Source organism: Meles meles, chromosome X (genome assembly GCF_922984935.1).
Source record: "Meles meles chromosome X, mMelMel3.1 paternal haplotype, whole genome shotgun sequence".
Lineage (NCBI taxonomy): Eukaryota > Metazoa > Chordata > Mammalia > Carnivora > Mustelidae > Meles > Meles meles.
In genome coordinates this window covers 131949542-132063136 of record NC_060087.1, presented here as the reverse complement: position 1 = coordinate 132063136, position 113595 = coordinate 131949542, and the positions used below count along the sequence as shown (strand labels likewise).

Genomic DNA, 113595 nt, shown 5'->3' with positions numbered 1-113595 from the left:
CGCCAACTTTGGCTTTCTTTTTCAACATTCCTCTGGCTATTTTTTTTAAAGATATTATTTATTTATTTGACAGACAGAGATCACAAGTAGACAGAGAGAGAGGGGGAGGCAGGCTCCCCGCTGAGCAGAGAGCCCAACTCCGGGCTCGATCCCAGGACCCTGGGATCATGACCTGAGCCGAAGGCAGAGGCTTTAACTCACTGAGCCACCCAGGCACCCCTCCTCTGGCTATTTGAGGTTTTTCTGGTTCCATATAAATTTTAGGATTATTTGTTCCATTTCTTTGAGAAAAATTGATGGTACTCTGATAGGGATTGCATTAAAGGTATAGATTGCTTTAGGCAGCATAGACATTTTCACAGTATTTGTTCTTCCAATCCAGGATTGTGGGAGAGCAGATATTCTTGCCTTGTTTCCAATCTTAAGAGAAAAGTGTCTGGTTTTGTTTTTTGTTTTTTTGAAAAGTGCCTGTTTTTTAACCAGTACGTCTTCTGTGCACGTTCTTCAACAAGTTGCAGAAGCTCCCCTACCATTCCTAGTTTTACGAGAGTGTCTGTCACGGATTGGTGCTGGGTTTTGTCAAATGCTTGTTCTGCATCAATCAATACAAGTTAGATTGTTAGATTGTTAACATGGTGGATTGCATTGATTTCTTTTCTGTTCCTATAAGTAACTACTGCCCCCAACACGGGGTTCGAATTCAATACCCCGAGGTCAAGAGTCACACACTCCACCGAGGGAGCCAGCCAAGTGCCCCCGATTGACTTTCATGTATCGAAGGAGCCTTGTGTCTCTGGAGTAAACCCCACCTAGTCATGGCGTATAATCTTTTTTACGTACTTGTGAATTCTACTTGCCAGTATTTTGCTGAGGATTTGTACATCTAGATTCATGCAGCATAATGGTCAGTAGTTTTCTTTTCTTTTTTTGTTTTACTGCCTTTTTCTGGTTTTGGTATCAGAGTAACACTGTCCTCATAGAATGAGTTCCCATGTGTTTGATTTGGACTTGTGATGATAATTTCATACTATTTTATTTATTTAATTTTTAAAAAGATTTTATTTATTTATTTGACAGAGAAAGAGAGATCACAAGCAGGGGGCGGGGGAAGGAAGCACCCTGCTGAGCAGAGCGCCCGATGTGGGCCTCCATTCCGGGACCCTGAGATCATGACCCAAACTGAAGGCAGAGGCTTAACCCACTGAGCCACCCAGGCACCCCTTATTTTATTTTTAAAGATCTCATTTATTTATTTATTTGACAGGGAGAGAGAAACCACAAGCAGGGGGAGGAGTATCAGTGACAGAGGGAGAAGCAGGCTCCCTGATGAGCAGGGAGCCGGAGCGGATGCGGGGCTCCATCCCAGGCCCCTGGGATCATGACCTGAGCCAAAGGCAGATGCTTCACCACTGAGCCACCCAGGTGCCCCTAAAATAGAAACTCTTAATAGTAGATATTTATGTTTGCAAATCCTTCTAGTTCTAAGATTTATAGGACTCAATGAAAGGCCAAGCCAAACCTATTTTAAAATAATAATAAGCGGGGAAGTTGTGGGCCAGGTAATTCAGGTGCTGAAAACCACTTGTTATTCAAATGGGTCTCCTCTCCCCGGCTGGAGGGCAGAGAAGCTAGGAAGGGGCTTGCTGAAAGGGAAATAAAAGTTGCAGTACAAACAGGTCTCTCCCTAGGAATTTAGGAGGAGTAGCCCTGCAGAAGCAATTTGGATTCATCTGGAAGAGAGAGCGGTGCCCCCTGGAAGCTGCAGGAATGACTGTCCATATCACATCCTTATTTAACTGACACGGTTAGCCTGGAGACGAATAGTGGGTAACTGTAAAATTAATCAGGTTGTGACTTGAATTGAAGTTGCTGTTCCAGATGCTGTTGCTTTTCTGGAGTAAATTAACACAGCCCCTGGTACCTGGCAAGTGGCTATTTGCCTGACAAAGGCTCTCGTCTCTATCGGAAGCAGCTCGCCTCCGTCTGGCTGGACCAGAAGCACAGCTGTAGTGCCCGGCCGCAGGCTATGTCTCTCCTCTGGCTCCGTGCCATAATCTGGGGTGAATGGAACTTGATTTTTGCCACGGTTATGGGGAATATCATGCTGGTCCATTATACTGAAGACCTTATGCTTACTGGACCTGGTAATCAAGAGGTAGTTATTTTATTAATAAACATGTATGCCAGGGCGCCTGGGTGGCTCAGTGGGTTAAGCCGCTGCCTTCAGCTCAGGTCATGATCTCAGGATCCTGGGATCGAGCCCCGCATCGGGCTCTCTGCTCCGCGGAGAGCCTGCTTCCCTTCCTCTCTCTCTGCCTGCCTCTCTTGTGATTTCTCTCTGTCAAATAAATAAAAAAAATCTTTTTTTTTTTAAGATTTTATTTATTTACTTGACAGAGAGAGATCACAAGCAGACAGAGAGGCAGGCAGAGAGAGAGAGGGAAGCAGGCTCGCTGCCGAGCAGAGAGCCCGATGCGGGACTCGATCCCAGGACCCTGAGATCATGACCTGAGCCGAAGGCAGCGGCTTAACCCAATAAATAAAATCTTTAAAAAAAAAACATGTATGCCAGAGGACAGGAGATACAAAAGCCTGACCCTCAAGTAACATCTTGAGATGGGTGGGACCACGTTGGGTGTTCAACGGGTCACTGCCCCTCGTGCCGCTTCCCGCTCAGAAAGGGATGCCGCAGCAGGTGCAGGTCCTTGGATTCTGTTGGCAACGTGTACCACATCTAATTGCTGTACACCTGGGGCACCTGGCTGGCTCTGGCAGAGCGCGACTCGATCTCAGGGGTATGAATTCGGGCCCCAGGTTGGGGGTAGCATTTGCTTAAAAAACACAAAAAGTGCAAAATTGCTGCACACCCATGCATTCAACAAGTCAGCTGCGAGGCTGCGAGTTTTCAGCAGCACTGAGGGCCAGGAGAGGTTCCGTAGTGGCTCCAGGAACGGTAGTTCCTGACCTTTATGATCGTGTAGATCCAAGATGAGCAGAGCCTGACACACCGGCAGGCGGCGACACGGAGCCTCTGGCCGGTCCTAATAGGAGAAAAACGAAAGTTGCTGGAGCGAGCAGCTCCCGTCTTTGTGTGCCCTACTGCTGTACGGCCCTCTTTCCCTTGACTCGCCCCTGTAACCTCATAGGGAGTTCTCCGTGACTAGGTATGTGGGTCAGAGTTTCAGAGGGAAGCAAATGGAGGAAGGTTAAGGGAATCTGCCACAAGTGGTGAGGCTCCCAGGGACTGGCATCAGCTGGTGTGGTCACTGCCACCGCTATGGACTCAACTTGCCCACAGGAGGGACAGTCCCCAATCAGGCAGCATTGCTGTGGTGACCAGCCAGCTATGTGGTGGCAGAATGAGATTATATCCATCTCGAAGGGGTAGCAATTTGCCCCACTTGGACAGGCACTTACTGTAAGCCACACTTCGCCAGTGTTCGCTTCCGCCCAGAGACTTACCGCACCTGACCCACTTTTGCAGGATCTCACCTAAGAAAATCAAAGACAGAGGTACCTGGCTGCCTCAGTCAGTAGAGCATTTGACTCTTGATCTTGAGGCCATGAGTTCGAGTCCCTTGTTGGGGGTAGAGTTTACTTTATAAAAATTTATTTGAGAGATGGGGGCACCTGGGTGGCTCAGTGGGTTAAAGCCTCTGCCTTCAGCTCAGGTCATGATCCCAGAGTCCTGGGATCGAGCCCCACATCAGGTTCCCTGCTCCGTGGGAAGCCTGCTTCTCCCTCTCCCACTGTCCTTGCTTGTGTCCCCCCTCTCTCTCTGTCAAATAAATAAATAAAATCTCTGGGGTGCCTGGGTGGCTCAGTGGCTTAAAGCCTCTGCCTTCAGCTCAGGTCATGATCTCAGGGTCCTGGGATCGAGCCCCGCATCGGGCTCTCTGTTCAGCGGGGAGCTTGCTTCCCTTTCTCTCTCTCTCTACCTGCCTCTCTGCCTACTTGTGATCTCTGTCAAATAAATAAAATCTTAAAAAAAATTTATTTGAGAGAGTGCGTGAGCATATGAGTGGGGGAGGGACAGAGGGCGAGGGAGAAAGACACTCCCCTCTGGGCGGGGACCCCGACTTGGGGCTTGATCCCAGGACCTGGAGATGCTGACCTGAGCTGAAGGTAGATGCTTAACTGACTGAGCCACCCAGGTGCCATGGGGATAGAATTTTCAGGAAGGAAGGAAGGAAAGGAGGGTCGGAGGGAGGGGAAATCAGTAAAACACAAAACACAGACGCCAGTGCACTTGTGCTGAGGGACTGCACTGGTCCTGGTAGGACCCCATTGCCCTGCAGCACTTGGCCCGCTGGGAGGGTTGGCGTGTTGATGACTCTGTTATTGCACAGGTTGGGGGAAAATGTGCTGAAAGGTGGAGGATCTGTCTTAGAGGATCAGGGAAGTGCCTTGAACTGGTGAGCGAGCAGTCTGCACAGCCACAGTCCTCTGGGGCACGTCGCACTGCAGCAATGGTAGGCAGGACCACTGAGGATTCAGACCAGGCGGGGACAGAGGTTCGGGTCACTCCTGCGATAATCTGAGCACCTGAGTTCTTGGCTGGAGAACAAAGGGAGGACAGGGCAGGTAGTAGAAGGAAGAAGATGGTAAAGCAGTTACAGAAATAAGGATTGTAGTCATTGTGTGTTACATACAAAGTTTTTCAATTTTCTGTTTGTATTTTATGCATATCAAATGAATGCTGGCAGAGGTTAGCTTTCTAGTGTTTTTCCTTAGGTTGCAGGATACCAAGGTGGGGTGATGTCCGGACTAGAAGAGCAATGTCTGTTTCCCAGAGATGGCTGCACTGACCAAGGGCACTTTTGGGCTCCTGTTTCAAGGAGAGTTTCTCAGTTGGGAGGAGGGACAGAGGCGTTGTTTTGGTGGGAGCAGCTGTTGTTACTTCAGTGAGTTTATTTTGCACGCAGGGTGTGCATAGATACCGAGTAGTCAGGGGGTGGGCTGTGGTGCATATGCGGGTCTCCTCTTGTTTGGAAAGGTAGGAGAGCTAAAGAAAATTTTAAAGATATTTACCGTTCTCCCTTGAGTCGAGGTTTCTAGATGCGAATTAGGTTTGGCCAGTGAGCTACAGGACTGTGAGGTTTGGAAAGCAGGAGGGAAGTCGGGGACTGCGGTGGTGGCCAGGGGACCGTGGGTTCGGAGAGGCGTGAGCGCTTGCGGTAGCCGGAGTCCACGTGTGAGAAGGTAATAGTGCGTGGGTGGTGGGACCTCGGAGCCGAGAAGTCTCTTTGTAAGTCGCAGAAATGATGTGGCATTTATTTATTCGTCTTGCAAGTGTCAGTTTCACGGGACAGGCACGACACCACGGGGAAAGCAGTACGGGTCAGGGTGCCATCCAGGTTGTAGCAAAACTCAGGGAGATGCTGCGCGTGGGCGGGGGGCGGGGTGCTGCTTTCAGGGTGACCATCAGTGCTTGTCTGTGCACACAGTACATTGGCCCCGGCCGGCGGGTCTCCCCCAACGTTAGCTCAGGGCCGCGAGGGCGCGTCGCGGCAGCTGGTTGGGGTTCTCGGTGCCGTGGAAAGTGCTCCGCGCACGCCGCGGCCCGGCCGTTCTGAGACTCAGCCTTGAAAGCCCGGGGGCCGCGAGGCCGCCGACTGCACCTCCGGGGCGTAAAGTTTGTAAAGTATTGAATGGGGAAGCTCGGGGTCCCGAAGGACGTTTGAGTCGCTCGGCCGTCGGGCTCGGCGCCGCGGGACGGTGATCCCCGGGGGAGGGGCGTGCGGGAGCCCCTCCGCGGCCGCTCACGGCAGGGTTGGTAGGGGACGGGGTCGTCGGAGGGGAGCCCCGCTTTCCCGCCTCCCTTGCCTGGGCGCTCGAAGGTGCGGGTCCCCGGCCTCGGCTCGCCGCCGTGACCCCGGGGCCCGGAGCTCCGCACGAGGGGGCTAGCTCGCCCCCCCCCCCAGCCGCCCCGCTCCGGGAGCCGTCTGGGCCGCGGCGGAGGCGCCGTCCCTCCCCTCTCGCCCCCGCCCCTGCCCCTGCCCCCGCCCCCGGGGTTCGCGGCGGCCGGGGTGGGGGCGGGCGGGGGTCGCGGCGGGGGCTCGGGGCGGTGCCGGGCGGGCGGCGCTGGGCCCGCCCCGCCGGCATCCCCGGCCCGACTTCCTCCTCCTGCCGCGGCGACCCAGCTGGAGGAAGCGGCGGCGGCGGCGGCCACGATGAGTGCGGGCGACGCCGTGTGCACGGGCTGGCTCGTCAAGTCGCCCCCCGAGAGGAAGCTGCAGCGCTACGTGAGTGGGGGCGTCCTCGGGCCGCGCGGCCGCACACGCACGTCGAGCGGCGGCGGCCGCGGAGTCGGCCCGGGAGGCTCTTTGGCGCCGCGGAGCTCGAGCGGGGCGAAGCGGCCCCCGGGCAGAGCCCGCGGGCTGCGCGGCTGGCGGAGGCCGGCGGGGGGTGGAGAGGGGCGCGGGGTTCGGGGCTCCCCCGGTGCCGTCCGCCGCGCTCTCTTGTGGGGCTGTCGGCAGACTCGCCTCTTCTGGAGCCTCCCGCGGGGGCACTCGTGGTTTTCTCGGTGTCGCTTCTCGACTCTTTCTGCTGACACCGCGCTTTCCGAGCACCGGCCGGAGCCGAGGACTCATGCCGGGGGAGCGACGGGGCGCTCGGGAGAGCGCATCCTCCTTCGCGCCGCAGTGCCAGGTTCCGTGTGGCGTGGCCGCGCCGGACGCAGCTCTGGAAAACGGGCCGCCTCGGAGGACCTGATTGTTACTGAGAGTCTCCGGCCGCGAGCGAGACGCACTCGAGCCTTTGGGGTTGCATGTAAATAGATATTGGGGCTTCTTTCCGTGTTCAGGCTGGGAGTAGTTGGTTGGATCCATGTTGTTCAGGATTCGTAACTTCTCTGCAGTTGCAGAGCCCGGTGCTCGGGACGAACACGCCTGCTCCGGAGGCGCTGTTCCTGTGTAGACCGCGATCCCAAACCGGGATTCCCGTGGCCGCCAAGTTGCACCTCCGTTTTTTTTCTCACGTTTGCGAGACACCTACCGTGTGAACCAAGATGAGGTGGAATTATAATGACAGGACCCATTTGTGAACATGACTCGGCCACTTTCCCCATTGACCCTAAACTACACAGTGTCCCTCTCTCAGGAGTTGAGAAGTTTCTGTTGTTTGGTCTGCAGAGCAACATTTTAACAATATATTTTTAAAAGACTTAGTTATTTATTGATTTTTAATATTTAAAAGATTTTTTGTAAAGTAATCTGTGCACCCAATGCGGGGCTGGAACTCCCAACCCCAAGATCAAGAGTTGCACACGGTACCGCCAGCCAGGCACCCCACTGCTGAGCAGCATTTTACAGGAATATTGTTCAACCTACCAGGTAGATGTCTGTCCTTTCATCATTCTTTCTGAGCCCCCTACTCCATAAACACAAGGTCTGGTACTTCTCAGACTGTTACCTCGCATCTGGTCCCTCCTACTTGGAGGACAAGTAAACCTGCTCCCTGAGCTCTGCAGGGGCAGGGGACAGTCACAAAGACTGTTTATAAAGCCAAGTCAGGGTGGCTTTCCTTGTGGCCCTTTGGCATGCGAGACTTCTTCCAGGCTCACTACCTGTTTTCACAGTGGCGCTCACTCTCACGATGATTTCTGATAATTCAGAAAGATGGTGCACCTGGAGGGCAACGTTTATGGAAAATTTTCTTTTTCTAGTCTTGTTTTCTATCTTGTCCCGACCAGACTGTCTCAGGAAAGATGATTAGTATTTCATCAGTTTTGGGAAAGCGTCCTTGTCCATACCTAATACCATATGCATTTCGTTCTTTTCGGTGGGGGTGGAGAAAGGGCAACGTGGACTTTGCCCACAGCTTATAGGTGACAGAGGCGTCTGATGGTAGGAAGCTGATGGAGGAGACTTAAAACAGGAGCATCGAGAGGTCATCTTACCAGCACTCCGAGACATAAACCATGACCTTCTACTTGATGCTTGTCAACTCTTTCTGAGGGCCATGCTCTTTGGCTGGGCAGCGCAGTTGTGTTGAAAGGCATCCCAGAACGTAGTCCATTTCTCCTGATCTCTGGCTTCCGCAGGAGTCCCTACGGCCACTAGATGGCGAGCATGTGTCAGTTCAGCGGGGCGCGGACCGCACTGTCGTAGCGGCCACCTTTAATTCCGACATTGTCACGAGGACTTACTCTTTATTTCAGTTGTCCGCCAACTCTGAATCAGGCCCTGTGTCAGGCGGCTACAGAGACAGGGCAAAGACATGGATCCTTGTTTCCAAAAAGTCCACAGTCAAACGTTTGTAACACAATAACATAACAAAACTGGTTAGTGGCCCAGCAGCGGCAATGACTCAGGGCCCTGCGCTCCAAGCCAACAGGCAGCGCTCCGCGGATGGTTGTTAGATTACAGATGGAAGCCGAGTCTATTTTTAGGTAAATATTTCAGTCCAAGGTAAGCTCGTGCCTCATCCTCTTGAATCCATGAGCCAAGGCAATCAGAAAGCTATTTTTATCACTGCTCTTTTGAAAGATAGTAGTTGACTCTTTTGTGTTTTTTGTTTCAAAAATATATGAATATATTCTAGAAACAATTCAAACAGTCTAGGAATAACTAGACGAAAAAGTGAAAGACCCCCGTTCTCTGAACCCCACCTCATTCCACAACCCTCCCTAGGGATAACAACTGTTAGCAGTTTGGTGAATATCATTCTAGAAAAATTTCTTCAAAACATACCATTTTGTTTTTACACGAATGAGATCATACTATACAAATTGTCCTGCAGTTTACTTTTTTCACGATAATTCTGGATATCTTTCCAAATTAGTACATATAAATTTACTTCATACTTCTAAACCATTGCCTAATATTTCTTATAATAGATGTAACATAATTTAATAATTTTTCTATTGATGAACATTTGTCTTTTATTTTCTCAACTTTTCTATTCATGAACATTTGTCTTTTATTTTCTCAATTTTAAAGACTTCTGTAACAACAATAATTATAAATTGTAAGAATTTACATTAATTTTTTTACATTTTATTTGCTTATTTGTCACAGAGAGAACGAAAGTGGGGACAGGGGAGAGGACCAAATTGACAGAAAAGTAGGCTTCCCGCTGAACAGGGAGCCTGATGTGGGGCTCGATCCCGGGACCCCGAGATCATGACCTGAGCTGAAGGCAGACGCTCAACCCACTGAGCCACCGCTAAGGACTTGACTTGTATTACCGCATTTAGTTTTTTTGTTTTTTTTTTTAAGATTTTATTTATTTATTTATTTAATTATTTATTTGAAAGAGAGACACCACGGGACAGGGGAGAGCAGAGGGAGAAGGACAAGCAGACTTCCCACTGAGCACAGAGCCCCCAAAGCAGGGCTCAGTCTCACAACCCTGAGATAATGACCTCATCTGAAATCAAGAGTTGGACTCTTAACTGAGCCACCCAGGTTCCCCTTCATTCTCTTTTTTTGTTTTCCTTCATTCTTTTTATAGTATCTTTGTTGAACAAGGATTTTTAAGTTTTGAGGATTTTAAAATTTATCAATTTTTCCTTTATGGATTTTGCTTTTAGTATCAAATCTAACAACTCTCAGCCTAGCCCTAGGTCCTAAAGATTTTCTGGTTTTTTTCCTAAAAGTTATATGATTTTATATATTTTATATATATATATATATATATATATATATATATATTTTAAAAGATTTTATTTATCCGACAGACATCACAAGTAGGCAGAGAGGCAGGTGGCAGGGGTGGGGTGGGGGGAAAGAAGCAGGCTCCCCACTGAGCAGAGAGCTGGATGCGGGACTCGATCCCAGGACCCTGAGATCATGACCTGAGCCGAAGGCAGAGGCTTTAACCCACTGAGCCACCCAGGCGCCCCGATTTTATATTTTATATTTAGATCAGTGATCCGTTCAAGTTAAATTCTATCAAAGGTATATTTATGTTGTTTATTTTCTTGCGATCTTACTGCTTTTGTCACAATACCATTTATGGAATAGGCTGTCTTTACTCCATTGAATTACTTTCACAACTTTAAGAATGAATTGGTTGTGATTTGTGGGTCTGTTTCTGTATTCTGTAGTCTGTTCCATTGATTTCGTTGTTTATCTTTCTGCAAATACCATGCTGTTTTGATGACAATAGTTTTTTTTTTAAGATTTTTATTTATTTATTTGACAGAGAGAGACAGACATCACAAGTAGGCAGAGAGGCAGGCAGGGAGAGAGGAGGAAGCAGGCTCCCCGCGGAGCAGAGAGCCCGATGCGGGGCTCGATCCCAGGACCCTGAGATCACGACCCGAGCCGAAGGCAGCAGCTTAATCCACTGAGCCACCCAGGCGCCCCTTGATGACAATAGTTTTATCATAATTCTTGAAATCAGGCAGTTTTAGCCCTCCAACTTCGTTTTTCTTTTCTGACTTGTTTCAGCTATTCTGGGTCCTTTGCTTTTCCATATCAGCTTCAGAATCAGATTGTCAACTGGTCTCTCCATATTGACCTTGTATGCTGCAGCCTTGCTAAACTCACATACTTAGTCCTGGTAGCCTTGTTTATACTTAGAACCTGTGGTACAGCCGGTGTTGCAGAGACTTCATGAGAGCAGATATCCTTGACTCTTTTTTCCCAATCCTAGGGGGAAAGCATTTAGTCTTTTACCTTTTCAGCATGGACGCTGTAAGCTTTTTGTAGTTGCCTTTTATCAAGTCAGGGAAGTTCCCTCGAACTGCTAGTTTGCTGAGACTTTTTTTTATGACTTGGATTTTCATAAATATTTGCCTTTACTGCATCTATGAAAATAATAGTATACTTTCTCCTTTTTTTGTCTGTTACTATGGTTAATTATTCTGATGATTGATTTCTGCATGTTGAGCCAGACTTGAGATTTTGGGATAAGCTTCACTTGGTTGTAATATATTACTCTTTTCATATATTGCTTGATTTAATTTGCTTTTATTTTGCTGAGGATATTTGCTTTGTCTGTGAAGGATATTGGTCTGTAGTTTCCATTTTTGTACTGTCTTTGTCTGGCTTTGATGTTAGCATAATGCTGGCCTCATAAAATGATTTGGGAAATGTCCCCCCCGACCCTTTCTAATTTTCTGAAAGATACTGTGTTGTATAGCTGTTCTCTTTTCCTTAAGTGGTAAAACTCACTGAAGAAACCATCTGGGCCTGGACTTTTCTCTGTGGGATGGTTATTAACTACAAATATAATTTCTTTTTAACAGGTAATAGGACTCGGCCCCTGGGCAGCTCAGATGGTTAAGTGTCTGCCTTCAGCTCAGGTTGTGATCCAGAGGTCCTGGGATCAAGTCCCACCTTGGGCTGCCTGCTCCATAGGGAGTCTGCCTCTGCCTCCCTCTCTTTCTCTGTCTGTCTCCCATGAATAAATAAATAAAATCTTTTTAAAAAGCCAGATAATAGGACAATATAGATTACTTATATCTTCTTGAATGAGCTATGGTAGTTAATGTTTTTCAAGGATTTTCTCTAGTTCATCTAAGTACTTGAATTAATTGTCATAAAGTTGTTTGTTATATTCACTTATCCTTTTAATGTCTATAGGATCTGTAGTGATGCTTCCTCTTTCATTTATGATATTGCAATTTCTTTCTTGTCTATTTTTTTCCTGATCAGTCCCAGTAAGTTTTATTAATTTTACTGATATTTTCTAAGAACCAACCTATACTTCCATTGATCTCTACTTTTCTGCTTTCCATTTCATGGATTTATCCTCTTATCTTTACTATTTACTATCTTCTGATTGCTTTGGATTTAACTTTATCTTTTCTTTACTTTCTTAAGGTGGAAGCTTAAATTACTAATTTGAGTAATCAGTAACTAAATTACTAATTACTTCTGTTTCCTAATATAAGAATTTAATAAATTTACCTCTAAGCATTGCTTTAGGTGCATTCCACAAAATTTGATGTGTTTTCTTTTTTTTTAAGGTTTATTTATTTATTTTAGAGAGAGAGAATGTGGGGGGAAGGGCAGAGGGAGAGGAAGTGATAGTTTGAAGCAGACTCCACGGTGAGCAGGGAGCCTGATGTGGGGCTTAATCACATGACCCTGACTGAGATCTGGACCTGAGCCAAAACCAAGAGACACCTAACCCAACTGTGCCCCCCAGGTGCCTCTGATATGTTGTATTTTCACTTCCATTTATTTCAAAATATTACTTAATATCCTTCTGAGACTTACTCTTTTTTTAGAGATTTTATTTATTCATTTGAGACAGAGGGAGCACAAGCAGGGGAAGAGGGAGAGGGAGAAGCAGACTCCCCGCTGAGCAGGGAGCCCGATGCGGGACTTCATCCCAGGACCCTGGGATCATGACCTGAGCTGAAGGCAGACGGTTAACCATGTAAGCCGCCCAGGCACCCCTGAAATTTTCCTCTTTGACCCAAGGGTTGCTTAGAGAGTTTGTTTAATTACCACATATTGGGAGATTTTCTAGATATCTTTCTATTCTTAATTTCTACTGCATTCCATTATGATCTATGAACAAACTCTGTATGACTTCTGCTCTTTCAAATTTGTTATTTATATTGGGGCCCACAGTAAAGTTTTATTTGGTGAATATTATGTGTGCGTATGAAAAAAGCATGCGTTCTTCTCTTGTTGTGCAGAGTGTTCTGTGAATGCCAATTAGGTCAGGTTGGTTGATGTTGTTGTTCTGTTCTTCTGTATCCTTACTGGTTTTTGCTTACTTTTACAGTCAAGTACTGAGAAAGGAGTGTAAAAGTTCCCATCTGTAACTGGATTTTTACATTTCTTGTTCTAGTTCTATTAGCTTTTACTTCATGTATTTCGGTGCTCTGTTTTCATTTGAACACATTCAGAATTATTACGTTTTCTTGGAGAATGGACCCCTTTGTCATTATTTAATGTTTCTCTTTATCCATGATTTCTTGCCATTTCTTGTCTGAAGTCTGTTTTTCTTATATAAATATAAGTACCCCCATCTTTCTTTCGATACATGCTTGCATGTTACATCTTTTTCCATTCTTTTACTTCTGAATTATCTGTCTCTTCTTTAAATTTTGTTTGTTTGTTTGTTTACTTATTTGTTTTTAAGTAATCTCTGTGCCCACTGTGGGCCTCAAAGTCACAGCCCCAAGATCAAGAGTTGCGTGCTCTACAGGCTGAGCCAGCCAGGTGCCCCAAGGGTCTTTATATTTAACACGAGTTTTTTATACACAGCATATAGCTGGATTTTGCCTTTTTAAATGCAATCCTAGCCTCTTCATTTTAATTGGGATATTTAGTTTATTCACATAAAATATGATTATTGAAATGTTTCAAATAAAATCTGCCATCTTGCTAGCTGTTTTCCATTTGTTCTCTCTGTTCTTTGTTTCCTTTGTCTTTTGTTTCTGCTTTCTCTTGGGTTAATCAAGCCTTTTCTGTTACTCAATTTTATCTTCACTATTAACTTGACAATCGTAACCTTTTAATTTTTACTAGTTACCCTACAGTGTAAAATATACATCTTAAACTAATTGGAATCTTTCTTTAAATAATAATATACAACTTCATGTATAGTGTAAGGACCTTTTAACAGTATATTCTCAATTCTGACCTTGTATTCTTTGTGCTATTGTTGTCATGCATTTCGCTTTATCTATCTATTTATTTTAAAATATTTTATTTATTTATTTGAGAGAGAGAGTGTGTGTGTGAGCAGGCAGGGGTGGGCAGAGGGAGAAGCAGGCTCCCCACTGAGCAGGGAGTCCGACATGGGGCTTGCTCCCAGAACCCCAGGATCATGATGTGGACAGAAGGCAGACACTTCACCACTGTGCCCCCCAGGCACCCTGGTCTATAGTTATTTCTTGGTGATCGTTATATCTTCGGTTTTTTACTTATCTTTTCTTCTGCAATGTTTAATCTGCTGTTAATGCCATCCAGTGTAGTTTTCATTTTAGACCTTATATTTTTCATCTTTAGAAGGTAAATTTCTATCTTTTTAATTTTTCATGTCTCCTTAATATGCTAATGCTTTGTGTGCATTCTTGAATATGTGGGACATATTTATTTATTTTTAATTAATTTTTTAGTAATTTCTACCCTCAGCATGGGGCTTGAAATTATGAACCCCAAGATCAGGACCCCTGAACCAAGAGTTGCATGCCCTTTTGACTGAGCTGGCCAGGCACCCCAGGAACATGTTTATAATAACTGTCTTAGTGTGCTTGTGTACTCAGGACAAGCGCAGCAGCTTCTGTTCCACTTTGGAGAAGATAGCATGCTCCAGATCACTGTGCCCTTAGAAACTTCACTTCGGGGTCAGGCTCAGGAAACCTACTGTGTTCACTTCATGCTTTCTGGCATGCATTGTCTTACTAAGCAAAGGTGCTCTCTGCTTGGTGATCAGCAGGTCTAATGGACGCGATGTCATTAATGTAGCATACCAGCGTGATGTCTGAGACGTGTCAAGGAAATCACAGTCTCTATGGACTAGATTATGGCAGAGTAGCAGAGCTTCCACGGTTTGGGGACAATATCATAAAGACGTGCTATTGTTCATGCCAATGGAAAGTGAACTGTTCCTGCTGGTTGCTACAGAGGGCAAATAGCCGCCCACGGCTGCCAGGCTGTGTTGATTTCATCATGTGGCCGGGCTGGCTCCGGGGCAGCGGCTGCAGCTGGTGCAAACTCAGGTCACACACTCTCCAGTGGGCCAAGCGGGCGTGTCGGGTGGGGCTGGGATAGGCATCGCCTGCCCTGAATCTTTTAGGTCTTCCTTGGTGGCTCATCTCTGCAATTCCTCCAAGCACACGGGGTAGCTCCTGAATTGTTCCTGGGGTAGTGGCTGTGTGGAGTTCCGGTGACTTTTGCCCTTCCTACTAGCAGAGTCAGACCAGTAGGCCCGTGCCAGGATCTGGTCAGTTGCCAGCAACGTTGCTCCAGTCACACAGTCAAGAGCTGGAGAAATTGCCACACAGTCAGTGGGCCCACACTGAGACCGGAGCAGCTCAAAACCTCATGTAGCGCCCGACTTCCCGAAAATATTCTTTCGGGAGATACGGCGGCGATGGCTGAGTGAAGAGGCCAGCACGGGAGGTCCGTGGCACCTTTTCACTTCCCTGTGCCTTTGTGTTTCTCCAGTAGCTCAACCCCATTGAATGAGTCCACTTTTACACCCTCCGTGAGGACCCTCCGTGCGTCCTTGCTCCTGTCTCCAGCCCCAGGCAGCAGCCGATCTCCGTTCTGTGTCCACGGCCTCGCCTGCTCCGATGCTTTCGTGTGAACGGGGTAGCGGGGTGTGTGGTCTTTGCGTTTGGCTTCTTCCCCTCGGCCGTGAGCACCCGACAGCCTGCGCTCTTCCTGAGAGTCACTTCAGGCAGGACCTCTGGTCGTTGACTTGACACCTTTCTTACTTCCCGTCGTTGCCCGGCTGTGCTGGGCACAGTGCGAGCGTGGCTTCGGCTGTGCGAAGTAGGGACTGACAGCACGCGGGCCGCTGCCGGCCGTCCCCGTGACTTTCTGGGTCCCTAACTGGAAGCCTGGACCTGCCACTCCCCTTCCACCTTTTTTGCCTGTGCCGCCACCCCGTCCCCTCTGGCAACCACCAGTTTGTTCTCTGTATTTATGCAGTCAAGTGCTCTACCACTGAGCCATACCCCCGTTCTCTGTATTTCTGGTTCCGTCTCTGCTTTTGTTTGTCTGCTTGTTTGTCTTATTTTTAGATTCCACATGAGTGAGATCACGTGATAATTGTCTTTCTCTGACTGACTTATTTCACTCAGCATAAGACCCTCTAGGTCCCTCCATGTTGTTGCAAATGGCAAGATTTCAGCCTTTTTTACGGCTGTGTCTATGTACCACATCTTTCTTACCCATTGGTTTATCAGTGGACACTTAGGTTGTTTCCATAACGCTGCAGTGGACATAGTGGTTCCTACATCTTTTCAAATTAGGGTTTTCATTTTCTTCAGATAAATACTGAGAAGCAGAAATGCTGGATCGTATGGTAGTTCTATGTTTTCTAGTTTTTTGTGGAAACTCCATATTGTTTTCTGCAAAACCCACACCTTATCTTTTAATATAGACGTTCAGCGCTATGAATTTCTCCCTTGGGACTTCTTTAGTAGCATTCCAGAGATTCTGCTATTTTGTGTTTTTATTTGTATTCGTTTCAAGATATTTTCTAGTTTTTCTTGTTAGTTCTTCTGTTACCTGTGTGTTTAATTTGTAGACATAGTTCTGTTGTCGATTTCTAATTTCGTTTCATTGTAGTTAGAAAACATAGTTTGTATGATTGGAATCCTTGTAAATTTGTTGAGACTTGATCTAATATATGGTTTATCTTCGTAAATGTTCTGTGTGCACTTGAAAAGAATGTGCGTGTTATTGTTGGGTGGAGTGTTCTATAAATATCAATTAGGTCAAGTTGGTGGATAGTGTTGCTCAGTTCTACATCCTTGTTGATTTTCTTTCTTCTTGTTTTACCGATTCAAAGAGGGGTGTTTGAAATCTCAGACTATAATTTTGGGTTTGTCTGTTTCTCCTTGAAGTTTTATCACTTTTTGCCTCATATTTTGAACCTATGTTATGAGTTGAATACACGTTTAGGATTGTTACTTTATCTTGATGAATTAACCCATTGTTATGAAACAACCTTTTTTATTCTTGGTGTCATTCTTTGCTCTGAATCTACTTTGTCTGTAGTTCAAGGTCATTGTAAGAGCTTATTTCCTAGGACTACTTCTGGTAATAAACACTATCAGTCAGGCTGTCGATGGGAAAACAGAAGCCACACGAGGTACTCAACAGAGACGATGCCGTCCATATATATAGGCTGTGGTTTACGTGGATCTTAGAAGGCTAGAGGATCAAAAAGGAGGCATTCAGATATGAGTAAGTACAGAAAGCAGTTACTGTTGAAAGAACTGGGGCAGAAAGGTGACGTTTGGCAGGAGCACAAGCTGAGAGCTTGCAGGAGGGGAGCCTGCAGCCTTGCGTCTCTTGCTCGGACTCTGATGGGGGGGCTGCTAATGCAGTTGGTGCTCAAGACTCAGAGGTGGCTCGAGGAGGCTGGCAGCTGGCAGCTGGAGCCGGTGCCGCCTTCTGCCACTGGGCGATGCTGATGGGTGCGGAGAGTCCTAACTCTTCCACCAGTGTTTCCCATCAGCGGAACCCAGCAGGGAGACATGCGGAAAGGGAGTCTGAGAAATATGGGTGGTAGATCTGCTCTCCAGAGATGTCCCAGCCTTTCTCTCATACTTACTATCTCTCTGTCCTCTTTTGCTCGGTGTTCTGAGAGACTCAAGTGAAGCTTTTAGCTCAGTGATTCTGGGTAAGTTGTAAACTTTCTGCTGTTTGGCCCATTGATTGGTAGTCATGTTTTTAATTTCTAAGAACGGTTTCCTTTTCACATCAGCATTCGCATCTTTTCTGGATATCTTATCTTGTGAGAATTTTCCCTAGCATATTTATTATATTCTGGCTTTATCTATCACATCCAAACAGATATTTAGGGGAACCCATTTCTAGAAAGAGGGAACAGGAAGTGCAAAGGCCTTGCAGAATATATTCGAAGAAAAGCTTTTTGAATTCATTTCATCTTCAAATGCTTGGTGATTCTTGGTTTTCTGCTCACGTTTGTATTTGAGGGTCTAGATCAATAGTTTCACTGAGGGTGAGGTTCCCCCCCCCCCAGATAGGGATACCATATTTAGCCAAAAAATAAAGTTAAATTTCAGATGATAAAAACAAGTAATTTTGTAGATTTATATATTTATTTGGGGGGAGGGTATGGATGGGCAGAGGGAGCGAGAATCCTGAAGCTGACTTCCCACTGAGTACAGAGCCTGATGCGGGCCTCCATCCCAGGACCCTGAGATCATGACCTGAGCCGAAATCGCGTTGGATGCTTAACCAACTGAGCCACCCCAGTGCGCCAATGAGTACTTTTTTTTAGTAAAAGTAGGTCAGCCCTATTCTCAGGAGACATTTGGCATCACCTGGAGACATTTTCGTGCTGAGCAGTCATAGGGAGGGCGCTCCTGGCATCTGGAGGGTAGAGACCAGGGGCGCTGCTGAGCATCCTGCGCGCGTGTTGGACCCCAGTGTCCGCAGTCCAAGAGAGAAATTCTGTTACAGATTGAACAGTTACTTCAGCTGAAATGAGAACCCTGTTGACAAATATCTGTTTGTTGTTTTGTTTTGTTTTAAAGATTTTATTTATTTTTGAGAAAGAGAGAGAGAGAGAGTTAATGCACGAACTGGGTCAAGGGGTAGAAGGAGAAGCAAACTCCCCGCCGAGCAGAGAGCCTGATGCGGGGCTCGATCCCAGGACTCTGGGATCATGACCTGAGCTGAAGGCAGGCACTTCACCGACTGAGCCCCCCAGGCGCCCCCAAATATCTGTTTTAATTGCAGGTACCTGTTTCTTGTTATGGTGAAGAGGAAGGCCAGTACCTGGGCTTGTGTTCTGGGCTGAGGGCTTTGAGAGTGCCTGGAAGTCTGTATGTTTAGAGTCACCACCAAGGAAGCTTGCTGCCTGAGTCACTTCTACCCTGGGGCTGTGTGACCTCAGCTCCTGATGAGCTCAAGGAAATAAAGATTCTGTATTCTGTTTGGTGTTTCTTGTCAGAGTGGAAGGGATATTCCCTGCAACTTTCTACATCTTAGGCAGAAATGGAAACCCTGGGGCACCTGGGTGACTCAGTGGGTTGAGCCTCTGCCTTTGGCTCAGGTCATGATCTCAGGGTCCTGGGATCGAGCCCCGCATCGGTCTCCCTGCTCAGTGGGGAGCCTGCTTCCCCCTCTCTCTCCGCCTGCCTCTCTGCCTACTTGTGATCTCTGCCTTTCAAATAAATAAATAAAATCTTTTAAAAAAAAAGAAAAGAAACAGAAACCCTTTCTGTTTCTTTTCTGAATTTAATCAACTCTTGTATTATTATTTTATTTTTTCTTGGTGTTTATTAATTTCTGTTCTTAGCTTCTTGCATTTGGGTGACCTCAGACTCTGGCTTGTGTTGAGAGGACACATTGAAAGTTTCAGATTTACATGGTCGTCATCACCTCGGCTGGTTTCATTTTTTTCAACTTTTGATTTCTCTAGCTCAGTCAGTATCTATATTAGTGTAAGATGAGGGTATGACTTTATTTTACAAATTTAATCAACTTATCCAACACCATTTGTTGAGTAGCCTTTCCTCTATACATATCTTCCTTTTTTAAAAAAAGGAAGCTCTCCACCCAATGTGGGGCTTGAACTCATAATCCTGAGATCAAGAGTTACATGTTCCACGGACTGAGCCAGCCAAGCACCCCTGTACAATCTTCTTTTTTTTGTTGCCAGAGAGTGTATTTTTAAAGAATATATGCACTTGATGTAAAATCAAAGCATATTCAAGTGAGTTTCCCTCCTTCCTCTTTGTGCCAGCCCCTTGGTCTCCCCGCCAACTTCTTCCTTGCAGAGGTGTATTCTGCGCGTGTACAAGCATATTTGGGGCATAGATAGCCACATACTATACTCGCCCTTTGCTGGCGGTGTATATTGGGGATTGTTTGCTTCCAACACATACAGACATCTCTCACCGTTTTTGACGGTTTTACAGTCCGCTGTGTGGAGGTACCATGACAGACTTTCCCTTGTTTGCAGGCTCCATGCTGCTGCGTACAGAGCTGCAGTGAGTATCTTTGTACACCGGTCTTTGTGGTTATGTGCAAGTATGCTTGTGAAAAAAACTCTTAGAAGTGGAATTGCTGAGTCAAAGCATATGTGACTATAGAATGCCAGTAGACGGCAAATGCTGGTCTGTGTCAGTTTCCCCACCCAGTACTGGCGTACGAGAGTGCTTGTCGCCCTGTGGCCCCTCCAGTGGAGTGTGTTATGAAATGTTTGGATCTTTGCAAAGTCGATACTGATAAATGGTGTCGTGTTTTCATTTAATTGATCGGTGAGGTTGAGCATCTTCGCCTGTGTAAAAGCTCTCTGTATTTCTGTGCCTAGAACATAAGGGGCGGTTTTCCTTGGTTGTTCTTCCTGCCTTCCTTACGCTTTTGTCTTGGCTTCAAAGCTGCTATTGAATAGGTAATAATATGTTTACATGTTTCAAAAGTGAAAAGTATATTTAAAATATACATTGAGAAACCTCATCCGCACCTCTGTCTTCATCCATCTAGATCACCCTTATCCTGCAAGTAAACATTTTTAGTAGTTTTTTCCTTCATCTTCCCAGTATTTTTCTTTTCTTAAGATTCTTTAATTTTTATTTTTTTAAAGATGTTATTTATTAATTTGACAGAGACAGCAAGAGAGGGAATACAGCAGGGGGAGTGGGAGAGGGAGAAGCAGGCATTCTGCTGAGCAGGGAGTCTGATGCAGGGCTCGATCCCAGGACCCTGGGATCATGACCTGAGCCGAAGGCAGATGCTTAACGACTGAGCCACCCAGTCTCCCCTACAAAGATTTTCCTATTTATTTGAGAGAGAGAGTACGAGTGTGAGCAGGAATGGGGGGGCGGAGGGAGGGGGAGAGTCTCAGACAGATGCCCTGCTAGCAGCAGAGCCCACATGGGGTTTGATCTCTTGCCCCTGAGATCCCAATCTGAGCTGAAACCCAGAGGTGGATGCTCAACCAAGTGAGCCCCCGCACCCCCTTCCAGTATTTCTTTATATAAATACAATAAAATGTGCATTTGCTTTGTTATTCTTCCCTTTTTTACACAAAGGTAGCTTACTCCGTATACCACTCTGCATCGTGGTCTGTTGCTTCCAGAACGCACGCAGATGGCCAACGGACATACGAGAATGTGCTTGACAGAACTGACCACCAAGGAGATTCAAATCAAAACCACAGCATGAGGTCACTTCACACCTGTTAGGATGGTCAGTACCCAAAAGATAAGCAACAGTTAGTGTTGGCCAGGATGTGGAGAAAGGGAGCCATTGTGCACTGTTGGTGGGAAAGCAAGCTGGTGTGACCACCATGGAAAATGGCGTGAAGGGGCCTCGAAAGTTGAAAACAGAGCTACCCTAGGACCAAGCAATTTTACCTCTGGGAATATATCCGAAGGAAATAAAAACTAACTCAAAAAGGTATTTGCACACCCACGTTGATTGCAGCATTACTTGGAGTAGCCAAGACATGGGAACAACCCACATGTCTGTTGGTGGATGAAAGATGAAACTGCGGTGCGTGTGCACAGTGGAATATTACGCAGCCACAGTGAAGGAAATCCTGCCGTTCACAACAATGTGCACCAACCTTGAAGGCATTGTGCAAAACGAAGTGAGGCAGAGTAAGATAGATACTGGGTGATCTCACTTTTATGGGGAATCTAAAAACAAAAGCAAAACGGAAAGCCCTGAATTCATACATGCAGAGGACAGATGGGCAGTTGCTAGAGGCTCGGGGCAGGGTGGGGAAAATGCGTGAAGGAAGTCAGAGGTTATACCTAGTTATATCTAGTTATAAAATAAATTAGTTCTGAAGATGTACTGTACAACATGGAGACTAGTTAGTGCTACTGAACTGTATGTTTGAAATTTGCTAAGATCTTAAAAGTTCTCAAAGTAATTTAAAGTTTTCTCCACATCAATGACCAGAGTTCTTCACTGTTTTTTTTTTAACACTCTTGTAAAACTTTTATTGATTAAGTAATCTCTACTCACAATGTGGGGCTCGAGCTCATGACCCTGAGCCAGCCAGCACCCCCCCCCATCTTCACTGTATAATCCTCTGTTTTGACCAGTTCCTTATTTTGCACATCTGGGTGGTTTTCACTCTGACTGCAACTATTGCCACAACTAATAAAGTTTTGTGTATGTGACATTTTGTACTTGTGCAGGTATATTGGTATGATTCCCAGAACTGGGATTGCTGGGTCAGTGAATCTACAAAGTTTAGTAAATATTGCCATATGTCCCATTTTGCATTCCTACTTGCCGAAAGAATATGTTGTCAAACTGTGGGACTTTTGCCCTCTCATAGGTGAAAACTTGTATTTCTGTGTTGTTTTCATTTGCAATTCTTTGATTCAGAGGGAGGCTGAACAGTTTTTGATGTTTGTTCATTTTCTTGTGACCGACGTGCTCTTCCTCCACCATTGGTCTTTTAGTGTCAATTTCTGGGAGCTGAGAAGTCCTTTGTGAGAAAAGCTGTTACAGTTTTCCCCAGTTTGCCATTTGTATTTTGTGTGTACATGTGTGCAAAAAAAAATTATATCTAGTAAAATGTGTCGATATTTTCTATACCATCATCCCAACACGACTTATTAAACAGTTCATCTGGGCTGCCTGGGTGGCTCAGATGGTTAAGCGTCTGCCTTTGGCTCGGGTCGTGATCTCCAGGTCCGCGGATTAAGCTGCATGGCTGGCTTCCAGCTCAGTGGGGAGTCTGCTTCTCCCTCTCCCTCTGCCTCTCCCCCTGCTCGTGCTTTCTCTCTCTCAAATGAATAAACAGAATGTTTAAAAAAAAATGTTCATCTGGGGCGCCTGGGTGGCTTAGTTAAGTGTCTGCCTTCTGCTCAGGTCATGATCCTGGAGTTCTGGGATCAAGACCCGTGTCGGGCTCCCTGCTCTGCGAGGAGCCTGCTTCTCCTTCTGACCTTTCCCCTCTCGTGCTCACTCTCTCTCTCTCTCTCAAATAAATAAATAAAAATAAAATTGGGAAAAAAAAGTTCATCTGTACCCCCACTGATTCTAGGTACTGCCCTTCCTCATCATAGATGACATTCTTGTCTTTATTTCTGGGCTTCCTCTTCTCTTCCGTCGGTCTGTTCGTGAGCCACTCTTACACCGTTATGCACTGCTTGTCCCTCTTCATTCTTCTTTAGAGTTTTCCTGGTTTGTTCTTGGTTTCTGCTTTTGCATGTGAACTATAGAATCAGTTTCAGAAGAAAACCAGTTAGTGTTGGGGCAGGGGTTACATTAGATTTCTGAATTCACTTCTTTTAAAAGATTGATTTATTTGAGAGAGAGAGAGAGAGCATGCACATGGTGGGGGACGGGCAGAGGGAGCGAATCTTCAGGCAGACTCCACATTGAGTCCAGAGCCCAGCTCGGGGCTTGATCTCACAAACCCTGAGATAACGATCTCAGCAGAAACCAGAAGTCGGAGGCTCAACTGACTGGGCCACCCAGGTGCCCCTAAATTAACTTTTTAAGGCTGAATGATATTTATTCTGTGGAATATGTATGGATATTAGCACATTTTCTTTATTTATCCTCTGATGAACACTTAGATTGTTGTAATATCTTGGCTATTGTGAATATGCCGTAATGAACACGGGAGTGCAGATCTGAGACGCTGAGTTCAGCTCTCCCGAGTATGTACCCCGAAGTGGGTATGAAGTTTCAGTTACACAAGATGGGTGAGTTCTAGAGACCTGCTGTACAGCCTAACGCCTATAGTGAACACGCCAATATTGCACACTTGAAAATTTGTTGTGTGGGTCATCTGTAATAAGTGTTTTTACCACATGCAGAGACACAAGGCAACTTCTGAAGGTCATGGGTGTGTCTGTTAATCTTGGTTGTGCTGATGGTTTCATGGGTGTCTGCATCTGTTCAAATTCACATTAATTATGTGGAGTTTTGTGTATGTCACATCTATTTCAATAAAGCTACCTTGTTTGTTTTTTAAAGGTAATGGTTTTGAGGCTAGGAGAATTTTTTTCATGCTAGTAACATTCCACTGAGTCCTGTATTACTGTTTTTCTCATCAAAAATCATTGTTACCTGAGGGTTTTGAAGGGTCAGGGGTGGGAGGTTGGGGGAACAGGTGGTGGGTAATAGGGAGGGCACGTTTTGCATGGAGCACTGGGTGTTGTGCAAAAACAATGAATACTGTTACGCTGAAAAAATAAATAAAATGAAAAAAAAATCATTGTTAAATTTAAAAAAATTTTTTTTCAGCATTTCTTGTGATCATATGATTTTTTTTTTCATTGACTCTAGCAAAGCAATGAATCCTCCTAATAAATTATGTAATATTGAACCATCTTTACATTTCTGAAATAAACCCCAGCTGGACGGGGTCCTTTTTTTATTGTGTTGCTGGATTAGGCAGGCTCTTTTCCACTGGATTTTTGTATCAGTATTCATAAGTGAAATTGGTTTTTGGTTTTAAATTTTGCTTCATTATTTCTGTAAAATCATAGCAGATTTTGTCAAAAAGGTCATACTTGGTCCATACAAAACTTTGGAAGCTTGTCAAATTCAAAAAAAATTTTTTTAAGCAGGCTCCATGCCCAGTGTGGGGCTTGAACTCATGAGCCCGGGAGCAAGAGTTCAATTCTCTGTACGTTGAGCCGGCCAGGCACCTCCTACTTTCGAATATTTTAAGTAGAGTTGGAATGAACAGCATTTTAAAATTTTGGCAGCATTTCCTTCTAAACTATATCTGGTGCTTTGTGTGTGTTTGAATCTTTGTCCACTCTCCCTGTTTCTTTTGTGGATTTGTCTGTTTAGTCTGTATCCCCCCAAGTCAGTTTTCTAAATTCTACTTTTCTTGGCTAGGTCTGTTTCATTCTGGCTATCAAATTGATCTATGTATAATTTTACAAAATGGTTCTTATATTATTAGGTTTATTTTTCCTATTTACAGAGCTCTTTCTTCCTTGTCATTGTAAAGTTCTGCTCTCTCCCCTTTTCCCCTTTTGGTTAGATTAAGCTCATGGTTTTTCTAGTTCATTGATTTTTCACTTTTTTGCTGTGAACCAGCTTTTTGGTTATTCTACTTTTTAATTTTTCTAACTTTAATTACTCCTTTTCTATTGATTAATTTATCCTTTTGGCTTGGTGGATTTTAGACATGGGGAAACGCCATATAGACATCCCAGAGTTGTAATTTGCAACAGAAGCTGACCCTGACTTATTTAAGCAGAAGGAGAGCTTATCAAAATGATACTGGGTAGCTCATAGAAATGTTGAAAGGGCTGGAGAAGCAGCTTTGAGGTTAAACAGCCAGGAAAAAACAACCCAAACCACAACTCAGAACTGGTTTTGGTGAGAAATTGGCTGCCAGCGCTGCCGACCTGTTGACTATTATTGTCAAGGTCATTGCCATCAACACATTCAAGTAAAATGGTAGGATAAAGAAAGAGGAAAGAAAGAAAATTAGTAAAATGTGATAGCAAGGCAGAGCATATACATGGTTCCTGGAGTCCTTGATTCCTGTTTCCCTTTTGCTCAGGGATCCTCACCTGGTGCGGTGCCCTGAACCTTTATTCCTGAGGAGTCTGCGTCCTTGGTGGTATGCCACCAGTATATTTTGGGGGGTGGGAGCTTCGGGGACTCAGAATCCTCCAGATGCCCTTAGATGTTTCCATGCCAGTCGTCTTGTTCCCAGTATCACCTGTTTGTTTCTTTATTATTTATTTATAGTTATCTCTCCACCTGCCATGGGGGCTTGAACTCATGACTCCAAGATTGAGTCACACGCTTCACCCACTGAGCCTGCGCGGCGCCACTGCCTGCCTGGATTTTCTTGGAATAATTTGGCGTCTTGCACTATTAAACTGAGATTTGTTTTGAGCTACGTCAGCCTGTGGATTAAGAGAGAAGAGATTCTGTTCGCACCATCCTAGAAAAGGCAGGTGTTTCTGTCGTGTTTTGGGCCAAGAGTTTAGGTCTTTGAGCTCATCATCCCTTTGCCTTCGCATCTGCAGCGCGTTTGGAAGCAGATGCCTCATGCCCTTTCCCGCTGTTCCATGGTACGGCGCGCGAAGCTCTACTCCCCATCCCACCGCCAGAAAGCCCTTCTCTTCAGCGAGTGGAGTTCAAGCTGGTCGCTGCTTATTTAATGAGGTGGCTAAAAATCTGCCATGGGGTCTCTGCGGGGATGCGAAGAGGCGAGAGCGGGACATGTTGACGGTAACTGGCGACTTGAAGGCATAGCCGTGGCCATCTCATGAAATGCTGGCCACGTGGTGGTCAGTCATTTGTTATGTGGACACGGTGACAGGAAGCTGGTTACGTAACGTGCTTTGCAGATGATCGTGTGACTGTAAGCCACGGGGGCTGGGGTTCCGTCCCGCCGGACCGCGAAAGCCTGCAGAGCGCCCGCCCCGCCCCCTGTGCCTCCTCGGACCCGGGCCCCACCAGGCGTGTCTCGTCCACGGTTGCGGGGCTGGGTGGGGGGGGTGTCCCTCTTGCGGCCGCGGGGAGGGCGGCAGCTGGAGATGCCATCAGCTTTGTTCTGGCCGCAGTGTGGGTGACTCAGCCTGCGCTTCCTGTCGAGGGACTGCGTTTTCCTCTGCGCTTTTCTCCCGTCTGTTCTTGTGCTTTTGGGCTTTCGTTTGTCCTTTATGGTTTTCTAATCGAAGTGTCCTTCACGGACAACATTTGCGCATGGCGAGACGCCACTCGAAGTCGAGGTACCATGCGTGGCCCTGCAAAGTCACACGTCTGTTTCTGCTGTGAGCGAGCAGTTACTTTCTCAGCAGCTTTCAAATGCCTGCCTCGCTCCTGCTGGCTCTCGTGCCTGCTGCTGTAGCTCAGGTCCCAGGACTACTCTTGTGTCTTCTTTAAGCACAGGAACTGGACTTAACATGTATTCCTGTGAAATTTCACTTTTCTCTGCAATTTCTCTTCATACCGGCCTATGAGGACCATTCTGGACTCTGATTTTGTCGTCTAGGCCCTGGGAGAAGAGACCAGAATTCGGGGCTGAGTCCTTGTAGCTGCCACGCTCAGGTTAGGGCATGTTGAGTTTGACATGACCTTGGGACATAACAGCAGTCATTCAGGCAGCTTTGTGCAGAGCTCAGGGGTGGTCTCCGGGCTGCAGAAGTCACGGAGGTGGATGAGATGACTCAAAGGGAACACGACAAGTAAAATGGGAAGGGCCGTAGAGTGAAATTCCGCAAGGTCCCAGCGAAGCTCGGAGACTCAGAGACATGAGAGCTGAGCCCTCGCAGGACGCCACCAGCCAGCGCCCCCCGCCAGCGCCTCCCCCCACCTCCAAAAGCCCCAGCAGACGAGGACACAAGCTGCAGTGGAGACCACCAGAGTGCGGCTTCCTGCTCTTTCTGCTGATGCTGATTCCCAGCAATCCTAAAGCGCTTGGGGAAAAATGGGCAGGGAGGACAGGAGAAGTGTGGTGAGGAAAGACAAGAGACAGGAGATGCTAGTGGGAAGCAAAGGAGAGGGAAGCAGTCTGCACCACTGCTGTGTCCCGGGCAGACACACAGCTGCCTGTAGATGCTCACAGTCAACAGCAAATGTGTGACTTTCTAAGAGACTTATGGAGCTAGTCGGTCACCCACTCAGTAGAACTCATGCCATCTGTCCATGGTGTTCTTGTTCTCCCGTCAAGAGGGAAATCATTCCTGCTTGTCTGTTGTTTTCAGTTCATTTGTGTATTCTTGGAAAGATTTATTTATTCACTTGAGAGACAGACAGATGGTGCACACACATGCCAGTAGGGAGAGGGACAGAGAGAGAGCCCGGCGGCAGACTCCCCACTGAACGCGGAGCCCAGTGCGGGGCACAATCCCACAACCCATGAGATCATGACCTGAGTTGAAACGACGAGCTGGATGTTCAGCTGACTGCACTCAGGCACCCCTTATTTATTTGTTTTTGAGTAATGACTGCACCCAAAATGGAGCCCAAACTCACAACCCGAGATCAAGGCGCCCCCGGTTGTCTCTGTGCTTGTAGCAGTCGCGCATGCTCATTGCCTCCTGTGATGACTTCATTAGGGATCCTAAATAGTGACGCTCAGTCTCTCATTCACTCTTAGAGACTTCATCAGTGGTCAGTGAATGTTACCAGTTAGTATCTTACAACCGCCCGTTAGGACTCATACCACAGACTGATATGGAGGTCGTGGCCCTGTCCAGCCCCAGGGGCCCTCGGCTTCCTGCTTGTGGGATCACTCTTGTTGTAATAGAGACCTTTTGGGTTGTACTGGAGAGAGCTTGAAGTGTCTGGGAATCTGCACAGCACACTCCTTACAGCGGGAGCAGCGAGTGAGCTTGGCTGGGGCCCCGGCGAGTGAATCTGGGCACCTGCGCTCCAAGAGGACGGGAGGGCCTGTGGCCTCCAGCACGGCCTGCCCCACGGCCTTTAAGTTTTCCTGAGACAGTAGAAGAGAGACTGGAGGGCTCTGAGCACAGAAATGACATGATTCCTCATGACCTCTAGCGGGATCACCCATACAGCTGCCCCAAGAGTCGATTGTAGGGGCAAGGGCTGCAGCCCGCGAGTAGGTGGGAGGCGACTGCAGTGACCCAGGTGACAGGGAGGGGGCAGTGCAAGGAGGTGTATGCGGAAGGGAGAGCCAGCGGGCGGTTCGGACGGACTGGTTTTCAGTGACACGAAGAAAGGAGTCAAGAATTCCAGGGCGTTTTGGATGGTGCAGGTGCCATGTACTGAGACCTGAAAGCCCGTGGAAGGAACAGATTTGGGGACCCAAAGTGCCAGAGGGCTACATTATCGAGAGACGGCTTGTGAAAAGCCTCTTCTTGGTTTCTTGAAAATTTGCTTCTGTTTTAGACGTAGGAACTTTATACTTCATTTCATTCAGACGTGTAATTGGGATAAGGAAATTGGAACCCGAAGAATGACGACAAAGGAGAGCGGACTGGAGCAGAGGGGCATATGTGTGTGGCTTGTGTATCGATATTACAATTTATTCACCCTTTTCATGGCTATTTAGTTTCTTTCTGATTTTTAGACATTACAAATAACAATAATAACAATAAAATAACAATAAGAAGCTATGGATACACAGCATCGTGCACATTTGAAAATTTTTGTCAATCTGATGGGCAAAGGTATCCCATTTTTATGTTTTGAAAGGTTTTACTTATGTTTTTGAGAGAGAGAGAGAGTGCAAGTGCACCAGCAGGGGGCGGGGCGGGGGGGGGGAGAGTGAGAGAAGAATGTCAAACACACTCCCCACACACGCGCCCCGAGGTATCACATCTTTTTTTTTAAGATTTTATTTATTTATTTGACACAGAGAGAGATCACAAGTAGGCAGAGAGGCAGGCAGAGAGAGAGGGGGGAAGCTGGCTCCCCACTGAGCAGGGAGCCCGATGCAGGGCTCGATCCCAGGACCCTGAGATCATGACCTGAGCTGAAGGCAGAGGCTTTAACCCACTGAGCTACCCAGGTGCCCTGGTATCACATCTCTAATTAGCGGTGTCTGGATGTATGATTTCCGGCTCTCTGTGCCTCCTGTGAAATGCTTATTCATGTGTTTTCCCAAGTCTTCTTATTACTCGTTCATATTTATCTTAGTATTTCATAGAAGCTCTTTGTGTGTTTGTTTATTAAACTGTAGCTGACTATATGTTCATTATCTCAACTGTGCTCAAGGCTCTTTCACCATGTCGGTATTTGGGGTGTTTTGTAAGCTCTGTTCTCTTAGAGTTTCTGTGAGTTGTCCAGCATCTCATAGTTATATTCCTGTAATAATTAAACATAAAAGATTAACAGAAATTATAGAAAAAATTGTTTTAACAATCATGGATTGGGAAAGGCCCTCAACTTATGTCAGACTGGATGTGCCCAGAGACCCTGTGTAAGGCGGCCCCAAAGCTAGGGCGGCCCCACACCTGCTGGCTCAGGAGTGGGGCAGCCCCTTGTTGGGGTGGAAATCGATCAAAGTCGATTTCCTTCCCCTGCAGGGTGTCCCCTCTGTTTACTTGCCCGTCTGCGCCCCTGAGCAGATTTGCTCCCTGTTCTCTCCCCAAGTGCCTAGAGTGAGTGACATGAAGTCGGGGTTCCTTCCCTCGCTGGTCGGGGCCCCATGCCTGACCGTGCCCTGTCTTCCTGCCAGAGGGAGCGTCTTCGGTCGGTCCTGCTGGCTGTGCCTGTGTCATGCGTGTCGTGCAAAGCCTTTCACCGCAGACTTTCTTCTGTTCTGGGAACTGCGCTTAGTTTCCCTTCTTCACGGGTAAGAATTTTTCCTTGCTTCCCACAGAGAAAAATCCCTTGCCGTTGCTCACTGAAGGGCGGCAGCAGCAACATGCTGCCTGCGTCCCTCAACGGGCTGCTTTGTGGCCCCTCCCAGTTGTTTTGGTTCATCTCCACCAGGTCCTGTTTCACAAGAAGCGAGTCTGTTAACACTGTGGCTTTCGGTGCTGGCAAGAAACCAGTGGTTTGGGGTCTTGGCCGTGAGAACCATGTAATTAGAAATTAAACTAAAGTCGAAGTGGTCATTCAGCCTCACCCAAATTCTCACCCCGAATGAGAACTCTAACATTGCCTTGCCGAAATCGGAGAGCCTGCAGGGTCATCTGTTCTGTACCGTAACTCTGAAAGCAGTGAAATGTGTCGTCAGGTTACTGCCTCTGAGACAGAGGCCTGACTCAGGAAGTTTGCGTGTTTGAGTTCTTTCAGACTTGAGAGCACAGGTGACTTGCATATGGTTTCAACCAGTAGGGCACAGAAAAAGCCATAAACTTCTTCCATAACCCTGACACCAAGTTAGGTCAGGAGATTCCAGTAGAAAGAAAGAAAATTATAGCTCAATCCCATGTACTACAGATATGAGAAACTCATTGCAGACACGTTGTATTTAAACGTAAGAAAATGACAAAATTTCTGGAAGCGAAGGTTGTAGAATGTCAGTGTGATCTTGAGACAAAGCTTGTGTTTATTCCTCTACCCATTCAGTCAGTTCATCTCCTAAATGTTGCCAAGCACTATTTTAGGCCTTAGGCACTTCAAAAACAATATAAACTTCCAAGGCAGATGACAAACTGTGAAACATTTTTGTATCATGTGCGGCAAGCAAAGAGTTCATATCTTTTACCTCCATTAATAACCTTTTCAGTCAGTGGCAAAAGATCAGCATCCCAGTAGAAAAATGGGCAAAGTATACGAAGAGCTGTTTACAGAGGAGCTCCACAGACAGACGTGACACATAAGAAACGACATGCAACCTCATTACCCAAATCTAAACAATCAGATACTCGTTTGCTTTGTCTGTGCGACTGCCACTGCCTTAAAAGAGGTTTCTGAGAAAGCTGGCAGAAAGAGGGAACATATTTCTGAGTACATGTTTGCGCGTGAAGCTCATTGAAAAGAATGAAAAGAACCCAAAATAGAGACGGAAGATCCAGCCAAGTCCTGGAAAGACCCAAGGTCACTTGTACCTCTCCTTACCCCCTTTGGAGGACCTGGTTTTGACAAAATAGGAAAGTGATTTCTCAACGATTCCAGTGAAAAATCCTCAACTCAGTCCATTCTGGACCCTCGGAAGTCACAAGTGCAGCAGGACGGTGATGGGAAGAGGCGAGGGGAGATGGGGAGGCCGAGGCGGGGGGGAGTTCCACGGGGACCTGCCAGCACCGAGGACCCCCTTGAGCTGAGCACACTCAGACGCTGAGTCGGAAGCGAGTCTGGCGAGTGTTGTCACGTTGCAGCGCATCTGTTCTGGACCCATCCCCAGCGGTTTGGGAAGCCCGCGTTTCTGAACCCTGGCTTGCACCTGTGTTCCTGGTGGGAAGGAAGGGCGTTTGGGTCAGTGGCGAGGAGGCTGACGGGCTTTGCCTTAACCGTGAACAGTAAAGGGTTCCTCCTCACACCAGATGTACGTGTCTTGAGCCAAGCAAGTGATGAAACCGACTTGGAACCGAGGACGCTCTTTCCCTCTCCAGGGCAGGACTACAGGCTGGCCCGTGGGGTCTTAGCTGCCCCGGGCCGGCCGCGACTCTCGGTCACACACGGGCGCCCTGCGGTCCCTGGGGTGGGGCGGCCACTGCCGATTCGCGGTGAGCGCAGGCTGGAGGCGGCAGGCCGTGGGCGCCGCTTCCTCCCGTCAGAAGAGAGTTCCTTCTTGTCAGAAGAGCTGTCGCTGACGGCTGGGTGCTGCCACCATCCAAGCGGGACCCTTTGAGGACGGCTCCCTCCTTCTCTTGCTCCCTTTCCTCGCTTTCCTTCCCTTCCACCTGCCTACAGCCCAGGCTCGCACGAGACACACGCGTGTCCCGCAGGACGTCTCTGGTTTCTGGGCATTCGTGCACGGCCCTGTCTGCCGTGTGCTTGCAAAGCCTTTCCGGCTGCCATGGTTAGGTAAATGTCCGCCTCTGTGTTTTCAATACCATTCTCATTTCCTCTTTATTTTTTAATTTTTTTAAAAAAGATTTTATTTATTTGTTTGTCAGAAAGAGAGAGAGAGGCAGGTGGAGGGAGAAGCGGGCTCCCTGCTCGGCAGGGACTCGATGCGGGGCTCGATCCCAGGACCCTGAGATCATAACCTGAGCCGAAGGCAGCCACTTCACCGACGGAGCCACCCAGGTGCCCCTTGAATTTCCTTTTAAAATGTGAGTCTTCAGTCCAGGCAGAACTGACTTTGACACCATGTGCAGTGAAACAGAGACGCGCCAGTTTATGCAGCAGGGCTCACTGAGCTCCCTCTAGGCACACACCCTGCTGGGGCATTTTAAAAAGATTATTCTTGGGACGCCGGGGTGGCTCAGTTGGCTATGCGACTGCCTGCGGCTCAGGTCACGATCCCGCAGTCCTGGGATCGAGTCCCACGTGGGGCTCCCAGCTCCATGGGGAGTCTGCTTCTCCCTTTGACCTCCTCTCATGCTCTCTCACTCTGAATCTCTCTCTCTCTCTCTCTCAAATAAATAAATAAAATCTTTTAAAAAAGATTATTTTCAGCATTAAACCTCAGATATCTTACATCTAATAACCCAAGAGACCAGGTTTTCCAAATTCCTGTATTTGAGGAAAACAAGAAAATCTCTTGGTAGACTGAGCTCATTTTTATAAAATGGCCCTGGACTTTCTCCTCTCCTAGACTGTGTAAGCCAAATGCACACTCTCCCACAACCCCCATCCTGGCTCTCCTCCCTGCTCTCGTCTTCGGGGAGCACTTCACGCCTTTGTATGCCATCCTCATGCAGGCCAGTCTGCTCGGTGAGCACTCGCCTGCCTTCTTCCTGACTCACTCTCGGGCCGTCCTGAGCTCTTTGACCTCGTGCTGCAGTCGTGGAGAGCAGCTTCCGGTCTCAGTGGAGCACACTGTTGAGACCCGGGCTCCTGAGGTAGGTGGTCGGGGTTCAGAGCCCACTTCTGCCACGTTGTTAGCTCCTGCACCTCAGCTTCCCCATATGTACGACGAATGTGTACCTCACAGCATCCAAGTGAAGGTTGAATGATTTCATCCAGTCCATCCAAAGCACGGAGTATGGTTCCTGGGACATCTGTGTGAACTATTTCTGCTGTATATTGGGCGAAATATGTCTGACTTAAGGTCTTCGTCTTGCTCTGGTACTGATGTCCTCTCATTGTTAGTGAGCTCCTTCTAACCCAGGAGCCCTCGTAGCTGTGCACTCGCTATGAGCAGTGAGAACTGTCCCTAGAGGACACACAGCCATGGACGAGAAAGTCCTGTTTTATCATTTTTTTTTAATTGTAGTAAAATATACACAAAGTGATGTTGGTTATTTTAATCATTTGTAAGTATAAAGGTCAGTCGCATTAAAGACATTAATGGGGGGCCTGGGTGGCTCAGTCGGTTAAGCGTGGGACTCTTGATTTCTGCTTAAGTCGTGATCTCCCAGTTGAGAGCTCGAGCCCCAGGTCAGGCTCCACGCTCAGCAGGAAGTCCGCTTGCAGATTGTCTCTCTCCTTCTCCCCCTGCCCCTCCCCCTGCTCTTGTGCTTGCTCTCTCTTTCTCTAAAATAAGTACATAAGTCTTAAAAAAGACATAAATACGTTCTCGATATTGTGTAACCATCACCATTATCTGTACGCAGCACTTCGGGGTGAAAGTTCATGCCAGCTCAGTTGTCAAGTTGTCACCTCGAATGTTCCTTTGTATTTTGGTTCTACCTCAGCCTCTTAATCTATCACAGAAACGAATGACTAATTTCAAATAGCTGTTTGTTCCGGAGTTGGTTTGGGCCCATTGTTCCCACCCATCATTCTGCATCCTGAGCCTGATACCTAATGGGCTGGTGACCCTCCCAGGTTCACACACCTGCAAAGTGGATTAGCTGGTCTTAATGACCGCCGAGAATCTGCCATGTAAAAATTAATGAGAAACTAGGCAGGACACTCAGTGGCGCTCAGACTGACAATGCATGAGGAAGGTCAAGTCCATGTCATGTAGTGTGGCACACTTATCTCTGCTGAACATTCCTCCTCGGGATTCCTCCTTCCAAGGCCCACCACACTGCAGAGATACGGGACTTTTCTGCGTCTGTTGACAGCCGTGGAGGCTGATCCTGTGGGCCAGGCCATCTCCAGGACAATTGCAGGAAGTTATTCCATGCCTGGGACAAGTCCTAGCTCTATCTGGCAGCGTACAGAAGGTTACAGGCCATCAGGCTGAAGGGTCACCAGTAATCCCAGGGCTGGTGGCACTGAGCCAGGACAAAGAGGAGCAGTATAATGTGCTCCTGGAAATTCCCGACCTGCTGCCCTTGGGGCCCATGGCTTTTGTGGTCCCCCTTGGCAAGGAAGTAAAAGGCGGAGAGAAAGTAGAACATGATCCAGAATTCTGTTTCTTTGATGATTTTCACCTTTTGCAACCCATAAACACACTCCAAACTTCCTGAGCGTTTTCATGGCGAGACCACTGGGAAGAGAATGGGAGCTCCCAGTCGTTACCAAATGCTCCCCTTCGTCTCGTGTTCTGGGACCACATCCAAGATTCCTGGGGGCCTTACAAATTGCAAGCGGTGGCTGAGTTGTTAGGTTTTCTAAACACTAACTAGCACTGGCTAAGTCTACTTCGATAGCAGCATGCCAACAAGAAAAACCCGATGGGGGAAACCTGCTTGTAGAGGAACAGGGATGAGGAAGGTTGTAAGACGCAATGAAAAGTCAGTAAATCGGACAAGGGCAAGTCTTATTTCTCTTTTCCTTTCTTCCTCCATGTCTCCTGGACTCTGGAGAAGAATGTATGCAAAGGGCCAGAAATATTCCACCTTGGGAGACTGAGCTAGATCAGGGGAAATGGTTCTGACAGTTCTGTGGGCTAACACAGTCTTTGCTGAAAGGGCTCTAATGAGTGACTGCGAGGGTAACCCTCCGTCACTGCTTCCCCCCACACGCTTCCCAGGTACTGCACGAGTGGCAGGAGCAACCAGCTGGAAAACCTGGGTCACCAACCAAACCCCACTGTTTTCTTTCTCCTTTAATTTCAATTCAATTTTAAAGATTTATTTATTTATTTATTTATTTGACACACACACACACAGAGAGAGAGAGAGAGAGAGAGAGGGAGAAGCACTGAGCAGGGAGCCTGACATGGGACTCGATCTCAGAACCATGAACCAAAGGCAGGCGCCCCACTACTTGGACCACTGAGGCGCCCCTAATTTCAACTAATTTGTATTCAACTTCTTAAGCTTAAGAATGTTCTTGAACACTGAAAGGGGAGCTGTGAAACTTGGATTAATGAACAAGACTCTTCATGTCTCTGAAGACCAGCTTCCTTTTCTGGAAGATCAGCCCGTGTAGGCTGTCCTCTGTCCACACGGCACCTTTTGGCGCAGCGCTTGGCCCATGAGGGCTCGGAGAGCATCACACGGACCTGCTCTTCATGCAGCCGAGCCAGTGAACGTCCTTTCAGCGGAGCGTCGAGTCCATCTGCGTTTAATGTGCATGTCTGTGCGCTTGGGCTGAAATCAAGCATCTTGTTGGCGCCTTCTGTTTGCCCCGCCCTTGGAGATTTCCTTTGCTGTGCCTTCCTGGTTTCTTGCAGATCGAGGCTCTGTCTGTAACTTGTTTAACTAGATCGCCAAGTGGCCGGCGGCCTTCTCTCATTCCCTTAGTGTCACTCTCTTGCACGAGCAGCCAGTGACATGGGTGCATCACGTGGCGGCTGTGGCGTGTGCCAAGCCCGTGAAAGCCTCTGGAGACACTTTGGGGACCCGGTAGGCCATGTTCTTGCCGTCCCCGGGCACACGGGCAGGATGGGGACAGGCCCGAGTCGGTGAGAGAGAGAAGGCTGTGAGCCCCGTTTCCCCGCCGAGCGGAGGCGTCCCCTGCGGCCGCGGCGATCGGGACAGCTGCTTTGGAAGCGCTGAGAGCCATGGGAATCTCTTGGCCAGGACAGAGCGAGCCCAGAGGCCCACACAGGCCCTCTAATGGGTTAAGTCCGAAACTGCCGTGGCCGAAAGGACAGCGAGGCCAAAGGGTCACAGCCTAAGCACCCGCTGCAGCTGCACATGGGCCCTGCTCCTGCGGCGGAGTGGGAGCGCCTGGCTCCGAAGGTAGCTCTCGGACCCGTCCTGTGCAGAGGAAATGATTTCACAGCTTTGGGATTTCACTGCTGCAGAGGGGGCAGGGGGCCAACTCCGCTGGAACGAAGGGACAGTAATCACTCTGGCCAGAGAAGCAATTTAACCCTGAGGTGTCTCTTTACAGCCTCAGAGACTCTCAGGATGTTTCTCAGTTCATTTCAGTGTCTCTCAACAATGGACACAATCCAGACGGGCCACTTTAGTTTTATTGGAGTGAATTCTGGAGCCCAAACTTGCTCGAACCCAGCCAGGTATATGTCACTGTGCAAGTGCTCCAAGTTCAGCTTTGATTATGTTAGTAACCAATAAAAGCTCATCGTACATGTGCTTAGCTGATCCTTCTCACACCCCACTTTCATCCTGGCTGATTTGAAAGCCCGGGACCAGGGTGCCTCAGGGGTTTGGTCAGTGGAGCATCTGCCTTCGGCTCAGGTCATGATGCTGGGATCCTGGCGTTGAGGCCCACGTAGGGCTCCCTGCTCTTTGGGGAGTCTCCTTCCCTCTCTCCCACTGCCTGCGGCTCCCCCTGCTCGTGTACTCTCTCTCTCTCTGTCAAATAAATAAAATCTTTTTTTTAGCTTTTTAAAAAAGATTTTATTTATTTGACAGAGAGAGATCACAAGTAGGCAGAGAGGCAGGCAGAGAGAGAGGAGGCAGCAGGCTCCCCGCGGAGCAGAGAGCCCGATGTGGGGCTCGATCCCAGGACCCTGAGATCATGACCTGAGCCGAAGGCAGAGGTTTTAACCCACTGAGCCACCCAGGCACCCCAATAAATAAAATCTTTGAAAAAAAAAAGGTCCAGTACCAAGCCTTGCCTTGACTACCTGAGGTCCAGCTCACAGACAAGATCTCTGAGATCGTTCTGCATCACATCCCCAGTTGTTGGCACAATCCCAGTGATTAGGTTTCTTATGAACCCACAGAGCTACTCCTGTTTCTCAGGAGTAGTATTTTAAACCTCGGTCTGTGATACCATGAAATTGTATGGAATCCATTCACTCAAGAAGTATCAGCCCACAGAATAAAGCTGTGACCCACACACAAGGCCTCTGCTGTGTGCAGTGGGACATGGAGGGGAGCAGGGGAACAGACAGCAAATCTCAAACGACAAGGAAAATGCCAGGTATTGGCAGTGGCCTAGAGGGAATTAAGCTAGGGTGATGTGGTGGGGAAGGCGTGTGGCCGGCCCCTTGAATTTAGATGAGCAGAGAAGGTTTCTGAAGATATGACAGTGAAGTTCAAGCCTCAGTGACAGGAACATCAAAAGAAATCCCAGTTCATATGGGATTTCCTAGGCCGTGTTAGACTTTGGATTTTACTGTGAAAGCATCAGGAAACCTCTAGAAGGGGCTACTCAATGGAACAACATGATCTCATTTCGGTTACTTAGAGATCACTGACTTCTCTGTCGAGAACGAATTTATTGTGGGTGTTGAGAGTGGATGTGGGTGACTCGGGCCAGGGTGGTTGTAGGGTCTGTGGACAGAGAAGTGGGTTGATTTGGAATGTTTTGAAAGCAGAGTTCACAGGACTTGTTAATGCTTTGGATGTGCAAGGTGGAAGCAAAGATCACGGCTTGGATTTAGAAGATGGATGCGTGGGGGTAGCATTTCCTGAGAGACTGGAAGGCTGGAGGAGGAATGGCTTTGAGGGCCATGAAATTGAGAGCTTAGTTTGGGCATGTTAAGTTTAAGAGACAGATATGTAAGTGGAAATATCTGATTGTTGATTACATGGGTCCAAAGTTCCCAGGAAAAGTCCAGGTTGGAAGCATACTTTTGTGAATCATCATCAAATACATAGTAGTCAACAGGTATGAAAGCCCAAGAGGCCACTAAAGGAGAGTGTTGTGTAGCTCGATAAGGGAATGCAGTCCAGGAGGGACGGTGGAGGGGGGTGTGTGTGGGAGACGGGGTGAGAGCGAGAGAGAAGGACAGAGTGGGCGCATGCACGTTTCTGATGAGAGACGGCCCGTGCGTTTCATCATGTCTCTAAGGGGTTCATAAGCCGTAAAATGTGAGGAATTCTCTGCTGAAATGGTCACCTTGAGACTGTGGTTCGGAGACAGATGGATTCTGCTTGTCTTCACAGGGCTCTGACCTATAAGCAGATCGTTTGGAGAAGCTTCATGAAGCTGCCTTGGATTTCTGTCGGGCCTGAGGCTCCAGACCAAACACTGCTGTCCAGAATGCCCTTCCCCTTCAGGAGAGGCTTTGTGTGTACTGTGTCTCTTGACTTCCTCCTTTCTCCTCGATTCTGGCCGCTTACCTCTAGAAAGGGGGCTGCTGACTTCAGCTCCCTGGAGGGGAGGCCCAGGAAAGGGCGTTGTCAGCAGCTGCCCGGGTGTTTCTGTTCGTTTTTCTCCCTGCTCTGTGTTTCACATTCACTGGTCACTCAGGAGACTCCGTTTCTCACCACAGAAGTTCCATTTGCTTTTTGTCGATTTCTCCTCTCATAATCTACGTGTTTTCCTTTAAACCTCAAACAAACTTTATAACTTCTAAATTCTTGTCTGCTTATTCTGTCATCTCTGTGATTTTTAGGCTTCTATGCATTAACTGATCTTTTTCTTGATGACGAGCCCCATTTTCCTGGCTCCTTCCATATTTTAGTAGTTTGGGGGCGATTATTTACACTGTAACTGTTATAGTGTAGAGTATCTGGATTTTGTTGTCTTCCTTTACAAAGTGTTGAACTTCGTTGAACTTCGGGCGAGTCAGTAACTGTCCAAGTCAGTAACAGTCCAAGGCTGCTGCTGCTGCTTTGTTTTGTTTTTTAAAGATTGATTGATTGATTGATTGATTGATGAGAGCATGGGAAGGACAGAGGGAGAAGCAGACTCCCTGCTGAGGGCAGAGCCCAACATGGGGCTGGATCCCAGGACCCTGGAATCATGACCTGAGCCGAAGGCAGCTGCTCAACGGACTGAGCCCCCCAGCCCCGCCCCCTCCCTCCCAGGCTTATTTTTAAGCTTTCTTAGGGCAAGTCTAGAATGGTTACGCTCCAGGGCCAGTTTGGCCTCTTTCTCACTCTAAGCTGTGTCCTTTCTAGAGTTTTTACGGAACGTCTCTGGCTCTTCCTCTGCAGCTCATCAGAGCTCCCTACACGTCCCAGCGCCATGCACGCCCTGCAGGCCCTGCGGGTGGTTCAGTCTGTGTCTCCGGTAGCTGTCACCGGATTCCACTCAGGGAGCTGACCCCACACGTGCTTGCTAGGTTGCGCGGGAGCTACGGGGAATTCCTGTGCGGATCTCTGCAACCCCTTCCTTACCCGGCTCCCTCCTCTCTGCTACTCCCCCTGCTCCCCGAACTTCTGTCGCCTCAGCCATCTGAGGCTGTGATCTCTGTCTTCTCAGCTCTGCAAGATTGCTGTGCAAGGCTGCTACACCCTGCGTGGGACCCCCTGCCTGCAGTGTAGGCTAGAAATGCGCCCACAGGCTGTGAAAGCCAGAGCGGGCCTTGAGCTGACCTCTTTTGTTTCTCTTCTCATCCAGCTCGCCGTCCTGCGCTGACTGTCATCCAGTGTCTAAAGCAGTTGGTGCATATGCTTGGTCTAGTTTTCTAGTGGGTTTGTGGTCAGTCCAGTGCCAGGTACACCAACGGTCTCAGAAGCTAGAAGTCGGATGGGGCGCCTGGGGGGCTCAGTTGTTAAGCCTCTGCCTTCAGCTTAGATCATGATCCTAGGGTCCTGGGATCGAGCCCCGCGTTGGGTTCCCTCTCGGCCGGAAGCCTGCTTCCCCCTCTCCCACTCCCCCTGCTTGTGTTCCCTCTCTCGCTGCATCTCTCTGTCAAATAAATAAAATCTTAAAAAAAAAAAAAAAGCTAGAAGTCTGAGGCCCAGATGTCGGCAGGGTGGGTTGGTTCTGAGAGCTGAGATGGATCTCTCCCAGGCCTCTCTCCTTGCCTTGTCAATTGCCATCTCCTCCTTCTGCGTCTTCATGACACATTCCTTCTGTGCGTGCGTCCATATGAACCGGGGGCGGGGCGACACAGTTCAGCCTATCACAGTGAAGTTCAGATTCAAGTCTCACTTGCACGTTGGTACAAACCAGGAGGTGTTTGTAAATTATGAAGGCAGCAAGTTAGGTTGGTTTAAGAGGAGAACAACACACAGCTTTTACTCTTAGAAGGATGAGATTCGATTATTTTGCTATGGTTTCCATAAAAATGCAGAGACCTGTGATCTAGACATGCCTTCCTGGAGGAGCTCAGTGGTAGCACAAACACTTTTCCACAAGGTTACAGGATGTTGCAGGTTTCTGTTGTTAGAGATGATACTGGTGGGGAGGTAATGAGTCAGCTTGGTGGCTGTGGCAGGAAAGGCTGATGGGAAACAGATCTCTGATTATCAGAGCTGGACGAGCCCTCACAACCCATTAGTGTACGGTGGGGTTTATGGGTTCCAAAAGGGGAGAAGCAGTTTCCCCAGGGCAAGCAGTACCTTGTGCCCCGGTGAAAACCAGGCCCATCCTCATTTTATAAGTTTCTTTTTTTCTTCTTTTTTTATAAGTTATTTTCAGATTGAGAATGTTTCGCTGTCCGTTTCTCATTGCTTCCCCATGGGGACAGCGGATGGGAGGCAGGCCAGGGCACAGCATTTCCATTGGCAGATGCTGAGCTTCCCAGCAGTCGAGCTAACTGCTCAAGGTCACCCAGAAAGTCAGAAGTAGAGTCAGAATTCAAATGCAGGTCCTGACTTTTACTCCAGCCCCTCCCCATTTTTGCAGTCTGTTTCTCTGAGTCGGAATTTTGGCTGATTGTTTGCAGGACACACTCATCTTCACAGTCTATCCTGAACTTTTGACTTCCCCACTTTCCATCTTGGCTTCCCGAGCTGCTTGTGACCTGCCCAGTAGAGGAGGTCCAAGGAGAGAGAAGGTAGAGACCCGTGCAGCCACGGAACCCGGCCATCCCGCACTTTCAAAGGTCAGCAGCTCCCAAGTGAGAAGAGACAGCAGCCCTCAGGCCTCTTGTCCTCTGTGGGTCTAGAACTTCTCTGACAAACCTTCCCTTTGTGCACAGGCCTGGCACGTGATAGGCATTTAGTAACTGTTTATCCAATGGATCTGTGAACATGGCCTCCAGAGGAATTGTTTTCAAATCCTTTTTATCGGGGCGCCTGGGGGACTCAGTTGGTTAAGTGTTAAGCATCTGCCTTTGGCTCGGGTCATGGTCCCAGGGTTCTGGGATGGAGCCCTGCATCGGGCTCTCTGCTCAGAGAGGAGTCTGCTTCTCCCTCTCCTCTGCCCCTCTTCCCGCTCATGCTTGCTTACTCTCTCTCAAACAAATAAAATCTTTATTTTTAAAAAACATTTTATTTATTTGTCAGAGAGAGGGAACACAAGCAGGGGGAGTGGGAGAGGGAGCCTGATGCGAGACTCCATCCCAGGACCCTAGGATTGTAACCTGAGCCGAAGGCAGACGCTCAACCTTCTGAGCCACCCAGCCATCCCTAAATAAAATCTTAAAAGAAAAATAAAGTTTTGGGGCACATGGGTGGCTCGGATGGTTAAGTGTCTACCTTCAGTTCAGGTTATCATCTCCAGGTCCTGGGATCAAGTCCCACATCAGGCTCCCTACTCAGCAGGGAGTCTGGCTTCTCCCTCTGCCTCTGTCTCTCCCCCCAGCTCCTGCATTCTTTCTCTCTCTTTCTGTCTGAAATGAATAAATAAAATCTTTAAAAATAAAGTTTGATCTCATAGATAGCCTTCCTCCCATCCTTTTATTTTTCTCATCGTTGATCTGGGGAAGAACCTGGGCCTTTGAGATGCCAAATTTCCCACAGTCTGGGTTTTGGCTGATGACAGTCCATGCCAGGCCCCTGAAGGCACAGAACGTCTGCGTGTTTTGCTTCCTGAGCAGTTGTTGATGCTTAATATGCATCCTTACTGATTCGCCAGGGACAGCAAAACGCTGGTACTCCGATTCTATCATTTATTTTCCTTTATGAGTCAGAATACATTTATAAAAACATGTTTCCCTTCATCTTCCTGGTGGTCTGCTCGTAGGAGAAGCAGGGCAATGACCAGTTTGCACGATTAATGGAGTGGCTCCCTCCCACCTTCTGAGGATGAAAATTTTTTCTTCTCTTTTTTTAAAAGATTTTGTTTATTTATTTTTTAAAAGATTTTGTTTATTTATTTTTTAAAAGATTTTATTTATTTATTTGACAGACAGAGATCACAAGTAGGCAGAGAGGCAGGCAGAGAGAGAGAGGAGGAAGCAGGCTCCCTGCTGAGCAGAGAGAGCAAGATGCGGGGCTTGATCTTAGGACCCTGAGATCATGACCCAAGCTGAAGGTAGAGGCTTAACTCACTGAGCCACCCAGGCGCCCCTTTTTCTTCTCTTTTAATATCATGATGAACACATGGATTTAAACATAGCTGATGGGTTTCCAGCCACTGTAATTAGTATGTTTATTAAGGCTCAAATTGTTCCATATTTGGCCAGTAGGAGCTTCTTTAAGTTGACTCTGGAGTCCTTCTGACATGACTCTGGTCAGATCTGATAACTTCCTTGTGGCCGTATTTCATTGTATCTTTTTTTTTAAGTTTATTATTTTTAAGTAATCTCTACACCCCTATAACCAACATGGGGCTCGAACTGACAACCCCGAAATCAAGACTGAGCCAGCCAGGCATCCCTGCTCTATTTCAATGCAAAGAGGTTCTCTTTGGTGCTGGCCAGCAGTTTCAGATATCACATGTCTCCCACTTCCAGAAGGGCTCCCTGCTTAGTGGTCCCTCTGCTGGTCCCTCTTCTCCCTCTGCCCCCCCCCACCTCGCACGTGCACGTGCTTGCTCTCAAATAAATACACTCTTTTTAAAAAAAATACAAAATAAAACAATGAAACCCTGCGGGAGGGCCTGCTGGTGAGTTGTGCTGCCTCCTCTGGGAGTTCCTGGGCACCTGCCATTTTTCCTTCTGCTTCCACTCCTGCTGCCCCGGCTTGCGGAACTGCCGGCCCTCGGACGGTTTAGGCCTCTTCAATCCTGGTGCCTGTCGGGCCAGTCTCAGCCCCTCAGTCCCATTGCCGTGGCCGGACTGGCCCTTGTGGTTCTTACTATGACGGCCAGGAGTCCTTTAGCAACAACCATGAGGAGATTTTGAAGAAATCCAAGTGTATTACTTACGAGACCCGGAACACCTGCGGCCACACAGCGAGGCTGTAGGTAGAGGAGTGCTCACGGAGGCTGGGTTCTGCTTTTACTAGGGCCCAGGATGGGGCATCGGGTTTCCTGGGCTCATTGTTGCTGAGTTTGAAGCATGAGCGTGGGAAGAGAAGAAACAAGTGGCCCGAATGGTCACTTACCAAAATCCACCGGGGTCTCTGGAACAGAGGTGCCCTGTGGGGCGAGGGGCCCTGCTCCCCATCCGGTGCTGTGTCTCCGAAGTGGGTGTCTGGGGAATGCAAAGCCTGACTGGGACACTTGCATTACAGGAAGGTGCGAGAGAGCCTGTGCCTGGTGCGCCCGCCTCCGTGGTCCCCATGCTGTCGCGAGCAGCAGGAGGCCATCAGGAGGCGGCTGCTGAACAAATGAGTGACCCCAGACATGTCTGTGTCTTTCTCCTCTGCGCTCCCGCCGTTCCCAGCCGACACCTCCGTGGGCCGCCTCGGCGCTGGTGCTCGGTTGGAATCTTCCCGTTTCCTAGTTCTGCCCCTTCGCCATCCCAGCTGTGCAGCGGGCTTGTCTCGGGACTGGCTCGCGGCCGCTTTTCTGTGTTCTTCGTCTGCGGGGACGCATGCAGACCCTCAGTATTACCCCCCGGAACTGCTGTCAAAGGAAGAGAAAGCTGTTCCCATAAGACTGAGAGCAGTTCAGTAGAAACTTGGTTCTGCACTCAGAGTTCCTCTTTTACAGTCACTTTTGGGAAGTATAACACAGTTCCCCTTCACAGTTCCCGACTGAAGTCGCCTTTGGGAAGTTCGGGGACCCAGAGTCCCCGTGAAGGCTTTCCTTAGCAGGCGCGCTGGGTGTTCCCGCATCCTCTGGACCCCTCGCTGGGCCCGCACCGTCTCAGGGGACCCAGGGATTAGGTTTTGTGTCCCTGTTTGCCCAGTTCCCATCCCCCCACGTCCCAAAGCCCGCAGCGATGCTCGAGCTCCTTCTCTTCCCATCCGAGGCTGAGTGTTTGTGACAAGGATTGATGGACTCAGCCGCTTTTCTGTCCCTCCTGGATCGTGGGCACACGAACATGCTGTTCTTTCTCCTGTCTTAAAAATAAGGACTTAATCACATGCTTTGTCCCTCTTCTGAGTGGCCCGACCTGTCCTCAGATGTTTACAGTGTCCGTAAAGGCAGAAGCGGCCGGGGCTCACCTGCCAGCCACCGATCCCCCTCCTTGTCCCGACCCAGCGTGAAGCGGCACCTTTGCCTTCTTGTGGCTGTCCCTTGCCACGGCCTCAGAAGGGTTTTCTGGTCTGAGATGTAATGGTTGGCCATTGGCCTGAGTGGCCTTCCGCCTCTCAGGACCCGGGCAGCTTCTCTGCTGCGCTGGAGCTCTTGTTCCCTGGGCAGGGAGGGAGTCGCGAATGCTCCAGTTGGGGGCTTTTCCTCTCCCCTGGCCTCCAGGTCGGTGGGCTTCTAAATGTGTCAGGCACCCGTGAAGCTCGAAATATGAAATACCTCCTGTCCCAGTGGCCGTCACGCCTCCTGGCAGAAGCCCACGCTTCCTGCTGTCGCACCTGCTGCTCGGAAGAGCCGAGTACAGAGCTGTAAATCTCTGCACTTGCCCTTGGCAGCTGCAACATGAGGAGCTCCCGCGGAGAAGAGCCCGCCGCAGCCAGCAGCCTGTCACCCTTGTCGGTGCCCCGCTCTCCCCAGCAGAGAGCGAGGTGTCTAGTGTGGGGAAATGGGGAACCTGAGGAAGGTCTTCTCCCGGAGACGGTGGGAAGTTTACAGATACCGAGGACTCTATACAACGGCGGGGCCATGGTCAATTGCAAATTAACGTCTTTTCCTAGGCTTCATACCCCGGGACGGAGCTCTTCTAGGTTGGGGAACGTGGGTGTCTGCGAAGCCATGTCTTGGTGCTGGTTTCTTTGGAACATCATTCTCTTTTCTGAGCACAGACTAAGGTTTCCCTGATCATTTTACCTCGGCGCTTGGCTCTTTCTGAGATCCTGTGGCTTGGAGCAAGTTCCTTTTACCTGTTACAGCGTTTCTCCCCAGGGCCCGACAGTCGCCTCCTCCACCCTTGGCCTTCAGGATGCGCGAAACACACCTCTTTTCAGACGCCCCTGGGGCGTCCCAATCCCTGATCAGGAAACACTGATTTAGGAGGTGAACACTCAAGTGTTTAACATCTAAAAAAAAATCCTCGGGCACCTGGGTGGCTCAGTTGGTTAAGTGTCTGCCTTCGGTTCAGGTCATGGTCCCCGGGGCCTGGGATGGAGTTTTGTAACTTTTTTGTAACCTGCTCCTCCCTCTTCCTCTGCCTCTATCCCTGCTTGTGCGTGCTGTTCCTCTCTGAGAAATAAATAAATTAAATCTTTCAGAAAACATACCTTGGGGACGCCTAGGTGACTTGGTTGGTTGAGTGACTTGGTGTTGGCTCAGTCATTCTGTCAGAGGGGTGGGACTGAGCCCTGAGTCAGGCTCTGTGCTCAGTGTGTCATCTGTTGAAAATTCTCTCTCCCTCTGCCCCTTGCAGTGCTTGTTTCGTTCTGTTAAAAAAAAAAAATCCTTTGGCCTAGAGGTGTTCCAGTCCATAGTCACACACTTGTGAAGAGTTGGCCCCAGAGCCCGCTCTCCTGTTTTCACCTCACGCTCGCTACTGCTCCTTCCATGCTCACTTGAGTTCACATCCCTTCCTTACAGATTAGCCTTAGTTCATTTTTCCAAACCTCAATGCTCTCATATGGAAAATGGACATCAAAATAGTGACTGCTCCCAAGTATAGCTTTGGAGACTAAATGGGTTATTGTGAAGCCCTTGGGGCTTTACATCAAGACAGTCATCCACTTCAGATGGTGATGACTGTGTCAAGTGTGTGTAAGTCTTCTCTTGCCGGGCAGTTGTGTAGAGGTGTGCTAGAGTGTTCTGGCAGTGGCGGGCAGTCCTCAGTTGTGTCTGATTTGAGAGTCTTATCTTGGCTTTTGGACCGAGATGGAGGGTGGTAAGCCAGCTGTCTCCTCACCAGTCACCAGGGGCTTTAGCGGGAGCGTGTGTCCATTTCTATCATGTCCCTGTGCCGCGTGACTGTTGAAGGGCTGTCCTTGCAGTCACTGGCTAGAGCCGGCTTGAAGGCATTGTGCACTGCGTTCCAGCCGAGGCGGTGGCCTTGGCCTGAATTCACTGCGGTGATCTCCCCTCATCAGGATGGTAAGTCACTGTCCCCTCGCCTCTCTGCAGGCCTGGCGCCGGCGCTGGTTCGTGCTCCGGCGGGGCCGCATGAGCGGCAGCCCGGACGTGCTGGAGTACTACCGCAGCAAGCACGCGAGCAAGCCCATCCGCGCCATCGACCTGAGTGAGTGTGCCGTCTGGAGGCACGCGGGACCTGGCTTCCTGCGCAAGGAGTTTCAGAATAATTTTGTGTTCATCGTCAAGACGACTTCGCGTACCTTTTATCTGGTGGCCAAGACCGAGGTGGAGATGCTGGTGTGGGTGTACAGCATCAGTCAGGTCTGCAACCTCCAGCTGGAGGAGCGCGCAGGTGAGGGGGGAGGGGTCGGGGGTGGAGGAGGTGGCCGCCGGGAGGGTGGGGGGGACCAGTGACGATGCCGACTGCCGCTGCTTCCAGTGTGTGTGGACAGGCTCCAGGACATCCTCAGCCACATTCTGCCTTTACCACTTCTGTCCTGCGGCACGTTTGGGTGGCACATTTACCTGGTTCAAATGTGCCACAGGAGAGGTGCATTAAAGGTAGAACGTGGCTGCTGCTGATTTCCTGGAAATATTAAATATCAGTGTGTTTTAGTAATTCATGGAACCCCAGGTTTTCTGTTGTTGATCGGGTTTTTCAGCAGTGGGCGGTAGAAAGCCAGAACTCTCATATCTCATATCTCCCATCGGCTTGAGGTTTGTGCAAAGCAAATTAGCTCTGAGGTTGCTGTGGGCTTTTCCTCCCGTTCTCTTCCTCTCCCCTTTGCTTGCTTTCTCTTGCTCTCGCTCACTCTCACTCTTGCTCTCTTGCATCCACTGTACTCCTGGGCTGTAGAGCGGAGTCACACTTCGGCTACCTGCGCCATCTTGAATCTGATCTCCTTTCGCGTCAGTTCTAAACTGCAGTCGCCAACCCCATCAACGTCGCGCTTCTCACCCCCAAACACATCGAACGCTAGGTGGCGCTGCAGCGTGTTTCCTGGGAAACTTCAGTCCCATCACTGAGCTTCTGGAGCTCTGGAATAAAAGGAAACGATGCGATGGCAAAGCCCTGTATTCTTGCTACAAGGGTTGAAGCTTCCTTGCGAAGCCACAATGAGTCCTTCCTGGCCAGAGTCCAACCGATGCAAAGAAGGCAACCGTCCCTGACCAGCTCTCCCCACCTTCAGCCTAACACTTCTGTGTCTGTGTGCCAAGGTGTGTGTCCCCTCTGTTGCTTGCCTCATGCAGAAGTTATCGTAAAACACAGATACTCCATGTATTTCCCAGTATTCAAAGAAGAACAGGAATGAGTCAGAACCTGGCAGAAAACAGGTCTGGCAGGAATTTGGAAGAAGCCAGAAACCACCCCTATGACCTTTATCATTCCCTGTAGCCCCCCCTCCTCAGTTCTTAGGAGGACGTAAGAGCTGAGTCCTCTTCATGTGAGAATAACACCCCGGCCCTTTCTTGTGGCTTTTCACATGAAGTGTTTGGTCCTGTATCCAGCAGCCCTAGCTGGTCACTGCCTCGAGTGTACTTTGGCCGGGAGCTCTGCTAAATGCTCTCGTGCATGAGCTCATCTTGTCCCCAGACGAAGTTTGTGGCCTATGTGCTATTAGCATCTCTGCCTTACAAAGAAGCAAACCGGCAGCAGGTCGGTAGCAAACCCACAGTTCCAACAGCAAACAGCACACCCTGGACTTGAACTCAGGCAGTTCTGCATCAGTGGGACGCAGGAATACCAAACTCATGCCAGTGGGTTCAAAGGGGAGATAAAAGCAGGCTTTTCGCCGGCCGGTTCTGAGTGTCATGCTTCTTGAGAAATGGCGGCTTTCCCGGCCACTGCACCCTATTTCCTTCTTTCCTTTTTCTTACACATCATTACCAGGATTCTTTATTTATGTTTCACTTGTCTGTCTCCTCCAGCGGCCTGTAGACTCCAGAAAGGCCAGAGTCTATCTGAGCTCACTTGAAACAGCGCTGCGTGCACAGTGCGTGCACTGGGATATCGTGCCCAGGCAGGCATAGACACGCACATCTGCGCGCATGCGCATGCATGATGCGCGCGCACGTTCTGTGGAACATACGTGTGTGTTGAGTGAATAAACAGCCGCGCGGGTCTACGGCCAAGAGCCATAAAGAAGCTGTGAGTAGACTACGTTAGTGCAGACTTCGAGGCCAAGAATGCTTCGCTTTTTTTACTCTTAATTGATTCAACACTTCAGTCTTGGAACACGGGCCTTCTTCCCCAGACATTGTTTATAGCTCGGGGAAATGGTCACCTCTATCACGGCAAACACCAGCTGTGATTTGCATCTTCTGTTTGGCCTTGTAGATGCTGCCGGAGCACGGACGAGTGAGTGCTGCAGTCGCCTTTCGCCGTTAACCCGGGCAACGCTCTGTCCGGCAGATCCGGCCGAGAGCTGCTCTCGCGGGCCCCCAGCCCTCCAGCAGGCGCCCCGCAGCTGCCTTCCCAGCGGCCACGCCCCCAGCGCCTCCGGACCCAGAGGTGACCTAAGCGCGGATTCCGTGGCCACTGAGGACAGCAGAAGCGAGTCAGAGTTTGTGTCCCTTCCTGACTATCTGATTCTGTCCAACTGTGAGACTGGACGACCGCGACATGCCAGGTACGCTTCCGTGCTCGCCTGCCTGTGTCCGCAGAACCTCCACTGCCTCCTGGGCACTGCCATGGGCCGGGGCCACTTTGCCGTGGCATCTTCAAGTGGGTGCGTCTCCCTCACCTCTTCCTGCCGCAGCCGAAGTGGGGACAGAGCGCCGTCAGGCCGGGGATGACTCATGCTTGTGGCTTTCATGTCTGACCTCGCATCGCCATACGTGTCTGAGCCCGATGTCCTGCCCCCAGGGATTGGTGGGGGCGGAGGGGACGGTGGCAGCGTGGGAAAGAGGCCAGCACAGCTTCCATCGCACGGAGGTGGCTTTCGTCTTCTCACTTCCGCCGGCGACTTGCTGCGTTCGGTCACACGTTCTGCTTTCTTCCCGCAGTCTGCCCAGCAGGTGCGACAGCTGCTCGACTTCGGAGCGCTCGCTGGAACAGGCTTCGTCCGATGACGTCTTCGTCGACGGCCCACAGCCCGCACCCCACCCTGGCTCGGGCCGCTCCTCGCGCGGCGGGAGCGGCTCCCAGAAGGTGCCTTCCCTGCGGCCGCAGGCTGCCCTGACGCGGAGCAGAGACAGCACTGGGCCGGCCAGGGATTGCTGCTCTTCGCCGCTGCCAGAAACGCCCTTAAATGCCACTGTTCAGGTCGATAAGAACCAAGGTCCCATGCCCTACGAGGCCACAGAACACGACCTCGCGGCTAGCACGCCGCCGCCGCGCCCCCCGAAGCCGAGCCACCTCTCGGAGCGGCGACAGGTGCAGCCGCCGGCGGGCAGCGCGCACCACGTGGGGAGGCTGGAGAGCGCTGTGGCACCGAGAAGGGTCTCCCTCTCCGGCTTAGATAACGTGAGCACCTGGAAAGGTAAGTGTCCAACGCCAGCTCGGACCGCGAAGCCTGCCTCCTCCGTACTTGCGTCCGCACACGGACATCGCCGGCGCCCCCCCACCCCCACCCCCAGCCACTGCGCTCGGCCCGCGTGATGCTCGCAGCTTGCCTTCAAGTCCGGCCCCCAGTACGGATAGGAGGATCCCTGGCGCTGCTGAAGGAAGAGTCCTTGTCCCTTACCATGCCCCTGTCTGTGATGGGCTCCCCACCCGGGCCTAAGCTCCTGGGCTTGGTTTGGAGTCACTCAGGGCTCCGCTGGCACAGGAGGTTCAGCCAGGTTGCAGTCCTCAGCTGTCACGGGCACAGTGAAAAGAGAGACGTTAGACCGTAGCTCTTTTCTTTTCCAACTATCCCATCAGCCCTATTCATTGCCCCACGCCATACGGGTCTGTCCAGGTTGAGCTGACCGTTCACTAGGGGTGTAGCTTTTCACCGGTCTGTCGCCATCAAGGTAATTCTCACCTAGCCCTATCAGCGCAGTCTGTTGCCATGCCCTCCTAGAGCCCTCTTTTCCCTTTTTCTATAAAGCTGTTTATTCTGATGGGGTTGCCTTGCTGCCTCCCTCCCCCTCTCCCCCCCCCCCGGAGCCCCCAACCACTGTCCCAACCAAAGGTGATCACTCCGGCACTGGTACCTCTAAGGTCATATCTAAAACGAATTATGCAAGCTTAAGGAACAAAAACTCATCCTCACTGTGGTGCTAACTCACTCTGGCGAAGGTCTCCCCCAGTGTCCCTAGTGATGCAACCTTTACACATTACTTTCTGCCAACCTCAGTGAGACAAGCATATGCTGAGTGCACAAAGGGTCTTAATGTGCTAACATGTGAACAGTGGACAAAAGGGGAAACTGAAAGACTGTGTAAGCAGATTCTAGAAAGCAAAATGACTAGACCAGTAGAATGATGGACTGTGAAAATGGATCAGAAGTCTCCAACTGAAAGGGCGCCTGGCCAGCTCAGGCTGTACAGCACGTGACTCTTGACCTTGGGGTTGTAAGTTCAAGCCCCACATAGGGTGTACAGAGTACTTAAAAAATAAAATCTTCTTAAAAAGGTATCAAAGAACAAAAAAAATTGAAATAATTCAAAATTTTAAGACAGACCTAAAACAATTGTATTCTTTTACATGAAGGCAACAAAGTCTCATCAGAATAAAACTCATTAGAATAGAGGTTTCGACCATGAAACAAAGACCCAAAGCAACAGTGATGAACAGAAGCAACACAAGTCCAATAAAGCAGAAGGAATATGTCACATTGATTGTTCTGCCTTCCCCACTGAGGTCTACCTGGACTTGATGCTTGCATGTGACCGCAAAGTAGACTCAAGATTCATTATTTTCCACATACATCGCCATCCAGTGACCCAGCACCCCTGATGGCAAAGGCCCTCGATCCTGAGATCATGACCCAAGCCGAAGGCAAGGACTTAACCCACTGAGCCACCCAGGCACCCCTCTTTAGTCTATTTTAATAGACTATTCAGATTATCTATATTTTTCAAGCAATGTTTATTTCTCCTCATTTTTCAAATTTACTGTCAAAATTGATTATAATAGCCTCTTGCTATCTGTAGGGTCTTATTATACACCCTGTTATAGCTTCTTTTCATTCCTGGTATTGATAATGCTGGTCTTCATCTGTTTTTCTTAGTCAGTCTTGCTGGCTGTTTATCAATTTTACTAGTTGTTTTGTTTTAAGTAAGCTCTACACCCAAAGTGGGGCTTGTACTTATGACCCCGAGATCAAGAGTCACGTGCTCTACCAACTGAGTCAGCCAGGTGCCCCTGTTTTGCTTTGTTTTTTGTTTCCTTTTCTTTTGTTTTTTGTTTGTTTGTTTAACCAGAGTACAAGTTTTGGTTTTGTTGAATCTTTTTCCAGTTATATATTTGTTTTCTGTTGCGTTAATTTTTGCTCATACCTTTATTCTTTTCCTTCCTTCTTGGATCAACAAACTGTGGCCTGTGGGCCAAATGTGACCAGCAGGCTGTTCCTTACAGCCCACCAAGAATGGGGGTTGTGAAAAAAATACTCTCTGGTTCTTTTGACCCCTGTTGTACTTCCTTGGAGGTAATTTGCATATTTTCCTAAATTCTTTTAGTGGATGGGTGGCTTATTGAATTTCTGCCTTTGTTTTTTTACCTAACGTACATGTTTAAGGCTACACATTTTCAGCCTTACAGCCCTACAGCCACATCCCACACTTTTTGAGATACCATATTTTCACTTTCATTCTGTTCAAAATATTTTCTAGTTTTCATTGTAGCCTCTTCTTTGCCCCGTGCATTATTTAAAACTGCATTTCTTCATTTCCAAACCTGAGAAATTTCTACTGATTTTTCTCATCGATTATATTCTGGTTCGAAAACATCCTCTAGTTCAGTCCTTGGAAATCTGAGATTTCTTTTACAGCAGAGCACACAAGTATTTCTGTGAACAATCAGAATGTACTGAAAAGTGTGCGCGGTACCGTGGTCAGGTTCTTCAGTGGTTGTGTCATTCATCCCTCCTCTGTCTGCACTGATTTTCTGTTTCCTTGTTGTAGCAGTTACCGAGAGCTGTGTTCAAGTCTGCCCCTATGACTGAAGAGTGTCTCTTTCTCATTTATAATTCTGTCAGGTTTTTCTGTGTATAATTTACAGCTATGTCATTAGTTATATACCTCTTTTTTAAAAAAGATTTTATCTATTATTTGAGAGAGAGAGCAAGACCGAGCGCGTGCGAGCATGAGAGGAAAGAGGTCAGTGGGAGAAGCAGACTTCCTGTCAAGCAAGGAGCCCGATATGGGACTCGATCCCGGGACTCCAGGATCATGACCTGAGCCAAAGGCAGTTGCTTAACCACTGAGCCACCCAGGCCACCCTAGTTACATACCTCTTATAATTTTGTATTTTCCTGATGAATTAAAACTTCTTTCAATTTGTCGTGACTCTCTAGTAATGTTTTTGTCTTAAAGTCTGTTTTATGATATTGACATACTATGCCTGTGTTAAGTACTAAATACTACTAAGTACTAACCAGCATTCTGTTGGTTAGTATTGACATGGTGCATGTTTTCTCATTATTTGGCTTTCATCTTTTCTGTGACTAACTTTTAGATAGGTTTCTTATAAAACACATAGAGCTATTTTTTTGTATTGTTATTTCGATTTTCATCTATTCTGACAGTCTTTCTCTTTTCTTTTTTTTCTTTTTTGATTTTTTAAAAGATTTTATTTATTTATTTGTCAGAGAGAGAGAGCTCAAGCAGGGGGAGCAACAGGCAGAGGGAGAAGCAGACTCCCCGCTGAGCAAGGAGCGCGATGTGGGGCTCCATCCCAGGACCCGAGATCATGACCCAAGCCAAAGACAGATGCTTAACACTGGAAAGGTTAACCTATGTACATTAATTAGATTCATTTTTACCATTTTATTTTGTGGTTTCTGTTTTTCCTGTTTGTACAAAATTTCTTACATGTAATCTCATTCCTTGCTTTCTTCTGAATTGAGTTTGCTACCTCTTTTCAGTTTTGTTTTTTACCTGTTTTCGCTTTTATTTTTTATTTATTTTTAATTTTAATTTTTTTGAAAAGATTTTATTCATTTATTTGACAGACATCGATCACAAGTAGGCGGGGAGTGGGGGAAGCAGGCTCCCTGTTGACCAGAGAGGCCAATGTGGGGCTCGATCCCAGAACCCTGGGATCATGACCCGAGCTGAAGACAGAAGCTTAACCCACTGAGCCACCCAGGTGCCCCTGTTTTCACTTTTAATCTATACTAATTTAGAAGTTATACACTCCCTTTCTATTTTTAGTAATTACCTTCTACTTTTTTATTCCGCATACTTAACTTAGTATCTGAAATTTATCAATGTCAACTCTTCTCCCAACGTGATGCAAAGACGTTAGAATATTAACACCATGTAGTATTTTACTTCTGTCCTGGTTTTTTAAATCCCATAGGGTAAACATTGGTATTATTTTATACAGTCATTTTTTTTTAAAGTTTCACTTACATTAAGTATTTTTCTGGTTTTTCTTTACTTCTGGCATCTCCTAAATTCACTCTGGGATGATTTTAATTCTTTTTGTGGCTTATGGATTCACAGTTACTATATTCAAATATTGCCTCTCCGTTGTCCTGAGTTTTTCAAATATTGCCTCTCCATATTCCCTGTTTTCCTCTGGGGGCCCAATTATATGTGTTCTAGATTTCACACTTTGTCTTGTGTGTTTCTTGAATTATTTTTTAATTTTTTAAAAGATTTTATTTGAGATTTTAATCAAATAAAGATTTTATTTGAGAGAGAGCAAGCAAGAGTGAGAACGACAGAGAGCGTGAGCAGAGGGGAGGGACAGAGGGAGAGGGAGAAGCAGGCTCTCCACCGACGCGGGGCTTGATCCTGGGACCCTGGGATCATGACCTGAGCTGAAGGCAGATGCTTAATGACTGGGCCACCCAGGTGCCCCTTGAATTCTTTTTTACATTTTTCATCTCTTTGTACTGAATTCTGGTAATTTCAGTTTTTGAAGTCTCTCTTCAATTGTGCCTAATCTGCTGTTTAACTCATATTTTGAGTCCAAATTTCATTATTTGATTTTTAAAGGAATATTTACATTTTAAAATTGTTATTAGAAGAAGGTACCCAGTGCTTACTTCAGCAGTGCATACAGTAAAACTGGAATGATACAGTGAAGATCTAATCCCTGCAGCAGGATGCCAGGCAAATCCATGAAATAATCCCTAGTTTGCTTTCTTCTTCTACTATTTGTGGGTGAGAAACGGGCTCTGCCAAGTGACTACCTCACTGAGGGCACTTCTGGTTTCAAATCATGCCCCCAACTCTTCCTCCTCCAAGAAGAAAAAAGGATAGACAATGAAAAGTCTCCTTTGCATCTCTGTCTCCTGTTTGCTCTTTCCATATCACCCATATCCTTCTTAAGAATTTTCTGGATATTCAAGAGAATACGCATATATAATGTTCTACTTTTTAATGCAAATAGTACCATTCTGATACTTTACTGTATCCATTGATTGTCCTTTCAAGAATATATTTTGGATATTATTCAGCCATAAAAAAGAATGAGGGGTACCTGGCTAGCTCAGTCAGTAGAGCATGTGACTCTTGATCTTGGGATTTTGAGTTCAAGCCCCACATTGGGTGTAGAGATGACTTAAAAATAAAGTCTTTAAAAAAGAGAGTGAAATCTTGCCATTTGCAATGACATGGAGTGCGCTAGAGACTATAATGCTAAGTGAAGTAAATAAGTCAGAGAAAGACAAATAGCATATGAGCAAAGTGAAAAAGACAGAGAGGCAAACCAAAAAACAGACTCTTAACTGTAGAGAACACACTGGTGGTCACCAGAGAGGAGGGGTGTGAGGGGAGGGGGAAATAGCTGGTGGGGATGAAGGAGGGCACTTGTGATGGGCATCAGGTGGTTAAAATAAAAATTTTGTATATTTTTTAAACATTTTGTTTATTTATTTATTTGAGAGAGAGAAAGAGAATGAGCAGAAGCAGGGAGACCAGGACAGGGAGAAGCAGGCTCCCCACTGAGCAGAGAGCCCAACGTGGGGCTCCATCCTAGGACCCTGGGATCATGACCTGAGCCGAAGGCAGAGGCTTAACCCACTGAGCCACCCAGATGCCCCCCAAAAAAGTCCTTTTTCTTAGGAGATACACACTGAAATATTTTGGAGTGAAAGTTTTTGATTACTGCAACTTACTTTGAAATGGCTTGGGAAAATATATTTATATATATTTTATATATATTATATATATATATATTAGATATATGCACAAAGAAAATGTATTTCTAGAAACTTTAAAAAATATTTTATTTATTTATTTCTTAGAGAGAGAGATAACAGGAACGGGGGGAGAGGCAGATGGAGAGAGAGAGAACAGACTCCCCGCTAAGCAGGGAACCTGACTTGGGACTTGATCCCGGGCCCCTGGGATCATAACCCAAGCTGAAGGCAGATGCATAACTGACTGAGCCTCCCAGGCACCCCTGTAGAATATTTTATATTAAGCCATGCATTTGTCATTTCTAGTGCTCTTTATTTCTTCCCATACCTTTGAGTTATAACCTGTTGTCACTACCTGGCTCCTTTGGGCTGTCATCATCAAATATATTCTATCTTCATGCTTTATAGATCGCCACAAAATTTTTTTTTACTTTTATAGTTTAATTTGCAAACAGAATTTTTATAACACATTTTTAACCAAATCGTATCTTGAAAACTGTTTATATAGAAAACCCAGGGAATAAAGTGAGCTGTTCATTGTGGGAGGCCTTAAATAACATTATTACAGTAGAAATAAATTACATTATTATAGGAAGCAGAAGATACCTGAAACGATTAATGCAGCATTAGATTCAAATCTGTAGGTCCTGTAGCGACTTACAGCATGGTTTGGGAAATTAAACCCATGGCACTAAACTAAGTGCCATGAAAGCCCTTACATGGTACTTGATATAGGGAGGTAGGAAGGTTTGAAAACTGGGCCGCATGAAATGTGACATTTGATCGGCAACGGTTTGCTCTGCTGAGGGTATAGTCAGCTGAAACTGTCTCCTCCTTCCGCTTCAGCCTCCAATTCTGCTTCAGCACTTTGGAGCCACTCTGCAAACTTCCTGTTTGCTCAAGGAAGACACTTCTTCCCCTTTGCGACATGGGCTCCTCACTCAGGACTTCAGCTTGATAAAAAAGCACCGCTATTTTCTAGAAGGCATTCATGAAATGAATGTTGCCATAGCAAATCCTCCTGAATCTTCTAGAACAGAGTCAGCTCAGACTGAGCTTGAGTGGGAAAGGCAGCAAGTAGAGGACTGTATTGCCTCAAGTGCCTGATGGCTTGTTCTGCTACAGGCTCTTCCTTCTGGTTCCATTCCATGCCGCTCATTTCACTGGACCAGACCATTCCAATGACAGCGGGTTCTGGGATGGTGGTTGTTTTTTTTTTTTTTTCCCAACTCCTCTTTAACATACAAAATTATATCCTGAGATGGATCACGACGTGACATCTGTTCTTGAAGTTCTTTCTGGAGTTCCTTTCGAGCTCCTATGGTTTCCTAATTCTGAACATATTCCGAAAGTTCTTTCAAGCCTGGCTCAGTGAATCCCTGGTGAAGTTTTAGTGCTTTGTCGATTGGGAGGAAAAAGTCTCCCCAGTGCATCATCTGCACTGACTTACCGAAGACCTGCAGCTACTGCATTGATACCTCTCTCTTGGATCCACGATTTAAAGAGCTTTACAGGAAAATTGCTGAGACCCCTTCTTTAACCAAATTCGCATGATAAAGAAAGTCTCCTAGAAATGGACGCATTAGGTGTCCCATTAGCCAGAAGAACGCCAGTCCCCAGAGCCAGCTAGTTCCTCTCCGGCTCGGAAAAACCCTTTAAGAACAGCAGCCGCATGCTCAATTCATCCTCTGAACCTCTGTCCAGGTCTTTGTAGCAACTGATTGACTTGTCGGAAACCTGAGCTCGCGTGCTCTCTGGGTCTTCTGGTACAGCCAGCACAGAGACACCTGTGTGCATTGTGTCATCAAGTTTTGCTGCAGAAACATCAAGAAACTTTGCTACTGCTTCCAAATCAATACCAGTTTCAGTGAAGCCTTGAATAATACAGTCTTGAAACCGAGTAGGGTCAAACCTGTCTTTTTCCTCTCTTTTTGAAAACGCTGCCCTGATAGTGTTGACTTTTGCTGCTTTTCGTTATTCATAAAAGACACCTGAATTTAAGTCAGAAATCCCCAATGCGGCAGCAACTGCAGTGGTGTCTCTTCTCCCCAAGTAAGTTTTTGATCGTTGTGTTTTTCCTTTAGCATTCCTTGCGAGGAGGATCTGCAGGAAGTTCTCTTGATCTTTGTTTCTCTGGGAATGTTTTTATTTCGCCTTCATTTTTGAAATACAGTTGTGCTGGATGTAGAATTCTCACCTGACAGATTTTTTTTTTCTTCCAGCATTTTGAATTTGTAATTCTACTACCGCTGGCTTTCCATAGTTTCAGATGAGTAGTCTGCTGTTAATCTTACTGTGATTCTCTTGTACCTACAGAACTGCTTTTCTCTTACTGCATTCGAGATTTTCTTCTTGCCTGTGATTTTCAGCAACTTGACTGTGATGTGTCTAGGGATTGAGGTGTTTCTGTTTAGCTTCCTTGGAGTTCTTTGAGCTTCTTAGATGTAGATTAACATTCTTCGTCAAAGCTGGGAAGTTTTCTGCCATTGTTTCTTCAAAAAAACGTCCTTCCTTTTTTTTTTTTAACCTCTCTCCTCTCCTTGTAGGACTCTAATTACATGTATGTTAGTATATTTGGTGGTGACAAGTCTTTGAGACTTTGTTCATTTTTCTTCATTCTTATTATTTCTTTTTCACTGGACAATTTATATTGCTCTGTTTGGAGTTCATTGATTTTTCTATCAGTTCAAGTCTTCTCTTGAGAACGTATGAATTTACATTTTAGTTATTGTACTTTTGAACTCCAAAATTCCATTTGCTTCTTTCTAGTTTCTTTTTATTGATGTCGCATTGTTGTATTATCTTACAATTTTTTAAATATTTATTGATTTTTTAAAAAAGATTTATTTATTTGAGAGAGACAGAGAGAAAGATAGCAAAAGAGAGCACGAGGAGGGTGGAGGGGCAGAGGGAGAGGAAGAAGCAGGCTCCTGCTGAGCAGGGAGCCAGGCACGGGGCTTGATCCCAGGACCCTGGGACCATGATCTAAGCCAAAGGCAGATGCTTAATGACTGAGCCACCCAGGAGTCCCTAAGGATTTATTTATTTATTTGGGAGGTAGTGTGGGGAGAGAAAGAGAAAAAAATAATAGCAATCTTTTATGCTAATTCCAATATCTAGAAATTTTTGGAGACAGTTTTTACTGACTGATTGTTTTTCCCCATGTATGGATCATTATTTTGTCCCCTCTTTGTGTTTGCTGAGTGCAGAGCCAGTCCGGCACCCCTAAAAACTGGCTCTTTTGGATACTGTACTGTAGCAAGTGCATTCTGATTCCCCTAGAATTGTTATTCTGGTCTATGTTGGTTTAGTGACTTGGTCAGACTAATTTTCTTTTTTTCTTTTTAAAAATTTTTAAAAAAGATTTTATTTATTTATTTGACAGAGATCACAAGTAGGCAGAGAGGCAGGCAGAGAGAAGTGGCGGGGGTGGGGGGAAGCAGGTTCCCCGCTGAGCAGAGAACCTGATGTGGGGCTTAATCCCAGAACCCTGAGATCATGACTGGAGCCAAAGGCAGACACTCATCCAACTGAGCCACCCAGGCGCCCCAGACTAATGTTCTAGAGTCCTGCTCCACACACGATGTGCAGCTGCTGCGATATCTGCTTAGCTTTTGTCTTTCGTATTCCTTACTTTTACTTTTCATCCTGGCTTCCTAGAGGTCTGGGTCATCCCAGTTTATTGGTCAGCTGGCGGTCGGTCAGAGAACACACTGCAACCCTTGAGGCCGTGACGCTTCCAGCCTTTGGCAACTCTTGCTTTCTATGTGGGCACAGCCCCGTGCTGTGCTAGAGATAGGTAGGCAGCTTGGGCCCTCTGTGACCTCTTCTAAATGAGGGTAATTCATGTGTTCATGCAGTTTTCCAGACCTGCCAGGGGTGTGTGAGAGTTCATCAAGGCACACTTTGGCCGACCCCTTCGCTAGATCATCTTGCCGTATTTCTGGCTGGTCTGCCTGCTCACCATTTACCGTGATCGTCGCCGGTCACCACTGCTTTTGATGACACCTAGAGGGTGGGGTGGTTATATGCTTGACCCAAGTCAAATGAGTCCCCTTGGGCAACAGAGCTGCTGGGCTTCAGGAGGGGGCTGGGAGCTCCCCTGGCCCAGATCTTCTTACCTGGTGTCCAGGAGTTCTTGCTGAATGAATGCTTTCCAATGTGTTATGTGCTTTTGGCCAATATGAAGAATCCCAAAATAATTGTTTTTTTTTATAATTAGATGTGATTTTACCATTGCCTTTTGGGACATGGCTGTGGTGAGCTCTTTCTTCAGCCAGTTTAATAGCCCTCCCTTCCTCTGTTGGCTAACAGTTGATTTAGGGTTTTTGCACTGATAACCACAAGTGATACTAATCTGCAATTTTCTGATGTCCTTTATCAGGTTGAGCGACCAAAGTTAGATGTTATAAATGAAATTAGAACTATGTTTTTATTTTTCTATGCTTTGGAACAATTTGTGTAGCACTGGTCTTTGAAAGGTTGGTAAAAATTCACTGCAGAAATCATGTGGTCCTGCTGCTTTGGGGAGGTGACCCTGTTGTGAATTTTTTATCCTATGGGAATTTATATGTGTAAGGTTTCCTATTTCAGTCACTTTTGGTATACTTTATTTTCCTAGGAAATGATCCATTTCATTTAGATTTTAAACTTTGTGTAGAAATTGGTGGAGAATTCTCATTTCTTTTTTTCTTAAAGATTGTATTTATTTATTTGACAGAGAGAGATCACAAGTAGGCAGAGAGGCAGGCAGAGAGAGAGGAGGAAGCAGGCTCCCCGCGGAGCAGAGAGCCCGATGCGGGGCTCGATCCCAGGACCCTGAGATCATGACCTGAGCCGAAGGCAGAGGCTCAACCCACTGAGCCACCCAGGCACCCCAAGAATTCTCATTTCTTTTAATTTCCTGTGCTTCAGCAATCATTTCCTCCTTTTCAGTTCTTATTTTTTTGTTTGTTTTGTTTTGTTTTTAAAGATTTTATTTATTTATTTGACAGAGAGAGATCACAAGTAGGCAGAGAGGCAAGCAGAGAGAGAGGGAAGCAGGCCCCTGCTGAGCAGAGAGCCCCATGCAGGGCTCGATCCCAGGACCCCGGGGTCATGACCTGAGCCGAAGGCAGAGGCTTCACCCACTGAGCCACCCGGGCACCCTTCAGTTCTTATTTTGTAGATTTGTGCTAACCCCCACCCACTGATTAGATTGGCTAGTTGCTTGCCTTTTGGTTATTTTTGTCCCCCCAGAAAACAAATATCTTGATTTTTTAAAGATTTGATTGTTAAGCAATCTCTGTACCTAGCATGGGGCCTTAACTCACAACCCTGAGATCAAGAGTCCCGTGCTCCACGGGCTGAGCCAGCCGGGTTCCCCAAAGAGTCTGTTTTTTCCTAAAATTAAGTCTACTCTTTCTCTGCACTGTACCATTGTCTGCTTTTATCTTTATTCTGTCTTTTGGTTTTCTCTGTTCTTTCTCTAGCTTTGAACCAGCTATTTCTTTATTTTCACTCTGTCATTTTATCAGTATTGGCGTTATAGGACAATTTACCATCCAGGTGGTTGGTGGGCCCTTTCAGTATGTAGTGCCCACAATTATTTGTGGACTTTTTCTTGCATTACAGTGTTTAATATTAGTACTACACCCCTGTTTGGTTTTCCTTCTTTGAGGAATCCGATAATAAATCCGTCTATTGCATCTTCTTTGCCTGGCTCCTATTTCAACCATTTTTTCTGTGATTCTTTTTCTTTCTCTTTTATTTTCTTCGTCGTTTTCTGGCATTAATTCAATGGCACTTATTTAATTTTCAGTTGAACCTCTTTTTCCCTGGGAACATGTAACTAAGACTTCATTTCTGAGCCTGGTTTTATCTTTCTCTTCACTTTTTTCCCTAAGTACAGTCATTCAATTCTTATTTCATTTATGTCTATTTTTTCAACCATTTCTGTCCTTTGTTTTAAGGATTTATTTACTTATCTGAGAGAGAGAGCACGAGTGGGGGAACAGCAGAGGGAAAGAGAGAAGCATTCTACCTGCTGAGCAGGGAGTCCCATGCGGGGCTCAATCTGAGAAGCCTGAGATCATGACCTGAGCCAAAATCGAGAGTCGGCCACTTAACCGACTGAGCCACCCAGGTGCCCCATTCTTTCGTTTTAAAGCAAAGTGTTGGAAGTAAAATTGGTATCTAATAATAGAGGAATACTCAAATTATGACCCATCTGTAGAATGAAACACAATGCCAGTGAGTAAAAGAATGAAGAAGCTCTTGATTGTGTTTCTCTGCCCTGATATCCAAGATATTAAGTGAAAAAATCAGGTTGCAGAACAGGGAATATAATATACTACCATTTGTGTTAAAAAGGAATATATAAAGAGATAAAGATATATGTGTATACAGATGGTCCCTGCCTTATGATGGTTTGATTTAGGATTTCTTTTAAAGATTTATTTATTTATTTGAGAGAGAGAGAAAGTGCATGTATGTGCACAAGCAGGGGGAGGGGCACAGGCAGAGGGAAGTGGGGGCAGGGGTGGATGATGTGGGCATCGATCCCAGCACCCTGAGTTCAGGACCTGAGCTGAAATTAGGAGTCGGACACTTAACTGAGCCCCCCAGGCAACCCCCAATTTATTTATTTATTTTATTTTATTACAAGATAGGCTTCTGTCTTAGCTGATGCTGCCCACCTGTAGGTGAATGTTAGTGTTCTGAGCACGTTCAAGGCAGGCTAGGCTAAGCTATAATGTTTGGTCATAAAGACATTCTTTATTTATTTTCTTTCTTTTTTTTTTAAGATTTTATTTATTTATTTGACAGAGAGAGATCACAAGTAGGCAGAGAGGCAAGCAGAGAGAGTGAGAGGGAAGCAGGCTCCCTGCCGAGCCAGAGAGCCCGATGCGGGACTCGATCCCAGGACTCTGAGATCATGACCTGAGCCGAAGGCAGTGGCCTAAACCACTGAGCCACCCAGGCGCCCCAAGACATTCTTTATTTAGAACATCTTTGATTTAGGTTGGCTTTATCAGGACCTCACCGACAAAAGAAGTCTGTACATGATGCACAGTATCCATCACACCTTCTGAGCTGGGAATTACTATCTCACTTTAAGAGGACGTTGACTCTTGGGGCACCTGGGTGGCTCAGTTAAGCATCCCGTTCCTGGTTTCAGCTCAGGTTATGATGGCAGGGTCGTAAGATCAAGCCCACGTGTTCGGCATGGAGCCCAAGATTCTCCCTCTCCTTCTGTCTCTGCGCCCCCCAAAACATGATGTTGACTCTTCAGTATATTTGCCCAAGGCAACCTGACTTTCCGCGTCTCCAGGTTCTTGAGGAACAGCTCTGTGGTACCCACGTGCTGAGAGCACGTATCGGACTTTCCTCATGATTCTGTGAAGACTGGATACTCTAGGGTTTTGTAGTTAAACTGCTCTTAACACTTGCAACGGAGACGCATCTACTCTTAGAGTTTTGACTGCCATCTCTAAGCTGCTAATTCCCAGAAACCACGTCTCACTTGAGTCGAGGTCCACTTACCCTACCCCTCTGCCTTTTGGACATGTCACATCCCTCCGACAAGCTTCTAGTCCTGGCTTAGCCCCACTTTCCTCTTTCTCCGTGCCTGTGCCTGAGCGGCTGCTGTTGCTCCAGAAAGCCGTGATCACAGGCCTCCGGCTCCCTAAGCGCTGGTCTGGGTGCCGTCCTCGTCTGCTCGTCACCCGGGCTCTGTTAGACCTTCTCCCTTCCGACCTCCAGCTCTCCTCTTGACGCTCGGGAAATTCCTGAGGTGTGTGCCACGGGCATGTGCTAAGTGTCTGCCGTGTGTCCTCCTAATTCACAGAGACCTGAAGCCATGATACGGAGTCTTCCAGATCCGGTCTGGTCTCCGTCTGTCGGGGACCGTGTCCCGACGCGCGGCCGGACGGGATCAGATGGAGGAGCAAGGCCACGCGCACGAACGTGTCCGCTTCTCTTCCTCCCTGGAGCCGAGCGCAGGGCCCTGCGGTGCGCTGGTCTCACCGGACACTGTCGTGCGTCTCTCACCACCCTGGCTTGTTTCTTGCAGTTGACGTAGAAGGCCAGTCGTTAAGGCACCGAGACAAGCGGCTTAGTTTAAATTTGGTAAGTTTGGCACTTGAGTTCCTTTAAGCCTCAGTCTTTCCACAGATGGCCTGACCAGCATGTGCTCCCTCGCAGTCTTTTGAGACTCAACACTGAGTCTCTGGGGACCCTTCAGTGTCCCCTAAGGCTTGCATTGTCTGGGAGCTACTGGACTTCTAGTGTCCTGTAAGGACGCTGCCAGTTCGAGCTGTCCAGGCCCTTGTCGGACTCATCAGGACCTACGGCGTCTCCTCCGTGCTTGAGCATGTGCGCGCGCTCCCCGCCCGCCGTGTTCCAGCATCGCCCTCGGGAGCGCGCCTCAGCCGTTGCTGTGACGTTCTTTGCCTGTTCTCTTGCAGCCGTGCAGCTTCTCCCCCGTGTGCCCCACGGCTCCAGCTGGGGCCGAGGACGGCTACGTGCCCATGGGCCGCCAGACGGCCGGCTCCGGTCTTCGAACCCCCTGCGGCCATGACGACTACATCCCGATGAGCCCAGGAAGCCTCTCGAGCCCACTGCCCGAGCTGCCGGCGGACCTGGAGCCTCCCCCAGTGAACAGAGACCTCAAGCCTCAGAGGAAACGTAAGCCACCTGACCGGGCGCGCCATGCGGGAGCCGGGGGACGGGTCCTTGAGGCCACGTGGAAAAGTCCTTCTTGACCCTCCCTGGAAGAAAGCACTAGAGGAACCATCTTACAGGGCTGGGAAGTGTAAGGGTGCGGAGCAGCAGCCGGGACTGAAAGGGAAGGGCTGGGAAAGCCACCCTGGACGCCGAGAAGGGGGTTAGACTGAAGGCAGTGTGGCCCCGCAGACAGCCTGCAAAGCCGAGGTCACTCCGGAGGGCCCATCTTTGGCTGCTTCCCTAACAGAGGCCCAGAGCTAAGTGACATTGATGAAACCCACCTGGCGTGTCTTCATTTAAACAGACTGGAATGTAATCACAGTGAGGTTAGGGTTAGTCAAGAATGACTTTGGACACGAATTCCCGAGTGGGAGACCTGGTCATAGACAACTTCCCACTCACAGCCCTGCACGTGCCCAGCCGCAGAGGTGTGTGGGGGCGATGGGAAGTCTGGATCCTCTGAGCCCAGAGCTCCTCGAAGTTTCTGCCTCGTTCCCACGCAGCTTCTCTGGTCTGCGAACAGCATGGACAGAGAGGGAGCAAGGAGAAGAGGGAAAGAAAAGCAGGTCAGAGTAACTTGCTAGCTTCATTCATGCCCCTTGCCGCTTGCCCGGTACGTGTCTGTGATTAGCGGGAGCTCTTCGGCCCAATGACTGCGATCTCTGGTCGGTTCCCACCTCTGTTCACACTTTGGGAAATCTGCTGCTTCACGCGGCCTTGCCCCAAATTGGGAACCAGGGCCCCGCCCAGGCCGGGCTGTTCTGGTCCCCCCGGCTTCAATTCGAGTCCGAGCTCATTTCCAGCATGTCTGCTGGCTGTGCTGCTGGGCTGGGCACCGGGTGGGACGGAAAGGGGAGGAAGCAGGTTCTTCAGTGGCAGGTGGAGGAGGACGGCTCAAAAGCAGCTGGAAGAAGGAGGGTGACCAAGTCGGTACCAAATATGAGAATGAGCCCTGTCTGAGGTAGTGCAGAGAGAACAGTCCCTCATTCTGGTCAGGAGTAACTTCACCCGGACATGTGACTTTGAGGTCTCTCTTTATTTCGCTCAATTAATTTTCTCTAGCAACGCTATCCGACAGAACTTTCTGTGATGATAGGAATGTGGCTCCTGGACACTTGCAGTGTGGCTAGTCCAGCTGAAAAACAATTTTTTTGACTGTCTGCCCCATGCTGTACCTTTCATGCCCATGACTGAAAATTCCGTTTTATTTAATGTGAAGAGATATACGTTGAAATAGCCACGTGTGGCTAGTGGCTGCGTCGGCCAGTGCAGCTCTGTGAGACCTGGTGCTCAGAGGCATGAGCGTGTTGGATGGACCCAGGGCTGGGGATTCACTCGGTGGGTGTGAAGGGGGACCCCTGGGCCAGGAGGGTGGGCGCTGCCAGGGGCAGCTGCAGGGGTGGAGCCTGGGGCCCCACAGGAGAGGGCAGGGAGAGAAGCCACGAGTTGGCTGGTCAGTGAGGCCAGTGCCAGACCGTTCTGCCACCAGGAGAGACCTTCTCCCCAGAGATTGTGGGACTCACATGGCCTTTCCAGCTCAGTACCTCCCCCAGCTCGGAGGCTCCCAGGAAACTGACTGAGCAGTGAGAGTCACTGTCCAAGGCTCTGATGGTGTAGAGGAGACTCAAATAGTCTCTACCCATGTGGTCTAGTGGAGGGAACAAAAGGAACCTGGTCAGGGCCGTGGTAGAGGGACACAGGCATGACCAACTCAATGAGGTGGACCACTGAGGTGTGGAGTAAGGGTCAGGTGCCAAGAACTGCTCTCCATATGCCAAGGCTACTGCCAGGAATGAGCCAAGCAAATTCCCGTCCTCCCAGAGCACAGTCTAGACCAGAATCAGATCGTCACAGATGAATATATCATTGCCAACTGCCACGAGCGCCATGAAGGGTAGATGCAAGAACTCACGAGAGCCCGCGCTGTGGGGCCTGACCTTGTCTGGAGGTCAGAGAAGGCCTTCCTAGACAGGAGACCTTGAGCTGAGATCTGAAGATGACCAACCAGGCAGAGAGATGGGGAAGAATGTTCTGGTCTTCCCCCTTACACTTCATTGTCCATCTGGGACATGTCGGGCTCACACTGTCCCTTCTGACACCCAGAACCATGCCTGGTACACAGTGAGTTCTCAAATGCCTGTTGACTCAGCGTATCGCCGTTGGTACGTCCAGCGGGTAAGGTGACCAGTGCGGTAGGGAAGGGTGACTCAGTGAGTTCGCAGCCATCATCAGTGTGCTTGCTCATTGATTTGGACTCGACGTGCTAATAAGTAAGTAGAATGTCATGATTTTCGTCTTGAACTCCCGAGAACTCACTGTCCTGGATATCGTGGATTGTCTTGTAGCACGGCCTCCTCCCCTGGACCTGAGAAACCTCTCCACCATCCGGGAACACGCATGTGTAACCAGGACCTGCACTGTTCCTTGGTACGTCTTTGCTCACAGGGCCCTCATCCGGCAGGGGCACTCCTGGGTTTAGTTCAGCCTCTGAGGAGATGTAGCTGGAGTCAGAGGAGGGGTGGGGTTTGTTATCATGAGCCAGAAATATCTTGTAGACCACGAAGGAAAAGGTATAACTGGATGTCCCAGGATGCTGAAGTCAGGAACGAGCTGTTGGGAACCCAAGGAACTCTCCACCTCCCACGTCGCCTTCTGTCTTCACATGTACCGTAGATCCCGAGCTCACGTACAGGCCCCAGGCCCAGTACCAGCAGAGACAGGCTCTTTCTCAACCCCAACTCGCGTTTCCTGGGAGAGGGAATTGTTCTGCCCCAGCCTGAGCGGTCACCTGTGGCCCAGGGGGACGGGCCAGGAGGGCCAACATGGCTTCCAGGAGCCCAGGCTTGTGAGCGGAGTAGGAGAAGGGAGTTCGCAGAGAAAGAGGGACGCAGATGTGTCTGCACTCTCATCTCATCCTTTAGAAGTTGTGTTTTCAGAGTCTTGGGCCTGGCCCCAGAGTTTCCGGCTTCTCTCCATGCCGCAGGATACAGTCACTTTGCAAAGTGGACCTCTGCAAAGAGCTCTGTTTCCAGCCATGACTGCAGAGAGATGCGGCCTGTGCTTCTGACTTGGGAGGAGGGTGAAATGGATTTGCCATCTTGTTCTCATCCCACCAGAGGAATGGCCACACCTCGTTACGTTTGCCAGTTACTTTGAATGGAAACAAGAGAGCCCCAAAGGAGCAGTGTGTGTGTGTGTGTGTGTGTGTGTGTGTGTGTGTGTGTTTTCCTAGATGATACGAGGCCTTGGTCTGTTTCTAGAAAGCTTGTGAGCTGTGTCACATGGAGGGTCTGGAAAGAAGTAGCCCTTGAGAATTGGGAGCCCTTTGCCCCAGAATGGGGCAGAAGCTGGGCAGGCCCTGCGGCCTCGGGAAGTGCTCTGGCCAGAAGAAAAGTATCTGGAAGGGGAGGGCTGAAGAGCCCACGGGGACCCTGTCACTTCCTGGCTGGCTTTCAGAGCAGCTGTAAGACATTGCTTTGACCTCATCTGTGTTTTTGTTCTCAGCAATCGAACCAGATTTCTCTCTCCAGAAAGAAACGGTATGAATTCTGCAAGATTTTTTGCCAATTCTGTTTCCAGAGAAGAGGAAGGAAGCTACATCCCCATGGTAACCGTCTGTTTCACACTCTCATGTGCTTCACCCTGGTGTGCCTTCTGGTGTGCCCCCAAAAGCCCCCTGCAGTCTGGAAACAGTCACCTGAACGTGCTGCCAGGTTACCTGCAACTAACCGATTCGAAGCTGTTTTTCTCTCCTGCGTTCTGAGGCTGTGGCGGGAGCCCCCAGGGTCGAGGCATGTGGAATGGGGGATGGGAAATGTCAACCGTTCTTTCCACCAGGACCGTGCTGTCCTGTTTGATCGCAGTGAGTTTGCGGCTCCGTGGCTGTCCAGCGCAAACGCATGTATCCTGGGTGCCCTTCTGCCGACCACCTGGTGGCCCTGCCCCCATTGCTAATGAGCCTTCCCGGAGGAGGAGTCACTTGGGGTCCCAGTGGCGGGGAGTGCAGGGTCCCGGGCTGTGAATGTGACTCAGCGTCTGGAGACTTGGGTTACTGGGTCTTTCCGTAGGTCTGGGCAAATAGAGACCTGACATCTCCATCCTTTAACTAAGCAGTTAATCTCCCACTCCCGCCCTCTGCTCTTCCCTCCATTCCCTTGACCTCGGAGTCTGTTGGCAGCACGGGTTTTGAAGACAGAGGGAATTTTAGCACCTCTAGGAATTATGAAGCACGTTAGCCAGGACCGAGCCTATTCTGCAACTTAATTGTAGGGGACTCCAGGGAGAATGTCTGTTTGACCGATGAGGTTTTATTTTTTTTTTTTAAGATTTTATTTATTTGACAGAGAGAGATCACAAGTAGACAGAGAGGCAGGCAGAGAGAGAGAGAGAGGGAAGCAGGCTCCCTGCTGAGCAGAGAGCCCGATGCGGGACTCGATCCCAGGACCCTGAGATCATGACCTGAGCCGAAGACAGAGGCTTAACCCACTGAGCCACCCAGGCGCCCTGACCGATGAGGTTTTAAAAAGAGATCGTAGAAGACCGGTATTCAAGGCACTGTGGCTGTATGCACTTTTGAAAAGACAGTTCTGGCCCTCCTGTGCATGAGCTTAAGTAGGCAAGTGAAAATCTAAACCTGGTCATGTCCAGTGAAGCAGTAATGAAATGCTTCATGTTGCCTTTCTAGTGGATAAAAATTGGGCTATAGGTTCCCTTAACCATATGCAGATGGAAAGTGACTCATATACAAATCTGCTCTGGTCTTCCCAGTGTTTTTCACACTTAGTCACGGCCCTTGGGAAACTTCTAGAAGAAAACACTCTTAAAAGGATACTGCCCAGCTGTGCTCTGTCTCCAGAGAACAGAAAAGGGAAGTGAACCTATAACCTGATAGAAGCAAGTGCGGAGTCATTCCAGACGCTCACAGTTCATCCCTGACCTTTGAGGTTATGAGAAAGACTGGTGTTTCGTTAACAGCATAGTTACGGGTTGGTTTCTGGCCGAGGTTGATAGTCATGAGTTAACAACTGTCTGGGCATTACGAGGCCATATGACAGGGCAGACTGGAGCCCGGAACACTGGCTGAAGGCAGGTGTCTGTGGAGAAAGCACCATCTTTGAGTTACCTTCTTCCACTCATTCACACAACAAGCCGCGCGACTCATAGGGTTTGATTTGATTTTGCACGTAATCGTGTGTGTTAATGCTTTTCTCTCTGACAACAAGGTCTGATCTGAATGTAAAAATTGAGGCCAGGGACTGAGATACAAGTTTTGTTCTATTAAAGTTATGCATCCTCTTTTAGTTTCTTTTGCTGTTTGTGAAATTACAGAAAATTTAGAAGAATGAAAATTTTAACTTCTGTGATCTCTTTTCTATAGTATTTCCACATTCTGTAATTTCAGTCATTTTGTAAGATTTTGATAGTAGAATTCTAGACTCAGAATCTCACATTAAGTGGTTTGTTATGACATTATAATACTTATTAGCATTTAGATTATCTTACAGTGAAACAGACTTTCTGTTGGTGTTCGGGTCTGTGCATTTTAACATGGATATAGGTTCACATACCCACCAGCACAGTCAGGACACAGCACAACTTCGAGGCTGTCCTCCAAGCTCCGTCTCCATAGTCACACCCTCCCACAATCCGAATCCCTGGCCCTCACGGATGCTATAATTGTATCGCAGTTTGCCGTCTTGTGAGACTGGTTTCTTTCACTCAGTGCAACGTCTCGGGGGTTCACCCAAGTTGTAACACTCGTTAGCCGTTCTTTCTGTTTTACTGCCGAGCACTGTTCGAGTGTGTGGATGTGCCACGGTTTGTCTCCTTACCCACTGGAGGACATTTGGGTTGCTTTGGGTGTTAAATCTTCCAATCTGTACACATAAATGGAAATGTCTTTCCATTTATTTGTGTCTGTTTTGCTTTCTTTCAGCAATGTTTTGAAGTTGTCATTACAAGTCTTTGGTTAAATTTACTCCCAAATTCTTCATTCTTTTTGATATTGTTGTAAATGATACTGTTTTCTTTTTTTTAAGATTATTTATTTATTTGATGGAGAGAGCGAGGCACAGGTAGGCAGAGCAGCAGGCAGAGGGAGAGGGAGAAGCAGGCTCCCTGCTCAGCAGGGTTGCGGGGCTCGATCCAGGGACTCCAGGATCATGACCTGAGCCGAAGGCAGACGATTCACCAACTGAGCCCCCCAGGCGCCGTGATACCATTTTCTTGATTTCCTTTTCTCAGGTGGTTCAGTTAGTGTATAGAAATGCAACTGAATTTTGGGTGTGATTTTTGTATCCTACAACCTTGCTGAGTTTAATTTTTGTTTGTTATTAATTTTTTTGCATGGACTCTTTAGAGTTTTCCACATATAAGACCATGTTGCCAACAAACAGATTATTTTGCTTATTCTTTCCCAGTTTGGCTGCCTTTTTACTTTTTTCTTGCCTAACTGCTACATATAGCTGGAACTTCCAATACTTGTTGAGTAGAAATTGCAGAAGGGGGCCGCCTTGCCTTGTTCCTGATCTTGAGGGCCTTTTACAGATTCTGTGGGCATCTGTTGGCATTCCCCAAGTTTTCATTTCGCTAGAGCAGTGGTTCTCTACCGGGGGGTGATTTCGCCCCCTAAGGGATACTTGGCAATGTCTGGAGACATTGTCAGTTACCAGAAGCTGGCCTAGGGGTGTGCGGTTCAGGGGGGCTGCTGCATGCCCTCCAGTGCAGAGGACAACTCCCCACGATGAGGAATGATCTGACCCCAAAAGTCAAGAATGCCATTGTTGAAGCCTCCTCCTCTAGGATAAGGACCTAGAAGTGAGATTTCTGGGTCGTCAGCTAGGTTTAACGGGGTCATCTGTTGTAGGTTTGACTCTGCGGGGTACTGCCCAAGCCTTGCTGTCACGGTCATGGCCACACGAGCTGTCAGCTGTTTGTGAGAGCGCCGGCCACGCCTTGGGAGTGTCCTTGGTCCGTGGTTTTCTTGTTTGTTTTTACCCTAGACCTTCTAATGTGTAGGTAGTGGTATCTCGTTGTCATTTTAACACCTATTTCCCTAACAGCAAATGGGGTCAGACTTAATTTTGTGTGTCTATCAGGCATTTGTGTGTCTTCTTTGGTGGAGTATCTATCTGTCAGACCCTTTTGCCCAAGTTTCAGTTGGGCTGTTTGTTTTCTTACACTGGGTTTTGAGAGCTCTTTACGTATTCTGTGTACGAGTCACCTGATGGGTACGTGACTGGCACAAATATTCTCTTGCATCTGGAACTTGCCTTTTCATTCTCTTCTGTCTTTTGCAGAGCAAAGGTTTTTAATTTGGTTAAGCCAAATTTATTTGTTTTTACTCAAATACCAGTAGAGTCAACATACAGTGCAGTAGCAGTTTTCAGTGTGCGATGTAGTGACTCAGGACTTCTGCACAACACCTGCCGCTCGGCACCACAGGTGCCCTCGTTCATGCCCATCGCCTCTTTACCCCTTCCCCTTCCCCACCTCCCCTGTGGTGACCATTGGTGTGTTTTCTATAGTTAACAGTGTTTCTAGGCTTGCCTCTTTTTGTTTTTTTCCTTTGCTTATCTGTTTCGTTTCTTAAATTCCACATATGAGTGAAATTGTGTGCTGTTTGTCTTTCTCTGACTGGCTTATTTCACTTAGCATGATTCTCTCTAGCTCCATCCATGATGTTGTAAATGGCAAGGGTTTATTCTTTTTTGATGGCCAAATAATATTCCGTGTGCGTGCGTGTGTGTGTGCACGCGTGCACACGCACACCACATCTTTATCCATTTGTCCGTCCATGGACACTTGGGCTGCTGCCGTCACGTGGCTGTGGTGACACCGCTGCTCTCAATGTTGGGGGCAGGGATCGCTTTGACTTAATGTTTTCACATTTTCTGGGGAAATACTCGGTCGTGCAATTACTGGGTCATAGAGTAGTTCTGTGTTTAGCTTTTCGAGGACCCTCCACGCTGTTTTCCAGAGTGGTTGCACCAGTTTGTCTTCCCAACGACAATGCACAAGGGCTCCCTTTTCTCCACATCCTGGCCAACACTTGTTGTTCACTGTGGATTTTTTTTTTAAGTAGTCTCTGCACCCAGTGTGGGGCTTGAACTTACAACCCTGAGATCAAGAGTCACATGCGGGGCGCCTGGGTGGCTCAGTGGGTTAAGCCTCTGCCTTCGGCTCAGGTCATGATCTCAGGGTCCTGGGATCGAGCCCTGCATCAGGCTCTCTGCTCCCCGGGGAGCCTGCTTCCTCCTTTCTCTCTGCCTACTTGTGATCTCTCTCTTTCTCTGTCAAATAAATAAAATCTTAAAGAAAAAAAAAGAGTCACATGCTCTACCAACTGAGGTAGCCAGGCCTGTCTTGTGTTGTTGAGTTTAGCCGTGCTGACTGGTATGAGATGGCATCTCATTGTGGTTTTGGTCTGCATCTCCCTGATGACTGGCGACGATGAGCATCTTTTCATGTGTGTATTGGCCGTCTGGATGTCCTCTTTGGAGAAATGTCTGTTATGTCTTCTGCCTGTTTTTTAATTGGATTATTTGTTTTTGGGGTGTTGAGTCGTATAAGAAATTCTTTACATATTTTGCAAATACCTTCTCCCATTCAGTAGGTTGCCTTTTAACTTTGTTGATTGTTTCCTTCGCTGTGCAGAAGCTTTTTATTTTGATGTAGTCCCAATAGTTTATTTTTGTTTTTATTTCTCTCGCCTCAGGAGGCGTATCTAGGAAAGTGTTGCTACGGCCAGCAGCAGAGACATTATTCCCTGTTGATTAAGCAGAATTCATTGAGTTTCTTCTTCTCCTTTTTTTTTTAAAGATTTATTTATTTATTTGACACGGAGAAAGAGATGACAAGTAGGCAGAGAGGCAGGCAGAGAGACAGGAGGAGGCAGGCTCCCCGCCGAGCAGAGAGCCAGATGCGGGACTTGATCCGAAGACCGTGAGATTATGACCTGAGCCGAAGGCAGAGGCTTTTAACCCACAGAGCCACCCAGGTGCCTCGAGTTTTTTCTTTTTTTATACATATGTTGACTTCTTTCATTGACTGATTGTTACCATGTCAAAGATGGTGCTCCAGTATCATTTATTGACAGGACAATCTTTTCTTCATTGAATTGCCTTTGCCCTTTCGTAAACCATCATTTGGGCATATTTTGGTAGTGTTCATATTTTGATTCACTCATCTGTGTGTCTGTCATTTTGTCTATACCACAGTCTTGATGACTGAAGCTTTATAGTAAATTAGAAGTGTATTTTCTCGAATCTCATTCTTGGTTAAAAAAGTTTTTGGTTGGGGGCGCCTGGGTGGCTCAGTGGGTTAAAGCCTCTGCCTTCAGCTCAGGTCATGATCCCAGGGTCCTAGGATCGAGCCCCACATCAGACTCTCTGCTCTGCGGGGAGCCTGCTTCCTCCTCTCTCTCTCTCTGCCTGCCTCTCTGCCTAGTTGTGATTTCTCTCTGTCAAATAAATAAAATATTTTAAAAAAAAAAGTTTTTGGTTGTTATTCTGCCCCCTCTGCCTTTCGTTTTATTTTTGTTTAAGACTTTATTTATTTAAGAGCTGGGAGCCTGATGCGGGGCTCAATCCCAGGACCCGGGGATCATGACCTGAGCTGAAGGCAGACGCTTAACTGACTGAGCCCCACAGGTGCCCCCGCCTTTGCCTTTCCATATAAATTTTAGAATAAGCTTTTCATTATCTAACAAAATATCCTGATACGATTTTGACTGGAATTGTGTTAAATCTATGAATAAATTTGAGGAGAACTGACACCTTTACCCTAAGCCGATCTTCTAATTCATGAACATGGTGTGTCTCCATTTATTCAGATTTTCTTTATTTCTTTCCTCAGAATGTTATAATTTTAACATATAGATGTTATCATGTTTTATTAGATTTCTACCTGTGTATTTCACCTTTTGGAGCTATTGTAAATGGCATTTTTGTAACTTCAGCTCTCGGTTGTCCATTGGCAGTATATACAAATATGATTGTGGTGTGTTGGCCTTGTGTCCTGCGACTTTGCCGAATTCCCTTATTAGATATGGGAGGTTTATTTTCTTTACATTCCCTGAGGTTTTCTGTTTACATGATCGTCTCATCTGTAAATACAGTGTTTTGTTCCTTCCTTTTCCATCTCTGTGCTCCTTCATTCTTTCACTTGCTTTATCACCAGCCTGACGACTTGAATGCAATGTCACACACCTGTGGTGAAATGAATTTCTTTGTCTCCGTTCCATTCAGTCTCACTATTCAGTGTTCATTGATATGATCGTTTCGTTTTCTTCTTTAGACTGTAAATATTGTGGACTCTCCTGGTTTATTTTTGAATATTGAGTCAGTCATGTACTCACTGAATAAAACCCATTTGGTCATGGTGTAGTATTCGTTTGATGTATTGCTGGATTTGATTTGCTAACATTTTGTTGAGGATACTGTATCCATGGTCATGATGGGTATCAATCTGTGGATTTTTCATAGTGTCTTTGCCTTGTTTTGTTATAGGTAATGTTGGGATCCTCAGGAAGTGTTCTCTCCTCCTCTATTTTCTGGAACAGATTGTGTAGAATTAGTGTTATTTATTCTTTAAGTTTTTTGGTAAATGTATCAGTGAAACCATGTGGATGACTTCAGTTTCTTTAATAGTTGAAGGACCATTAACATGATCTGTGAAATCTTGGGTAAATTTTGGTTACTTGTCAGAAGCTTTATACTTGTACATTTCATAATTAGGTCTGCAGTGCACCTGGAATTAACTTCTGTGTATGATTGCAGGTGGGAATCAAGTTTCATTTTCCTCGATATGTTTCTCTAACTGATCTATCACCATTTATTTTAAATTACTATAATTTGCCACTTCTGCAGCGCCATCTTTGCCATAAATCGAGCCTTCTTCTGGTCTCTCAGATCTGTTCCCTTGGGCTACCTGTCTGTCTTTGGACACTAGCACACCATGCTGGTTACTGCAGCTTGATAAATCTCAATACCGAGGAAAGTAAGTCCTGCTTGTTGATCTTCCTCAAGGTGTCTTTGGCTATTTTTGGTCCTTTCTTTTCCCATACACTTTTAGAAACAGTTCCTCAGATTCTACCAAAAATGAAATACTGTTCTTTGCAGAAAGAGGGGTCAAAATTATTTAATCCAGGGGCGCCTGGGTGGCTCAGTGGGTTAAAAGCCTCTGCCTTCGGCTTGGGTCATGATCTCAGAGTCCTGGGATCAAGCCCCGCATCGGGCTCTCTGCTCAGCAGGGAGCCTGCTTCCTCCTCTCTCTCTGCCTGCCTCTCTGCCTGCTTGTGATCTCTGTCAAATAAGTAAATAAGATCTTTAAAAAAATTATTTAATCCAACATGAGAAGTAGAACTTGGTTGGCTCATTTGCTAGAGCATGCAGCTCTAGATCTTGGGATTGTGAGTTTGAGCCCCATGTAAGGTGTAAAGATTACCTAAAAATACAATCTTAAAAAAAGGAAGTGGAGCAACATTTGTTCTGTTTTTTTAATTTGATAGGGCACTTCTGTAGGCAAGCTACCATGAAAATCACATACCACCACATAAAATATCTTAAAATGATAGAGAATATATTTTTTAAAAACAAAACTCAAAGTGCTCGCTTCGGCAGCACATATAGTAAAAAAAACAAAACTCAACTGACAAGAAAGGAAGGGGAATCTCTGGAACCGAAAAGGCCAAGGAATTACAAATCCTGAGAATTGATACAAATTACAAACAATAGAATCAAATACAGAAGTAAGCCATTACTGGAAATAATTGGATTTTGAATATAATATAATTATGTTTGATATATTTAAAGAAATAAGATGAGTTGAAAGTTAGTCTAACAACCTGCCAGTAAAATCTGACCAGGGTGCCTGGATGGCTGGTTGTCGGGCATCTGCCTTCAGCTCAGTCATGATCCCGGTATCCTGGGATTGAGCCCCGTGCCCCCTTTTAAAAAAATGACAGGGCAAATTAGAAAAGACCACTTAGAACAAATAGAAATGAAAATTGGGATGAAATTCGAAACTTGGTGGGGGCACCTGGGTGGCTCAGTCTTTTAAGCCTCTGCCTTCTGCGCAGGTTGTGATCTCAAGGTTCCGGTTTTGAACTGGGCATTGGCTCCCTGCTCTGCGGGGAGTGTGCTTCTCCCTCTGCCGTGCCCCCTGCTTGCGTACTCTCTCTCTCTCTCTGTCAAATAAATATTTTTAAAAAGAAAAGACTAAAATTCAACATAACTAATCAAGAAAAAGCAATGGATAAATAAAGATATTAAATAAATATATAAATAAAGAATATTAAAAATGTAAAGGAGGTAAATTGCAAATATGCCAGAGGTTGATGCCATAAAAGAATATTATGAATTTGACAACTTTGGTAAAAATAGGCAAATTATCAGAAAATATCTAAAAACATGTTGAAGTGGAAATAGGAACCTGAGTGATCTCAGTAGGGACAACTGCAAAGGGTCATGAGCCCCCAACAACTGTGCACTTTCTACCAAACAGAAGAGATCATTACAATCTTATATAAGTGCCTCCAGGGAATGGAAAAAAATTACCCACCTTATTTTATAAGGCTAAAGTAACTTGATACAAATAGTGATAACATAGGTACAAAATTACAGACCAATTTTACTCATTGACATAAGTTAAAATATCCTAAAGAAGTATATTTCCAATCAAATTTTGTACACGAATGTTCATAGCAGCACTTTTTTTTGACAGAGAGTACAAGTAGGCACAGTGGCAAGCAGAGGCAGAGGGAGAAGCAGGCTCCCCCCTGAGCAGGGAGCCCAATGTGGGGCTCGATCCCAGAACCCTGGGATCATGACCTGAACCAAATGCAGATGCTCAACATACTGAGCCACCCAGGCACGCCAGCAGCACTTTCTTAAGAGCCCCAAAGTGAAAATAGCCCAAATGTTCATCAGTTGTTGACTCAGTAAATAAAACGTGGTCTAGCCACCCAGTGACATGCTCTGCAGCCGTACAGTGGAACGACACTTGCCGAGGAAGAGAAAAGACATATACTGTGTGACTGCACTGGTATGAAATGTCTGGAATAGCAAGTGTGCAGAGACAGAAAGTAGATTAGAGAGGAGATGGTGAGACTGTGGATGACAGCTGAGGGGTGCAGATTTCTTTCGGGGCTGATGAAAATGTCCTAAGATTCACTGAGACCGTGATTGCACAGATATGGACACATGCCGAGCCCTGCAGCACTGTCCACGTTAAATGGGAGTATTGTGTGGTCTGGAATTACGGCTCGATGAAGTTGTTAGGAAAGAAGCCTTACAGAAAATTTGAGCAAAATAAATCCAGCACTGTGAAACGCTGAGAATATACACAAACAAGTTGAATTTATCCCAGGTATGCAAAGTGGATTGAACATTCCAGAATCTGTTCATGGACATCTCCGTAAAGATGGCAGATCCATCCCAAAAGAGCCTCTAAATTTTCAGTAAAGGGATTTGGTGAAGGCATAAACCCATAAGGGTATAGAGAATTGGAGAAGATAATAGTAGTGACACTGGAAACTGGAAAGCAGATGAGTGTGTGGTAAATGACTTATCAGACCTAAGAAAGTTAAATCCTAAATATACCGGGGGGTCAGGGAGAGGCAGAATATACTACAGAGTACCTAAAATGTTCAGGAAGTGTTCATGGTGCATGGTTCTGGAAGTAGGGCTGAAGGGAAAGGAAAAGAATGGCTAGTGATCCAAAGCCCGCCTAAGCAGCAGGTAAATCTTACAGTGCCTCTCCCTCACTGCATGGAGGTGGGCCACTAGGACCTCTTGTCTCTACAGAAAAGTTGAAGTGTAGTCTCTAGAGAGAGTAAAACAGGGGCTCTCTGAACTGGTGGGGAGAGACATTAGACCCGTTTGACCAAGAATACTAAATACTAAACACGGGGTGATTAGGTAAATATGAGAGCCACTCCCGAACCTTTTCCCTAGCTCCTCTTTTCCACAGCGTTGACAATCAGACCTCTGCAACCAAGTCCTGGAGATTGGAAGATAGTGCCGTGGGCTATTTGAGCAGCCCAAGGAAGACCGAGGTCCTGACACTGAGGGTTACTCAAGAAGAACATCCAGTAGGATTACCCTGCAGTGAACCCCACAGTGGACAAGCACCACCAATGTACTCAAAGCTTCCAGTTGACTTTTGGGGCTTTGACTCTTACATACGAGCAGACAGCCAATGTCCTCATCAGACCTTTCAGGAAAACTCTGGCATGAAGGGTAGAGACCAAAACAGATCAGAGGAAACAAAAACTATGCTGGAAGGGGAAACGTTTACTACCTTTTTTTAAAGTTTTAATTTTAATTCCAATTAGTTAACGTACAGTGTTATATTCGTTTCTGGAGTACCGTGTAGTGAGCAAGGCTTCCCTGTGTTCATTGCGACAAGGGCCCTCCATATTCTCTGAGAGATGAGCTGTAATGACTCTGAATTAAAAGACTCTATTAAGTCAATCAAGCACATTAATATATTAAAGGAGAAAATGATGTGATTATCTCATTAGATGCAGAGCAAGTATTTGATAGAAGTCGACATCTATTCACATACGAGAACGCAATACGTGACTAGAGCTTGTGTCGCAGAAGACAGGGTGGTTGTCCCTGTGGGGTAAAAACAACGAAAAAGGAATGGATTGTATCCCTTTTTCACCACCATTGGTTAAAATCAGCTCAGGGTAGATGATTACTTAAATGTGAAGGGCAAAACTTTATAATTCTAGGAGAAAATATGGGGCAACAAGTTATGACTTCAGCATAGGAAGGGTTCCTTAAAATACAAAAACAAGCCACTCGGGAAAATATTACATTAAAAGTGGGAACAACTCTTCATTTAGAAAATACCATAGGGGCACCTGGGGGGCTCAGTCGGTGAAGCATCTGCCTTCGGCTCAGGTTATGATCCCGGGGTCCTGGGATCGAGTCCCGCATCAGGCTCCCTGCTTGGTAGTAGGTCTGCTTCTCCCTCTGCCTCTGTGGCTCCCCTTGCTTATCCTCTCCCTCTCTGTCTCTGTCAAATAAATGGATAAAATCTCTTTTGAAAAAGGAGAGAGAATGCCATAAAAAGAAGGAACAACTATAGACCAAGGAACAATTGCTGTCCAGGATATATGAGGAAGTACTGTGGAAAATTAGAAAAAAAGCAGGGACTTCCATATAAAACTTAGCAAAACAAAAGCAAACCTGAACAGAATTCACAGCAGAGAGAAAAATCGATGGTCCTTGAACATATGAAAAGGTGACCAATTCAGTGTCGAGGGCACGGAAGAGCAGAGCACAGGAAGATGCCATTTCCCCCAAATGAGGCAGGGAAACTAGAAACGCCGATCTTCCTGCCTGGGTTAGGGTAAAGGATGGAGAGCGGAAAGCTTGGAGCCTCCCGCCAAGTGTGTCGGATGGTCACGTCACTGGTGCCCCATCCTGTGGGCCAAGCCTGCCGTTCCCGGGCCCACAGCCTAGAAATTTCTCGGGACGGCTGTGCCTCAGGAGGGGCGAGTGTGGGGCAACACGGGGAGTCCCCCAAAATACGTAGTCTGTGTCTGTGTTGACAACAGTTGAAAACAGGCAAAAGTGAGGTGTGTGATTTCAGGGTACTTCCTCGCTGCCCGAACTGTATTCGAAAACAGTGGTCAGTGCCAAGGTCAGCAGAGTGCGTAGTCTCTTGTGAGGAAAAGGAGGTTGTAGAAGAGCAACGGCGGCTCCTGAGGCTGAGTGTTGAGTGCACGGCTGTGTGTCGCCCGTGTCACGCTGCTGGTGTTGTGTAAAGTGTCTTTGAGTGCATTGGCGGCCCCTTCACTAGAACTCGAATAAACGTGATCGGTCTTTTGCAGATTTAGTGTCTGAGGTGTCCTGGGCCTGGCCTATTCTTATTAGCAGTTTTCTTCTTGAGGGAGGTTTTGGCTGGCTCTTTCCATGGTGGCTGACAGAACTTGGCGTGAAAGCTGGACCGTCCACATTGTGTCTCATGGCAGCTGTCACTCGGACGGGGGCCGCTCTGGGCGGCCGGGGCGCAGGTGCAGACAAGACTCGCCTGGTTCGCTGGGGCAGCCCCGCCGGCCCCTTAACCCTTGACCCGAGTCCTGTGCTGTTGCTTTCCAGACTCACAGAGCGGCGCCCTCGCTGAGCGGCGGCGCCCTGGCGTGGGCGAGCAAATCCGGCCTGGATTACCTGGCTCTGGACTTCAACTCGGCGTCGCCGGCGCCCGCGCAGCAGGTAGGAGGGCCCGGCCGAGAGCCGCCCGCGGCCGCCCTTCCCTTCCGAGCTCCAGGGGCGCCGGCCGTGCGTCTTTGCGGAAGGTCCCGGGAAGCGTCTGGGCGGGAGGACTGGCGCGGTTTGGCTAGACCCTGGGGGCCGACAAGACTCTCCCGTGGAAACCGGACCCGTCGGCGAAGGGCCTCACGTGGCCGGTTTGGGCCGCCGACACGGTGCCTTGGTCTGTACAGTGCGGCTCGGCACCGTTGCACCTCCCGCGAGCCCGGTCGGGAGAGGCAGCCGAGTCAGCGGCCGCCGGGCGTGAAGCAACAAAAGACGCGCCTCACAACGTGCATCGTTTGATGAGAAAAGCAGTTTAGCCGAGCAGCGCATGCAGTACGAGTCCAGTATGCGTGTGCATGTGCGCGTGCGTGTGTGCACGCACGCACGCGTGCAGGGGAACAAATCTGGAAGATCTTCCATTTGCCAAATGAACTTCCGCTTCTCCTTTACCTTCTTTCATTCCCGAAGCCTGAACTGGGATTCCAGAAAAGCCCATCAGGAGGGGGAGCCCAGCAAGTGCAGAAGAGCGCGGCAGTCGGTGCAGGCAGGCCCTGCAGTCAGTGCAGACAGACGAGCCCCACACCTTAGTGGCTCACGATGGCAGAGGCCTCTGTCGCTGTTGCTCGCGGCCCGGGCCGTCTTCCGTGCAGGGCCCAGGAGAAGCCGCCACCGGCTGAGGCTCGCGCTGGGTGTGGTGCGTGTCCGGTCGGCCCATGTCGCTGGCACTCAGCGTGCGGTGGGCCGCTGCAAGGTCCACGGGAGCCGGGCAGCAGAGGCGTTTGGGGGCCCCCAAGTGCAAGGCCTGCACAGGGCGTGGCACGGGAGGAAGGGGCGGCAGCATCTCAGGGCCCTGTAAGCTACGCCAGAGGCCTGACATTTGCCTGATTTGTTTTCAGTCCACGTAATGAAAACCTTTCTGTTCCCCCCTCCAGAAGCTTCTCGTCTCGGAAGAGCACAGAGTCGACTACGTGCAGGTGGACGAGCGGAAGACCCAGGCCCTCCAGAGCACGAGGCAGGAGTGGACAGACGAGCGGCAGTCCAAAGTGTGAGGCGCGGGCGGGCGAGCTCGGCGCAGGCGCGGAGCTGCTCTGCCAGAACTGCAGTGATGGGCGAAGCCGGTCATGAGCCAGAGAGAAGCTGTGATTGCCGTGAGCTTGCCGAGAACCTTTGGGAGAGAGGATGGATTTGTGCCTGCTGAAGGGGGACAAGGGGGTCATCTCCCAGCACCCGCGCCCATCCCTGCCCGTCCCGGCGGTGGCCTTCCCTGGCCACGCTGGCCCACGGCCTCTGGGACGCTTGCAGTTGGCTCCACTGACGTAAGAGGCAGCGATGGAAGATTCCAGAGCTGTGGATGAGAATGCAGAGAATTCCATTCAGGCAGGGTAGGAACGATCAAAAACAAAGCTTGGGAGTGTATTTTCCACAAAGTTTGGTTCGGAATCTCTCTGGCAGAGCACCTGGAGGGCAGATCAGAGCCATTACTGGCACCAGACACAATGACTTGACCCTCAGGTTTGAAAACTCTGACCCCTCTTCTGTGCTTCCCATCCCAGCCGCCGAAGATGCGGTTGAGGGGATGAAAGCCAGAGGTTGTGGCAGCATCTGCACGCTTCCCAGATAAATCGTTCCTGTCTCCAGAGAAAGGCAGTTCAAGTGACGGGGGCGGTCAGCCCCGGGCCCCAGGGGGAGCACGTCAGACGACACTGGCTGGCTGGCTCTGCCACGGCTGCTGGCCTTTGTGAGCACGTCTTCACACACACCATCTCACCTCTTTCCTAAAACACCTCAGAAGCCAGGTTTGGCAGAGACTGTTGCCCCACCGCGAAGGCAAGAGAACAGAACCAGAAGAAGGAATTCTGCCTCAGGTCCGTCACAGAGTGAGGCCTGCAACAGAGTTGGCCAGGCTACCCATCGCAGGCTCATGCCACTGCCTCTGAGGACTGCGATGAAGCCTACGCGTTCGGTCACCCTTGGAGACTAGGGAACACGTGCGGACACAAGATGAGTCGTCGCTTCTCCCTTTCCTGCGACTTGGAGCAGGTGCTTTCTGACGTGAACAGCGCGCATGTCCAGGCCGGTTTTCTGTGTGGTGTTCATATGGGAAGCTCCCGTTCGAAATACCTCTTTGACGATCACTGTGAAATCCGTTCTTGGATCACGTGGCGCCCTTGCAGTGTGTTTCCCGTGAGCTGGCTAATGCTGACAGAATTTTTTGTCCCCTTGGGAAGGCACGAATCATCCCTGGCTGTCCTGTGCTGGACTCAAGCTTTTGAGTGATAGGTAGCTATGGCCAGAAGACAAACACAGCACAACACAGCAGAAAACAATGAGTTCCATTCTCAAATTTCCCAGTGAATTTTCCTTTCTGTTTTAGTGATGACTCAGTCCAGAAACCAAATGGTTCTAGTTTGTCGTGAGGGCATCATGTCACCCCTTCCTTGGTGGACCCAGATGAAAGTCTCAGTCAGGCATGGGGTTTGACATAATGGCTCTTCTTGATTCTTCTCAGCACCTGCCGAATTAAGCAGATCCTGGCCTGCCCTTCTTCCTGGCGTGGTGTCTTGTGGGATGGTGGACTGGCTAAGCAGGCAGGTGGATGACAGTCAGGGCCGGTCAGAGCTTATAGGCTTTGCTGTAGGGGTTCGGGGTTCACAGTGCCCCAAAGGTAAGTAAATGTCAGTCTGGGCCTTTCAGACCATTCAAGTACTTGACGTTCAAAGCAGTAGGACGTGGTCACCTCATTTCCTTTCTGGAGGAAAGTGGGGAGAAATTCTTGGCCACTTTAAATGATATAAGGGCCCCTTAATGAGCCTGCACAGGGAAATGAGAAGGCCCCTGTTCCCCGCAGCCAGGGCCGCGTCCCAACACACAGGCCAGAGCCGGGGAGGAGCGGCCTTCGTCCCAGTGTGACTTGCAGGGAGTCACAGGGCCTCAGACCGGAAGCCAGGGCTGTCGGTTCTCCTCAATGGTACCTGCCCTGTGCGGGCGCCCGGGTTCAGACTCTCGGTTACCTGACGGAAGCCGGTGCAGACAAACTCTACGCCCGGGTGCCAGGAACCGCCCCAGACTGGAGCTCAGAGAAGAGAACAGCCTCACCAGGTTGCCGTGAACAGCAGAGCTCCTGCCTGCAGAGTGTCCCCTGGAAGCAGCGGCCGCACGGAGCAGTACACGCTCGGGTAGCGTAACCTGTTTGGGAGCAATGCATTCGGGATTCCTGAAGAAGATGACTTCGCCCTCCTTTCCAGGGCGCGCGAGACTATGCCCCACTTCGACAAGGCCGCTGCTGCGCGGTACCCCGAAAGCATGTGGGCTCAGGGCCACGCGAGCCTAACGGCAGCAGCCGCTCCCAAGAGGCACCGGAGGTCACAGCGATGCCGCCGGATCCGGCCTTCCTGCAGAGGGGATGCCTTTGCCGTGGGGCTCGGAATCTGACCAGGGTGAGGTCCGGGAGTTTGTAAAAAATGGCAGTGGTCTCGGATGGCATTCCGGTCCGGGCGACATGGGCATGAGTCACGTGCCGGGACGCCTTCCTGGAAGCCAGCAGGACAGCGCGGCCCTTGATCCCACATTGTTTTCTTCATCGTTCCTTTCTGCTTTATTTTCTTCCATCTCGTTGCGTTAGGAAGCTCCTCCAGGTCAGGGGTCATGTAGGGCAGCACGTCAGGCCTGCAAATCCTTAAGGCCACAAGGTCAGGCACCTCGGGGTCCAGCTTTCCGCAGGGCAGGCGGGGCTCCAAGGCCCAGGGCCATCCTGGAAGGTCCTGGTCCCTCTTCCGTCCCTCTTCGCCAGAGCCGGGAGAGGCAGGACTGTGGCTTCGGATCCGGGGCAAGACTGAAGGCTCCCGTCAGGCCTTCCCGGTCCCTGTTAATACCATCCTTGTACCCATAATCGTGCTGATGTGTAAAGATTCCTTGTTTTTTACTGTTTCATTTCTAGCATTAATAAAAGTCATATAAGGGGGAATCAAACCTCAGTTGTCCCTTGCTTGCTGGAAGTGATGACGTTCAATGGAAACGCAGACTGCAAGCACTTGAGCCTCGGCTCGGCCGAACCGCACTGACATCTCTTTTCTGCATCAGAAACTGACTCCAGTCACTGGCCAAGCTGGTGACCCTCCCCGATACACGTAACAAGACCTCAGTCATTACTGACCTTAAAAAGCGACAGCCCCAGCCTGCCTCTCCCCAACCCAAGTCTCTCGTGCCACCAGGCCCTCTCCGCCGCCGAGGCTCCTGGCTGCTCTGGCGGCCGGGTCAGCGGCATCTCCAAGCCACGAAGCGAGGCAGGGACAGCCAGAGTGGTGGGGGCTCAGGTTTGGGGCGACAGGCCAAAGGCAGAGAGTGGAGAAAAAGCCACACGATTACTTGCCTCTGAGAAGTATGAGGCTGACCTCATGACTGCTTTTGCCTGGCACATCCCAGCCCAAGCCCCTGGCCCAGAGAAGAGCAGTTTGGCCCCCAGAGCTGACCTGGGGAGCGGGGGCCGAGAACCCTCACCTCAAGGGTATCTGAGCGCCAGGCCCCTTGTGCTCTGGCCCCTTTACCAGACGCCCACCTTGGTTTCTAGCTTCCTAATTCTCCTGTATTTCTTTTGACCTTAAATTGCATTTAGTGTTATCACTTCCCTACTTTGTGCCATTTGGTTTAGAAATTTAGTTTTAATTTTCTGCACCCGAGGGAGGGTGGCTTTGGTGCAGGCTGGACCAGGGGGCCCAAGGGGCAAGAAGGCAGAGCCGAGCCGCAGACCCTCCCCCACCATGTCCACAGCACGTCACTTACGATACAGGGGACACTGGAGGGCCTCGGGGACACTCGGCCCTTCCCAATGAAGAGTGCGTAGTCATTGGAGGGAGATCCATGTGCATAGTGAGGAGCCCTGCCCCCACTTTGCCATCTTCTGCCAGCCTCGATTCCAGGCAGACCTCAGTGGAAAAGGCAGAACAGCCGTGAGATGTGTGCCCCTACTTACCCCGCCACCGCAGTTGCTCTGGTCTTTGTGGTCAAGACCACTATCTTAGTGGAATGTCACTCTAATGAGACTTCGCCTTCACTTGTTTGAAGCACATGAGTGGGGGGAGGGGCAGGAGAGGGAATGTCAAGCAGACTCCACACTGAGTGTGGAGCCAGACTCGGGACTAGGTCCCGCGACCCTGAGATCATGTCCTGAGCCGACCCGAGAGTCGGGCGCTCACCTGACTGAGCCCCCCAGGCGCCCTGGAGAGATAATTATTGCTTGAAAAGGGACAGAAGGGAGGTTTGGTGGCTCAGGGAGGACCCTGCCCCCGTCTTCCAGGACCCTGTCCACTTGCTGGCCGTCATGCCGCCCCTGCCTGGGGTTTCCTCTCTGCGGAGCCCCTTTCCAGCTGTTCCCGGAGCTGTGTTACTGGTAAGAGCAGAGCTGGAAGGGCCGCAGAGGGGACTGTCCTGCTCAGCCCCCGGAGAGGGACAGCATCCAAAACCTCAGCTCTTTTACCTCACATTGGGACAAACTTTTAAGTAGCAAGTCCACCCTCCAGAGCTCCCCCGTGGGGTCTGACTGAATTGCCCGCACGGACTCCTCCTGGGCCGCTTTCCAACCCGCCAGGTGTCCAGTAAATTCTGGAAACAGAGTCGCATGGTCGCATGACAGATCTCGCATTCCACTGGCTCCTCCAGAACCCCGCCCCTGCACCTATTACGGGGCTACGTCTCCACCCCGAGAACCTGGGGAGGCCTGGGTGGTGACCAGCCCCACGAACGGCACCCCAGAGGCAGCACTAGGACGCCTGAGGCCAGGTCACCGCCCCCCAAGACGGGTGAGACAGGAATCGAAAACAATACGTTTGTACCTTCTACTGTATTTCAGACGGCACGGAATGGGGTGGAGAAGAGAGCAGGAAAGGAATTTCGTGAGTATGGGTCTGTGGGGGGCCAGCTGCATGGGTACGGAAGGGGAGAATATGAGCTTCGGGAAGACGTGAAGGTGAGGAGGGCGTCAGCCCGGAGCTGCACGGGACAGAGCACCCAGGGCAGTGAGGACAGGCCACAGGGCCCTAATTCGGAGCACCTAGAATGCTGAAGGCACAGCCAAGGAGCATTGCTGGTCTGTGTGAAGACCTGCTGATCTGCGGGGGAGATGCGGCCAGTGAAGGGAACGGAGCAGCGGAGACCTGTGATGGCTTCACATTTGGAAGGCGAGGATCCCTGTAGCTTCTCTGTGAACAGAGTCCAAGAGGGTCACGACTAGAATCAGGGAGCGCGGCGGGCAGATCCCCGCACTCACACGCCCACCAGGAGATAGCTGCCTGGACTAGGGGAGGCACCCACAGAAGGGGCGAGGGGTCCTATTCCGAACAGTTTCGGTAGAAACAACCTGCTGCAGGATGGGACAGATGCCGGGACATGAAGGTCAAGAATGATGCTGGGGTTTCAGCTAAGCAACCGGAAGGATGAGGTAGACATCCCAAACAAAAGTTAAACAACTGGGTGGAAAAGACTCCGAGGGATCAGGAGCCAGAGACCCAAAGCATTTTAGAACGATCAAACCTACCATGGAAAAGCAAAGACTTCGGGTACCTCATGACTCAGGAGGTACAGCCTCAGCCCTGAGCTCAGGTCATGGTCCTGGGGTCCTGCGATCCAGACCACACGGGCTCCCTGCTCAGCGGGCGTCTGCTTCCTCTGCCCGTCTCTGTGATGTCTTTCTCTGTCAAATAAATCAATCTTCAAAAAAGAAAAGGAGTGAAAAAGATTCTGAGAAAGCTCAGATCGCTGTTTGGATGCATGGGAGAGTTACTGCTAAGACAGGACTGGACTGTGGAAGGACAAGCTGAGTAGATGTCAGTCTGCAGGTGGATGCAGGAGTCTGGCGGGTGGAGAAGTGTCTGGAGTGGAGATGCCAACCTGCCAGCCAGGACCCGGCCCTGAAAGCCCGGAGCCTGCACGCGCTCACCGGGGGCGGCCCAGAGCCCGTGTAGAGGGACAAGCGGCCCACGCAGCGAGCCCTGAGGCCCTGGGACACTTGGAGGTGGCGGAGGAGAGAGGGAGCGGCCACGGAGACTGAGGCGGGGTGGCCAGAGGGCTGGGAGGGACCCCGAGAGGGCAGGTGCAGGGTGACCTCCCGGGTCGGGAAGGGCCGCCCATAACGTGCGCACCGGGGCAGGGGGTGGTCGGGGAGGAGCAGCGAGGGGCTCCGCGGGGGCTGCTGCTGGTCAGGGGACAGGACGCCTCCTGGAGACCCGCCCGAGAGGTTCGGGGGGCTGTGGGAGCTGTGTGTGCCGAGGGGCTGGGGAACTCGGGGTCAGCCGTCTGGGCCGCTCTCGGGAGGGGCTGCCCTCTGGCCCCCGAGAGCAGGGAGCCCGGTTCTGCAGCGGGAGGGGCTCTGGGGTGCGGGAGAAGCTGCCCCCCGAGTTGCCAGGGGAGGGATCGCGCCTCCTGCCCCGTGCCCGGGGCCCCCAAGAGAGGACGGGGTACGCCGAGGCGCCGGGGAGGGAAGAGCTCGAGCTGGGGAGGAGGGCTTTGGCCGGAGGGCACCGGCCCCTCCTCGCCAGCCCCGCTCCCGGGGGGGACACCCTCCTCCCCCAGGTTCTCACCGCTCTGGACCGAGATGCCTCTTGTCGGAAGCATAAGTTGCGACAGAAACTGGAACAGATCATCAGCCTCGTGTCCGGCAACAGCTAAGGGTGGCAAAACCGGTTGGGGGGGTGGCGACTCGGTCCTGAGCTGTCCTCCGGGCTGAGCCCCGGATCCAGGGGGTGCGGGGGCAGAGCCAGGGGTTCCCCGGGCCAATACGCCCCGGCACATCTAGGTGCCCCCTTCATTAGTGCCTTCCTCTGGGCCCTGTGTGGGGGGCAGGGGTGACAGGACCAACCCCTGACCCCGGCAGCAGCAATACCCCTGCCCCCTGGCCAACCACCCTCCTGTCCCCTGCCCTCTCCCTACCACCCTCCTGCCCCCTGCCCTCTCCCTACCACTCTCCTGCCCCCCCCCACAGCGTACTGCCCACCCCCCAGGGTCGTTCCTGTTTTCAGGTGTGGCTGGACGCAGGATTTGGGCCTCTGAGATGTGCCTTCCTGCTCCTGCTCCCCATCTTTCCAGTGTCAGCCTGTTCCCCCGCCCCGGCCCCGCAGCCCCCAGAGTGTCACTGGCTTGGATGGGGTCATCATGGCCATAGGAAAGCAGCATTCTGATGGGCCAAGCCTGAGCCACACGCCTACTCCTGGCATCAGAGGGGAAGCCAACTCTCCCAGAATCCTAACTGCTGAGGGCAAGGAAAATGGGGGTCTTCTGGGGCGGGGGGAGGACAAGGATACTTGTACCAGGAGAAGGGGAATGGATGCCGGGTGACGAAACCCACAGATGTCCTCTACAGTAGTGACAGATACTTCATCAAACTCAAAATCTTTCCCCGACGTTTCAAAAGAATGAGTCCGGGAAAGATTATTCCTTAACTTAATAGAATACACAATTATTGTGCAAAAGGAAAATATTTTTAAGACTTTATTTACTTATTTGAGAGAGAGAGAGGGAGAGGGAGGAGGAGCAGAGGGAGAGGGACTCTGAGCTGAGTGCAGAGCTCGACGTGGGGGCTCCATCCCAGGATCCTGAGATCAGGACCTGAGCCGAAATCAAGAGTTGGACGCTTCCCCGACTGAACCTCCTGGGGGCCCCCAAAATACATACTCGAAGGATATATTGATTGATTGATTTTTTTTATTTTATTTACTTATTTGACACAGAAAGAGAGAGAGAGAGAGAGATCACAAGTAGGCAGAGAGGCAGGCAAAGAGAGAGGAGGAAGCAGGCTCCCCGCTGAGCAGGGAACCCGATGTGGGGCTCGATCCCAGGAACCTGAGATCATGACCTGAGCTGAAGGCAGAGGCTAAACCCACTGAGCCACCCAGTGCCCCTCGAGGGGTGTATTTAAATAACAAGCAAGTCGGAAATTTAAGAGGTGGACTTTTCCTTCCCTGATGCGCTTGTTAGCGATGAACCTTCCTGAAGTGGAGGCGGCTTGTTCCGGTTCGTGACGGTGCATTTCCCCGTGTGTCCCCGTGGCGGGAGCGTACTGCAGAGACAGGAATGTGGCCTGTGCACAGGTCCTCGGCCCGTCCTAATCTCTTTCGCCGTGAGTAGCCAGGTGTCTCCTTTGCTCTTGAACCGCCACATGCTGTTCCACCAGGACGGCTGACCCTTGACTTGCCGAACCTTTCCCAGCTGACCGGCATCTGCCTTCCTTCTGATTTTTCGCTGCGACAAATGATGCTGGGGCTAAGTCATGCTCCAAATTACCTTATCGCACAGGCACTCGTTTCTCTATGACAGATTCCCAAAGTTGGGTCAAGATGTACGCACATCTCTAGTTTTCACAAATACTGTCAAGTAAACCCCCAAATTGGTTTCACGACTCTCCAAGTGAGTGTGTAAGAGACTCTGCTTCCGGCTAAGCCTAACCAAACACTGACCCTGGAGACTGTCATGCCGGAAATTCATCAAGTGAGTAGTTTTCAAAAAAAAAAAAAATATATATATGTATTAAATATATATTATACATACTATATCTGTAGTTCATATATATATATATATATATATATATATTTCAGTTTGTTATGGATAATGTCGGGCATCAGTATTTTCCCTACCAGTGAGTGGCTACAATCATTTGCTATGTTTGCTATATTCTTTATCAATAATGAATAAAATCTCAAAACAATCGAAATATCCCCAGCAACAAAAACGGTGCGACTCATGCATGCTAACAACTAGGGGGAAAACACCCAGACCCAAAGGACGCATTCTGTAGGAGTCCATCTGTGGGCCATTCTGGAAAAGGTAGAACTGTAGGTCGAGAAGTCAGACCAGTGGTGGCCAGGGGCTGGGGGAGAGTTTTGCTACACAAGGAAATGAAGGAACTTTTGGGGCCGATGTAAATATTCTGTATCTCAACTGCGGTGGTAGATACGGGACTATGTGGCTTCCCCCAGATGCGTAGGAACGCACACCTGAGAGGGATGAATATGGTGGTGTCTCAGTTATGCCTCCATCAACGTGACTCAAACAAACAAACAAGGATCTAAACAAAAAGGGGTCAAACAGGAAGAGACTGTAAGAGGAGAGAGGCTCGTGCTCCAGGGTAGGGACCGCAACCCAGGAAAAGGTGAGGGGATGTCCAGGGTGAGACCTGCACCGTCAGCCAACCAGCCTAGCGAGAAACCAGTCCGGACAGAAAGAAGAGAGAAGACGTTTAGGGAAATGGTTTGTAAATTTAGCATTGTCATCAAGGTGACTTTTAACCTCAGGGGGAAAAAATACCTACAATGAGTAGGACGAGGGGGACCTGAGTGGCTCAGTCAGTGAAGCGTCTGCCTTCGGTTCAGGTCACGATCCCAGGGTCCTGGGATCGAGCCCCGCATCGGGCTCTGTGCTCAGCCCGGAGTCTGCCTGCCTGTCCCTCTACCCCACCCTCACCCCTGCTCTTGTGCCGTCTCTCTCTAAAGCAAATAAAACCTTAAAAAAAATAAAATGCGGGGCGCCTGGGTGGCTCAGTCATTGGGCATCTGCTTTCAGCTCAGGTCATGATCCCAGGGTCCTGGGATCGAGCCCCGCATCGGGCTCCCTGCTCGGTGGGAAGCCCGCTTCCTACTCCCCTTGCTGTTTTCTTGCGCTCTCTCTCTCTCTCTGTCCAATAAACAAATAAGATCTTTAAAAAGGTAAATGAGTGGCATCAATAGAGCCACGTTGAGAGCATAAGGTGAAGAAACGTAGTAAGTTGTGGTGTAAAAGAGCAAAATTTTCATCTCTCGGCCGATAAGTCATGTCCCAAAATGACGGAAGGAAGGAAGGAATGGAGCAAATGAAAGGAAAACAACAGAAAGGAGGGACAGAATGAGGGCGAGTCAGAGCGACACAGGAGGAGAGAGACAGATCCTCGCTGTAGCCGCTGCAGCTGCCGCATCCAGTCAGGCGAGAAGATCGTCGTGTCCTTTCGCCCCGTTCACGGTCGTCAGGATCACGGCCAGCAGCATCTCTCCCCCTTCAGCCCACAGCAGAGACCTTCAGGTTCTGCAAAGGCAGACTCTGTCCACTCAGGCATATGAAATAGAAACACTTGAACCACCACCCCCCCCCCCCCCCCCCGCCCAGGAAACACACACGAGCGACAGGAAAACAAAGCTGCGTAGACACCCGCTGTCAGGCCGTGAAGGGAGCCGATCTGGGAGAAGGCAGAGAAAGGAGAAGAACCGTGCACTGCCGCAGCTTACTGTCCGGAGGGAGTGTCTCCAGAGGGAGCCGAGCAGAGTCCCTGACTGGAGGGGACACGACGGGGAGAGTGCAGGAAATGAGCCGGCAGGGCAGAGGACCGGAGACCAGAGAGCTGCCAAGGGACAGGGTGCTGGCCGTCCGCAGAGGGTCCGGCCGGCGTAAGCAGCAGCCCCCTGACCAGCACCAGCGCGTGCGGAAACCAGCTGAGGCCGAGGAGAGGACCCCTCGCAAGGACGGAAGGTCAGCAGACCCAGCGCTCACGCAGGACAGGGACCAGCGGCCAGAATGGAACCGTCACCGTTCAGGAGGCCGCAGGCAGGTACTCACAAAGGTCTCGCCTCCGGAGCGTGGAAGAAACGGCTTCTACACCGAAAGCTGCTCCGACCCCACGAATTTCTTTTTTTCCTTAAGATGTATTTGTTTACTTGAGGTGGGGAGGGGCACAGGGAGAGAGAGAGAAACCTCAAGCAGACTCCTCACTGAGCGCGGAGCCCAACACACGGGGCTCGGTTCCCGGACCCCGAGATCGTGACCTGAGCCGAAAGCAAGAGTCGGACACTTAAGCGACTGAGCCCACCAGGCGCCCCTGGTCCCACTAACGAACTCTTAAAGGCGAGACTCCAAAGAACCCACCTGTGTGCAAATAACGGCATCCCCGCAAGAAGCTTACGTTTCAGGAATACCCAGAGAGAAAGACACAGCGGCCAAGGTCAGATGCACAGCACCCGGCGTCCAATCCGAAATGATGAGGCGCGCAGGGAAGCACAGAAATGCCACCCCATGACGAGGAGGACGGCTCAATCCCATTCTTGTTCATTTTCCAGGGAATGGCAGGCCAGCTGTAAAGGAAGGTCGAAAACTGCTTTTGCTTACAGGTATCACGACCTTGTATGGAGAAAGCCCACAGGGATCTCCGTGTTACTGGCCAGTCTCCCGAGGCTCCGAGATCCGGCTCTTGGGAGAGAGCAAACCCACCAACACCCCCGCGCCTCTTCACCCGGCCCATGCCTAGCCGGGGCCGCAAGGCTTCTCTGCTCATCTGAGACAAGCCCAGTAAGCCGCGGAATTGCTGTCGTCCAGTTTCTGTGTTTACTTCCCTCCTTCAAAACAAGCTTTTTATTCTGGCAGCAAGCCAGCCCAGCGGCGATGTGGGGACACCAGAATGCCGGTGGGAGGGCACATTTTCTGGAGGGCAGTTGTGTAGTGTAGGTCGAGAAGCTGAAGAACATGGAAAGGAAAAACTCGGTAATTCTACCTCTTGGAATGAATCTTGAGGAAACCACCACTCGTGTCAAGACCTAGTCGCCTGGGGGGCTCAGTCGGCAAAGTGTCAGCCTTCGGCTCGGGTCACGATCCCGGGGTCCTGGGATGGAGTCCCTCGTGGGGCTCCCTGCTCAGCGGGCAACCTGCTTCTCGCTCTCTACTCTCCCTGCTTGTGTTCCCTCTCTCTGTCAAATAAACAAATAAAATGTTAAAAAAGACTTATGCCCAAGAATTCCACTGAATCACCACCCGTAATAGGGGGAAAACTGAGAACGATGTAACTGTCCAACATGACATTATAAGGCATTTTATGTGTCTACGCAGTAACACCTTTTGAAGAGTTTTTGGAGAGTGAAAAAGCGAGTATGGTAAGTGGACAAAAAACAACAGGAAAAAAGCTAATAGCGATCTTGAAAACGCAAACATTCCATGTTGTTATACATGGAAATACAACTAAGAAGATACTCCGGAATGTCGATGGTATTTAGTGCCGAGTATGAGACTCGATTTTCTTTTCCCCAAGTGGTCTTGAAGAACACTGTGCTGTTGGAACCTGTGTCCCAGAACCTCCTTCCCACAGGAGAAGGAAGGCGAGACGATCTGGAGGCACCAGAGCTGAAAGGAAACTCAGACACAGACATACTGGCTCAGTTTTATTTTCTGCAGCAGTAACAGACATTTAAGCGCCCATTCCTCTCGCAACCGGGAGTGGCCCGAGGGCTCCCCGCGGGTTAGACCGCGCTAACAAAGCGGCAGCTACTCTAAGTCCCAACTCCTCTTGCCTTGACTTGGGCGGGGGGTGGGGGGGGCACAGGGCTGGGGCTCAGCTCCTCTTTCCCGGGCCTAGGCTTCGCGGAGGCGGGGTCCCAAAGCCCCGAATGTTCCGGATCACCAGGGAAAGCTGGTCGAGGAAGGAGTTGATGGAAATTCGGAAGAACACAGGGTCTTCGGCAGTCCATCTACTAAAAGAGGGGCAAAAGGCAAATGAGGTTGCAGGTGACAAGTGGGGTGGAGGTGCGGAGCATCGGCCCCCTCAACGAGGGCACTCTAAGACAGAGCGGCCACCCGGGCACCTGCCGCCACCGCCCCCCCAACACCCCCCCCCCCCGCCGCCGCCCCCAACCCCTACCCCCGCCCCGCATCCTCTTCTAGGACTGACACGGCCAGGGCGCTGCCGTTCACCGCCAGCTCCTTGTGAACCACCCCTCCGTGGCGCTCGGCATGTGGGGCCAGGGACCTGCGGGCCATGTCCGCCTCCAGGGGCGACCGGAAAGGCACAGTGAGCGTGCTGGGGGGACGCAGGTTAAGGCACCATCCGTTCTTGAATCTCCCAGTGCTGGGCCTCCTCGCCCCTCAGAGGCCGGCTTGCACCCCACGACGGCCCCCCGCCCTCCCGCCCGCCCCCGCAGCCCCCCCCAAGCTGCTCCCGGGACCCTTCGGGCCTCCTTCCCGCCTCCCCACCCCCCACCCCCTGCAGGCCCTGGGGCACCCACCGCCCCGTTCCGCCAGGCCGACCCCCACCCCCGAGCCCTCCCCAGGCTGCCACCGCGCGCCCCCGGCCACCCCACCGTGGCCCCTGGCCAGAGCCGCCCCGCGGAAAGGATACAACTCCAGCAGTCGGCTGGCGGCTGCCCCAGGTGCGGGCGCCGCATCCCCACCGGGCCCCAGGGCCTGCGGGCCCTGCCCGGCCTGAGGGGCGCCGGCCGCCTCGCCCTCGGCTCCCTGGCCGCCCGCGCCACTGGTGTCGTCGCCTTCCCGGCTGCCGGAGCTCTCCCGGCAACCAGGCGCTCCGGGGCTGGCCGGGCGGTCCTGGCCGCCCGCGCCGCCCGCCGCCCCAGCCTCGCCGGCCTCGCCGGCCTCGCCGCCCGCCGCCTCGGCCTCACCGCCCTCAGGGGCCTCGCCGCCCTCTGGGGCCTCGCCGCCCTCTGGGGTCTCGCCGCCCTCTGGGGCCTCGCCGCCCTCGCCGCCCGCCGCCTCGGCCTCACCGCCCTCGGGGGCCTCGCCGCCCGCGCTGCCCACCGCCTCGGCCGCGACGAGGCCCTCGCAGCCCTCGCCGCCCTCGCCGGCCTCGTCGCGGTCTGGGGCCTGCATGGCCGCCGCCCCAGAGCCCACAGCGAACCCGCCCGCACTCTCCGCCGACCGCCCCTCGTCTGAGGCGCCTGCTCGAGGCCCCGCCCCTCCGCGCGCCAGGCTGCTGGCGGGGCCCAGGGCGCCTGCGCACACAGCCTCGCGCGGCCCTGCTTCCCGCCAAGGCGGCCTCGCCGAGCGGGTGGCGGAGATTTCGGAGATTGCGGGCTCCAGCCTACCCTGAGGAGACCCGGCCTGGTTCAGGAAGCCCTGCCTCTTCGCGCCCGACGTCACTTGGGCTCCCTAGCGCACGCGCACCAGCCTCCTGCACGGCCTGCTCGGGAGGCCGCTGCCACGTGACTACCTCCCCGTGCAGCCTGCGCCCGCGCCAGCCTGGCCCAGGTGTGACCAACCAGCGGGCCGCGTGTCCCCTGTCACGGAGTCCTGGGAGGCGGCCCGACACCTCTGAGCCGCTGCCCGCCTGGTCCTCTCTCTGGGCTTCCCAGGTGGCCCGAGTCCGCGTGCGCCAGCGCCCAGGAGGGCCCCACCTGGACCCGAGGGCGGCAGGGCGGGGAGCGCCACCCCTGGGGCAGCTCCGGTCACTTTACCCTCTGCTGGCCCAGCACTCACGGGCTCTCCCTCCCCCAGGAGCAAAGTCTGGCGGCTCTCCGGGGGGCTGGAGGTGCCAGGGGCCCTCAACTGGGAGGTGACCCTGTGTCTGCTGGCCTGCTGGGTGCTCGTCTACTTCTGCGTCTGGAAGGGGGTCAAGTCCACAGGAAAGGTACGGCCGGAGGCCCGCAGGGCTGGGGGTGACGGCCGGGCTGGGGGCCGCACGGCCGTGGTGGGGCCCGGGGGAGGGAAGGGCGGGCTCTGCCAAGGACCACCGCTGCAGCGGGAGGGGGCCGGGCTGCGGCCTGAGCACGGTTTTGCAAGATGAAGCAGTTCTAGAAGGTTGGTTGCCCAACAATGTGTATATAGTTAATGCCTCAAAGTAGTTAATATGAAGAGGGGCAAACGAGAAGAGTGACTTTTGTCTTTTTACAGATTTTATTTATTTTTTTTAGTGAGAGACCATGAATGGCAGGAGAGGTGGAAGTGTTCTCCTCTTGAACAGGGAGCCCATCTAGGATCATGACTGGAGCCCAAGACAGGCGCTCAACCAATCAAGCTACTCAGGCACCCTAAGAGACTCAACGATAGCGAACCCCCTTCGGGTTACTGGGGCAGGTGGGGGGCAGCTTACCTGTGTGATGGGGATGAAGGGGAACCCTTGTGATGAGCACTGGCCTTGAATCACTAAATTCTACCCCTGAGACCAATATTATACTATATGTTAAGTAACTAGAATTTAAACAAGAACTAAAATAAAAATTAAAAATGGCTATAATGTTAAATTTTACATTTTTTATTTACAATGAAAAAAACACAAAGAAAAAGAATGCTTCCATTGGATCACAATGCATAGCCCGATTTTATACTCCATATGGGAGAGCTACCTAAAGTTATTTTCAACTTGTCGAATCAAAGAGCGGTTACAGACACTTGTGGTGAATGGAAACAGACAATAAATTCAAGGACTCAAGAACTTACTTGTGTACGTAACAGAATTCACTCAAAAAGCATTACATGTGGAGGGCCAAAAGAACGCCTTATAAGAATAAAGGGCTCAAAGCTCAATGAAAATCTAGCAGTTTTGAATATATATGGAATGCAAAAAGCTTCAATGTTCAAAACCAAAACTAAAAGGAACTACAAGAAGAAAGACAGCCATAGAAGCACTTTTTTTCTTGTAAAACGTTTATTTCATTACACTCCTGTTTAGTCATCTGATCTAATTGCAAATTTATCATCATTCTTTTGTTTCTTGTCCTTGCAGTGTCCACAGGAGCAAATTTACAATTATCTGTCAGCCCGTGACGGGCCAAATGGACAGACCAACCTACAGAGTGACAGCATTCATGGAACACTGGGGTCCCGATGCACTCTTAGCCACGCCTTCAGCAGTAACCACCCCATGTGATCCTCTCAACAATCCTTTGAGGTAGGGTCTGTCATTGTCCCATTTTGCCAATGAAAAAATGCAACGTGATGAGACAGAGGAAGTAATAATATAATGGCTGTCAGGCATATCAAACTGGTGGATTTAAATATCTACCCTGAAGACAATGAACACACCTTCTTTTTAGCTATTCATGGAGCATTCTTAAAAAGTGACCACATATGATGGATGGCTCGGTGGGTTGAGCCTCTGCCTTCGGCTCAGGTCATGGTCCCAGGGTCCTGGGATCGAGCCCCACATCGGGCTCTCTGCTCAGCAGGGAGCCTGCTTCCTCCTCTCTCTCTCTCTGCCTGCCTCTCTGCCTACTTGTGATCTCTGTCTGTCAAATAAATAAATAAAATCTTTAAAGAAAATGGGCATTTCCGTCATTTTTTTTAAAAGTGACCATATATCAGACCACAGCCTTAATTTCCAAAAAGTAAAAATACATACATAAATAAATCCAGTAATGCCAGAAATTAATTTAAAAAGTGAAAACCACCCTCTCATCTGGAAAATTTTAAGTATTGCCTTAAATCTTAATTAAAAGACTAATTATATCAAGAAAAAACTTTGAGTATCTAGAAAATGACAATTAAAACACTATGGCTTCAAAGGCATGTGGTAAGGTTAGAACAGTGCTAGGACAATGTATAGCCTTAAATACTTGTGTGAATGAGCCGGAAAACATGAAAATAAAGAGATTAAGTATCCACTGCAAATGATTAGAAAACAAACAAAAATGAACCTAAGAAAAACAGAGTGAAGGAAAAATTAAAAATAAATGCAGAAGTCAGTTAATTAGGAAAATAACAGAATAATAAATTCAAGAAGTGGTTCCTGGAGGGAAAAAAAAGGTAAACTATTAGCTAGCATAGTCAATGAAAAATGGGATAAAGCCCAAATACACAAAACAAGACATTAAAGGGGGTAGATAACCACAGATTTAGAGGAAATTGTGTGAAATATGACAGTATTTACTCCACTCTATGCAAATAAGTTTGGAACATGGATAAAATGTTTTTCTATGAAAGCATAAATTACCAAAACTGACAGTAGAAAAAAGCTGTGAAAAAATAAAAACTCATCTGTTATTATAAAAGAAATAGAAAACGTTGTTCAAAAGCAACTCCTACAAAACGCATTAGGTCCTCCGACTTTAGAAGGGAATTCAACTGAACCTTTAAGGTCAGACTACTCCAATGCTATTTTGAAGTATTCCAAGGCATAAACAGTAAAAATTCTGCATTCTGGTTATGAGGGATTGATGCCAATGAAGAGAGTACAAAATGTGAAAGTATGGATGACTCTTACTGACTCAGTAATAATGCCAAACAGAATGTAGTAGCTCATTCAAAAAATAAAATATGAGGTGGGAAGGCAAAATGGTACAGCTGCTGTGGAAAATGGAGTTCCTCAAGAAATTAAAAATAGAGCTACCCTATGATCCAGCCATTCCACTTTTGGGTATTTACTTGAGGAAATTAAAACTTTAATTCAGGGGCACCTGGGTGGCGCAGTTGGTGGAGCGTGTGATTCTTGAGGTGGAAGTTGGTTCAAACCCCACACTGGGTGTTGGGTGCAGAGATTACTTAAAGAAATAATTTAAAAAAAAAACATTAATTCGGGGCGCCTGGGTGGCTCAGTGGGTTAAGCCTCTGCCTTCGGCTCAGGTCATGATCTCGGAGTCCTGGGATCGAGCCCCGCATCGGGCTCTCTGCTCCGCGGGAAGCCTGCTTCCTCCTCTCTCTCTGCCTGCCTCTCTGCCTACTTGTGATCTCTGTCTGTCAAATAAATAAATAAAATCTTTAAAAAAAATAAAAACCCATTAATTCAAAAATATGTATGCACTCCTGTGTTCATTGAAGCATTATTTACAATAATAGCCAAGACATGGAAAGAATCTAAGTGTCCACCAGCAGATGAATGGATAAAGATGTCACATACACACACGCACACACATACACACAGGACTATTACTTAGCCGCAAAAAAAAAAAAAGAGATCTTTTGGAATTCACAGCAACATGGGTGGATCTAGAGGGTATTATGCTAAGGGAATTAAGTCACACAGAGAAAGACAATTACCATATGATTTCACTTATATGTGGAATCCGAAATACCAAAATAAATCGGAAACAGACTCAGATACAGAGAACAATCTGGTGGTTGACAGAAGGGAAGGTGTGGGGGGATGGGCAAGATAGGGGAAGGGGAGGGGGTTAAGAGTACAAGACTTCCAGTTATAAAATAAATAAGACACAGGGATGCAATGTACAAAATAGGGAATGTGGTTATTAATATTGTAAGAAATTTTTGTGGTGACAGATGGTAGCTAGACTTATCATGGTAATCACTTCCAAATTTATATAAATGTTGAATTACTATGTTGTACATCTGAAACGAATATAATATTGAATGTCAACTGCATTTCAATAAATAATTAAAACATTAAGTGGGATTTATTTGGGGGAGTTTAGGGTTGGTTCCATATTAGAAAATCCATGGATATAATACACCATATTAATTGGTCAGAAGTGACAAATCGTATGATCATTTTCCCACAGATACTATAGAGGCATCTAACAAGATCAAATATCCTTTTTGCTTTATAAAACACCTCGGTATAATCAGATGAGGAGGATTCTTCCTTTACATTACATATTTCTATCAATAACTCAAAACCCAAAGAACACTAGAAGCATCCCCATTACAGTCTGGACCAAAACAGAGATAACCTTTATCACCATTATCATTTTACATTATTGTGTAAGTAGACCATAAAACCAGATAAGTAAAAAAGATGTAAGTATAAATATCTAGAAGAAGGAGGAAAACTTCTCATTGTTTGAGGCTGATACAGCTGTTTACCAGAAAAACACAAGGTGATCCAACTGAAAAACTATTACCAGTAAGAGCGGTGGGTAAAGTGGTCCCGGGCAAAGATGAAGCAACAGCGAGAACGGGTCAACAAAGCACCCTTTACAGTATCAGTAAAGACTAGCACATACTCAGGAATAAGCTTAACAAGAAAATGTGTGGGACAAAAACTTTGGGAACTTATTAAGGAAGACAATAAAGAAGACTTGAACAAAATAATTTCAGTATGTTGCATGGAACCCAATCATATGCGAAATAGTATCACTGTAACATGCAGTCAATAAAGAAGTAGTAACGAGCTATTCTGGACTCCAGTCATGCTTTTCAAAACGCCATGTGCATTTTACACTTGCCTCTCAGCACAGTTTGTGCGATAGCCACGTGGGTCATCACTTCCACGTGGGACAGCGCTGGTGCCGCGCTGATGGGCAGGTGTGTGTGTACACCTGTGTGATGTCGACATCATCTACCAATACTTAAATTTATGTATTAGGAGAGAACAAACTACACTTGTACGGATTCATCCCAGACAGGTTATGACAGACCGTTCAGTATGAAGTCTCTATGTTTTTGGCAGTTGTGTGTAGAAAGGTTTATGGATCTCAACTCCTGGCACAGGATACAGAGACCCCCTGTATCACATGCTGTTTTGATCAATGAAAGTGCTAATTTGATTGTTTCAGTTCATGTTTGTTTATTAACAAGGCTGATTTTTTTGTATTTTTATTAGCCATTTTGTTTCTCTCTCTGTGAATTATCTTTTCAGTTCATTTTGTTTTTATATCTTCATGGGTTGGATGTTTTAACCTTTTGTTTTTGTTTGTTTTTAAAGATTTTATTTATTTATTTGACAGAGAGACAGAGATCACAAGCAGGCAGAGGGGCAGGCAGAGAGAGATGGGGAAGCAGGCTCCCTGCTGAGCAGAGAGCCTGATGTGGGGCTTGATCCCAGGACCCTGAGATGATGACCTGAGCCGAAGGCAGAGGCTCTAACCCACTGAGCCACCCAGGCGCCCCTGTTATAAGCCTAACTTTTAAAGTTAGTGGGATACGAATATTTTGTTATACAGATGACGAATGTTTCTTCAATTGTCTTTTTATTCTTATGTCACTAAATCTAGCAGTTTTCATGTGTGATCTTTTCAATTCTTTTTTTTTTAAAGTAATGACAATTTTACTTCTTCCTTTCTAATTTGGATGCCTTTTATTCAATTCTTTTTGATTAAGAAGTTTCACTTCATCTTGAGCATATATTATCAATACAATATTTTAAAAATAGTTTCATGTTTATATTTGACACTTCTTGCCCATCTAAGAATTACTTCGCAGTGAAGAGCTGACATTATTTTTGCCTTTTTCCTCAGCTCCATGTATTACATAACATTTATTTGCCTGTTTATTGTTCTTGTACATGAGGTATATTTTTGAATGCTCTATTTGGTTTCGTGAATTGTAATCTGTATGTTGATGTGTCTGTCAATACCCCTCTGTTTAAATTACCTTACTTTTTAAAAGATTTATTTATTTGAGAGAGGGAGCGCTCACACAGTGGGGAGGAGCAGAGAGGGAGCATCTCAAGCAGACTCCGCACTGAGCATGGAGCCCGACGAGAGGTTTGAGCCCACGATCCCGAGATCATGACCTGTGCCGAAATCGAGTCAAACACCCAAACGACAGAGCCAGCAAGGCGGCCCTCCTCCATGTATTTAAATCTGTTGCTAGATACTCTTACCATTCATAATGTGATCTATTTGTGTTTTCATTTTTTCTTTTTTTAATATCTATACTGTTGGTCTTTTCAAAGAAGCAGGTCCTGGTTCCGTTGACCTATTCTATATGGGTTTTGAATGTTTACTGCTTTCCTTGTTATTAGTTTCTTTCCCTTCTTTGTTTTGTGTTTATTTTGCTGCTGCTGTTCTCCTACTTTCTCAAGTCAAATGCTTGGTTCATATATTTTCTGTGTTCTATGAATGACATATTTAAGATTGTCTTTTTTCTGATGACTGACTTGGGCCAGCATTTTTGGTATAGTGGCAGAAGTGAAGCAGACATTGATGCAGGACGGCTTGACTCTGAAGTGTACGTCAGGGCTGTGGAGGTCGGGGTGTGCTAGGACTGGTGGCCAGGATAGCGAGCACATTCCTCACCTTGGTGAGGACCAGGGCCAGGGACAGGAGCAGACTGAAGAGCAGGGCTGATGTCCAGGCCCCTCTGACGGTCCCAGGAGAAGGAATTCTGAGGCAGCAGTTGGAGTGCCTCTCACCATGGCTTCTGGTCTCTCTACATGTGTGTCGGAAATACGTCTGTCAACAAGAGCAGAGGCAGTCTGGAAAAGCGTGCCCAGCGACCTCCATCATGAGCTGAAATAAAAGTTTGTGATGTTTTTGAAAGGATGTCCAACCTGGGCTGGTGAGGGCAAGAGAGGCCGATAGCTGTACAGTCCCTGAGTGTCGCTGGGAGCTGGTGAAGCTCTCTCTGTAACTTCGTGCTTCCCTGGGAGCAAAGAACCGTGAGGAGAAGAAGACAAAGAGATCAAATGAGCGCCCGGGTGGCTAAGGTGGTTAAGCTTCCAACTCTTGATTTGGGCTAAGGTCATGATCTCAGGGTCATGAAATTGAGCCCCATGTCAGGGAGTCCATGATCAGCACGGAGCTTGCTTAAGATTCTTTCTCCCTCTGCCCCTCCTGCTTGTGTGCTTGCTCTCTCTTTCTCACTCTCTCTCAAATAAATAAATGTTTAAAAAAAAAGTAAGGGCAGGGACACAGGGAGAGACAGCGAGAGCAGTGGAATTGACACTGATTGGATCCCAGTTTGCTTTTTCTTAATCTCTGCAGGGTTCTGTGTGGTGGCCATCAAGATGCAGTTGTGTACCTGTGAGTGTGTGCGTGCGTGTGCTGAGACACAGACATATCTATTCATATGTGTGTCTGTAGAACAGGCCTAGAAGAATATTCCCATGTTAATTAACTAACAGCAGTTATCTCTAGGATGTGAGATATTTAACTTGAGTGTTTTTTTTTTTAAACAAAAAACATACAAATTTTCTAAACTGTGTTCCCTGGATGTTAACAAGTGTTTCAAGAGGCTTCTATGATGTCTGAGGCCTGGGTGTCATTGGGAGCTCATACTTGAAGACTTGTCAGACAGAGGGTGTATCTGGGAAGGCATGTCCCCATATGCCTGTCTTTTCTCAGTTTACGCAATGAAATCCACAAAGGTGATATGTCCATGTGGTGGGACTCCACTGTACAGACAAATCCATACCCCTAGATCGGATGCATGTGAAATAGGAAAACTTAGTAAAATCTGATTTTAAAATATTGACTCATGGGGGCCTGGGTGGCTCAGTCGGTTATGTGTCTGCCTTCGGCTCAGGTGGTGATCCCACGGTCCTGGGATCGACTCTTGCATCGGGCTCCCTGCTCAGCCCGATGCCTGAGCAGGGGAGCCTTCTTTTCCTTTCCCCCCTGCTTGTGTTCTCTGTTCTCTCTCTCTCTCTTTCTCTAATAAATAAATAAATGAGTAAGTAAATAAAATCTTAAAAATAAAATACTGACTCATGAAGGAAGTTGTAAAAGATCGCAGGAATCGCCACATAAAAATAACACCCAGGTGCAGATGCTTTTACAAACCTTATCAGTTCCTCAGACTGAACTTTTCTGAGTCAATTCTCCAGATGCCCCCAACATCCTGCCCCAGTATTACAAGGTCACAAGAGCAGAATAACATCTGACAAGTACATTTTCAAATCCCAACAGCCTCAGGCCAACACAAACTGAAACCCAAACTTGGAAACAACAGCACATAGGCAAAATAATGAGGCAAAAATCATGAATACTGTAGAAATCTACAAGTCTCTAAGTTTGTTGAAAGGATAATGCTCCGTATAGAAATGTAAGAACAGTCAGCGCTCTGACACAAATCTGACACCCCTTCGTGACACTGAGCACCCTTGGTGGGACTGGACTAGAAGCCTAATCTCAAACAGCAGAGTCTGGACGAGCTTGCCCTGAGCACGCCACCTCACCCACTCGCCCCCCCCCCCCATTTCCCCGGATCTCATACTTGTGCTCAGTCTCTACTCAAAGCAATCATCTACCTTCGGCCCCAAGGAGGCTTGGCTCTGTCCTGAAGGACACTGTGTTCTCACTGCGCCTCCTCAGGAGGCTTTCCTTCCTTCTCAAGTCCATGCACACCTCAGGGTAGGCAGGAGGCAGTGTGCTTCCCCCGGGGCTGTTCTCCTGCCCCATATTCTCACCCCCTTTACAAAGAACACTTAGCCATCTGAGGCCCCCGCTGTCCAGCCCCCTTGCCCATCGCTGTCTCTCGAGGGAACCACTCTGTCCGCAGGCATTTCCGAAGACTCTGCTGCAGGCCCGCTGTCCCCTCTACGCCCCACTCCCGCCTCGTGCAGAGACCTTAGCGTGCAGGTGGCAGACCGCCGTGACCCACGAACTCAACCCCCGCTCTGTCAGTCCTGCCCCCTCGGGACGGTGACCCAGCCTACGCCAATCACAGGCTCGCTCGCGCTCTCAGGGACCCAGGAGGAGGAAGAGAGACACGGAGAGATGGAAAGTGGCTGGAGCTGAGTGGCTGAGAGCTGGTCCTTGGAGAGAGCCGGTGGGAGTCACGCCAACGAGACTCCCCGGAGATATCTGGCTCCCACCCCGTCCCGCCCGACACGTGGATACTCGGCCCGAACTTCCATTCCGGGAGCTCCTCCAGGGCCCTCCGGTGAGCCTGCTCACTCACTCAGTCCGAGCTGCGATCTGTTGCTGGCGACCGAAGTGTGCGGGTATATATCTATAGCTTTATCTGTATCTGTGTGTGTGTGTGTGTGTGTGTATTATATATATTTTTTAAGATTTTATTTATTTATTTGACAGACAGAGATCACAAGCAGGCAGAGAGGCAGGCAGAGAGAGAGGAGGAAGCAGGCTCCCCACTGAGTGGAAAGCCTGACGCGGGGCTCCATCCCAGGACCCCGAGATCATGACCTGAGCCGAAGGCAGAGGCTTAACCCACTGAGCCACCCAGGCGCCTATATATATATATATGTATATGTATGTATATGTATGTATATATATGTATATGTATATATATTTTTTAAAGTAAGCCGTGAGGAGGAAAAGCACTTTCCAAGTGTGATAAAGCTTTGACATTCTGAACACATACAGAACACTGACCGACCGGGGGAGACACATGACTGTCCCGAACAGAAACCCGGCAGAGGATATGAGCGCACGGTTCTCAGCAGAGCCGGCGCGGGCCAAAAGTTACACGCGTTGTCACCTGCTCACACTAGCATCTCAGGGAAAGTGGAGCAGCACCAAGACGGGATTTGGGTTACCGCGTGGGTTTGGTCTTACCAAGGTGTACACGACCGAGCACATCCCGTCTGAGGTGGGACATAGGGAAATGGACACTTTCACCCACGACGGGCGCAAGCGTCCGGGGCTGCGGGCTGGTCCTGTGTGTCAAGCGTGGGAAAGAGGGCTTACTCTTTGACCCCAGCACCCCTTCTAAACATCTCCCGCACAAAAACCAACGGGCCGTGGTGTTCGTTGCAGCCCAGGGTATAGTCCTGACGGGTGACAAGCGGTGGAAAGGTCTAGCATAGGGCACTGGCTAAGGGAGCTGAGGAACAGGGGCGTCTGGGGGGACTCAGTGGGTTGGGCGCCCAACTCTTGATTTCAGCTTGGGTCGTGATCGTGGGGTCGTGGGATCGAGCGCCGCGTTGGGTGTGGAGTCTGCTTGGGGTTCTCCTCTGCCCCTCCCCGCCATGCTCTAGCAATCGGTCAGTCGATTAGTCAATCGATCAATCTCGGGGGAAAGGAGCTGAGGGATACACACTTCTGGATGATTACACAGTCCCCGCTGCCCATACTCGTGTCCTGTGCGTTTGGGTAATGACGCTTCAGAAGCACAGACGGGTGTTGGAGGTCATCGGACTAAAGCTCCCCGAGGGACAGAAGACGGCGGGAGCAGCGCTGACGCAGAAGCGGCCGCCACAGGCCTGTCTCCTCTGTGGGGGGCGGGGGGATCCCTGGAGGCTGAAGGTCAGCTGAACTGGTAGGACCCCCGAGGCCCAGGGTCCGGTGTGCCCTCGATGTCCCCTGCACCACAGGCTCAATCAGACGCAAGAGCTCTAAGATGACAGGTTTGCCAGAAGGAGCTCCCCGCGCCCCCCTCCAAATAGAGCCCATCTGTTAAATAAGTTTAAAACCTGTGGAAAATTTTAATTCTAAACTCACAAAATACACATTTCATATTGTCCCTTTAATATGTAAGCACAAGTATAAAACTGATAAGATATTACAGTAGCTATTTGCAAATGATTGAGCATAATTGATTTTCATTTTCCCCCATTTCCTAAGTTGTTTCAGTTACCTTGTACCATCTGAATATCTGAGTCCCGGAGCGCCTGGGTGGCTCAGTCAGTGAAGCATCTGCCTTCCGCTCAGGTCATAACCCCAGGGTCCCGGGATCCAGCCCATCATCAGGCTCTTTGCTCAGTGGGAAGCCTGCTTCTCCCTCTCTCTCTGCCTGCCACTCCCCCTGCTTGTGCTGTCAAATAAATGTATAAAATTTTCAAAAAGAAATGAATATCTGAACCCCTGGCCCTTCCTTGCATCCATAGGACAAGGCTGATATCTGAGGGTGTGGTAGCAGAACAGAAGCTTGGAATTGTGGCTCACTTTTATCTTCTGCAGGAACACTGTGTAAGTGTTCTCCTCCTCTAGCAACGGGGAAACAAGCGGGTACTGCAGAACAGAGGCCCAGGACCGGTGGAGAGGCCAGCCCACGGCAGCCCGGGCATCATCTACATCCCCAGGCACGCGCACCGGATTAGGACTCAGGTCCCTTTGTCCCGCTGAGACCCAGCGAGAAAGTGGCCCCCCGATGGCATGGCCCCCAGAACCAGGGAAAGCTGCTCCAGCAAGGAGGCGCTGGACATTTGCGGGGACGTGCTCCTTCAGCCGTCAGTATGCTAGGAGGGAAGGGAAAGCAAGTTAAGTCCCAGCTGGGCCCGTGTTTCTCCTTTGTGGCCACTAGCCCTAACCCTCCTGTGTCTCCCTCATGGAGGGCGCAGATGTCCCTGGGCACCCCATCCCGCCCCCAAGAGCTAATCCTCAGGGTCTCTGTTGCAGTGACGCCCAGACAAAGGTCTAGCCTTTTGCTGCCATTCCCCACTCCAGCCGTTTGTCGAACCTCCACAACCCGTCACTGCCCATAGTTGCTGGCACTTTCTGATCCCCCCGCGGTGGGGTTCAACACCTGAGGCCAGAAGCCCGCAGGTGATCCCCTCCCCCAGGTGCGGTGACGCTGTTAGAGGAACTCTGGCTCAGGAACCAGATACTATTGACTTGGGCCCTGTCACAAGCCTCCAGGCCTCTTCATTCTGCCCAAGACTGCCTTTCGATGAGCTGTCAATCCTCCCCACCATGTCCCCTCCAGCCACTCTGACCTGCCTCCCTCTGCTGTCTCCCTTCAGAACCATCCCCTCCCCCACGCAAGAGGCCGCTCCTGGCCTGTCCCTCCAGGCTGTGTCCTTCTGCTGTCCTGTTCTCCCCATTCCCCTTCCCCTCCCTTCCACATTCACCAACCCATTTGGGAACAGCCCTCTCGAGCTGCTCCTGGCCACTGTCCCTCCACCTCTTCCAGGCCACCCCACCAAGACCACAGCTTCCTGGTGGACCCAGCTCCTGTATTTTGTGAGACGAAACCATCCCAGCAGTCTGCCTCCTCGCCATCTGGCCACCAGCTCAGCTTCTGGAACGACCCGCAGAGCAGCACTGTGAGGCCCATAGGAGTCTGTGTAGTCTGTGCTACCAAAGCAATTAGGACCCCCTGGAATTTGCACCTGTAGGGATCACAGGGGTACCCTGACTTTGCGTGTCACCTACCACACCTTCCCCACCAGCTGATGTCGGCACAGCCATCTGGGGCCTGCGTGCTGCTGTGCTTTTCCCCTAAGAGCCCAAGGGCAACAGATTACCCCCTTTTCGGACTGTTTGAAAACGGAGGTTCCTACAGAAATCCTACTTTGAGTGCAAGGATTTCTGGCATGGCTGTGCAAACCCTTCCCTATGACTGGCTCCTGCCGGGCTGGTCCTGCCAAGTTCTCAGACGACCTCTAATTGCCTCTGTTAACGTATCTTAAGGAAGCATCATTCATACAAAGATTTTACGCCAGAGTTCCACTGACTCACCATCTCTCACGGGCAAAGCTGAAGAGAATTTAAAAGTTCAGTAATTACATTAGAACGTATCTTTCACACATCCATCCAGGAGTGTATTCAAAGTTTTTAGAGAGGAAAAGTTCACATTCAATGGGGAAAACATCAGGAGACATGTGAAACGTGCAAAATATCACCCCTCTTTCATTATTCTCCATTTAGCATATAAACACAAGGAAAAAACCAAGGACACATTCCATCGAGCGGAGAGAGCCGCTGACAGCAAAGGACAGCAAAGGACAGAGAAGGACAGAAGCCGTGTTCTCCCATTTCCTCCACTGTCTTCAGTCAGCTCTTGCGTCTCCCTATCTACATCCCAGAACCTCCCCTCCGCTTCCCGGAGGACAAAGGGAAGACTCTCTGGAGGCGGTGCCACGATGGAAAAGAAACCCAGACAGGGAACCGCAGGGCTCCGTTTAATTGTCTGCAGTGACGAACATTTAAGCGGAAAACAAAACAAACGGGCCCTGAGGCCGGTAGCGGCAGAGGATCAGGCCCTCCTAACACAGTGGCAGCTGGTACAACAGGAGTCACTGCCCCGGGAAGGACGCAGTCCCCGGGGAGGTCCACGTTAGACCTCGGCCCCTCTCCCCAGCCCAGGCTTAGCGGGAAACGGGGGGCCCAAAGCGCCGCATGGTCCGCATCACCAGGGAAAGGTGCTCCAGGAAGTTGAGGACGGAAATTCGCAGGAGGCGAGGATCCTCGGCTCTCCAGCGGCTGAAAGGGAGCAGAAAAGACAACCGAGTTGGAGGTTGAAGCTTCTCCCCTTCCTTGCTCCGCCACCCCCCGCTCCAAATCCAGCCCACCAACCCCGACATCCCCATGAAGGCACCTCCCTGTACCCCAGGCCAGGCTGCAGGCGCAGGCCGAGACAGCCTCCCCCAGCCCCGTCCCTAGAAGTAACCGTTCATGGAGGGTCTCTGTGTGTCCAGCTGAGCGCCCCTTCCTTGGAGACCCGGCCTGCTACCTGCTGCCGCTCCCACCGGGCCCCCTTCCAGAACTTACACGGCCAGGACGCTGCCACTCACTGTCAGCTGCTTCTCCACAGCCTTTCTGTGGGGCTCGGCATCTGGGGCCAGGGACCCACAGGCGATCTCCGCCTCCAAGCGGGATGGAAAAGGCACGCAGAGGGCACTGGAGGAGACGGGCTTAAGGCACCATCCAAACGACTTTGCGCCCGCCCCCGTCCTTCTCAGGCCCCCTGACTACCCCAGGCCCCTTCAAGACAGCTCCCACCCCCTTCCCCGACCTAATCACGCCCAGCCACCCCGCCCCAGATGCCAAGTCGGGCCCATAGCCCCCCAGCCCGGCCCCCGGCAACCGGGTCATTCCCCTGCTCTCCCTCCTTCCTCCCCCGACCCATCCCTCTGAAGCCAGGCCATTGGCAACCTGCTGGCATCTCTCTGCCGCCCCCCACTCCCCCAGCAGCCCTGCCTCCCCTCTGTGCCCCTCCAACCCAGCTGTGGGCCAGACCTCCCCCCAACTTCCCCCACCCCCTCGGTGACCACTGTCCCACCAGCCCTGGGCCGGACCCCCACAGCCACTCCCCCGGTGACTACTGTCCCACCAGCAATCGGGCTGGGCCCCCACAGCCTCCCCACCCCCTGTGACCACTGTCCCACCAGCCCTGGGGCAGACCCCCCATCCGCTCCCCCGGTGACCACTGTCCCACCAGCCCCGGGGCAGACCCCCCATCCGCTCCCCCGGTGACCACTGTCCCACGAGCCGTGGGCTGGACCCCCACAGCCTCCCCAACTCCGTGACCACTGTCCCACCAGCCCTGGCCAGACCGCCCTAGCCGTCCCCAGGCCCCGGTGAACACCGCCCCTCTCCCTGTTCGCCCGCAGGCCGCCCCGACCCTTCGGTCCCTCAGGGGCCCCCGGCGCCCACAGCCAGCCCCCGGCCCAGGCCGCGCCGTCCGCTCGGGCAGGATACAATACGTGTCTTCGGGTCTCCCGCCTTCCGGTCGTGGCAGCGGCGTCTCCGCCCGGCTCCGGGACGTGCCGTGCGCGCGAGACGGGCCGAGCCCTGCCGGCGGCGGCAGCAGCTGCCTCGCCCGCGCCGCCGGGAAAGCCGGGGCCGCCGGGGCCACCGCGACGGTCCCGGCCGTCCGGGCCGTCGTCCGCAGCGTCCGCCCCACCGCCCGCGCCTGCGTCTGCGCCTGCCGCTTGCATGGCCGCCGCGCCCCGCCTCCAACCCCGCCCTCCGGGCGCCGCTCCCACCGCCCCGCCCCTCCGAGGGGCCGCTGAGGAACTCCGGCTTCTTTCCAAAGCTCCGCCTATCGCTCGGACCCCGCCCCCACCCCGCGCACGCGCAAACTGGCTCAGGGAGGGGCGGGGCGGGGCAAAGAGTGCCGGGCGCGTGGCCGCTTCCCGCCAAACCGACCCGGCGGGGGCCCGCCAGGAAAGCCCGCCTCTCTCCACAAGCCCTGCGTCTCAGAGCCCGACGCGTCCCCAGGGCGCCTGCGCCAACCAGCTCCACCGCCGGGCCTGTGGTCGCTGCCCGCCCAGCGGGCCCTCGCACCCTTGGGCCCTGGGAGGCCCCTTGGCTGCGGAGCCAGTGAGCGCTTCCTCCCAAAGCTCAGCGCCTTTGTCTGCGAACGCGACTCGGGCTGCCCGGAGCACCTGCGCCAACAGCCCCCATCGCCCACCACCCCACCCCGCCCCGCCGACCCGCCCCGGCCCCGCGAGCCTGCTGGGCCCTTGACTGGCCCCCCCACGGTCCCTGTCAGCTGCCCCGTGAGCTCCCGGAGACCCCGCCCCACGGCTGCCTCGCCAATGGGCGCTCTCTCGTGAAGCCCCGCCCCTCAGGGCTCCGCGTAATCGCGGCGCGCCGGCGCATCCGCGACCCTCCCCTCGCGCGGCCGCGGGCAGCATGCTGGATTCCCGCCAAGCCGACCCCGCGGCCCGCGGCTTCCGGGACCGCCTTCGCGGCTGCGTGGCCAGCGAGCACTCCCTCACCAAACGCTGCCCCGTCGGGTGACACGTGACCCCGTCGCACCTCCACAGCCCCGTCCTGCCTCAGCTCGACCCCCGCCGCACCCCCCACCCCTGCCCGAGACCTCGTGTGATGCCACGGGACTCGTGGCCTCTTGCCCGCCCTGCCTCTTCCCGGGGTTCGGGTCCCCAGGATGTGCGGCTCGACATCCTTGCAGCCGCTCCTGGAAGGGAGGTGGGACGGCGCCCACGACGGATCCTGGGCGGCCCCCCCGCCCCCATCGCCTGTACAGGTGGACAACCCAAAGTGGCCTTCGAGGGGGCGGCCCCTGGGATGAGCGCGTCAGATGGATTTTCAGAAAGATGGCCCGGTGGCCCCCGTGCGAGGGCAAGCCTGCCAGCGGGACAAGGAGCGACGGGGTGGCCCCAGGAACTCAAGCGGTGGCCGCGGAAAACCGGGCTCGTGTCCTAGATGAGCCACCAGAAGGCAGAACGGCAATCACGAAAGTCCCCACTCCATACGGCCCTGTCTAGACGCCAGAAAGTCTGCGCAGCACCCCCAAGTGTAGACACCCATGATCTCTGGGTGCTGGCTTTGGGGGGGCTGACTTCCCTGGGGGGGCTGCTTCCCCCAAAAGGCCCACGGGGACCTTACATCACGTTTCTTTCATGTTTTTCTTGTAAGTCGTCTGTACACCCAACCCGGGGCAAAAACTCACGTGCCCCAGATCAAGAGTCGCATGCTGTACCCACGGAACCAGCCTGCGGGCACCCCCATAATCAAAAAGCAGTTTTTTAATCAGACAAGAGATATCCATCCTGGAATGTTGTATTAGTCTTCTCTGTCCCTCCTTGGTAATGGTAAGGAAGGACATAAAACTGAACTAGAGCATCAAATCCTGCTCGATCTCCTCTCAAAACAGACCCTACATCAGACCACTTCACTCCCTCTGCATTGCTATCCCCAACCATACACTCAACAGAAACAACATGTTTGGGGTGCCTGGGTGGCTCAGTGGGTTAAGCATATGCCTTAAGCTCAGGTCGTGATCCCAGGGTCCTGGGATCGGTCCCCACATGGGGCTCTCTGGGGAGCAGGGAGCCTGCTTCCCTCTCTCTCTCTGCCTGCCTCTCTGACTACTTGGGATCTCTCTCTGTCAAATAAATAAATAAAATCTTTTTTTAAAAAAGTAACAACATGTTGGGGTGCCTGGGTGGATCAGTTGGTTAAGCTGCTGCCTTCGGCTCAGGTCATGATCCCAAGGTTCTGGGATGGAGCCCCACATCGGGCTCACTGCTCAGCGGAGAGTCTGCTCCTCTCTCTCCCTCTGCCTGCCGCTCTGCTTACTTGTGCTCTCTCTCTAGCTCTGTCAAATAAATAAATAAAATTAAAAAAAGAAGTAACAAGATGTTCATCAAAAATATAGTGATACTTTAAAAATAAAAGTAAAACATAATAAATAAAAATTATTAATATAATTATAGATAATACAAAATAAATAAATGAAAAATAAATAAATATAGATAAGTAAATAAATATAAATAGAAAATAAAAATTATAAAAATAACTTTAAAAATCTCAGCAAATTCTGTATTTCACCTGCAAAATAAATGGGGCTTCATTTCTTTCCCTCTGAGTGTGGACTGGACTGTAATTTCTTTCTCTCAAATAGCATATGGAAGATGTGACAATGTGGAAATTTGGAACCATAGATCATAAAAGGCTTGCCAGCTTCAGTTACTTGCTCTTAGCTAACTCTAGCAGGGGAATCATATCAGGAGGAAACAAGCCTCCAGCCAACCATCATGTGAGTGGCTTTTTTTTTTTCAAAGATTTATTTATTTGACAGATAGAGATTATAAGTAGGCAGAGAGGCAGGCAGAGAGAGAGGAGGAAGCAGGCTCCCAGCTAAGCAGAGAGCCCGATGCGGGGCTCGATCCCAGCACCCCGGGATCATGACCTGAGCTGAAGGCAGAGGCTTTAACCCGCTGAGCCACCCAGGCGCCCCATGTGAGTGGCTTTTGTGAGCTACTTTGGAAGCAGATTTGCTCGGCCAGACCAGCCTTCAGATGACTGCAGCGCTGACTAGCAACTTCACCGCACCCTCATGATAGACCCTGTGCCAAAACTACCCTCCTGGGCTACTCCTGGAGTGGTGACTCCCAGAAACAATAAATGTTTGTTACTTTAAGCTACTAAATTTTGAAGTAATTTGCTATGCAGTGAGAGATAACTAAGACACATAAAGAAG

General features: G+C 49.5%; 2 protein-coding genes, 1 non-coding gene and 1 pseudogene across 4 annotated transcripts; 2 read left to right on the top strand and 2 right to left on the bottom strand.

The window, feature by feature from the left end:
* The first annotated feature begins 6144 nt into the window (after nucleotides 1-6144).
* On the top strand, nucleotides 6145-84642 carry GAB3 (GRB2 associated binding protein 3). 2 transcript variants are annotated; one of them, XM_045996179.1, is made up of 10 exons: nucleotides 6145-6245; nucleotides 46512-46812; nucleotides 48799-49090; nucleotides 49467-49942; nucleotides 63756-63811; nucleotides 64150-64369; nucleotides 66754-66835; nucleotides 67913-68015; nucleotides 80524-80637; nucleotides 81615-84642. In XM_045996179.1, the coding sequence occupies exons 1-10, from the start codon at nucleotides 6174-6176 to the stop codon at nucleotides 81726-81728; spliced, it is 1830 nt and encodes a 609-aa protein (XP_045852135.1). In that variant the 5' UTR covers nucleotides 6145-6173; the 3' UTR covers nucleotides 81729-84642. The 2 variants fall into 2 exon arrangements, with proteins under 2 accessions (XP_045852135.1, XP_045852134.1); XM_045996178.1 differs by having other exon boundaries at nucleotides 81612-84642.
* LOC123935700 lies at nucleotides 54597-54699 on the top strand. Its single transcript, XR_006816978.1, has one exon. It is a non-coding gene; the product is annotated as a U6 spliceosomal RNA (small nuclear RNA).
* Nucleotides 56222-57698, bottom strand: LOC123935401 (annotated as a pseudogene).
* A 24164-nt stretch (nucleotides 84643-108806) lies between the features above and the next one.
* LOC123934466 (EKC/KEOPS complex subunit LAGE3-like) lies at nucleotides 108807-110614 on the bottom strand. The gene is made up of 3 exons (XM_045994590.1): nucleotides 110343-110614; nucleotides 109413-109541; nucleotides 108807-109124 (listed from the first exon to the last, which is right to left on the bottom strand). The coding sequence occupies exons 1-3, from the start codon at nucleotides 110579-110581 to the stop codon at nucleotides 109010-109012; spliced, it is 483 nt and encodes a 160-aa protein (XP_045850546.1). The 5' UTR covers nucleotides 110582-110614; the 3' UTR covers nucleotides 108807-109009.
* Between the last annotated feature and the right edge of the window lie 2981 nt (nucleotides 110615-113595).

Excerpts from the sequence above, each read along its gene's own strand:
- LOC123934466 (XM_045994590.1), bottom strand. The coding sequence starts at position 110,581 with ATGCAAGCGGCAGGCGCAGACGCAGGCGCGGGCGGTGGGGCGGACGCT. Across the intron at positions 109,542-110,342 it reads GAGACCCGAAGACACGTATT|TGCCCTCTGCGTGCCTTTTC; the intron begins GTATCCTGCCCG and ends CGTCTCCTCCAG. Across the intron at positions 109,125-109,412 it reads AGTGGCAGCGTCCTGGCCGT|CCGCTGGAGAGCCGAGGATC; the intron begins GTAAGTTCTGGA and ends GCTCCCTTTCAG.
- GAB3 (XM_045996178.1), top strand. The coding sequence starts at position 6,174 with ATGAGTGCGGGCGACGCCGTGTGCACGGGCTGGCTCGTCAAGTCGCCC. Across the intron at positions 6,246-46,511 it reads AGAGGAAGCTGCAGCGCTAC|GCCTGGCGCCGGCGCTGGTT; the intron begins GTGAGTGGGGGC and ends GCCTCTCTGCAG. Across the intron at positions 49,943-63,755 it reads TAACGTGAGCACCTGGAAAG|TTGACGTAGAAGGCCAGTCG; the intron begins GTAAGTGTCCAA and ends TGTTTCTTGCAG.